This window comes from Tympanuchus pallidicinctus, unplaced genomic scaffold (assembly GCF_026119805.1).
Source record: "Tympanuchus pallidicinctus isolate F22 unplaced genomic scaffold, pur_lepc_1.0 scaffold3, whole genome shotgun sequence".
Classification (NCBI taxonomy): domain Eukaryota; kingdom Metazoa; phylum Chordata; class Aves; order Galliformes; family Phasianidae; genus Tympanuchus; species Tympanuchus pallidicinctus.
In genome coordinates this window covers 78,381,019-78,525,197 of record NW_026294747.1, presented here as the reverse complement: position 1 = coordinate 78,525,197, position 144,179 = coordinate 78,381,019, and the positions used below count along the sequence as shown (strand labels likewise).

Here is a 144,179-nt window from a genome sequence, read left to right as displayed (position 1 = left end):
CAATTTTGAATACGAACTGATAGTTCCTATATTAAGAATTTCCCTTTTTAGGGCTGAAATACTCCCTGCATAACGTCTGGCAAACACGTCTTCTTCAAAACATACACAAACACTATCTCAGTAAAACATAAATCTAATGGATCCAAGAAACTAAGCAGAAGTTACCATCTTGAACACATTACAGACGTCTTACAGTAACTACTGCCCTAGAAACAACCTGTGTAAAGGTGATAAGGGAAGTCAGCAGCGTCTCACAGGCTGCTGAGATAAAAGTGCCACAGCCAAGCCCAGCTCTGCATCACCATGACAAAAAACATGTCCTGTAGTGTCTAAAGCATTGGTTTTGGGAAGGAAAAGTCTCTGCCCTTTATCCAGTTAAACTCACAGCAACCAGGAAGAGACACTTCCATGCCAATGCACAGCAGTGTGACAACAGCAGCCCTACTCTTAACTGCATCTCAGTTTAATGACAAGGAACAGATAGGTCAGGATTTCCTCAAGGATAAGGAAGGTACTATAATTTTGACAAACATATACTACCTGATGTTTTTAGTTTGACATTTTGAAAGATCAGTCATGAGGAGAACTGACTTTCTTTCTTCTTCAAAAAACACATCTTCCACCATTTTCTGAAATTTACAATATTTCCTTTTTTTTTTTTTTTTTTTTTTTCCCCTCTACTAGATGTGGAGGAGAAATAACATTCTTCCTTTTTACCTATTTTTACCTATTATTTAGCTAACTTACTGGGCTACAGAACTTAGTGAAATGGTTGTTCTGTGTTCTCTGTCACAAATTCAACAAGCGATCCCAGTCAAGCCACTCAGCCTTTCTGTGCCTATGTCCTCCACCTGCTGATGACAAGGGCAAAACAAGGGCAAAATTCTTCTGGAAGAAGAATGAAGGAACTTACCCCAGTGCTAATAGTAAATTGAAAGAAAAGAATACAGGAGTATGGTGGTGGGAAGAGAAAGACAGACAGACCTCTTTCCCTCCTCCTCCTCTTCTGGAAGTAAGATTAGCCAACAGAAGAATACAATGAACAGCTGTCCTTATTTATGATGAGTAAGTGTCTGGTGGATCATAACTCGTGCAAATTTTCAGGCTGATGCCTAATACACATCTCAATCCATAGGCAGAGATTTCTGCAAAATAAATCCCTCTGAATAACTCCTTGCTTGCTCCATTCACCTACAAAGATGCTTAAAATGCTATGCATCTCTTCCCAGAAAAGACTACAAACATTACTTGGAGCTGATTTTTAAAACTCTTAATAAGAACAATTTATGTCAGCAATAAACACTTTGAATTTACTGTTCAAATTTAATATATGAATAACACAAACAATTAAGGCTATTTTATTAGGAACCAGAGTCGTGCCAGACAAAAAGAATAGATTAAGACAAAAAAAGAGCACTGTTCAGACAGATTAATCCTATTTGAAACTTTTAGTGTTACCACTCAAAACAAAATTACAAATCAAAAAACACAGTCTGCTATAATATAGCTCGAAGTAGCATCAGAAAGACAGAACAGACACTTTAAGAAAGAGTGGAATGGGAAAGAGGACATACTGTATTGTGCAGCTGATATCATGCTTTAATGAAGTTTTCAAAAGGTTACTTAATGATATTGGTAAAATATAAATTATTTTTGATCATATGGAAACAAATAAATAATACAATAAAATATTAGCAGTATCCCTGCAGAACATTACAGATTACTTACAACATAAAATAACTACTTAGTAACACCAAGGGCTTAAGAGTTGAGGTGGAAGTTAACTTGTACCTTGGGAGAATATCAAGAATATAAAGAAAGCTCTTTGTCCTCGGATCAGATACATCACCTTGTAGGCCAATTCTACAAAATAATAAGGAAACAACTGCATTTTACTTGGAGCACACTGTTATTCCACTTACATTTTTCTACAGAAAGCTGGCACTTTTTACTTCAAGTTTTGAAAAGAGATTCTGCAAAATCATCGTGTCCAGGCATGAGGCAGTATCCTCTGCAATGCCATCAGGAATGAGTGTGACCTGAAATCCATTACAAGGCTAACACTGAAGCATTCAATAATGAAACTCACACCCCAGTGTGCACAGCATTAGTATTATGGTCTTAGTAAAAAAAACTCCTGAAGGAACAACAACAGCAGCAACACAAAAGAGCAGCATTTGGGCATAGCCAATTACTTTATACCAAATATATTAAATTATCCAGACAAGTTAAGGTTACAGTGCTCACCATTTTGCAGGATTGAGCCTGATGTGGATAACTTTTTAACTAATTTAGAGCTATTGAACTGGATGGCTCATTTACCTTACAGTAAGGAGATTAATTGGATAATGAATCCAGGCCTTGGCTTCCATAACTTGTACTAGTTGTTTAAGTCTTGGTAGAAGAATTTAGCATGTCTCTAGATTAATTAGTCATACACAGTCCATTCTTTTCATTACATTACAAAAGAAAATGTTGTATTTATAGCAAAGAGAACTGTATTTGCTTACTACAATTATGTAACTATATTATAGTTGAGAGAACCTCTCCTCCAGCAACCACTGCTGTCAAACTAGTTGCATGTGAAATAAATCTGACAAGCTCCTAGCAATTTCAGTTCCTAAACAATGAAGATATTTCTCTGTGTCATCCATAAAATCATTTCAAAGCCAACACATTTTGAAAACATAACTTGTGTCTATGTGCAATTATTGATACACTTCTCTTGGCCAAAATGGAACATTCCTCAGAATAAACTGCATGCATATGTAATTTTCAAAGGACTTGCAAAGTTCTTATTAAAGAACAGATTCCAATCTTAATCACCCGCAGAAGGGAGAAATTCCAGTTCTCCCTCTGGAGCAACCCCACTGAAAAATTAGACTTCTAATTAAAGGGAAAGGAAGCAGTTCTAAATGCAGACTTATTGATTCCACTGTCAGAAAAACAGTATTGTGTGCAGAACAGGTGCTTTAGGCAGTCCAATCAATTTTAACTGAATAAAAAGGACATACAAAGTATAATCAATAATTAAAATTCAAATTCCTGCATTTCTTCCAGTTCAGTAGAACCTTGTGGTGAACACAGCCACAGAATGGTTGCTTAGGAAGATAAAGCTACACAGATGGGCCAAACACCATAACATGCATGAAAACATTTATTCGCCCTTTACTCAAAGGCCGCTGTATCTACCTTGTAAATGGCTGGCAGGGAGGACTCATCAAAATCATATCAAAAGATAATCTGTCAAATTCTTTCAGTGTAATGCCCTGAATAAGGGAAAAAGAAATATAAGAATGTTCAGTGCTGAGAACTGTACAAAACTATTAAACCAACCTTCAGACAAAACTACCCCATTACACTCACTGTTTGTTCTATCTAGTAAAAAGCTCCCTGACCTCCCACTTAACCTAATAATTCCATTCTTTTCCACCTCAGCAAACCACACAGAGCAAATACGCATTAACAGCCTTGAAAATGAACCCAAGGCACCAATGATACCAGCATCTATACATAACACTTTTTTTATTTAATCACTCTTTTAGAAGAGATGAACTAGTTCATGATTCTTTCAGTAGATCCTGATTAAAAGGAGTTGAAAAAAAATGTTTGCTTAATGACAGTTTTTGAGATATGACAAATGCTTAGATTATAATCCATCATGCATACAACACAAAAAGCTGTATGTGGCATAGCTTTCAGTTAATCTTAGACAGATGTGTTTTAACTCTCAGGAGCTCATTACCAACGCGTCCTATGAAATTTACTTCATTCTAGTTTTTGCTGAGTAAAAATCCCTGAGAGCTGTTTCATGGCTGAAAGCAATAGTCTGCAAAAGCATTTCTGTTCAAAGAGAAAAGACTGTGGCACAAACTAATCGCTTGGGCGTTAGTTCTCCTATATTAAATTCTAACAGTAGGTCAGTATATTAAGGGGCCAAGAGGAGAGAAGGATCCATCAAATAACTATAAATGAGACAATGAAATCATTGCTTTACATATTTTGCAGCATATCTACAATGTGTAACATAACTGCCCACAGAAACTGGACAAAATTTCCTCTGTTTTTCAGTAAATTTAAGGAAGTTCTTACTGACTGTAATCTGCTCTTCCCTATAACAGGAAGATACAGGCAATCTTTCCACTTCTTTTCCCATATAAAACTGTAAACTATTATTAGTCTGCTATTACTGAGTGCTGAATAAGCAGCTAACCTTTAGTCAACTTATTTAAGCTGATATCTTAAAACAAATTCATTACCTTACTGTCATGTTGTAAAACTGCAAAAGAAGATTAAAAAGCATGCAGTAACTTCTGCAGGTAAAATCCCATATCTAGTTTGCCCCTCTGTTAATCTGAGACATCTGTACCTATTTCTTCCCTAATAATTTGGTAAAGAGACAGAATTCCTAAAGCATTTGACCTACTGAGGCCACAAAGAAAATACAAGGCATCTAGTATATTTTCCTGTGTTTTACTCATATCAACTATAATTACAAAGCAAAGGCATGATTCCAACAGATTTAATGAAATTCTCTCGAAACACTTAAAAATATTTTTTTTAATCTAGAAATGTGATTTTTGTCATTCCTTTAGAGCTGGTAAGCATTCCACATGACACTCACATAACCTTCCTCAATGCAGCAATCAAGACTTCCAGGAAAAGATCTCATTGTAAGTATCCATCTGCTTCAACAAGCAAATACAGCACATTAAATGACAGTTACTGTAAAACTGCTGTTCCCCTAACATCAATAATTAAGTCTGTCTGTTTCTCTTTGGTACCGATATGGATAGGAAGTCAATCAACTCCTAGAAATGCCAGGCTAGAATAAAAAAAGTCATTACCTCAATTGTCTTTGCCCATAATGGTGTGCTGGGAAAGTTGTGCTTATAAACTTCATTGGCAAGAGTGTTCACATCCACAGCAGCAACAACTTCTGCACATACACAGCTTTCTAAAATTAAAATAAAGTTGAAAATCATAGATTGAATTTTTTACTCTCGAAATTTAATTTTGTTCAGTTGTATTACAGCTATGCTCAGAAATAAAAGAGAAATGACAAAATCAAATTCTGCTGTGTTGCCTTTAAAACTTTATATGAAATACAGACTGTTATTAATCGCAGGCCAGAACTTCCCTCTCTTATATATCCAAAAAGGGAAGCTAACTGTGCATTTCTTAATTTGTAGACACAGCCACACATAAGTCCTGAACAGATTGTATCTATAACATTCCCACCCGCAGACACCCTCTGTGGTGACCAAGTTCCCTCACCGTAGGAAGGCAGCCCAAGTCAACCTGTCAAGTCCCACAGAAGCTGCCTGCAGCTCCCCAGCCACTGAGAGCTTACAAGATACATATTTTATTGCTCCTCTGCTCCCTGTGTGTACCTCTAAAATATGCTCGAGATATGCACACTGCTGCAGTAAAACTTTAAGAAGGTACCTGAAGAATGTTTGTGTGCATATACCCCATAACAAGTTGGACCTCAAACCCAACTGCTGTCTCCTTTGGTTCCAACACCCCAAAAATACCAAACATTTTGAAGGACATTTGGCAGATCCTGATCTCTTGATATCAGACAAAGCATTCTGGGACACTTACAGTCATTAATGGAGGAAAACATAATAACAAACCCACTGAGAGCTAGGAAGTACACTAATGAGCACGGTTATTATAAAGAACTCTACAGAAACTATAAACACTTAAAAGAACAGTATTTCATCTGCTGCTCTTCACACTATTCATCATTTTGAACACTATCCCTCACTGAGGCTTTCTGTTGGAAAGATAGGCTGCGGTGACTGTTAGACCTGCAGGCAGAGAACAGCCAGCCTGCTTATTATGATACACAACACCAACTTCAACCACCAGGAAACCTACATCATGATCACCATCACAAAGCCCCCATTGAAACACGAGCCATTTTAACAAGGCTTAAGCAAGCCAAAAGAAACAAGGCAAAAAGCCATTTGCCTTCAGGTAGTCTTACAGCATACTCAAGTGACACATTAACAAATGACCTTATGAGACATCTAACAAATTACTGTGACCCAGCTAATTATTTACAGTTTGAAAAAACAATTATATAATTTTGAGTGATGCGGTTACCACCCATCTACTATCTTTTGCCATGCATGTTTTCAAGGCAATACTATTCAAATCAAGATGAAAGAGAAACCTGAGTATTGCAAAGGTTGCAATAGATGCCTTAATAAAGATCACTGTAGTTGTCCTGCATTTATGGAATGCAGTAACTGGCGAGATGAGCCAGAGTTTCGATAAGAAAAAGTAGGGACTGCCCACTAAGGGACAACACATAAATCATTATTTGCAGTTACTGTGTTGATATGGTGACCATAAAGTGTAACCAACCCTAAACACAGGCGTACTCTTAAGGACACCAGAGTGCCTACACCTGAGATTACAGAACAGGTACGTTAACACTGACACCTAGTGTGAAAAGAGCATCACCTTTGCAGGCCATTTGTCAAAACTAAGAAGCGAAGTCAGGAGCTCATACTTTCCCCTCCCCAAAACAAAGCTACAACACCTGAGCAATGGTAACAAACTTCAAGCACTGTTTAAGAGACTGCTTTTCTCTTCTATTCTCTCAATTTTTGAAAGCATGTTCTCCTGACAAACAGATCCCTACTGTGTGCTACAGGCACTCCAGAAGAAAAAAAAATATCAGGAATTTCAAGTTATTATGTAAATTCACACAGTTTATAAACAACAGTTGAAAAGCAGGCAGTGTGCTTTCCCTGCAACTCATGATTCAGATGTTCATCCTTTTTACTAACCTCAACTCAATCTCTTCTTTCATATACGCAAGAAAGAAAGAAATACCTGATTACTTTTTCAAAGCTTCTCTTTTCCACTCAATAGCTGTGCTCACTTTGGAGTTCCTGTTACAAAACAGACTCCCTCTAAAAGCTGATTAAGTGTATTTTTTTTGTGTGGAAATACCCTAGAAACGCATGAAGGACCTCAAACAAACAAGCAGATCTCACTCATCAAACCTAACAAAGAAAAGCTTGTGCAGATTTCACACAATGTGAAAACGAAACAATTTTCAACAACTCTTCTCCTGAAATTTAAGTAATTTTGATGTTAAACTGTGATAATTTTGCTATGGCAATTCTACATATTATTTGAAAATAATTGTAAGACTACATCATAACAAGACTGAAAGCAATCTGCAAAAACATAATCAAGACTGTGTTAAGCTGTCTCCACTGACAAAAGGTACAAAATCAACTCAGAAATATGAAAGAGCCCCAGAACTGCTCAATTAGCAAGATGAGCTCCACAGAATGCATAGCAGAACTTTCATACTGAAACATAAATGGATCTAGACGATTTGTTGTTTTTGGGGTTTTTTGTCCTCTTGGCTGGAATCAGATGAACTCAAAGTTCTATCACATTGATTTCACACTTGAGTTTTAAACTTCTTGAATAAGCATATGAGAAACTCTGTAACAATATTTAATTAAGCTACAGAGGCAATGACCAAACTTCAGGCCTCACCAGTGTGAAAAGGATGCTGCTGCTGCAGTGACTGAAAGGTGTGGCATCTGACACAAAGACAGGCAGAATGCTTGTGTTAGCTTCTGATGTGGAAAAAAGATCAGACCCAGAGGGTGCCATCTTCAAACTCTGAAAACAAAAATTCTGACATTACTATATTTGTCCTTTTCCACTGCAGAAGTATTGATCCCTTTTGTCATGCAGACCTTAAAATTAGCATGGATCTGTTTATATTCATCCTTCTACTTATGTACTGAACCCATCAATGTCAGACAGCGTGCTGTTACACCAAGGGCACAGCCTGGCAGATCCCACCGCGCCGCAAAATCAGAGTCAAAACAATTATCTACCCTAACAGGTATACGGGAACAGATGGAAAAAGGAAGATTAGTCACATATTGTGTCCGTTCTGTTTCCCTTTCAAACGGACAGCAAAGATTTCAGTTCTGAGCTGTCGGCTCGTGGCCTAAACGATTAGGCAGAACTGTCTGTGACTGCAGTTAACACGATTATCAGCGAACCCGATACTCGCTTCCTGCAGGATACTGAGCAACTTTTTTCCATTGCTCTATTTGTACGGCTCTGTTCAGTTCAGCCTAAAAACTATGTAAAATCACACTGCAGCACAACTGGCACCATCGCGTGCTACAAAGCGCTGTATTTTAGGGAGCAATTAACATCAGTGCTAAAGGGCACTCAAATCAGCAATGTTTTTGCATTGTGCTGAATGCTGTGGCTGCAGGTCGGCGTTCTCCTTTTCCCCTCCTCCTGAGATAGCTGTGCTATGTACTTACTTCATTGTGCTGTGCAATTCACAGAAGTTATCAAATACAATGAATAACATTAAGCAGAGAAGAGAGGCTACAAAAGAATATTCTTATGCTCAAAAACTATCGCTATCTTCATGGCTGCAAAAAGAAAGCATTTTTTAAAAATTGCTCTCTCATATTTTATGCTCAAAGAGCTTCTTCATGACCTGGCAGATTACAAATGCTTGAGGCAGAGACCTGGAATACATTTTTTCATGGGAAAACTGCCTATGTTAATACGCCATTTTAAGTTTGTTTTGGTTGGGAATGAGTTAGTGCAGACTGTTTGTTTGATGGAAAGTTGCTAAGGAAATAAGCTGAAGCAAGAGATTTCCTAAAAATAAAACATTGTATTTTTTCATTACAGAAGCCCTGCACTTTGTACACAGCCAAACCATTCATATATACGCATATAAAATAGAATAAAATAGAATAGATTTAGACATACATCATCTAAGCATCAACCTTCACAATCCTTGCAATGCTTGGAGCATAGGATGGGAAGAAGAAAAACATTTCCATCTCTTTGCTGCCTTGAATCTTCAAGGGAGAGAGTATGAACTGACTCAATGACTTCTGACTTTAATCAACCTCAACTTTCCATGCCTTCGCTGTTAAAATTCAGATATTGCTACAAATCTGAAACTAGGAATTCTGCATGTTGGATTATCCACAGGTAAAGTATGAGCACAAGGCCAGGCAACCTTCAAGATTTTTCTTCTCAGCTTTTGAATCAAAATCAAAATTCACAAATAGCCATTCCATTGGCAAAAAGAACCTGATCCAACCACATATTAATAATTTGTACATCAACAGTATGTAGCAACAGAGGAAAAGTGGGATATAAACTTTCACTCATTTATTAAAAATCAGCTATTTTTAAGTGTAGGTGAAAATAATGTAGAAACCAACTGCATGCTACTTGTTCCCAAATGCACTCTACTTTAGTGACAACTGCCAAAACAACGAACATCCTCATCCTGAAAACTCAATTATTGCTACCCTAAAGTAAAGACTATAAAAGATCACAGCCAAAAATGACATCCAGGTAAAAAAGGCAGCATCAGATTTCCTGGAAAATAACTATTTGCCAATTAAAACCACTGACAAATATGCAGAGAAAAAAAAAAAAAAAATCAAGGCAGGAGCAGTGTTGCTGAACATAACTGGCCCAAAAGCTGCCCATGTGAAACAGCCAGTAACCAACACTGAGCTAAGCTTGCCAGAACTGCACAATCCCTGTTGTAGAACAAGTAGCTTTCCTGGAGTGGCTGCACTTAAGTCTTCTATGTTCTCACTCTGTTCTAAACTACTCTGTTATTTTTCCTGGCTCTATAGATTCACTGGAGACAACACCAAGAAAATAAACCATTACACATCACATTAATCTCTCATGTATTGGGATTAAAAAAGCACTGGCAGAATGAAGGGCTTTCTTTCAAGCTTCATATTTATACAGAGGAAAAAAAAAAAAAAAAATCCTGCAAAAGGACATCCAAAAACATGCACCAGAGATCTCTTTGGAACAGCATGGTTTCACGTGTATGTATAGACCTAAAACATATAAGAAATCCAACATATAAGAAATCCTATTATTATCAAAGAAAAAGCACTTTCAAAGGAACATTCACTTTTCTCTGCTTGATTTTCACATAAAAGCAAACACTTAAATCCCCCCTGACTTTCCTTTCTTCCTCCATAAACTAAGAAAACTGAATCCAGATGTCTAAAAGGCTCGAAAAGAAAAGACAGCAGAAGAGATCAAACCTTCCGACTGTATCAGTGTTCCTGAATGCAATTCAATTCATCAAAACCAGTTTTACACAATGGCCTGCCATTAAATATAAAATTCAGTGCAAATTTTATAGAGTTCTTTTTATTCAGTTGCCTATCAGTTTTAACTAGACTTTAACTACAAGATTCTCATCTTACTAGAAAGAACGTTTCAGTTAATTCCTTCACTCTCCAAACTACACAACATGTAAGTTATATACATTCCCAAGCCTTCATGCACAGAGTAAATGTCCTCTGTGGCATGGGTCAAGCAGGGTATCTTTTGGATGCAAACTTCCAGTATTCCAGTAATCATGAAAGGTTGCTTGCATTCCCAACATCCCCATTCTTTCAAGTATTTTGTTGTGTTGCAAGTGATCTTTTCTTAGTTGGGGATGGAGATGGCCACAGAGTATCATGTCTGACATTACAATTCATTAATTGCTGCAGAACATTATCAAACATTCATGAGATATCTATTATTCTGCTAAGGTCAAAGCCAAATAACACTCAATAAATATCTGTTATACACCTACAAACACCAATGTATGACAAACCAAATGACAAATGTGTAGCCCAAGTTTCAGGAATCCACTTTCCATGGAAACTGCCTATAACACACAAGTCGTTCCCCACCACTTTAAGAAACAATGCTATTGGAAAAGCGTTACCATTAGCTAAAACACTCTTTACTGCACAAAAACTTCAAAACCTACAATTTCAAATAAATAAATACTTTGCTTTTAATATTCAAAGGATAAGTCTGGAAATAATGAAAATGCATTACTATACCAAGTGGCTGGGATTATTTACAGTAACAACAGAGGTACCTATTTTGGTATTCTGTGTATTTTTACATATTATAAAAGCACGCCACAAATAATGCCTCCTGTTTTATTATGGGCCCAAGATATCAGAGGCGGACGCTGGTGGTACAGCAGTAGATGCCAAATCCCCCAGTCAATACTCCTTTATGTTTGGTTGCTGTGTGACAAAAAGCAGCAGACAGGCAGTCTGACATGAAAGTGCACAAGAAATAAAAGTGTGTCACTGAATGCAGAAAAAGCTGCAGCCATTGACATATCAATGCTTGGTAGTGGTGGTGCATTTCAGCAGCGGCAAGAGTAACAGCGGGTCACCTTCCCTGGTAAAGATTTAGGAAAGTGTAGTGTGCAGGCTTTTGTTCACCACTCGTGAAAATGCATAACCAATGGTGGTGGCTATGCTGAAAAATAGTGAAAAAGCAAATTCTCAACTACAAACAATGTTATTGTTTTTGTATCTGTTGTAGTTTCCATGGAAATAAATTTCCAGAGCAACCTGTGCACGTGATTGTGTGTGTGAGTATATATATATATATATAGACATACATGAGCATTCAAGTATAAGTCATTCAGTGGGAAAATGTCATACCAGTAATTGTGAGTACTTGATTGCATGATGAGAAGCAGATTCTACCATAAACATTAATATTTCACAGCTAACTAAGAGAATAACATAAGGTGAATTTTTTCACTTGATATTTTCATGAAAATGATCTCGGCTGTATAATGTAGTACAAGGGCACAAGTATTTGAATGACTGTAAGCAATTAAAATTATTACAGTTATTTTTGTAAATGCTGTACATTTGCAAGAAAACCCATACTCAGAACAGTAATAAAGCCCGTATCAATAGTCCTAGCTCAACTTTTTTATTTGGGGAAGCCAATTCATGGATAGCCTACAGGACTTGGTGAAGGATACCCAGGCAATAGTTTCAATAATCTAAAATCAGCTCCCGATTTCCTTGCACCAGATCAAAAACATCTGGGCACATGATCTAGCCCAAACTCACTATACCAGCTCAAATTCTGTATTTTATTTTCATATTTAGAGAATGTCATACCAACCCCACATGGTTAGGCACGTATCAGCTATTCACAAAGCAACGTGTCACAAGAACACGTGGTCTACCTGCACACCTATGGGACACCCAGGCTAATTTGACTGAGCCCATCCCATACACAGCGTGGGCGAGCCAGCAGAAGACACAGCACGTATTAATGCTCACAGTATTACCACTCTCCAAGTCAGAGGCAGGACCACGGATCCCTGACCTGCGCACTCCCGGGCACATGGTGATAGCCAGCAAGCCACGACGCTTTGGGGTCCAGCTTACAGCTGTGGGCCACTAACACAAGCACTCCACCAGAGCCCTGACCAATCTCCCGTGTCTGCTGCACGGGCACAGCCCCCTCCCCTTCCACACCCCACCGCTCCATTCCAGCCCCTGAGATGGATGTGCCTCCTAGCTACGGGATGTGGGGCCGCCTCCCACCCCACAGCTTCCTTCCGCGTGTCCGCGCACGACGGCGCGGGGGACAGGCAGGCTGGGGAAGGGGCCGAGGCGAGGGGCCATCTTAGTCCCCTCGAGAAGATGGCGCTCTTCACAGCCCCCAGGAGTCGAGGGCGCAGCGAGAAGATGGCGTCCAAAGAAGGGGGAGGCGGCGAGGGGCCGCACGGCCGGGCTGCCGGGTACCTTTCAGAGCCTGGTGCATCCCCCCGATGCCGCTGTACAGCTCCAGCACTCGCAGAGCCGCCATGCCTCGGCGCACTGCACGGCCCTCCCGACCGCCTCCCCGAGTGCCGCCCGTCCGTTCCGCCGTTCTTTCGTTCCCCCCGCCCGCCCTCTTCCTTCCCGATCGCCGGCGGCTCAGCGCCAGCCCCAGAGGAGAGCTTCGCTGTGGCACAGCTACTTGCTCATTAACCCTGCACAGGGGTTAGGCCCTGCGGACGAAGGCACCCTTTGGAACAGCCTGTCCCCTCACCCGTGCGGGTCTTCAGTGCCGGGGGGGGGGGCCTCATCGGCACGTCCCAAACCGCACGGGGTGAGCACGGGAAGAGAGGGGATAAGGGGTCCGGGAAAGGGCCGTGCTCACCAGCCTGGGATGGTGCCAGCCTGCTGTCCTGCTGGGCAGCTGATGCTGATGGTGCGTGGCAGTTCTGCGGGCCTCAGCAATTCTCCTTTTTATCTGCAGGAGTGAAGTTGCGTGCGGGGATGGTTTGAAAAGCGGTTTCAAAGCTGGTGAAATAGGAAGGAAGGAAATAACATGAAACTGTTCTAATTTGTCTTAAGGTTGTGAAATTGCTTTCCCTAGATTAAAGAAACGATTCAAAAGCATTGTTGCCCCTGAAAAGCAGCCAGCTTGTAGCAATATGTGCCAGACAGACGCATTTACACGTATACATAAAACCAAAGAGTAAATATCCTGCAGGGTAAAATGTGGATTACCTTCCTCCCACAAGCAAAAATACTTGCCTAGGCCCCAGTTCATGGATTTAGAGTCTAAAGTGAGAATGAAACCTGAAATAAATAACTTAAAAACCTGGACATGTTTCTTGAGTTACTTCTTAAGTTGATCACATTTTTTTTGGCACCTCCTAGAAACCTGTCAAAAATAAGGTGTATTTCTGGACTACTAAGCAGAAACATGATTCAAAGAATATTAGTTTTTGCCAGCTTCTTTTGAAAAAGTTCTGTCATTCCCTGTGAATCTTCACCATCACAGTCAGGGGCTGTTGCTTTACCTGTCAGCCAAGGAAGTAATGACTAAGAAACCCAAGGCCTACTTTGATTATGTCAGGAGGGAAGCACAGCAGCTGAGATACCAAAGAGGAGAGCAGTATGCATTGCAGGAAGTGGTGAGACAGGTAGTTTGCACAAACAGCAGATGGAGAACTGAGAAAGAGAGCTGAATCACACAGCATAACAAAGCAGGGAATGTGCTGCCTAGAGAAAGTAGTAATCGGACAAAGATGGTGAGGAAAATTCTGCAGGTTGGGATTCAGGGTAAAAGTGGCTGTGATGAACAAGGTTGGTGTCTGCTAAAAAGATAAGCTTCAGTAGGAGCCCTTGAAAATATAGATAGGAGGTGAAGGTAAAGAGAAACACAGCTTTTAGACTACTGAAATCAATGAAGTTGATGAGTGGTTTTTATCTCCTTGTATCACTAATGCAGTGATTTATATACAATCTATATACACCACAGCAAAGCTAAATATCATAGTGAGCTATAGGCAGTCAGGAGCAGTTCATCTATTTAGAGCTGCCCAATTCCCATAGCAATTAAAGCTACAGGACAAGCATTTCCTTGTATCAGAAGGAGAGATAGAGTCGAGCTCTGTTTTTTCCTTCCCTTTCCCCAACTCCACAGTATTCTTGCAATTCGCATACAGTAAAGATGGAGACTGGTGAAGAAAGTTGATACCTCTGCCATATTCATGTCAGTGGAAAATTCTTTCCTCAGGGGAAATTCTCTGCCTACCTCCTCCACCAGGCACCCTGTGTGTAGCAAACCAGAGAGTCTGTTCAGCACACCTCCACTCTGGCAACAAAAAAATTCATAGACTAGGCTAAGATCTTACTGGCTTAATCTTGCAAAGAATGGAAAACACCAACATTTCTCTTGTGGTCATTTTTAAACAACTTCCAGTAACCAGTTTTAGAATGCTCTGCCCTGGCTTAATATAATAAATAATTCTCCTTATTAATTGATAGCTATGAAAAAGACAACAATCAAAACAATCTGGAAACAATTACTTTTAGTATTCTTCACTTTATACATATAAAGCCAGCATAATAATAATCTTCTGACCAGACATTGCATAATAGAAATTAAGGTATGCTGCCAATTCCAGAGATTAGAGCAACGGCTGAGAAATACCAACATCAGCAGTCACTCATACCTCCCTTCTCTCAAAAAAGGAGTCCACAGAGCAAGTGTGCCCTGTGGAAATGATCATTGTTAAGAAAACTCGGTAACACATGTTGCCACCACTACAGAGCAGGCTAGGTTGTTGCTCACTCAATCTTGTGGCCTTGCAACAGCCACATCACTGCAGAATTTCCCAACTGCATCTGTCTGACTAACAAAATTTGGGTGCTGTGACAGTTCCTTCTGTACTTTGTACACATAGGATGGATAGGATCCCCATAAATCCCAGCCAAAATTTAATTGACTAAAAGAAGAGATTAATAACAGTCAAGTCCAATGTCCACCTCTGGGCCTACTCTACTCTCAGTAAAGATTCTTTAAATTCTTTAAGACTTCAAAGGAAGAAGTTTGTCCTGTGACCCTTCTGATTTTGACTTTCTGATAAAAGGATTTCAGATTCTGCAGCTGTGTCTTAGCCTTCTTTAGCACATACATAGGGTCTATTTCATATATCAGTTATACCTTAACAACATAGCTAGCTTTGAATAAAAACCAATAGGGTTTTGGAAAAAAATACGTTTATTTTAAATGAGCACATCTGTAGAACTATGTTAATACAATGATCAAGCATTTATTTTTTTTTTTTTTAACTTGAACGTATATTTTACTGTTAAAAACATTAAGTAAACTGATCATTCAAATTCCTTTAAAGCCAGTGACATCAGCATGTGATATCAGCATTTTCATTGAGACAGCTTTTGAAAGCTCCTGCCTCCTGGCAGCATCTACTCAGATTAGAAGCTTGCCCACATCTCTGATGGTTGTTATGATACAGGTAATCACGTCAGATCTGAAACTGTTGTCATGGTAACTAGTAAACTCATCAGTGAAACAGATGCACGTGGTAAGAGGAACACGCAAGCAAAACCACTGCACTATTTTCTCTTCTTGCAATGCCTTAGAATTGCTAAAAGTGTTACAGTTACCAATGGTGCCAAACAGCATCATGAAAACATTAAAACAAACAAAAAAAAACATTACCTTGAGATTCCGTATTTCACTGCACTGGCAACTGGAACATGAAAAATTAAGAACTATGGCATCTCAGACCATGGTTGGAGTCAGCTCCTGCAGCCCTTCCCTGCCCTCCCACCTGCATGGAGCAGGAACTAACAGGCCAGCAAGGTGTCTGTCCACACCAGCCTGTGGAACGAAGCCTGACACTCCACAGTGCTCCTCACAGGGTTCTACTGATGCTAAAATGCTGGAGCTGTATAAGTTACTTAGTTTCCTATGGATGTGAGGCATGGTGGAAACTAGTGGATACATACTACAAAGTGTTGGTGAGCATTTCCTCTACAGGCAAAAATGAAGAAAACAAGGGAAAAAAAAAAAATCATTCTGCTGACACATCTGATGTTTAAAACTGCAAATACAGTCATCATCCAAAGCTGTAGTTGAAGCAAATATTGTTGGTGGCTGAACAAACAAGGCTTCTCGTGTCCCAGTGTCTCATATAACCTACTAAATACTTAAATGAGGGTCAGGAAAAGTATACAGGCATCTCAGCTGTCTATAGGAGAGGCTCATGTTCTGGGTCAGAAATCACTGTGGCTAGGAAGGAATGCAAGGCATGACATACCCTTGCAATGCAATCACTGAATTGAAAAAAATTCATGGAGAATGTCTAGCATAAATTACTGTTTCCATAACCATTGGCCCAATATATTACTCATACTGGAAACCTTTTGCAGTTAATTGAAATTGAGCTGTCTGGATGTAATGTTTCAGGAGGGACTTTATCAGACTTGGTTTGTGATGAAGTGACACTCAGTAAAGTTAGTTTCAGATACCAACACAGCAGAACCCTGTGCCAATACGGCAGTGAAGCCCACGGTTTGCATTTGTAATCCCACACATCTGCAAGACTAGAAGTGAAACCCACATTGAATTACATTTGTTAGACTCTCTCAGCCCACTTCTGAAAACTCCATAGACAGGGGAAATTTATGTAACTGAAATTATTTAGAAGAGTCAAACAAATATTAACATATTTTCAAATAGGTTATTGTCTGCACTTCAAGATTTTATTTTCAGGCTTTGGAGATACAACCGACTCTATAAAGAATAGGAAGAAGTCATTGCTTCTCCAAAGAATTCTTTGCTTTTCTGGTGAAAAAAATATAAATAAATCCAGCCTGTTTGTTATGGTTGGCCTGCAGTGGTAACCTTGGCTGGATGAGACGCATTATGTCAACATGGCATTGTTGACTTTCTTGTTGTACTTGCACATTCCAGCACTCTACCAAAAGAGAAGGATAAAAAAAAGGCCAGTAGGCAATATAGACATGTACAATGAAAAATCTTCGCTGGACTGAACAAAACAGACTCTGAGCTCTACTAGGCCCACAGGGCCACAGAAGCTGGAGACAGCAGGCATGACACCAGGCAAAGGTGAGTGGGAAATCAGTTCAGCTACCCCCTCAGGATGCCTGTGGGGCAGGAGAAGATGGCAGCAGCATGCTCTCTCAGAGGAAAACTGATGAGGAAGAAAAATAGATGAGCGAAGATGTGCCTCTTACCTTTTTGCTTACAACAGGAGTTTTAATCTCCAGCATCCCAACACGGTGTGCACAGTATATAGCATACAGGGTGACAACCTGAGAAAGACTTGTAGCTCTATGTTGATTATGCCTTTGGTCTAAAACTCACCTGCTATCACTAGAGCTTTGTATACCACAGCCTTGCCTTTTTTAAAAAAAAAAAAAAAAAAAAAATTCTCCCCTGCCCCAACTTCATTTTTTCATTCATCCCCATGTAAGGAGATCTGTGACTAACTGGCAGAGGCACAGGAAATGATATGTCTTATGCTGGTAACCATGGCAGTTGGACTTCAGTAGTAGGGTTTTTCCTCTAGAGAGGAAGAAAATCTTTCACGCAGCAGCACAGAGCTGTAACTGTGGACTTATAAAGTTACCTTGAAACAACAAAAGTGTCACTGAGGGCTGACTCCAGAACCTGCTCAAGAAGCTGAGCACTTGGTACCTCAGCAGTGCTGAGGTGTCTTCCACACTTGTTACTTTACTGGCACTTTGCAAGTGAGTTACTCCAAAGCTATTTAAAGGTAATTACAGAACTGATTGCAGTGTAAATATTCTCTCACTACATCTGTGTCCACAAATGTCTGTCAAGCATACCAATAGCTGGGACACAGTTCTGTTCTAACAGAAAGCCTCTTAGAAAACAGCCCATGGAAAAAGAACACGTTTGAAGAAATTGTGTGATTCTATAAAGGTTAACTGAAATGAAGGATAAACTGAAATGTTATTCCAGTTGAATTTTAGAAGAGTCACTTACGGCTGCTGGGTTTTTTGTATCTCTTTTTCCAGTGCCTCAACTAAGAAGAAAAAGCTTTGGGTTTTCCTAAAGTTTGGGGGAGGGGGGGGGGGGGGGGGGAATAAAACAAAACACCACAAACCTTTCTTTAGATGAAGTGTTATGAGATTAAAATGTTAATTTTGCTGAGATAGTCTGGAGAGAAGTAAGCCTAACCTACATGGGTCAAGTCTGAATTAGTTTTTTGACAAAGAGAAATCTTGTTGAACAAAAACATATCCAGTATGGACTAGAAATTAATTTTCAGCTATAGGGAGCTGGGCTGATTTAAGACTCCAGCAAACATGTTTCACATAATTCATAAGAGAAATACAATGGGATATTGTTGGAATTGTTTGTCAGGGACCCTGAACAGCAGCTGAAGTTCTTGAGGATGACTTCATTGAACTAATAGTGCCAAGTCACATATAGCACTCATTTCCTATGGTTAGTACAAAGTTGTTCGGAAGTTAGAAAAGTAATGAATTTAAGCCTCAAGACAGTAATCTAAACTGCGCATAAACCCCATCAGTACCAGTCCAAGCATCATGTATATTGCAGTACAAGAGCATTACTGAGAGAATTCATTTTAAGGATAAATCACTTGACACTATAGAATTTGATTATTTTTTTGAATACAGCTGTATTACCATATTCTGAGTAATCCATTCCTCAGTCTTTGGAAGAGCCTGTCATCTTACCTATATGTTGTTTCATTGTCTAGAAGACTTCTTCACTGTGCAGAGTTACCTTGTCATGATGTGCTTTGGACTTCAGTTGTAGGCTTAGTAACCTCCACAGGGTTACAGAAAGTGTCTATTCCATGTCAAATGAGCAGCCACAAACATTTGTAAAATTTAAGAGTCAACATGAAACATTTACAAAGCAAAATAATTGTTGTTAGGCCATCCTACACAGGCATATTAACTCTATAATAATAACCATATACATGAGACAAATTATCCAAAAATCCCATAGACATTGAGTCTGCATTTGTAATGGGAAACAGGACACCTTTACAACCCCCTCAAATGGGCTTCTTTTTAAGATATTTTATCTTTTCCTTTTCCAGCTATATGTGCCTTCTTTACACATTTAGTAAGTTTTCTACTCCAGCCCTATAGCCCACAATTTATTTTTTTTTTTCATACCATTAACTTAAATTCCTATCCCCAGCCAGCAGAGCATGCTGTTTGAATATTAGACTTAGAATTGGCATGCAAAAGCAACTCTTAGAAACTTGGTCTCCTCTGTTTTGGGGTGTGTGAGCCACGTCCTCTTCCCTTTGGTAAAAGCTAACTAATCCCAGGGTGGCTAACACAATGCACAGTCAGTTTATGAGACACACTGGAACCAAGGATTTGGCACAAGAACTCCGACTGAGGAATCCAGTAAAAACTTGGCCCTCAGCTAGTAATGTTCTGCTTGTTCTGGGCATCTCAAAGGAAGACCTGAACAATTGCTGCATGTAATTAATAATTCCATTGCTGTGTCCTGCCCCTTCCTCAGAAAAAAAAAATCATCATTTCCTAGTATATCATTGCAAGAAAACGTTATACTATTTATGCCTTTTGTAAGTGATGGACCTGGGAGAAAGAGAAGAACAAAATCACTGCCAAGCTTTTTGTTTGTTTGTTTTGGATAGGAGTCCTTTCAGCAGTTTCTTTTGAAAAAGCTTGGCCAAAAAGTAGCAAATCTGTAAGTAGCAGGGTTTGTTAATGACATGCTAGAATCACTTCTTTCAGCCTTTTCCAAACAGAGAGGATAGATGAATGGATGGATGATTCATCTTTGAAAAGGTTTGCAACCTCAAGATTTAAGACAGACAAGTCTGTAGATATCACTTTCCATCCCAATGTGACACAGGAATGTTCATTCATGCTGTTGAATTCTACCTGTCCCAACAGCTGACAAGGATAACAACTGTGCACCATACTTGATAGTAATGTGAAGACTGTAAAGTCAGCAATACAGCAAAGGACAGAAAGAAACTCCACACATTGCACAGTGTTATTTTGCACAAATATTTTACTAAAGTTAGACAAAATTAAAAAGGCTTTGTGAAGTGCCTATGGTGACCCTTCAGTAATTTCTTATAAAAAGAATTACCTATATACTCATTAAGATGTACTTTGAAATCATTTGTATTGTTATGGATAGAAAATAAGGCATTCTAGAAAAGTTGCCTTCATATAAAGATTCACCATAGCCCTTTATTCCATTTGTAGAGCCCAATCATAATTAAAGACACATGAATATAATGTCACAGTGTGATGAAAAACACAGAAACAATAGCAGAGTAGCAAAGCCCTGGGCTGTAGCAAGCGAGGATTTACTCAAACACAAGAATCACAGAAACAAAGAAAAAAAATAAAAAAAAAAAAATAAAAAAAATCCACTTACCCTTGTAAGGCCTCAGGTAAGCAGGGACCACCAGCAAGATACTGCTGCCTCCACTGCCAACCCTTAAATGATGTCTAGGAAGGGGTGGAGCCAGGATCCAGATGCATGCACCTGAACTCCCTTCCCACCAGGTGCTCAGTCACTGTTTCAAGCCGTGACTTAGCATTTCTGCTGCAATGAACACATTCCAATATAGGTATAGGTATAGGGGTGTGATGTGAACAGTGCAGAAGGAATTTCTCCATGTTCCTTCCTCAACTAATTTGTGATGAGCTAGGCAAGCTGTGCACTGTAGAAGAACAATTGGCAGATGCTAGCTCTATCAAACCAAAGAATTTGAGGCCACAGGACCTGTTAATAAGCATTGGGTGGCAGGGACTGACAGAGTGGTCTTTCAGCTGCTCCTGTCAGCAATCTGTAGCTCCTCTAGTTTTGTATCAGTCTCAAGAATGAGTCAGGAAGAAGGAGTAACAATAACTATTCTCTGTCTTTCCTGTATTTTCTCCCAGATGTCTTAATGTTTCTTCAAGCTCTAGAAACATTAAGTGAAATTTGTTTTCTTGTCAAGCCTTTCTTTTCTGTGCTCTTGTAATTATTATATGAGTATTCAACCACGTCCTACATCTTCCCTTGTCCCCCGCTTTCTGCATCTTGCTATATGGTAATTTACCCACAGGGCAGATTTCATTACCATATTCCTTATTTTTCCACTCAGCAATATGATTTGGGAATTGACATCCTTCTGCTACTGAACTTGGTGCCTTTTCCTCCCTCACAGAAATAGGAAAATATGGGCCCTGATTATACTGTGTTCATTTATTCTGACATCTTCCTCAGTCTATGATTTCTGTTGCCCTTTCCATTGCCATAATTTCTCATTGTGTGCTCTGTTTTCTTCCATCTACATGGCCATCCAAACACCTACTTTCTTATTCTTACTGCAATTAATCTCTTCTAAAAATCCAGTTTCTCTGAGAAAAATGGCCTTCCAAGTCTATAAAAATTAATTGGATCAAAATATTAGTATAACTGCTCTCATTTACACTTAAAATCCTCATGCACCTCTCTTCTTCCTTTGTTCTCTGAGAATTTTGCCTAATTTGACTTTGGTGTAAGCTTCATAAACAAGGAAAACAAGTAGCTGAAATTTCAAATTACATTTTTTTGAGACCCAAATTAAGACTAAAACACTTGGCATATTCTGGAAGTTAGTTCTGCTTAGTATTTAAAGTTGAGCATTGAGCCTCAGAGTATGCCATGCCTTTTGTTAGTTGGAAAATCTTGGCCTTTATGTCCCAGCCATTGCTAAAGATACTGCTGAGAGTCATCAGTTAGTGCTATTACCATTACATGCAGTGTGTCAGAGCATTCCAGTTGGTTTCTTCTCTTTTAGGGATGGATTACATTAATTGTTATACTATGAAAGAACTGAAAAACTTATAATTCTCTGCTCTGTGCTGCTAGAATTGTGCATGCTGCTTGAGACAACCCCAGGACTTGGGCAGAGGTGTACTGGCTTTGGAAATGACTGTCTGATTCAGTAAAAGAGAGACAAAAAGAGACAGAAAATACCCTGCTCTGCCTACCAGAAACCGTAACGGAGGGGAACTTTCTGTGCAACAGTAATAATAGCATGCAACTCGGTGGCACAAGTCATAATTAGAACACTTCCCCAGTGATGAAAGACCCGCCAGTTTCATATCATTCATCTGACATTAAAATACTGTACTGCAGAAAGACGTGGTTAGTTTTGAGTCTGTAACGTAGTCATTCCCTCGAAAAAATCAGTGGATACTCATAGACATTTGCTGTGTTTTGTAACACTGACAACTACCACAGGCAATACAATTTTAAAAATAACTTTCATAAAAGAACTCTCAATTTACTTCCTGAGATCTTAAATTGTCAAAGTTATTCAGAAAAGGAGGCTTAAGGGCCTGAACACTTAGTTGTTAGTACATTTTCGGGTTCACAAACCCACATCAGCTTCTCTCAAGGTTTTGGGGGTTCAGAAAAAGCAGCTTTTCTCTGGGCTCAGAGGACGTGTTTTCAGCACAATATACAGAGTGCTGGAACAGGCTGCAGGAAGCATCGTCCTTCCCCGGGGCCCCGCTACACCCAGCTCCCAGCCAGAGGGAAGGACTGCCCCAGCAGAACAGTTACACCACAACTTACAACCATTTATTTGGAAATAGGAACCTAGGGCCTTTCTGATTTCAAAACCAGAGAAGCCTGAGTCTTGTCAAACCACAGCTGAAGGAAGAAGTGGTCTTTTCACTAGAAGTTACAGCGTACAGTCAAGCAGCAGTCCCAGCACTCGTGTGTCTGAGTATTATGGAGATTCCCTATTCAGCTGCTGCAGGACATTAACCCTCTTTCATAGTTTCCTGTTGAAGAAGTCCCCCTTGCACAGAGCGCGTTCAATATTCATGGACCTGGGGGAAGTGTGAAGGAAAGCCTCTGTGGGCCGATGCCTTCCAGTCCTTGCTCCCGAAAGGACTCTGGGCTGCTTTATGGAACTGACAACAAAGGGAACTGCATTTGCATTGCAGGATATTTTGGCTGGATGTCTTAGGCTTACGGGTTATTATATACTTTCTGGGGGGAAAAAAAAATCATTTCACACTTTAAAGCAGAACCCTCACTAAAAGTATACAAGTTTGATCGATGAAATGATTCAAATCAGTTTAGTCAAGGCCTGGGATAATTGGAAAGCACATTCCAAAACATGCTCGATGGACTAAATTCCTTTAATTTCTTGCTGCCTAAATCAAATTAAAAATTAAAAAAAACTGCAAATGCTATTATTTTCAGTGATGTTATCAGAAATGCATGTTTTCCAGAGAAAATTACAAGGATTTTTTCATTCTTATTGTAATCGATTTTCAGAATATAGCAGTACATCTGCATCCTCTTGGCTGCAGCAAGACTCCCCTCTGTCCTCCCTCCTCAGCTATCTGTGATTCCTGCAGCTATGGTGAGATGCAGTCTTTCCTGACAAGTACTGTGGAGATCCTTCAATGAGGACAGTCCTTGTTCCCCTTTGGGCTTGGGATGCAAATATGGACTACATTTATTGCAGCTGTACGAGAAACTTCCTCCATTTCTGCACCTGTGCAAGTGCCCACTAGCAAAAGGTACTGTAGGGATTATTGTAGTCCTTATAACTGAATATCTTTGCATTTTTAGGGAAATTTCACAGAGAGAAACAGCAATGAGGCAGGTGGCCAAGAGCACATATGGCAGCACTGACAAAAACATATGAAAATTATATCCAAAACAAGAGGTCCAGTTTTGTTTTGTTTTGTTGTTGGTTTTTTTTTTTGGTTTTTTTTTGCCAAAGCAAACACATCCCTGAATTTCAGGGGCAGAGCATTGTCAGAGTGAAGGATGGCAGTTGTGTGTGCGTGCCATAAAGGTTTTGTAGGGCATAAACAAGCTGTGGGCCATTAAGAAAAGCAAATGGAGCCAAGTGTACCTTTAGCAGCCCAGCAATCTGTGACAGCTCTGTGCTGAGCGCAGCTCTTCCCTTGGGGAGCCACTTGCTGCCTGCTGCTGTGCTTTTTGCCTGTGTTCCTTTACTTCTCATTGCCATCAGAACCAAACTACAGCACAGAAAGGAACACAGTCACTGACCAAACAACCAAAAATCTCCCGCTACAACCTTAATAAAATATATGGGCTCCGATTCTTCCCATAAGATACAACACCTGGAGGACAATAGCCAACCCTACTGTGAGCATCTTATGGACATCACCTCACTCCCCGCCCGCTGCTCGTGTTCAGGTTTATGAGAACTCTCAGAGCAGACATTGCTTCTGCAGGACTTCAAGTTAGAAAAACTAAGTGGTAGCATTACATCTCACAAGTGCTAAAGGATACATTGCAGATATCTTTGCATCGTGTCAGTCACTTTTAGAGCAAGGTGGAAAATGGTGTCACCAATCAGATGTGTCAGAGTGGGATTCTCCCTGGAAGAATACGCCTTGGGCTTTGGGCAGCCCAGCTTTACATTCCCTAAGGGATGGAAGTCTCACCACCTCCCTTCCACCACTTCTGCATTCGCGCTGAAAATGGTCTCGGGGAGTTCTTCTTACTGCTGCTCAAGTTTTTCCCTGTCCATTGTTACGCCATTGCGATTGGTCCTTCTGTCTCACTGGCAGCCCCACACCGATAGCGCAGTTGCAGTAGAAGAACGGGGATTTCTGTCCTGACTTTGAGGCTCTGGGGATCACTTCTAACGACCTATTTGTAAGAGCTCTTTCCTGAGACAGTGACCTTGTGCTTACAGAAACTAAAAACAAACAGACCCTTGGTTATAACCGCTCCTGCCGCTCCCTCAGCGACCAGGTACACTGTGCCCGAGGGCAGAGCGGTGCCCCTGCTGCAGCCGTGGCAGTACCGCAGCGCCCGTCCACAATGAGCGCAGCTCCGTCGGCACCGACGAGGCTGGGCGGGTCCCGGGCGCTGCGAGGAGAGCGCTGAGCCCCGAGCACCGGACGGGAGACCAGATGGAAGAGGTGCCGTATGAAGCAACTAACCCCAAACCCACCGACAGTTCATGTTTCTGTCTGCCCGCTTTGGACGTTCGGTAGCCCTTCGTGAATAGCGAGCATCACTCCCCCGATCTCGGTGCCTTTCAGCAAGCTAAGAAGGAAGGGACGGGGCTCGCACAAAGTTGCACAGACGCATTTTCAAGCACTCAGCCCGTGCTAGGAGCGCTGGCGGAGCACCGCAGCCCGTCCCGCCCTCGGAATCACTGCGCTGTCGGAGGGGCGTAGGGCCCCAAGGAACCTCGGCAGCCGCCCCGGGTCCCGCTGCCTTTGTCCCCGCGCCACCGCAGCGGGCCCTCCTCCCCCCCGCTCCTCCCCGGGCCCGACGCGGCCATTGGCGACGGACGGGGCCGGGGCGGGGCGGCGCGGGGCGGCGGCGCCCCATAAGAGGGGCCCCGAGTTGGGGACGCCGCCCTTCTTCGCCCGCCGCGCTTCGAGCCCCGCTCCGGTCCCGGATTACAAAGCCGCTCCGTTCCTCGCCGCCATGAGCTTCACCAGCAGCAAGAACTCCTCGTACCGCCGCATGTTCGGCGGGGGCAGCCGGCCCAGCAGCGGCACCCGCTACATCACGTCCACCACCCGCTATTCGCTGGGCAGCGCCCTGCGGCCCAGCAGCGCCCGCTATGTGTCCGCCTCGCCCGGCGGCGTGTACGCCACCAAGGCGACGTCGGTGCGGCTGCGGAGCAGCATGCCGCCCATGCGGATGCACGACGCCGTGGACTTCACCCTGGCGGACGCCATCAACACGGAGTTCAAGGCGAACCGCACCAACGAGAAGGTAGAGCTGCAGGAGCTCAACGACCGCTTCGCCAACTACATCGACAAGGTGCGCTTCCTGGAGCAGCAGAACAAGATCCTGCTGGCCGAGCTGGAGCAGCTCAAGGGCAAGGGCACGTCCCGCCTGGGCGACCTGTACGAGGAGGAGATGCGGGAGCTGCGGCGGCAGGTGGACCAGCTGACCAACGACAAGGCCCGCGTCGAGGTGGAGCGCGACAACCTGGCCGACGACATCATGCGCCTGCGGGAGAAGTGAGTGTGGGGCCGGCGCGGGATTGGGGCCGGGCGCGGGGCGGGCACCCACCCCTCCTTCACCTCACCCGTGTGTCGCTGCTTGCAGGTTGCAGGAGGAGATGCTGCAGCGGGAGGAGGCCGAGAGCACCCTGCAGTCCTTCCGACAGGTGGGCGGGGCCGCCGCGGAGCGGTGGGGGCGGAGGGTCGGGGCTGGGGCTGGGGCTGGGGGCTGGCTCTGCCCGCACAAAGGCTGCTCGGCTCAACCCCTTGTTCTCCCCGTTGTTTTCTTTGGGGGGGTGCCGCCGTCCGGGGGGAGGGTGAGGCTATTGTCCCGCTTTATCCCGGTCTGGCCGGCTCCACAAAAGCGCTCCGACGTGGAATCGCTTTCTGATCCAATAGCTGTGAAAAGGCGCAGCCATCTGCGCGTAGGGCTGAAGGGTATTAATGGTTTCTATGGGATTCACCGAGGAATGCAGATCCAGGCATTATGGCCGGTATGGTGGCAGCAGATTGAAATAATGGATCCCTTTGTGTTGGAGGGGAGGGTGCCGTGGGCTGCATTCCTACCAAATGTGTAATGGTGGGGGCATATTCCTAGGGGAGACTGTGTGGGAAATACTGAACTCCTTCTGGATGAACCACGTCGGTCTGCACTCTCCAAAAAAACTGTCCCAGATACTAAGTATTTCCTATCAGCAGTGTTTGCTGATCAGAAGCAGACAATGGGTTCCTTGGGATGAGCTCATAGCAGCTGTTTGTATCCCCTTCATGTGCATTAAGAATGTACAGTTTAAGCTCATATAAGCAAAGATGTTAACATAAGAAACAATGCACTGGAGTTCAGTCTGTAGGAAGTTGCAGTGTCACACAGATGAACCAAAGCCGATGTGACAGCCAGAACCAACTGTGAAGCCTGCGGAAAGTTCTGAGCTGAAGTTTTGATTTGTGCAAAAACAGCTCTTGGCTTGCATTGAGGGCTGTTTGGAGTAGCAGATGTTCAGGAATGTGCCTTCTCAAAACAAGATAACTTCCTGAAACCTGCTGGTGTGAAACAACACTGCTATCACTCCTCTGGGCGGGAAGCAGCTGCCCTCCATCCCCGGACAGCTGGGCGCAGGCTGACCATCCCAGAGTTCTCCATAGGCAGTAATAGGTGTCACCACACAGGAAGTCATCGTTTGATTTTTAACATTTCCCTAATGGTCTTAGGAAGACAGTGTGAGAGCAGACACCAGGCAGGGTCTGGGAATGAGGTGTCCACTGACGTTCTGGGGGCTGAAGCTTGAGACTGCAGCTCCAGGTACTGCCTTTAATCTAGGCTGCTGTGTTACTAGGGTTGAGCCAATCCCAGAAGTCGCCAAGTCAGTGCAGAGGCATTTCCCTTTTTGTTTTAAATTACTAGAGTTCAAGCACAAGCTCCTTTGACCTAAAGCTAGTTTAATCATGCATGCTGTTCTGGTGCACTTCAAGGCATGTCTTCCTTTCCCTCCAGCCGATGAAGTTTTTGTGAAGGCTGTGGGCTATTATGTGAGCTGTGCTGTGCGTGCCTCACATTCATTGTCTGCTTCCCTGCCCTGTCGCTCAGCCTCCAGCTGCTCTGCCCATGCACTGTGCCCACATAACCTCTCAGTTTACAGGCAAAAACTGCAGATCATTGTGTAAATTGACTTGTGACATAAATGGTACATGCTGCTGAGTTTGGTTTGAACAAGAGTATACCCAAATTTTCCCTACCACAAAAGAGTCGTTCTAACATGAAGATTTTGAAGAGAAAGTATGCTTGAGAGTTGCTGAGTTTTTTTCCTCTAAACAAGAGATGCCAAGTGACTTTCCTCATATGCTGTGGGGTGTCCTACATCAAATAAGCTTAGGGATTTGGTGACTAGTTTGTGCAACAAAAGAGGCATCATAATTAGTGAGAAAGTTATGTACTGCAGCTTTGTCAGATGCTCTGACAGCAGGGAACAGATCTGAGCCCACGACAAAGTGAACAGGTCAGCTTCTGGCTAACAAGAGATTTCCTGAAATAAATGAGGATGTTCAGCCATTAAAGAATCTCTTCAGATAAAGATCAATACATAGTCCAATTATTCATATGTGTGACTTAAACCTTGTTTACTCAGGATATTAATAGCTTTTTCATTTACATGGCTCTAGAGAGTGCAGAATAAGTGCACTTAGCAAAAAATACAGTAAAATACACATTATGTACTCAACGAGCCTCCAGTTTTTTGGGAGGAGAACAAATGCGTTAAGGAATTTTTTTTTCCTCTGAACTGAAGAACAGAGCCAAGATGAACTGTGGTGTGCAATTGGAGTTGATAGGAAACTTTCATAATACATCGAAGGGACATTCTGCTGGATAAAGAACAGTGGAGAATTCTTCTGGTGCAAAAAACTTAATCCCTGAATAGGAGTAATCCAAAGGATGGCTTCCTGGTAATCTAAGGAAAACTTTTCCTGTTTCAAAGGTGCTGTAATAGTGAGCACTGCTGATTAGGAACGTTTATGTTCTGGACAAAATATAGAAAGGCTGTAATGCAAATAGTGAAAACATGATGCTTATGTTAATACGGTAAGAATGTAACCACGCAGCCAATGTGAAAGGATCAGTCTTCCCCTTTATAAAGTGCTTTACTTGCATCTTTAAAATCTAAGCAGTTACTGATCGATGGTTAATTTTCAGTTATTTTTTGAACAAATTAACACCACTTTCATGCATCATTCATGGCGTATCATCTCTTGTGCCTTAAATGAATTTTTGCTGTTGATTAAGACTATCTCTGTCTAGCAAAGGGTGGAGTATTTGCCAGCTAATGTGAGGGTGTAGGCAGCAGTGACTGACTCCGTTTGTGTTTATGCTCGTGCCTGTTCCTCCAGGGACATCTGTCAGACTGCTTCGGGTAGTCTGTAGTCCTTATGCATACATCTCTAGATTTAACAGCGTGCTTTCAAGTTGTGATCTGTGGAGCCAAGGGGCTCTATGGTTTGTCACCAAGGAGTCCATAGAAGACTAACAGAAGTTTAAGCCCAATCGTATGGGTACACGGGTTGAACTTGTAAGCCCCACTGGCAAAGGCAGAATTCTGCAAATTGAAAGGTTAACTCCATGTTTTCAGTATTGTCAAGCTAGAAGAGCTTAGCACTGTCTTGTAAAGTAAGTACGTGCTTTTGTCTTTGAGCAGGATTTATACCCACCATGATGTGTGCTCTTGGTCATGGTCAGCAATATTGTAGCAAAGACGACACTTTCAAATGCTGCATAGTTCACAAAATTGTGATAAAGCAGCATATAATGATCTCTGAGGCTGGGGTAAGAAGTAGCAAAAATAAGATTGCTAATGGTTCTCTTCTCTCTGATCAGGATGTTGACAATGCCTCTCTGGCACGCCTTGATCTTGAGCGCAAAGTAGAGTCCCTGCAAGAAGAAATTGTCTTCTTGAAGAAGCTTCATGATGAGGTAAGCTGAATAATGAGGTCTGTGTCTGGGCACTGTCAGTCAAGTGAACAAGTAAACTCTGGTTCTGGCCCCTAGTCCTAACCTGTGCATTTTCTGCATAGTGTTGTTTATTAACTCTGAGTGTCTACTTCTCTCTAAGGAAATCCGGGAACTGCAGGCTCAACTCCAGGAACAGCACATCCAAATCGATATGGATGTTTCTAAGCCTGATCTTACTGCTGCCCTGCGTGATGTCCGTCAACAGTATGAAAGCGTTGCTGCTAAGAATCTTCAGGAAGCTGAAGAGTGGTACAAGTCCAAAGTAAGTAAAATGCATTGTAGGATTATACAGATGCAGCAGCTGGCATTCAAATGAATTTTAGGTAATAGCTTTGCTGCAGCACTCAGTGTTCCTTCTGTACAGAATGCTAGCGTAACCACAGAGTAGAGTAGAGTAGTCTTTAAAGTCTCTGTCTGGGAAGAATAGTTGGAAAAATTATTTGTGCCCTAAGTGCAGCCCTAAGAGCCCATCTAAACTAATGGGCTCAATTCCTGTTCTTCCTTATTCTTGTAGCTGGAGGCAATTCTTAAGTATATATTTAAGAAAGGATTTGAAACATAACAATCAGGAATAGAGAAGTTCAGTGTAATGTTCATGTTTATATTTCAAGCACTAGAACTTCCCTGCAGTGGCTTCAGTTGCTTCCAAATCCTGGGTCTAGAAGTAGTCCTTTACACCATTTTTGTGAAGTGCTAACCAAACTGGGTGTATGCTCAGTTTGCAGATCTCTCCGAAGCTGCTAATAGGAACAATGATGCCCTGCGCCAGGCCAAACAAGAAGCTAATGAATACCGCAGACAGATTCAGTCTCTCACCTGTGAAGTTGATGCCCTTAAAGGAAGCGTAAGTAGATGATGTTCTTCCTGATGCAGCTTTTTAAGCACTATGCTGCTCAGTGGGTGGGTGTGGCTGCAGCTGATCTCCCATACAAGACAGCAGTGTACCCATCCTTCCTGAAGAAGACTCTCTGGGCTCCATTTGTCTGCATGTACTGTGTAGTGCACTGCTCAGATTGCTATACTGAACTGGTCTTTCTCAAGGTGTAAACAATACGGAATGAGCTATACAGAGCCTGAAGGGACAGTGGAAAAGTGCAGATCTAGCGCTTTCTAGAATCCAGTTGCCTGAAAGGCTGGCTTGAAATTGATTTAACTGTATAATACACCTGTAGATTCCCTCACCAAGTGCTGTCTGCATACTGACTTGTACTGTGTTTGGCTTACTGTGGGGGTTTGCTTTGCTATCTGGTAGAATACATGTGAAATGTCTCATCAGACAGCAGAATAACACACCTGGACTTTGCAAGGGGAGGATAAGGAGATGATAAACTGGGGACCATGTTTGAGTATCTTCAGAAAGGACACCGTTGTTCAAATTCCCTTTGTGTTTTTTCCTTATTTTAAGTTATAAAGGTCCCTTGACGTGTTAGAAAGAGTGGCTGAACTGTAGTTGTACTTGACTTTATTCTCTTCCAGAATGAATCCCTGGAGCGCCAGATGCGTGAAATGGAGGAGAATTTCGCTGTTGAAGCTGCTAACTACCAAGACACTATTGGCCGCCTGCAGGATGAGATTCAGAACATGAAGGAAGAAATGGCCCGTCATCTTCGTGAGTACCAGGACCTGCTGAATGTAAAGATGGCTCTTGATATTGAGATTGCTACCTACAGAAAACTGCTGGAGGGAGAAGAGAGCAGGTAAAAATCACATGCAGACACTTACCTTCTAGCAGTTACTGTTTAGAGATTCTGTACCATTGTCTGACTTCATCCATTTCTTCTTTTCCTTCAGGATTAACATGCCTATTCCAACCTTTGCTTCTTTGAACCTGAGAGGTAAGCTGTTTCATTTGGGTCTCTGCTTTTAATCTTTAGCAACAAGGTCATGGATAGTTCCTTTTACTCTGGCATTTGAACTGGTGTAAATGCAGCTGTATATGGAAGTCATTCTTACACACAACTACAGTATTTACAATTACTTAATTTTGGATGAGGTGCTACTTTGTTCCTGGGCCTACACATAAAGAAAGTATCAATACATAACAGAAATCCAGATCACTTGTTGAAGTTGCTTTAAGAGGAATAAGAAGAAAATAAGTAAAGCAGGTTTATAAATACATAACAGAAATCCAGATCACTTGTTGAAGTTGCTTTAAGAGGAATAAGAAGAAAATAAGTAAAGCAGGTTTATAAATACATAACAGAAATCCAGATCACTTGTTGAAGTTGCTTTAAGAGGAATAAGAAGAAAATAAGTAAAGAAGGTTTATAATTCATTATCATTCAAAGAGAAGAGGAATTCTTCATATAGTAAACTGGGATTCTGAAAGTAGATACTGATGTTACTTGGTTCTTTGAGGAGGCACTTCATTTAGATGCTTGCTAAGAATACATTTTCTTCTCCAGAAACCAACATTGAGTCTCAGCCAATGGTTGACACTCACTCGAAGAGGACACTTCTAATTAAGACCGTGGAAACTAGAGATGGACAGGTTGGTGGTAACTTCAGGGTTTTTTTATTTCTATCTCAGCTGGTTACTTTGTCCAGTGCTGTAGCCTTGGCCACTGGTTGGCATCAGGCATCAGTACCTGGCAGTCCAAGCTGCATGTCTGAATATGCAGATGTAACAAATGTACTTCTGTGGAACAGACCACAAAACAGATCTGAGAATAGCTTGAGTGGCTGACAGCCTCTGTTTAGAGGAGACTTTAGGTTCAGTTGAGTTGCAAGCACTCAAGATCTCTGTCACATAAGAAAAATGTTGCAGAAGCATTTATTGAGGATAGGATAGAGTATTTGGACTAAATTGATGTTTAAATGGTACCTGCACACACTTAGCCATCTGATCTTCTCATTCATAGGCAAATGCTGATGCATTTGTTCACATCTGTGCTACTATTTGGTTCAGTCCTAACTCTTTATAACAACTGTCTTTAAGCTTAATGCAAGTGTCTCTGCTTTTCAACAGGTTATTAATGAAACTTCCCAGCATCATGATGACTTGGAGTAAAGCTGAAGTGAAGATGCAAACTTAATGCAGGAGAAATTCTTACCAGCAAGGTTTTAAAAAGTTCATGTCTTAAAGGAAGAAACAGCTTTCAAGTGCCTTTCTCCAGTTTTTCCATGAGCGCAAGATTATTATGCTAGGAAATAGGTCTTAGATCTTGCAAACTGACTCTCCCCGAAGGATTAGAGTTTACAATGGAGTCTAGTTTACAAATAGCAATATCTTGTGCTGCAATACTGTTTTTAAGTATCTGAAGTTAATAAAACTGCTTTTTCCAGCACAGTATGAGCAACCTGTCGCTACTTCAATAAATCTTTGGAAAATGGCTCTTGATGTGTTCTAATTTAACTTCATGACTTTCTGCAAAGCCATAACTTAATGCTGGAATTACTTTACGGTTGACAACTCCAATACTGATTGTGTGGAATATTGTTTTCAGATTAACTAGACAAACTGTCTTCCCATTTACTGCTTAGGTTTTGGAACCAATTAAAATGGACTATAACTGGCAGATGCATAATGTATTGATACTTACCAGTTGAATAAAATGATACTTCAAGCTAATACAAATTAATCTTGTTTTCATATATCAGTTATCCAGTTGATGAGCTGAGTACTCAAAATGCATTGGAGCTAGGCTGTATAAAATGTGTTAGACAAATAAGTGAGACGTAGCTCATGCACACCCTTATCTGAGACAGCACCTTTGCAAAATTAACAGCTGACTTGATGTATTGACTTCATTTTCCAGGAAAGATTAGTTCCCAAAGGCTTGTTTGTATTACAGAAGCTAAAATGAAGGCTTCAGCTGGAGATACTCAGTTTACAGAGATATTTAAAGGGAAAACGAGGAAAACAGCTTTCCCTAGCTGTGCTGTAATATTAGCTCTTTCTGAACACTTCTAGTAGAGAGGAGAGCCTGACTGATCTGTGTTTTCTGCTGAATATCAGCCTCAGTGCAGCCAAATGGGGGCAACTCCCATCTGGACTGACAGCCTTTTGAGAGAAGGGAGAGGAAGAAGGAAGAGGTTTCAGTTCTCTCTGAATGATATTAAATTAAAGTTTCTTCTCTTCTGCAGAACAAGATGCTTTTCAAATTAATATAGTCAAGGTACAAAAGTAACTTCCATTCCACATTACTTCTGTCTTTCTGTAAGCATTCAGTAAGATTTCATTTGTGGGATGAGTAAATGAAGACTAGAACTGTTTGATAAGTATGCATTGCATTCATTCCTTTTTCAAGGTGAAGATATAAAGGTTAAGTTCAGTGTTGTGCAGACGCTTTCATAAGCGTGTGGGAGCTGATCTTTACGAAAGATTACCCAGGCAAAAAAAAAAACAACATTTTTTCATTGCAATTAATTAGTTCTTCCCTTTGTTTTAGTGCATGATTAACAGAAGCAGTGCTGGTGGAAGGAGGCAGTGGGAGTCCACATTTCTATGCTATTGGCTGCAGCATCCAGCCAGGAGCTATGCAGTGATCAAGATGCCAAAAGGAAGCTAGTCAGGGACAGCCTAGTGAGCAAGATACTCTCATTGAAAAGTGAGAGTGAACCCAGCATCTCATGCTGTACAGGTTAAAACACAAAGCTTTTTATGTAACATACAACTACAGTTGGGAGGTGCCCTTTGCGATAGCAGTAGCTCTGGGCACATAACAGCTCATTCTGAGCACTTAACTGACGCAGGTGTCTGCAACCTTTAAGGATAAAAATGCAATAAGGCACTTTCATCCTGCCTACAGCAGCTTTGGGCACTGGAGAGCTCATTTCTGCTGAAGCACTGGGGAGCACCGAGTAGTGGCACTGCTGGGCAGGAGGAAGAGGCTCTGCCTAGGGACAGCAGGGACCTGTAGCACATGCTGCTGGAGATCACCTGAGTTGTGAGAGCCTTTCAGATGCTGCTTCTCCCTCTCCCATAACCAGGAGTTATTCCTGGTTCTTGTGTTCAGGGTTACTCACAGCTCAGAGAAATACGCAATAGTTTTCAATCCTGCAAATAAATAGAAATAAATAAAATTTGGTTGCCAAGGGGATAGGAAGGCTGCAGGAGGCTATTCTGAAGCCTGCAGTCTGCACAAGCACAGTGTTCTCACAGCAGAAAGCAGAGCACGTGGTGGCTGAGTAAACCTTGATTGGATTGAGGCATGCCAGGCTCATGCTCATATATAACTGCTGTAAGCATCTTAGTGCTGAGCCAGCAGCTAACAGACTTGTGTTCTCACCCTAGAGACCACACTATGGCTGTGGGTCACAGCTGCAGCTGTGCAGACCCAGTAACCAGCCTTGGGATGCTGCTCCTACAGCCAAGCAGCAGCATGGACAGACAGATTTTCCTCCCTCACTGAACTGTTATGTATGGAAGTCACCAGGTCATGGTGTGATAAGTAGCAGCGATTACTGCTAAAGGCAACAGGGCTTTCTCTCTCCTTTTTTTTTTTTTTTTTTGGTAAATGTTGATATTAAACTAGAATTTCTGATACATTGCCCTTTCCAGTTCACCAAGGCAGAACTGATTCTGCCTGTCACTTCTGTTGCATTATTAAACCCTACGGTATCTAACTCCACCCTCTGAGGGTGTAAGGATATTAATCCTCCAGATAATCTTGAGTCCTTGTACTTGATTTATTTTGCTTGATGTGACCAAGAACTTTTTGCCCTGCCCTCCCCCTTCCCTTACCTTGCCATTAGCATAGACCCCATTCCAAGCCTGTGGAAACAGGTAACACAAAAGCATGGCAGAGAACTACTGAAAAGGAGTGGTGCTCAGTTAGTGACTGCTGGGCGTCCTCTGCAGTGAGGCACCTGTAGCCTCAGGCTCTTCATGCAAAGCCACAAAAGCACCCAAGGAACCAAGATCTTCATAAAACTTTTATAGAAGACCACTCATCTTCAGCTGTTGTGAAAATTCCACCAAGGGGTGTCTATATCAGAGATGGTACCCAATTCTGACTGTGATCAGAGAGTTACAGGGCTCATGCTTAGAGTCCTAGATAAGAGTCATGGAATAAAACCATAGGATTGTTTGAGTTGGAAGGGGCCCTTAAAAGCCACCTAGTTTAACTCCTCTGCAATAAGCAGAGACACCTACAACCAGATCAGGTGCACAGAGCCCCATCCAGCCTGACCTTGAACATCTCCAATGATAAGGTTTCCATCACCTCTCTGGGCAACCTGTTTCAGTGCCTCACCATTCTTATTAACAAACACCTTCCTTATATCCAAAATCTCCCCTCCTTTTATTTGAAACCATTTCCCCTTGTCCTCTCACAGCAGATCCTGATAAAGAGTCTGTCCCCTTCTTTCTTATAGCCCCATTTTAGATACCAAACAGCCACCCTCAGATCTCCTCAGAGCCTTCTCTCCCCCAGGCTGCACAGCCCCAGCTCTCTCAGCCTGCCCTCAAATGATCCCTTGGATCATTTGTGTGTCCCTCCTCTGGATGTATTCCAACAGGCCCACATTTCTCCGCACTGAGGACTCCACATGAGGTCTCACAGCACAGGGGTTGCTTAAGCCAGCTGGTGTAAAGGGAGATGCCCAGGAGCGTGAACCCCTACATTCAGAGATGAGTGGCTGAATGGCTGGATAGAGGAGCTCACTGATGCCCTAATGACAGGTAAACATCAGACATTCTAATTTCAAATTAATTCACAAGGGAAAAGAAGAGAAGCCTGGATATTACTGAAATCTCTGAAGTCATTTGCATATAATTAATTGCTTTAACAGACATTTGCTTGAGAGCAGTCACACATACAGAACTAGGAGGTGCCAAAAATAAAAATCACATTTTGAATCTTCACTTGGTCCTTTCGTGCTCATGCAGAATACTACAGATTTCAGCTGCAAACTCACAGACCTTTCTCATGCAGTGCACATACCAGACCTCACTTCAGCAACTGCTTCAGTGAGTGTTCACAAATCCCATGAGACAGATATTACAGCCCTGATCTGCACATGGGACTATGTAGAACAACCACCAAAGCCACTGCTGGGGTCCTGGCCCCATGAAGAGCCCACAGGTGAAAGCTGGTTTTGAGCTTCGGTCCACAGCAGCCAAACTCACTGCCTCAGAAAAGGGCAAGTCCGTAGGAGCCCAATCTCTGCAGAGTGGCGTGTAATGGTTTCCATGCAAACTCCTCAGCCTGACATTTTCTGCCCAGCTCTTTTTCAGAGACGTATATCAGCTGTCCCCCTGTGGTGGGTTACACGAACTGCAGCCTGTGGAAATGTTTCTCCTGTCTGACAGATCCTTACATCGAGCACACTGTACGGGTTTGTATAGTACCAAATGGAAGCAATGATTCTGAAGATGTCTCAGATTTGGTAGACACCAAACAGAATCACTTTCAGGATGGAAAATCGTGGAAGATTGACTCCAGCCAGCAGCCGAGCACCCACAGCTGCTTCCTCCCCCCTCCTCCCCCCTCACCTGCAATGGAAGAAAATAGGAGGAACAAAAGTGAGGAAGATTGCAGGTTGAGATAAAGACAACTCAACTGGTGAAGGAAAGAGAGGAAGACAAGTTATGACCGAAGCAGAGGAAATCATACAGTACCGCTGCAGACCTGCTTTTCATGAACCCACGCTGGCTAGTCCCGACCCCCCAGCTGACCTACACATGCTATGCAATCTCCCTCCAGAATTATGTTCTGTAATCTTTTCTAGCATGATGCTGTACAATTAGGGATACCCATTTGTATCAGTTGTCCCACTGTGACACCTCCCAGCATTTTTCTTCTGAGCTTTCTCTTCTCTAGGCTGAACAGTCCCAGTTATCATGGTCTCTTCTGCTGTGTCAGATGCTTCGGGCCCTTCTGCTAGACTTGCTCTATTATGTCCATGCCTCTCTTACAGTGGGGAGCCCAGAGCCGGACAAGGCACTGCAGGTGGGCATCACTAGGGCTGGGCAGAGGTAACTGTGCTCCTCAGAAAGCTAGCTTCACTGTGGAATTACACTGACTGGTCATGAAAAGGACCCATAGGTGGGGGTGACCCAGCAGATAGGAGGGCAAGTAAAAGCAGGAGCTCTGCTGTAACTTATGAACAGACATAACGGGTCAGACCAACTACCCTACTTACTGAAAGTGCTGGCTTAAGAAACAGGACCCCAATTCCTAAAATAACTTTCATTTTTGGAAATTTTTTAAGCCAGAGCCTTTATCCAAATCATTTATAAACTTGTCTGATCTATTTTGAAACATTTGATTTTTTTTTTTTCTAACAGCCTTTATTTTATGATATGACAGCAAACAAACAAAAAAAACTTTGATCATTTTATTTTCACTTTGTGATTATTGTTTACTTTCCAGTAGTTCCTGTGTTATGACACATAGTAAAAATTAATTTTGCATTCAATCCATGACAACCCTTACTTAGCAGACTTCTCCAGTAGATCCCTAACACGTTTCAGTATACTTCCACTGTTCATACTGTCTTATCATTTAGGAGCCCTCATTTAAGAGCTTAAAATCCTCATCACTCTTCTTATTTTAGTTTTGCTATAATCTATTTAAAACACAGTGACCAAGATAACAAGCAGTCTTCAAGACACGTGCATTGGAGCAATACAGAATGACATAAAGGGAACTCTCACTTCGTGCTCAGTTATTTTAAGGTAAGTAAAAATATCCCATCTAGATTTTTGATGATTGCTCAGTACTGTGCTGACATTTTCAGGAAGTTATTCACATTGACTTGAAGTCCTATTTCCTAAGGACTAATAGCTAATTCAGAACTCCAGCTACATAGAGTTATTTTTTCCCCATGCTTTGGGGTCACTGACATTAAATTTACATCGGCTATTTGATCGCACAGTCAGCAAGCCAACTGCAATATCCTTCTGCAACTCTGAGCTTAGCGTTGATACTGACTGCGCATACTAAATTTGCAAGAACAGAAACTTTGTTAACTTACTATTCATTCTTTGCTAGATCACCAAGGAATATATTGAATGCTAAAACCTAAGCTGCAAATACTGGTGGGAGCACAACTTCCCTCTACAGTGAAGGCCATCTGTTATTGTAATGCTATAATGTGATGGAAAGCATTGCAATGACAGCAGAGCAGCAAAATCCCAGGCTGCAAGTGGAAACTTGCCCAAATACAACAGCCACACACACAGAAACAAAAGAAGAACACTACTCACCCTCAGAAAAGCTCAGGCATACAAGAATCTCCAGCAAGATACTCTTGCTTCCACTATGAATCCTTGAATGTCTGGGAAGGGGTGGATCCTGGCTGCACCCCTTCTGGTCACTCAGCTGCATTGCATACACCTGAGCTCCTCTGGGCTGGCCCTGCCTTCCCACCAGGTGCTCAATCACTGTTTCAAGCCATGACTCAGCATTTCCACTCCAATTATGTATGTCTTTTCCCCGCTTTCTGACTTGAAGTAGAGAGGATCTTTCCCTGTTACTCCTTAGAATTCTGCAAAAACTTCTGGCAAAACTTTCCATTTGTCTCACCCTTACCCACAAAGAATCACAGAACCATAGAATATCCCTGGGTTGGACCCACAAGGATCATCAAGTCCAACCCCTGGCTCCACACAGCACCACCCAATTTTCAAACCCAGTGACTGAGAGTGCTGTCCAGGCACTCCTTCAGCTCTAGCAGTTGAGGCTGCACCCCCTGCCCCGGGCAGCCTGTTCCACGCTCCCGCCCAACCTCTGGTGCAGACCGTTCCCCTGAGCCCCAGCTGCCCGTCCCCTGACCAGCTCCATGCCGTTCCCTCGGGCCCTGTCGCTGTCACACAGAGCAGAGCTCAGCACTGCCCTCTGCTCCCTGTGAGGAGCAGCCGCCATGGCAGCTCCCCTCAGCTTCTCTGCTCTAGGCTGAGCAAACCCAGGGACCTCAGCTGCTCCTCATACATCTTGACTTTTAGACCCTTCACCACTTTCATAGGCCTTCTTTGGACACTCTCTAGTAGTTTTATGTCCTTCCTGTACTGTGGCACTCCAAACTCTACCCAGTGCTGGAGCTGAGGCCGCATAGAGCAGAGCGGAACAGCCCCTCCCTTGCCTGGTGGCAGTGCTGAGCCTGCTGCAGCCCAGGGCACAGTTGGGCTGCCAGGGCACACTGCTGGCTCACATTCACCTCGCTGTCACCCAGGCCACCAGAGCTCTCTCTGTGGGGTTGCTGTCCAGTCTCTCATCCTCTAAACTGTAAATGTACCCAGGATTGCACTGACCTAAGTGCAGAATTCAGTAATCGCTCTTATTAAACTTCATGTTGTTGTTGTTGCCCAGCCCCCTGGTTTGTCATGATCTCTCTGTAAGGCCTCTTTGCCTTTGAGGGACTCAATGGCTCCTACCAAACGTGTAAAATCCTTACAGACATCTCCACTAGATTCATGAGGCGTGACTTCCTCAGGAAAAAAATGCATGTGGAATTTTACTCAGTATAGTTGCTTTTACAGTTTCTTCTTCTGATTTTACAAGATAAAAATGTTAGATTTATTGCTCTGTAGATTTCAGCGCTGGCCTGGAGCCTTATTGGAGTCTGAAGTTTTACTGGCCATTGACTATTGCTCCAGCACTGAATGCAGCAACTGAACTAGCAAAGAGCAGTTTTCCCTTGAATCACTTCAGACTTATTTGATTGTTGTCATCCCCTATTTTTCTTACCTATTTGTCCCTAAACCTCTTCAGTTCGAGTTTGTTCTTCACCTATGACATGGGGCTCCCTGACCTTATTATCAAGCTGTAATCATGCAATAATTTTCCTATGGCCTTACTTCTGTTGAGTAATTCTTCTGCCTCTTCACTTTTTCATTTGAAGTTGTACTAAGTTTCAAGTAGGCACAATGTTTTGGATGTGTGTGAAAGTATTTTTTATTAGCAACTTGCCTCTTGAGCTGGTATTCGATCTGGAGATTTACTTTTCATTTACTTTCCAGAATTTTCTGTTTTTCTCATGTGAACGTGATTTTCGTCAACTTTAATATTCATCTCTCTCTCTTTTTTTTTTTTTAATTGAGCTGTTCTGCTGTGGTTTTGTTTGCTTATTTGTTTTTAAGAGGGTTTTCTGCAATATAAGAGGCAGTGTTCAGTGTTAGTGTGGTATCAAAATGTCTCTTTGTGTCTTCTCAACTTCCAGCCTTTTAGTTTCTTTTTTTCTTTTTTCTTACTTTTTTTTTTTTTTAATAAGAATTGGTGCTTATGTTTGATGAAAGCTTCCTTTTGAAGTTCAGCTTGATTGAAGCGGACTTCCAGAGCATTTTTCCTTCCTGCTTGGATATTTAATATCAGTACCTGCAACTGGTCTGTCCTCATCACCGCTAACCTTTCACTTTTCACACAAAGTATAAATTGCATATCTCTCTCTTTCCTTTGCAAGATATATTCTTAGCGTTTCTCGCCTTTTATCCGTAAGTGTCTAACCACCTTTTCCTTCATGCAGTGCAGCTCCAGTGTATATAATTGAACTTGAAGCAACTGCTTTGAACATTGTGTCACCTGTTTTAGACATGAAAAAGGGTTTCAGATGAAAGCCTGCTAATTCTCTTCCCCAAATGTGTAAGATGAACTATTAAGATGCAGGGCCTCTTTTCACACACCTTGTCTCAGGGTCCAGCACAGCAGGGCCTATCCACTAGAGACCCTCCTGCCCCCCATCTGCCTGGCACTCAGCTCTCAGGGGGAATGTGGGAGCTCTGACTTTGGGGGGGGATGAGGGAGGAGGCTGGCCAAGATCCTTGTTTATGCCTTCACAGGTTGGTACCTTAAGCATGAGGAAAGCAGCACTGACAACAATGCAGTTGGGTACCCTGATGCCACCACTGACCTATTGAGTCAGCGTAACCTAGCTCAAGTCCACAGATACACCTCTCTACCTGGCAAACTCCTGAAGGACTGGGCAGTGATATCCCTACTGACTGTGTAGTTACACACACTGTATGAAGATTTCTTTTTTCCTCTCACAGGTGGGTCTCTACAGGAGGTTGCATTGATTTGAAGGTCCCAGTGAGGTGGACCAGATAAAGATGGCAAGTTTGGAGCATGCACTGGCATATTTTTGGGCCCCTCACTACAAGAAAGACATCGAGGCTTCCTTGTGTGGAGTGTGTCCAGAGAAGAGCAACAAAGATGGTGAGGGGTCTGAAGCACAAGTCATATGTGGAGCAGCTGAGGAAACTGGAATTTTTCAGTCTGGAGAAGAGGTGACTCAAGGGAGACCTTGTTGCTCTCTACAACTACCTGAAAGGAGATTGTATCAAGGTGGGATTTGGCTTCTTCTCCCATGTAACTAGAGAGAGGAAAAGAAGTAAATGCCTTAAGTTGCACCAGAAGAGGTTCTGATTGGGTATAAGGAGAAATTTATTCCCCAAAAGAGCGGTGAGGTACTGGAACAAGCTGCCCAGGGAGGTTGTGTAGTCATTCCTCCTGAAGGCATTCAAGAAAAGGGTAGATGTGGCACTGAGGGACATGGTTTAATGATATGGTGGTGACATGTTGATAGTTGAATTAGATGATCTTAGAGGTCTTATCCAAACTTAATGATTCTGTGATCACAGCTTCCTGTGCTGCTGCCCCACAGTGCAGTGATAGTGAGATGCACTGCACTCAGTAGAGCATCAAGCAGTGTATCAGTATCTCAGTGTGTATCACTTTGCCCAGGAACTGAAAGGCTTTCCTTAGCTCCATCAGAAACATCACAGACATCTGCAGACTGAACCCAAACAGTACACAACAGTAATATGGTAGCTTCAGAATATGCACTAGCTGCAGAGTAGATAGGGAATATAAGGCTATATCTGGACACAAAAAGAGTCATAAAAGCAGAGGGGAAACTGTTATAATGCTATTGGTAGAAAGCATTTTACTAACTCCTAGACTGACCACAAAGAACCAACTATATTGGCTATTTTTCTCTTGAGAAGCATTAGAGGCTGAGGCATGAAGTCAGTCTTCCAAGGGAGGTGAGTAAAACTTCCAGCACATCATCAGCCTCCAGTCAGAGATGCACTTCACTACTTTGTACTTTGAGATATGTTGCCATTAAGGTGAGGTATTACGTGGGTAAAAGCTAACATGAATAAATCCTGCAGGCTTTATTTGCCTGCAGTCTGAACTGAGCTCTCTGGAGCTGTTAAGGGGATGAGAAGGAGACAGCAGCAATCTGAGCTGAGGAGGTAGACATGCCGCAGACTAAGAAAAGCTGGAATAAGCTTACATATAAAAGGCTTGGAAAATCACTATTTTATATTAAGTTTATGCAAGAGACAAAGCAAAATACTTGACTAGCTTTCCAGCTTTGTTCAATTTCCTTTCCATGTACACAAAGAGATTTCAAGCAGAGGATTTGCTTTTCAGCACTCAAACATTATTTCCGTTCATCCAAGAAGCCCTTCCCCAAATGCACCATATATCACCAGGGACCTGCTCCACACTCCAAATGTTTTTTTCATGTAATAAATACTTGACATTTAGAAAAATTGCTTCAAAATTTACAGAGTGCTGTGCTCACAGTTTGAGATTACCCTCTAAACACCCTGAAGTGCTAGGCGCATAAATACATATCTTTGCAAATAGATTCACATTTATTAGTTTTGCAAGTGTATTTTCACTTCTTGGAGATGAATGACTACTACAGAAAGAAACAGCTCTGGTTTAAATTAAACAGTAAGTGCAGGAGAAAGGCTGATCAAAAGTGTTTAATTCTCTCCTTGTACTTCTGATTTGTTTTGTCTTTGTAATTCAGCCATTCAGTTGTGCTCTGTATTATGGCCCAACCAAACAGATCAAGCTGTGAAACAGCAGCAGTAAGTGAGCTGAAGTTTTAAAAGAGAAAGAAAGCTGTATATCTGCAGTCCATACATAGACTTCATCACGTAGAACAAAAACAAATCTCAAGATGTAGTGTATTTAACCCCTGTGGCATTACTGGGAGAGGACCAAACATCATTTTTCCCATTTTAAAAAGGGAATAACATGGGATGAAGTGTTCAGCCATAGAGAAAAATCAAGAGACTGCTGACTACTATCACTACATGGAAAAAGATCCTTACAAAGGCATCCTTCTCTCTGAACAGCAAAATCATGCCTCATTTCCAAGGGTGTGTGTGGGACGGAAAGAGAGAAGATTCCTGATGGCTAGAAATTGCTTAGCATCACTTCTCAACAACAGGCCTGCAGACGGTACCTGAATTGCAGAGGTTGGAGTACTGATGCAGTTAATGGTGTCATAAAAAGATAGAACCTTAATCAGTGAGCAAGATGATCCTTTCTTCTATATTACCTGTCAAAAAGCTAAACCCCTTGTCCGAATTAGCTTTATTGGAGGTATATCATCACCATGGTGGAGGAGACAAAAGAGCCATTTCCAAAAAGTTCACTGACAGCTGATGAGGATCAGGTGCACCCAGACTTCTAGCTTTTCAGAGGATAGGCTCCATTGGCCAGCTTCCTCTTCAGTACAGACTGAGCCTTATCAGCTGAAAATACAGTTGTCCAGGGATCCTCAAGCATCCAGCTCAGGAACTGCCTGTGTTTAGCCCTGTAGCGTCTGAGTCAGTAACCATGATGGCTATGTTGATTACAGATTTTTGTTTTCATTTTGTTTGGATGTGACAAAGCATTGTTTCTTGGCCAAATCAATGCTTCAGTCAAACGAATGTAGTTAGTCTTTGTTTTTTTTCTTCTGGCAGATGATAGATGAAGTAGTGTGGAATGGACCAAAGAGGGAGGTCCTTGTTAACACTGGGTCATGCTTTTCCTTCTGCCTACCTCCTTCTCTGAGCATAGATAAGCAGACTCAAGGAATATGCCACCTAAACAAGCTTCACGACAACCTCTTCATTAATGCTGTGTTGCACTGAGAAGTGGCACCCACCTACCAGTGGTTTTAGCTCTCTGGGGAAGATCTAGCCCACACCTCTCAAAGCCCCTCAGATTCACTCACTTTATGTCTTGCTAATTAATTTATTAAAGTGAAGCAGTGACAATCCCTAAGTGAAAGCAGTATTACTTGCAGTGCTAGACTGCCAAACTAAGTTAAAGCCAAAGTACAATAGGATTAAACTAATTTTAATTTATCTGTTCAGGGATGTATAACAGTTTAACTACACAAATTCAAAACTGATTTCAACAGTGAACATTTCATGGAGAAAAGCTTTGAAATTCTTATTAACTTCTCATGACTGAAAATTATTTTAAAGATCAAAGAAATTTAGTTTACTGTGTTTGTTGTTGACAAAGGTCCCGATCAACTAGTTCTCATTATATGCTGTCTCTACTTAGCTACAATTTCCACTGTCATGAAATCTAATATCACAGGTGTAGTGATCAGACAAGCTCATGATTACATATAGATAAGGCAGGTGGTGGCTCATTTTAGGTTTGTACACACCTACACTTCACCAACTCTGTGGACCCTGGAAGTGAAGCATCTAATTGCAGAAATTCTGACCAAGTTTTATAAACCTGTGAGCCTTGGGTATTAATTTACCACATCCCGATGTCGATATCTAAAATAAGCCAGGTGAATTATGCTCCCCTTCTCTCCACAGACCGTGACCATAGTCACATGAAGATCACCTTTGGTATCAAAATGCATCTGCTGTGGTTCACTGCTAGACTATACAGCACTAAATTCCTGCTCTTAACCACACCCTCCTCTTCTTTTCTCTTCCCCTGGTGTGAGGTCACTTTGCAGTGATCTTTCATCTCAGCTGATCTCTTGCTGTCTGGCTTTTGAAATTAACATCCTCAGCAAATCATTCAGCTCCTGCAGAGAACATACAACACAATCAGTATAATTACTTCACGTCACACCTCACTTGTCACTTCACTTTAATGCACTGCAAGTAAGATGAACTTGAAAAGTGCTCTAAGTTAATGTTCTCAGAGTTTCTATTTTAGACTCTTATAAAAGATGTTAAATATATTCAGAAAAAGAGATTTCATCCTAGAAATTATTATCCATATTATAGAACAGCAAGCAGGGCCAAGAGAGTTCAGAGCTCTGTAATTAAGGCACTGTTAAAAACCATTCAACATAGGGAAGAGAACTGTTGGACAGGAACGATGGGACTCATCTAAAAAAGAGCAGGAGTTTGTGATGTAGAAATTTACATACCAAGTAGTTACTCTGGCCATGAAAAAGCATCTGGTTATTATGGACCACAGAGTTTAGCACACAAGTCATCCTACCTTGAAGCTGAGACTGTAGTTGGCAAGACAAATCTCAGGCTGTTTCCCTCTACAGCCCCATTCAGCTTTATAGCAAAGCGAGGTGCCCAAAACCAGCCAGTCAACCTGTGTCACAGCTGCTAGATCTGCCTCCTGCAGCTGCCATCTGGAACTTCAATGTTTGGCTCTTTGAAAGGAAGTTATTCAACTTTAGCATTTGATGAGCAACAGCATGTTTAACATTAAAGTACCATAATCTTCCCTTGTAGGTCATCACCCATGTCACTTAATAACGATCCCTCACCCTTCCTTCATCATATTTCTCTGTAACACATTGAGCATAAATGTATCCAAAAGATATTAAATCTGGCCTCTTTTACTTCTCTTCCACTGCCTCAGAGAATATTTTTGTCTTCTTTGCAATCAGCCCTGAACCCTCCCCCAATAACTCTGCATTTTGGAAGACCACAATTGATTCATTTAAAATCCAGGTAGGATAAGACTCCTTTGTTCCTCCTTTATATCATAACCCAGTTTTAGGATGTTTACCAAGGCATCATACTTACAGCCCAACTCTTTCCTCTCCTACAGGTGATTCACATTTGCAATTTCTGCCCTTCTGGAAGGAGCTGTAGGCACCCAGCTGCTGACCATTCCAGGCAGGAGTTCATCACAGATCCTCAGGCAGAGGCAGAGGCAGAGGCAGAGGCAGAGGCAGAGGCAGAGGCAGAGGCAGAGGCAGAGGCAGAGGCAGAGGCAGAGGCAGAGGCAGAGGCAGAGGCAGAGGCAGAGGCAGAGGCAGAGGCAGAGGCAGAGGCAAGGACTGAGCCCTGTTAGATGGTAGAGAAAGTACAGGACTGCCTCCCTAGCAAACAGCAAATTCTGCGTAACGTGTATTTATTTGTTCATGGTGAAGCTCAAATTGAGGGGCCATTACTGAGTGTTTTTTCTCCTGTAAAACTCCATACGTAGTAAAAGAGCGATTTTCTATCTTACATAGAATATTAAAAGCTGAACAAAAGAACTAATGCCCTTGCAGGTTGAGAGTTATAGAAGCAGCATTGCTTTTACAATTCAGTTCAATTATTTCTGCCCCTAAAGTCTCCCAAAATGCCTAATAAAGTAATTTAGAAGTTGAAAGTTTTTCCATTTCTAATACTTATAATTTTTTTCCAGCACACCCAGTATTTCTTCCTCCAATAACAGCAGCAGGACGTGACATTCTGGACTAATTCAGCTTTGATTCTCTGTGCTGCAGAAAATGGGCAACAGCTTAAATACAGTCCTTGCTGGACTTTCTCTTTCTTCACTTACGTGATAAAAGAGTTTCATCTGCATTTATATACTTAAGAGCTAAGGCTTTCATTACGGCATCTCCATTTACCAGATGGTTCCATCTATCAGTCCCCACAGTCTGTGAGAATCTACCGCTCCCAGCTGCAATCAATTGGCTCTGGCCACAGAGTGAGGATGGCACAGAATCATGCAGTATATGAGAGTATACAAGCTAAAACTTGTATATGAATCTCAAATCCCAGGCACATTCAGACACTAGATCAAGGGCCCCTCAGGAGGAAGCTCCTTCTCTCTTTTTAAAATGCTGATAGTTTTCTTCAGCCCATATGTGTATTTTTGCAGCTGAGGGTATGGTCACGGTATGGTGACTGGTGGTATGGTCACGACCCTAAGAATGCTAGCCCACTGCCATGACTTTCATTATGTGGACTGGGTTTAGCCATTCTCTTCTCCTGGACTAACCAAATGAATGTAAGTATCTTTACGTTGCAACATCTTCACGCTTTTTACCTGACAGTATTTTGAGGGTGGAGGAAAACCTAGCCTGGTTTTGGCCAATCTTGCTACAAAAGATTACAAACAGATCTCTGTGTATGTACTCTATAAGCAAAACCTTGTAGCCTACAAGATACGTGTCTACTAGGTGTGTATTTGTGACCAGTGCTTTCTATTAAAATGTCTTCAGTCCTCTTAACACCAACGACCATGTGTTTCCCATAGCAGGGCCGCTATCATCATCCAATATGCTCTCTCCATGGGAGGATGGTTTCTGCTCGCTGTGATTTAGAAGCAAACTATCTGGCCATCTGAGTTCAGGGCACAGACACTTCCTGCTCTCCCCTTGCTCGTCAGCTTTTTGCCAACTGCTCCCTATCTGAGCAGAGGATGAGGAAGATGCAATGGCTTGTCTAGGGCAGTGCTCACTTACTCTGCACCTGGACCAAGCAGTCCTCATCACAAGCCAGTGCTGCTCTTTTGGCAAATAATGGCCAATCAGCTAAATATTTGAGATAGTTAAGATCATTTTAATTTTTTATTTCTTTACACCACAGAAATTACACTTCTGCTTTAGAAATATTTTGGTTTATGAGGACATATTTGCATCTGTATCACTCATACATGCAATTCCAGCAAAGTTCTTTGTTTTTTTTTTTTTTTGATCTATGGAAGAATGACACACTACAAGAAGGAGAGGGGTGACAACCACCCAGACTTTCACCTTTGGGCAGAAGCCACTTGGTGGTCTGTGATGTCAAATAAAACCTTTCAGTTCTAACCCTCTCTTTTGGCTGTAATAAAATTTGGCAATTACAGTTCAGTCCCTAGAGGGCCCTAAAGGATAATAGTCCACACCACAAAACAGCTGTATATATCTATTTGCCTTGAGTTGATGAGACGGTCAGCTTCTATTTGGAGAAGTCACAGTAAGTAGCACAGAAGCTATATGGCCTTATTGTGCCTTGAAGGGAAAATAACTGCAGTGAAGGAAAAGACTGAAATTCATACATTCGAAATTCACTCACTACAGATCTCTGTGTATGTACTCTATAAGCAAAACCTTGTGGCCTACAAGATACGTGTCTACTAGGTGTGCATCTGTGATCAGTACTTTCTATGAAAATCTTTTACATGACTGGTTTTAACATTTCCAGTTAATCACATTTCAAAGTGTTCAGTTGCTTTTAGGGATATTGTTCCAAATTGATAGCTGAATTTAGAGAATGATTTTTTTTCTTGTTTGATTTTTCTTCATTTGCTAAAAAAAATTTAAAAAATTAAAAAAAATAAAAATCCAGGCATTAGAAGTAACAAAAGAAAATGGTTAATTGCACTGCCATACAGGAACAGAAAAGACTGAAGTTGTTATTAAGACTCAGGAATTCAAAAAGGAAAAATAAAATCACAATTATGCCTAATAAGTCTTTATTTCCAAACAGAAACTGCAAAAATATTCTATTACAGAGCAAGTAACAAGTGCAGAATTCCAAGTACGCATTATACCAGTGAAACCATTGCCTCCTTGACAAAAAAAATCATTAGGCACTTAAAACATGAAAACAAAGCATAACATAAACCAGCTAACAGATGTCTCAACAATACAACTTTATCTTGGTTTTCTGTAATAAAAGCACACACACGTTTGAGGGGCTTTCTATGCCTCCTCCTAAATCCTGCGTAGAGACACTTCTATGTTAGGCTGCACGCACACCACTCATGTGCAAACAGACAATATCAAGTTCACATCTGAAAACATTAATAAATTCAGCACTGAGAGAATTTTAGAGACAGCAGCTTTTTGGAAACAGCAGCTGCAGAGCCTCTGCTAGCAGCTTCACACAGTTTGGTGCTTGAGGAACACGATACCAGCTCCAAGCTGGGTAAGCTCTGCTTGGACAATGGCATTGAAGAGATCGGAACAGAAATGAACGCAAACAGTGCAACTCTGACAGACAACAAAACTTCTGGGAAAGAGAAAAAAAAGAAAAAGCAGCTACTGTGGAAATTACATTTTGACACACTTATGAAAAAGAAGAAAACATGCACTTGGCATCTCTTAGCAGTAGTTCCATGTAAAACCTCACCATTTACCAGTCTCCTTGCTTGTATTTCTTGAGCTAAACCAACAAAGGTGGTGTGTTAGCCTTCTTTAGAAAGGTAAATCTACAAAAACCTGTAGAAAACAAAAGACTAATGAAAATACCCTCCTAGAAATCAGTCAGATACCCTTACAAATGATTTCAGTTGCATTATTGTTATTTTACAGGTGCATTAGGAAAAGCACTGCCAAGAACTTGAGAGAGGTGATCTTCCCTCTCTACTCAGCCCCAGAGGAGGAACACCTGGAGTGCTGTGTCCAGTGCTGGGCCTCCAGTACAGAGACCTGGAGCTACTGGAGAGAGTCCAGCCGAGAGCTACAAGGATGAGTAGGAGATGGGAGCACGAGCACTGCTCAGGAGGAAAATCTGGGAGAGCTGGGCCTTATCTAAGCTTATAAATATCTTAAGGGAAGGTGTCAAGAGGATGGGACCAGACTCTTCAATGGTGCCCAGTGACAGGGCAAGAGGCTACAGGCACAAACTGAAATACAGCAATTTCCACATGAATACGAGGAAAAATCCTGTGCTGTGAGGGTACAGAGCACTGGAAAACACCGCCAGGGGGGTTGAGCAGACTCCTTCTCTGGAGATATTCAAAACCCACCAGGATGTGATCACGTGCAACGTGTTCTAGGTATCCCTGCTTGAGAAGGGGGCTTGGACCAGATGATATCCAAGGTCCCTTCCACCCTCAGCCATTCTATATCTCTGTGTGTGTGGTTATATAACTTTCCCTGCAGCTTACTCTGATAGAATAAAATACAGTGAATATTTTAAAATAAATTTAATTTAATGCTTGAGGAAAACAACATTAAGAATATTAACATAAAGAATACATCTGAAGCTACTATATAAAATCTGCATACAAAACAACAGAAAATTCAGCTACTGCATTTCAATTTCACAAGACTTTAGGAATGATTCTGTACCATAAACACTGCCAAAAAATACAATGAGAAGTAGAAAGGTTTTCTTAGGGAAACAGCTCACAGCTGAGCCAAGAGCTGAAAAACCTAGCAGGATGCTGACTTGCTGTGACAGAACCTTCCCTTGTCAGGGACTAAACACTGAAGGAACTAAAATCCATAATCTTGTCTTAGACTAGAATATCCTGTCCTAGCCATTAGCATTATTCATTCTGATGGCCTCTTGCCACTGTACCATGATTTAATGGTGCAATCATTAAAATACTTCCATCACTCAGTTTTTTGAGTTGTCTCCCTCAGCGGAAAGCAGCAAGAAAACACAGGAAGAAAAAGAAACCACAAGACAAAGCCGTATCAGGTGCAGCAACTTACGTGGTATGTTATACTGCTAAATCTACCTCATAATTTAGCAAAAGGGTAAATTACTGATTATTTGATGGCAATGCAAAAATGTCATTTCTTCCTGTATTCAACAAGGAATAAAAGAAGCTCTAGCAGTTCTGGTATATGCAATAGAGAAGCACTGTCAGAGTGTTTTCATCCTTAAATCAGTATGTGCCAACACTGGCCACTGAAGGGTAGTTTCTACTCACACACAGGGATGTTAGCTCAGTAAACTGTCATACATCACAGTATTAAGTATAATTAATGCATGGGTCCTTGGTCTATAGGAAATCCAGACTGCTGTAATCCTAATGGTTTAACTTGTCATATTGCTTACATTTGCTTGACATGAAGAATGTGCAGAGACCACTTCCCAGCTGGATTGGTGCACGGCCACCCACTGACAAGGGGCAGTTCCCTTGTGAGCCAAGGCTCAAGAATAGGAAGGTGTTCTGCAATGTGACTTGACGAGAGAGACTACTAAATAACAGTAATAGTGCCTTTGTTTAGTGGCACGCTGCAGATCTTTCGATGCCCTGCTTGGCCATTATTATAATTTAGAGCTAATTAAGAAACACTTAACATGAGCCTGATGAAAATCTGGAACAAAGCTTAATAAATATAAATTTCCCACTCATTGTGCCCTACAGCTGAAAGCCTCAAATGATTTCTCCAGAGTATCCCAAGAGATCAGCAGCCTTTAAAACTTTGAAACTTTGAAATTCAGCGAATGACTTTCCTCCCTGAAATGATACAATCCGAAATCAAGAGAGCCAAGCTGTATGGATTAAAACAAGTTTTTGTTGCTGTTCTTGGAGAGGAGAAAGACCAGCTGCTGAAGCGTCCTGAGATAAAGGATTACCTGGCTGCGAATATTTGCAGCTAGGACACATTTAAGCAGCAAGTACATGTGTAAGAAGTTTACTGCCTCCACGGATTACAGCACACAAGTGACTAATCAGCTGTTTCAAATAAAGCTGTTTCAGAATAAAGCACTTAACAGGATAGTCCTTGGGCTTGATATTGCACACATCTGTGTACATAAGTGGACATGAGCTTTACAGACCTGAGAGCCCTGGAGACACAGCTGTGTGCATCTTCAGGGTCTTGCTCCACAGATTTGGCACATCACAGAGAAAGATCTCCAAATTAAACATTCTATGAACGTGGCCATTTCTGGCTGCTGTTCCGCTACTGAGTCCACGATGCATCAAGTTCTATGTGATTAATCAACTAAGACAAATTAACAGATCGAAACATTTGCACTGTATAAAATCAAATACTACATAGCAACAGGATTATTTTTTTTAATCTGGTAGTTTGAGGAGGCCACAGAAGATGCTGGATCACCTGGATCACTAAGCTTCTCTTCCTGTATCACACAGGATAGAGACCTTTGTCAAGACAGACAAGCTGCCAGATGTTTCACTATCATCCAAAGGATGGGGTGAGATTAACTGTTCTCAAAACTGCCAGACCTGCTCAGCCCTGATCTCTGCAGATGTTGTTTGACATGAGCAAAGACAGGTGTGCCAAATTGCATGCAAGATTGTGCAATCTTACAGCTCACAAACTGAGAAACAGTATTTCCAGCCAAAGTTCTTCGTTACTGAACAGACTAACGGTGGGTGACCACTCTGCACTGCCGACTTGCCCCCCAGGAGCCCGCCACATCCCCAGCAATGCCAGCTCCCAGCTTAGGGACTGCTGAGCCTACTCAAGAGCCGTCTGGCACCAAAAGGGCCCTGCTGTGTTCCACTCCTTTGCTTTGACTCTGAGATTCCCATGGCTCTGTTGGCACGAGCCAGTTATCTTTGTTGCCAGGTTAGGTTTTGCCAGCTTGAAGTGCCAAAACGGCACAGTGCCAGAGATCACATGGAGGAAGGGATGAAGCGCAAGAAGGGGACTGGGCCGCACAGCCAGCCATCACTGCTTGAGTCGCCATGGAGCTACAGCCCAGATTTTAGCAGCTCAGGTCAGGCAAGGTGAATGTCCCACCACACTGCCTTCTCAGAGACTGAAAGCCAAGCAATCTTAAGTGCATTTCGCTATGCTGTGTGCATAGTAGCTTTTGATTCTTGGCCATACACTCACTGCAAACACCACACAGAACTACATAATGTTCCCCTGAGGGAGACGAAGTAACCAGCTCCTAGCAGCATAGGATCATAGAGGAAAACACAACAATACTGATTTGAAGGAGAAAAAGGAGTAAAAGCAGACAAGCAGGCTGTAATCTAAGGATGCTGTGAACTGGTCATATGCAAGGACACTGTCAGCCTCTGTACCTCAGCGAAGGTGCAGTGGAAATATGAGCACATTGTCTGTGCTTCTATCTTTAGAAGACTAGTTAATCTCTGCATTCACTCCGCAGCGTGTGACAGCACTGGAGGCCCACAGACCTGAGAAATTATTATTCCTCAAATGGAGGAGAGAAGCTGAAAAGCCTTTCCTGACCTTTGGTCAAGAATCCTTAATCAAAACTGCTCTTGGCTCATTCTTGCAAAAATGTCATAAACACTCCCAGCCAGGTACAAACCCTATTTATTCATCATTAACCTGGCACAGATGTAAAATAAATGAGAAATAATTTGTTCAGCTGTCAGAGAAAACATCTTTTACCGCAGTGCCTGGGATTCAGCAAGTCTTCATTAATCTGACTGGACCCTGTCACACAGAGACGCTGCTGTTAGCCTGCCTGGCCTGTGCGCAAATTAACAAGAAGTAGCCATCAAGCACACAGCAGCAAGGTCTGTAATAACACCGAGTGCAAGATCTGCACTCCTCTGATGGGAAGTGGATGAGATGAACATCACATAATAGCTTCGTGTCTGGAGCAAGGCCTGAGAAAGCTATATTAAAAACACATTCTGCACTCCACATAAATCACTGGCAGCTCATAGAGCATAAAGGAACATGCCTTCAGGTCACTGGCAAGTTTCAACTTTGTTGAAAGCACGAAAAAGTCAAGGTGTCTGTCCATCTAACAGAACTTTGTTTGCTCTCATTTGTGACCGATCCACTAAAGCTAGGGCTATAAAGATTGCTCAGGGATCTACTGCAGCTGCCTAATTGCAACCACAACATCCACATTACTAAACCAAATTAAAGCTCCAGCAGGTGCTTATTACAGCTTGAAAATTACAGCATTTCAGAAAATGTAGCTCTTGCCTGGACATAAAGTCTGCTCTGATTTACGTGGCAAGAAATATTCTGAAGCACAGAGGACAGCTGTATGGCTGCGTTAGCAAACACTGCTTGTCTCCAAACAGAACAGTAGTTCTGACTCTGAAACTCTTTAATGCTCTACTGCACATGTGGCACTGATATCCCCCTTGGCTGAACTCAAGATGATGGAGCAGCCAGGACAGAAGAAAAGAAACAGTTTTGGGAAGGAAAGAAAAAAATCTGTGGAGTCCTCTGAAATAATGATCCATAGGCTATACAGAACACCACACAAGAAGGAGGAGGAATTGCTACGTAGCTGAGATCACCGCATTGCACGACAGTAGGCAGGAATAAGTCTTTGCTTGAGTACAGGTATTTTGTGTCCTGGATGAAATATGAGGTGATTCTCAATCAGTTGTTCTTATCACAAAGTATGAGTACACCACTTTTCACAGCTTCGTTACACCCAGGTACAGTCTACATGAGTGATTTATGGCATAGAAGAGCTCTTGCAGTAAATTTGTCTTCTATTTGTAATTAGAGTCTTGCAGCAGGCAATCATCTACCACACTTGTAATGTGGATGCAAGGTCTACAGCAGCTAGTTCTGTATGTGTGGCAGATGTCTGTGGTCAGAAACTGGCACAAATTCCATTGCTAGTGAGGACAAAACATGGATGCGTGGTACTGGAACCAGAACAGTCTCAGTGAATAAAGCCCTATGTCGTCCTATGCTTGCCTCTTTCAGCCACCAGCTGGTAAGTCAGCTGTGCCCATCAGCTCAATTATAACATTTTTGCTTCTCATGAAAGCCCTACTGATATTCAATCCTATACTTGTGTATTGGTGGTGTCATCCAACACCCCAAAGCACTATCTATTTTTTTAAAACCTTATTTTGCAAAAAAAAAATGAACTTGGTGCTGATATATGTAGCTGAGTTTAGGGCCACTCTGGGGTAGGAGTAGTGAGATTCTGATATCATCTTGGAAATGGATCAAAATGCTGAACACAGACCTGCAATGATAATGACTGATTCAAATATTTCTAGGATTATTTATGTGGTTATAAAACTGTTGCAAGTTAAGCTTTCAAATATTACAGCAATATAGAAATGCTCTTATAAGATATCAGTCTAAAAGTATACTTTATAAGGTTCAATACATTTATAGTAGGTTTTTTGGGTGTTTTTTATTTTTGCACAAATAATCCTCAATGAGTGGAATACTGAATGTTCTGTAAACTATCAGTTGATTGGGGATTTAGTGCTACTGTACTAAGATGGGTTTTAGTACGGAAAAACCTAATAGTATCTGACTAAAAGTACAACAAGGACATTCTATCATTGAATTGATCATTCAGTAGACTCAAAAAAAGCCTCCTGCAAGAGAAATTGGTTACTGCAATTCTTTTTTCTGCAGTAAAAAAGTATAAGCAGTCATATACTAGCAGCCACAGCTAGAGGAACAAGTGCCTATAGCTCCCATTAACGTTAATGTGAATCTTTATTTCACTTGTGCTCCAATGGACCATATGGAAACTTTAAGCACAAGAACTGCATGGGGTTTTAATTAAGTGACTGTAGTCTTTTCTCACATGCCCCAGTATAGGAGAAAAGTTTGGGGTTGGCTCTAAAAGAAACATTCTTCTAACAATGCTCAATGCAGTTTCTTTATCAGTCGTCACATAGGGAAAGGTGTTATGCTAGGTGAAAATGAAACAGAAAAAATGCTAGGGATGGTATAGATTATTTTTTCTAGTGAATAGACCCTCACGTATTCAGCACAGATATGGATCTGGGATTGTAGGAATGTGTGCAAAGTCATGCCCTACCAGGACTCCAGGGAGTGCAGGATGAAACCTAGTTGATTGTCCTCACTTGGAGCTGAACTGGACCTTAGACAGGAATACAAGCAAGAAGAGGGTTTTAAAAATAATTATACTCTGGTTTTATAACTCTGGTAATTACAGCTCTGGTTTGTCAAACACTTCTTCACAAAACTAACATAATTCACAGGACTGATCCCATTACATCTATTACAGCATTACTCACTGGCCACAAAATTAAAGCACATGAACTACTTGACTATCTCTAACCTGAGGGATTTTTTTTTCATTTGTGCACCCTGGGACAAACTTAGAATAACTTAGTTCTGAATTAACAACTCCATTGTAGCTCTTCTCATCGCCTTTCTCATACAGAAAAACACTATATGTGTGACTGAGTTCTTACTTCAAAGCATTCACTACCAACTTGGGCAGCTACCATACAGTGACTATTGCCCGTGTTCCATGATATTGATTAAACCAGAGACCTTACATCAAAATAATTTAATGATACTTTAAGAAGAAAAACATTATGAACGTTATATATTGCCACCATTTTGAGATTGTGCTTTGCTACAATTAAAACCACAGTCAGAATTTTCAGAATTTACACATAAATGTTGTTTTGTATAAAAAAAAATGAATACTTAAGAATTGGAAATGTAGCAGTCAATGTGTGAAAAATCCCTTCCTTTTCCCCCCAGATGTCAAATATTTATCTATTGTAATAATGCAGTTTAATGCTCACAAAATCACATCAGATCAAATCCAACATCGAGGTGCTAAGATACACACAAATTGTCTCCTTTGGATGATCACCCTGGAATTAAAACAATAAAACATGTTACTGATATTATTAGTACAGTAGGAAAACCGCCTTTGATATTCAAACCAGCCAATAGCTTACATGTATTTCACCTTCTGCATGTGCTTTTCAGCTTTATTACAAACTGGAGGTTGCTGATATTTATTACACGGGCTCACAAAAGTCTCCTGGCTATGCTGGGCTGCCAGTGCCCAATCTAGCTCAAGCATCTGCTTTTCCTAAAGGAGGAGTGCTTCTTTTCAGCACCCCACGTGCACCACCCTCTGCAGCCTTCCAAACTGAGCAGGGCTGGGCGCAACCACATCCACTCCTCATCTGAACATGGGTAACTTTTAAATTATATTATCTTAATCATATTTTGAAACAGCTAGAGAATGAATTTTTTTTTTTTGTTCAACAGCCTAGTTCTGCTTCTGTAAAACAAAATAAAACCCTCCTAAAGCTGTACAGATTTTTTTTTCCATTTGATTTAACATCTAATGCAAATTCTAATCTGATATAATCTATTTTTTTCTTCTAATCTGGTGGGATTTAAATAAACAGAAGCAACTTATCCCCACTTGTTTCATTACTGACATTACTCTTAATGCACTTAGCTCAGTGGCTGAACACAGAAGCAAAGTGTGTGCTTTAAAGCGATGTGGCACAGGTACTAATGCAGAAGACCTTTCTTCTAATGCTGCACACATCTGATAGTTTGATGCTGGATAATATTTAGGGAGGCTGAAATTTAGCTGCCCGGCAGGGATCTAGATGTGTCTTTATTTTCAAAATGTGATATTTTTCTCATTAAAAGTAAATTGTGATGTAGCTCATATGTCTCCCACTGTGACACCGCAAGGATGAAAGAATTCCAATAGAATTTAACCTCATATTGGTATCCTACAGTTATAAATATGCTCTTTATAACAATTATAGATAGATTCTTTATAACGGTATTTATAACTGATTGCATTTCCAGGAACTTTTAATATTAAGAAAATACTATATGCTGGCAGGGTGGCACAGCCCAATTAACTTTGATGAGATGAGGATCATGAGTAAGGAGGCAGGCAGTCACCTGCTTTGCATGATGTTACCCAGCTAGCTCCACCCCCACTGGAAGTCTGCGTGGCTTCCCTCTCTGTCACAAATAGATGGCTTTTCTTCATCTGCTTGCAATTAAAAGCCCAGACCCAGCTGTTACTTTCCAGGTAACACACACGCACTCAGTTGAAGGTTCAGCAACCCTTACTCTCCAGCCACCAGCATTTCCCTGCTCAGCCTCTCCTCCTATAGCACTTTCTGCTCAGACGATTGAGCACTATTCCCTGCCCCGGGCTCGGGGAGTCTCAGTTCCATTCTTATTCACCATGTTGGTTCTTTTTTTCTGTTGACTGACTTCTCTTAGCAGCTGCTTAACGCTGCTGTGCTGTATGTCAAAGCAACACAGACTCATCTTCCCCGCTGTCTTTTCCCAGCAAGCAGAAAACCCGATGGTTTCTCGGTCAGATATCGTTTGCATTTTAACCAGCTCCTGAGCCATCACATTTTTGCCAGTCTGATTAATTTATCGTCTGACATTTTTTCTAATCAGATTTTTCTCTCTATTTTTAAACAGGATTCAGGCCATTTCCCCTCCCTGAGCCCATGTTTACTTGAAGCTAATGACATGCCTTTCAGCCTTATCAGGTTAAAGCAATGAACAAACAAGACTTCTTCCTTCAGCTGCAGGGCCATAGCAGAATGATTCTGTAATTTAATACAAAATAATAAAGATCATTATTTTAATTACATTTTGAGATTTTGCTAATGTCCCATTTCCCATCTTACAATCTGTGATAGGTATGCATCTACTTTAGCAAAGACACATTTCTGCTGAGCACAATCTTAACAGTGCAGGAGTGGATATCAAGGTTGATGGAGTTACCCACATTGTTCCAAACCAGTTCTAAAGGACTCTCATACCTGACAGTCCCTTCTATCCAACAAGCAAAGTACACCTCTGCAATGGCAAGAATGGCAAACAATACTGCAGAAAATATTCATTGAAATGCAGGTATGTGGTGTCCCTGTGGTGTTCCAGCCTCTGCTACCTGCTTGCAACACAGGTGCTTCCAGCACAGCACTTCTTATTCATTCACTTCTTATTTATAGCAGCAGACTTGTGTTACAGTAACCTGTGAGGGAAATTCAGCCTGAGACTTTTGTGGATGCCCAGTGATATAAAGAAGCTTCAGCTATCCTGCTAACAGGGAAGAGTGGGAACAAGAATAACATTAAGGAGAAATTGAAAAGAGAAATGAGATTGTTCAATTTTTTGAAAAAATCATCTTCTGCAAAATATACTCATTACAGGATTTCAATTATCTCTTATATTTGACAATAGCAGCAGAACGATAGCTCACACTGAACACATTTAATTTCTTTTTATTAAAGGACTAACTTTTCTCTCTGTAAATAGAAGTGATTAACAGTAGACAAAAATCTTGAGGCAGCACAACTTATCCTTCTGGTTGCTTTTTCCTTTACAGCTCATTTCGTAAATTTGACCACAAAAGTCATTTTCAGTCTGCATAGTATGGACAGCATTTAATTAACACATACAGATGCTTAAACATTTTTGTGGCTTCTTTCTGCTTCTCTGGATGAAAAATTCATAAGGAGCTGCCTTTCATTTTCCTGTTTAGTGTAGTTACTACAATTAAAATTACATGGAATGTCTTCGGTGATTTATATTGCAGAAAGAATAGATACAATGGAAACTGCAGGATATAAACAGCCTGGCCACTAAGCAAAATACATTATGTATTTCTTAACCTTTCCAATATGTTGCAACCTTTTACAAGCAAAAAAGCTCACCTTAGCCACATGAAATCCCATACACACACACCTCCTTTTAAATAATCTCCTACCACGGACTACAGACAGGAACGGAATCACTAGATAGGCTAGAAGGGACTTAGAAACTATTTTATTTTATGCTAACAATACATGAAAGCAGTTTATTTTTCTATTTCTTCAAAGAAACTTATACCATAAAAGGTTTTGCCTTTCTGGTTTTAGCAATCAGCGAGTTTAAAACTTAACAGTCCCTGCCCACAAACCAACTGCGAATGTATCTTTGACAGCGTGTCTTCTAAATAGCATCAAAAGGTACTTTCAAATATATTTCATAACTTAGCCATAAAAAAAAGCCTTTAGCTTTCAAACTTTCTGGCTTGAGCAAGCTGATGTTATTTTAACTTATTTAAATTAAAATACAGTCGTAAGATTACATCAGTCCAATTAAAGTCCACTGCATGTGGTGATTCTACTTTACAGTTCACTTACTATTATATTAACTTGAACCCTCTGGGAAAACAGAGTTGAAAGGCAAATCTGATGACATATTTTGAGCTGGGGAATTTAGCTTAGAAAATGAGGAAGTACAGGCACAGCTTGTACAGAAACAAGCTACCCAGGGCAGTGGTCATGGCCCCAGGCCTGCTGAGTTCAAGAAGCTTTTGGACAATGCTCATTGGGTTTGCATTTTAGGTAGTCCTGTGTGGAGCCAGGAATTGGATTCAGTGATCCCTGTGGGTCTCTTCCCTTGAGCCATTTTATGGTTTTGTTCTAAGTATCTATACAAATAGGGAAAATCAAGATTGAAAACATGCAGACAAGTATTTTTAAAGTCATCTGTAGTCTGTATGTGGTAAAATGGTTCAAGGTCAGGGGCCAGACTGTTTGCTGCATTTCTTTAAGGCAGTGCACAGAAGGCAGAGGACCAAGGGGGATGGAACAGTTTGAAAGAACAGAGAGGGTATGACACTTCATCCTGTATTTGTAACTTCCAGATTCTGGGCTGCCTCAAGGTAAATGCTCAGCAAGATCTGCTGTAGTGTATGGCAGCTTCTTCACTGCTGTCCACAAGCTGCTCTCCAGCCAAGGGCTGAGACAGCATACTGTTCTAAACATACTTTTCCCTAGTGAGAGAGAATAAGAGTGCACACATGCAAGTCCTACACAGGGTCAACTTAATCCTCTGTATACACCTGGAAATACTATGTCAGGATTAGCTGTCATCTCTTGTAGATTACAGCGCATGACTGCCTTAAATAAAGTGATTCACAAAGGAGGTTGGTTCAAACCAAACACAGGCTGGTGAAAATATTTACCTGAGATTAGAAGACACTACTGACTGACTGCAAATTGCAGTGATAATGCGTGTTTAGCTATCTTCCCATCTTAAGTTCACATGTAGAAAGCATTTCTCAGCTCCGCAGTACATTATATATATTATCCAATATTTCTCTCGTTTATGAACACAACATTTATTGACTGCAACGTAGAAATGTCTCCTTAAGGAAGAGTACAAAACTGCTTGCAAAACCAGTTTTGCTTTGACACATGACTTCAATAAAGAGATTTTATGTCATAGGAATGTGACCTACCTTTTTAGTCTGATTCACATTTACCGAACTGCAGCTTCAAAATGCCTTTACCATGAAGCTGAAGGATCTGGTTGTATTCTTTGGGCATAGCATGGAAACCTGGTTTGGGCAGCTGGTTGTCGTAATAATGGTGGCTGATTGGCATCTTCTCTGTGGATTTTGAGAAAGGCCAGAAGCCGTAAAGCTTCACATTCTCACACAGCTCAACAGCAGCACTAGTGATCATAAAACCAGATGACAACCGGTAGGCTTTCACACCCTTAGTTCTCCAGAACTGGGCAAGACTTTTCAGATAGGTGGGGTGAAAAAATATTGCCCTTTGGGTTGCTTTGAACTCTTGCAGAGTATGATAGACTTTAAAAGAAGTAGCTGTGTTGCTTCTGAAGGAAAATGCTGGCAATAAAAGGAAAGCATCTCCATAGACTGCAACATTCTCCACAAATTCTGTCTTCTTTTCATTTAGTTTGTTGTATCTGCCAAGCACAATATTTTAGGAAAAGAGTGAATGGAATATACTATGAAGTAAATATATTACAGACCAAAACTGCATAACTGCACTTGCATATAGGATTTGTAAACCCTTCTGTACCAGTTCAGCCTGTCTACATTGTGAATTTATACTGATCTGTTACATCTTGTCACATGTGCTCTGAGGAAAAATCTGGCTTTTTTGTATAATAAGAACACATTATATATGATTGATTTGGCAACACAGGAGTTACTGAAGAAGAAAAATTCACAGCTAAGGAATTGAGGACCCATTTACAGAAGTGGCTGATTCAAAAAATTTTGAAGGAGAATTCAAAAAACAAAAATGAATCATCCTCTGCTTAAGAATACTTCCCTAATGGTATGTACTGCATGTATCTGTGAAAAGTATTTCTTCCATCAACATGTCATAATAAGTCCTCTTCAAACCCTGGGTGTCTGCCTTGTGTGGAAATACCATTATGCACATGAGCAGGGTTTTAGCTGCTTTTGACATGCTTTTAAAACAGCTGAAATACAGGCATGTCTATTTATCTCCTTTGACAACAAAGGGAACAATGGTGCTAATTTCACAGGTGAAGAAGATTTATACTCAGTTGATTTGGTTCCCTAACAGTCAGCAAAGAGACATTTTTCTCATCATCAAATAATGCAGTGCTCCCATATACTGAATGTTACAGAGTGATACAAGACACAAGGGTACCTCTCAATTAATTTACTTTATAGGTCTTAGTTGTCTGAATCATCCGAACATATGGCACTTCCAATTCCTTTGGGTTTCAAAACACCAAGTCCTCTTTTTTTGCCAGCTACACATGTGAGCAGTGCACTTTAACCTCTTATTGGCTACCAGAGACCACTGTTCACAAATGGCTCTATTTCCAGAAAATGGAAAAGGTATTTTCATTTCTCTTTGCAACTTGAACACTTTCAAACTCTCTTCTCATGCAGAACTTCAACACAGAAGACAGCAGCTACTGCTATTTCCAATCAAAACTCTCACTATAGTTAACAATTCCTCTTGCACAATTGAACTTATGCAAAGAGAGAGACAACCAGTCTCAGTCTGAAGGGATTTAAACTTACAGTTTCTGCTTCTCAGAAAAATCCCATTACCAGCAGACTCTGAAACACAATGAATGAGAGACCCTCAGCCCCCCCTGCTCAACCTAGTCCCCTGTGCGTCCCAGAGCCATGTAGTGAAAGCAAGCAAGAGTCCTGAGCTTATTGCTAAGGGTGAACTTCTGGCCTCTCCTCCCAGAATTATCTTTGTTTTCACTCAGGGTAATATGTATAGAAAGCCTTCAGGTCAGAATTCAGATGTCTGTACTTCCTTCTTAGCTAGAAGCTGGAACTCTCTTTCCCTTCAAGTGTTTCTGCTATAAGGTGTGGTGTAGCCCAGCTTAATTAGGACACACAATAATTGTGCTTGTTTCTTGCAAGAGAGTCTGATAACTTTTTGGCTTGCCTGGACCACGTTGAGTGAGGAGGAATTGTCTTGGGCCGATGTTTTGGTTGTTTCTGAGTGAGTGGTGTGCTTCAAGGCCAGGCCTGGTTGCTCTGCATGAAAGAGACACTGCCATGATGGCACAGCAGAGCATGGGGCGGGCTGCAGGACAGGCTGGACTGCATGCAGTCCAGGGGCCAAAGGTTGGACATGCCTGGAGTTCAAGAGGTAACATCAAAGTAACTCAGTACTGAGACACAGAATTAGAAACCAAAGTGAATCAAGTAAGAACAGGACTTCTAGATGAGAAAACAAAGTTAGCTCCGCTCTGTGTTTCTTCTTGTCCTTTCCTCTTTCTAAAGCTTTAAAAGTCTTCTCTGAAAATTTAAATAATCATTTTTTTTCAAATCCTAAAGGATTTGTAAACTTCAAGGTTGCCTAATTTGGCTAAAAAAAATGAGTGTACCTATGGCAGAGGGCTATGATCAAGGTCAGAGAAATATTATAGAATCATAGAATCACAAGGTTGGAAAGGACCTACAAGATCATCACGCACCAGGTCAACAGTCACCAGTGAAGCGGAGTCACTGAACCAACTTTTACTTCTCAGATTTTAGTGCAGCCCCACTAACATCAATGAGCTAAATCTATTTTGGGGCAAGCTACAGCTCATCATATAAGTTAAAAGAGCTGGGTAGCAATCTAAGAAGTTAAGTCTTATTGCAAAAATTCTGTTTATATCCTGAAACAATGGCAAATGCCTATTAGTCATTTCTGTGCTTACTTTACCTTTCCTTCTGTCTTCTAACAAAGGAGAAAAAGAATCAAAACAAGCTTTGCCTGATGTCCATTTGACAAAATACTGATACAAGAGACAATGAGACACAGTAAGATCAGTAAGCAGCAAATAACATGCCATGGCAGTCCTTCTCATAGATAAGCTGCAGCTCCAGACTGCTGAAGATGTCTGAAGATGTTGGATTAGTCAGGCTGGCCTTATTAGATTTTCTTTTCATCAAGGAAGTAAAAAAAAACTACTGAGAAAAGAAGAGCGACCAGTGTGGAATGGAAAAACAGATTGCAGAGGTTGGGTGTCCATTTAGAAAATATCCTTCATCAAAACAGCTCTTTAACATATTAACTAGGAACGTGTGTTTACAGTCCTGCTGATAGAGCTGAACACACATTTCTAAGCTTTCCCAATTTATTATTGTAATTTCTTTCTTACATTATGGGGTCATAAAGGTCATGGAAGGAAAGGAAGCAGCTTGGGCTTGCAATCATCAGTTTTACTTGGTTATAAAGTTTGGACCGGTGCCAACCAAGTAACTTGCTAATTTGGGTACTGCTGACTCCTTTCTGCTAAAAAAAGACCAAGCATAATAGATTTCCATTTAGAATAGTACATATTTTACATGGGAACTAAAGCTCATTAATGAAGTAATCAGTATGCACTGCTTCTATGTTGTTATCTCAATGGATTTTTAACAAAGTCTAAATCACGTCAAGCAATTATATAATATTGCACAGAAACAGAATTTCAGTATTACTTACTTCTGAGCTATGATACTTGGATTAACCGTCACCAGATTTGTTTTATTGCCAACATCTTTGCTAATGCTTCCCATTGTTGGAGGGAGGTTACACCTGAAATTGAGAAACATTTATTTAAGCAGATGCTTCACAGTATTTATTTGCAAATTCCGCTGTTGTGCAATGATGCTTTCATGCAGCTCCCAGGAACCCCTAAGTACTTTACAAATATTAAATAAGCCATACAGCACTAGCACTTTTGGTAAAAATAATAATCTACTGTACAGATGGTTAAAATAGGGCATCGAGAGCTCATTTTCATAAACCATCTCACAAATCAGAGGCAGAGTTAAAATCCTGTAAGGAGACAGTCTATGAATGCCCCATGTTAGCTGCCTGAAAATACTGCACCTCTTGCCTAAACCATGCATTTAATCTGCAAAGTTTTCTATCATTTGCTGTCTAAAAAGATTGATTGATACCAATCTCTCAGTTGGCACAGCAACGCTGATGGCTGTTTCATGAGATAATGGCAGAACTCGCTCAACTGCAGAAAGAATGGTTTCGGTTACAAGGAAAGGAGGTGTGACTTTTGAAGTCACACATTTAGGTTTAGCATTAAGTTTTAGTATTAGTATAGCATTTAGCATTAGTATAGCATTTAGCATTAGTATACAGAATTCTCACGTATTAAAATGAGTTATCTAATTGGAAAGATTTTTAAAAGTTATCTGAAAAGCCCACATATTACTCAAGATCAGGAAAGGAAACAGAGTTAATGAGACCATGTGATTGGTCATGGTTGAGAGAAGTATTTTGGTTAGTGTTTCCTTGCAGCAACAACAATCTCTCACCTGCATTGAAAGAGTGGGCCAAATTTTGTACTGAATTTGCCTTTTTTTTCCACATTCTACAGAAGGAGCTGAAGAAACAGGATGAGGCTTTGAACAACTCGATCTAACCATAGATGTCATAGGAAGACTTAGATTGGAAGGGACTGAAAATGTCATCCAGTTCCAACCCTCTGCTGCAGACAGGATTGTCATCCACCAGATGAGGCTGTCCAGGGCCCCATCCAGGCTGGCCTTGAGTGCCTCTAGGAATGGGGCATCCACAACTCTAGGCAGCCATGCCAGTGCCTAAGCACCCTCTGAGTAAAAAATTTCCACATAATATCTAACCTAAATCTCTCCTGTTTTAGTTTAAAGTCATTAAAGTCATAAAGCCACCCCTCTTATGATGCAGCCGAGGATACAGTTGGCCTTCTGGGCTGCCAGCACACACTGCTGGCTCACATCGAGCTTTTCATCCTCCAGAACCCCCACGTCTTTCTCCACAGGGCTGCTCTCAATGAGTTCTCCCAGTCTGCACACATATCTGGGATTGCCTTGGCCCAAGTGCAACACCCTGCACTTGGCCTTGTTGAACCTCACTAGGTTCCCACCCTGGGCCCACTTTGCAAGTCTCTCTAGGTTCCTCGGGATGGCATCCCTTCCTTCTGCTCTGTCAACTGCACCACCCAGCTTGGTGTCATCAGCAAACTTACTGAGAGTGCACTTGACCCACTGCATGTTGATCATATCTGTTCATTGCAGAGCAGTTGGATTAAATGATGTTTAAAGGTCACAGATCCCTTCGAACTCAAACGATGCTACGACTCCATGAAAAATTATTTAAATCCGATGCTCCCAGATGGTAAGACAAATACTGGGGCAGTTAAGTAACTGCATTAGTGACCCAACCTGTGACTAGATAAACCCATTGGCAAAAGTAAACGTGGTATTTAATAACAGACTTGTTTTAATTTCAGAGAGTTTTTTTACTATCATCTCCTTATTAAAAAATAAAAAATAAAAAAAATTCTCTTTTAAAATTTAAGAGTGTTGATTGAAAAGAAATATCACTTTCTCATATAATCAAGTTTTACACTACTGGCAAGGTATCCTTGTTATTTTGGATTATATATCTATCCGTAAAATCCCTTTTTTACTAAGGAAACAGAGTCCTTAAATCTATAAAGCTGGAGGAGTGCCCTTTGAGAGGTAGATCTCTCATTGCTAAAAACTGGCATTGGCAAGCTTGCTAAGCTTGTAGAAATGTCCAACAGCCTTCAGAGAGATGAAGCAGCTCTTACCTAAACACAAAATCAGAACGATCAATTTCAGTTCCACAGCTGGAATTTTTCAGAATGCCTCCATTTCCAACCACAGCACAGTTCTTGAAGGGATAAACTGAAAGAGGAGAGGACTGCAAACAAATAAAAAGACACAGTACATGCTTAATAAATTTTTTGATTGTTTCTTTGTGCCTTCAGTCATTTGTCCTTGCAGCTCTAATCTCGTAAATCCCAGTGAAAGCATCCACCATTTAGCAGACTGCAGTGCCAGGCACAGACGGCCAAAAGCCAAAAATAGTCATCAGCAGACTGAAAACCGCTACTTCTGTCTTGGGTGTTTGGATGGTGTAGTGCCAGACCATTAAAACGGGATGAATATAATTTACATTTGTGTAAAGAAAAAAACCTAGTACTGGATTGAACCTGTGAAAAGCTATGGAACTAGCTCCTACTGAAGATAGCTTAAATTCTCCCATTTTCCTTTACTCTTAAACAGACCAGGAGTTGTCACATTGTCATCGTCTATGTCAGCTAATAGAAGGTAACCTTGCAAATGCTTATTTTGTAATAAATTGTGTTTTTCTGGTTTTTTTTTTTTTTTTGTAATACTAGGTTGCTGTCTTGTCCTGGGGAACCTGAAAGAGACCTCAGTGCATCCACTTGTGATCACAACTCAGCAAATTAATGTAAATTGTTGATTATTTCAGCTGATATTAATTTAGTTGGTTATTATCCCACGGTGTCAGAAACTTCTCATGCATCTCATTCATTCCCCCCTGCTATAGGAGCACAGACATTCAATAGAGAAAGCCAGCAACAGGGCTACTTCAACTGCAGAAATTGAATCTACATGTAAAAGTGAGTCAAAACTTGCCTATATGAAGCATTATCCCTCCTGATATTCTCATCAATTTGCTCAAAAAAAAGCATAAGGGGGAACTGTTATCAACAAGGTAAAAAGAGCAGGGAAAATGGCAGATGTCATGTTGCCTGGCAACATATCATTAACCATGTTCAAGTATCCTGTTTAATTCTGAAGACAGTAGAAAAACACAGAGGACAGAGAACTGTGGCTAGTCTAGCAAACATACGCTAAGAAATACTACACTTTTTCTTTCATTTGGAACCTCTGTCACCTCCTCCATTTCTTTAGTGATTCACAGCAGCATAAGAAAGCACGAGGCTCATCACACAAATCACAATTAGATAGGACATCCTGTCTTTGAGTTTCCAGAACAGTTTCCCTGTGCTGAGGCACAGGCCCACGGGGAGGAAGAGAGATTTTCTCCATATTGTTGAAGTAGAGTTGCAACCTCCTCCATTGTTTTTTCATTATCATTCCAGAACGTTGCTGTAAGTGTGCTGGCATATGATGACGGTGTGCTCCATACGAATTTTTATCACAGATTGCCAGCACCTGACATCGTCTGGATCTTGAGATAACTGGTCATTGTCTAGGTCAATATTCTACATCACCTCCAGCACAGCTAATTCCCTCGGGTAGTAGATACGTTTCTCCACAGTGGTCCATTTACCTGGGAAATGTACCATGTCCTCCTTAGGGTGAAGGTTTGAGTCCCTTATCCAATTGTTTTGTTAATGACTCCTTCCCTAGAAAAGGATTCCAGTTGCCTGGCATTTATGCCCACTAAGTCCAGGCTACTGACCCCATTATTCCACACTGGAGCAGCCAGGTGACAGTATGATCTCCTGGATCACGGCTGAGGTCTTTTCGAATGTCTCAAAGGGGTCAGACTGTTTTTGTCTTATGAATGCTGGTTCTTTCTCCTCCTGTCCTTATGATAGCTCTGCTTCATTTTCTTCCATCCTTGTTTTAGTTTCTTTCCCTACTAAATGAGTTGGCTTTTGGAGCCATTTATTTGCCGTTTATATAGAGGCAACTGATAGTGGCACAGGTTGGTTCTCTAGTTGAACTGCAAGGCCTGTTACAGGGCACGGAGCAATAGCTGGGCCTGTTCAAATCCGGATATCTTTTTCCTTTTAGGGTGCTGTATAGCATTGAATGGGTCTCAGTAAAAATGGACCAGGTCCTAGCACACTGCAGCAATTTTTGTCTCACCAGGATTGCCAAGGCAACAGCATACCTCTTCCAAATTCGTCAGGATTCTGCAGTTGTTCAGGGGTGAAATTCCAAGACACTGTGGGTGCCCACTGCTTTAGGTACCCACTCATATCAACCCCCACTCTCTGCCACTCATAACCATCCAGCTTTGGGACAGACCTCTGGAGGATTTTCATAAATAGTTGTTTAACCTTAAACAAAACCTGAAGTACTTTAAGTAGGCACAGCATTAGATGCATACTGATTTGAACATTACCACTTGCCTCCACCATAGCCTGGCTCCCTGAGGAGACCAAGTAAAGAGTGAAATTATTAATAGTTTCCAAGATACGGTTTCCAAAGTATGAAGATTACTGAAATATCAAATACAAATATCAGATTAGTTTTGCAACCAGTGTTACAGAAGAACGATAACCTTAGTCCAGCCCCCAGAGATGGCAAACAGTGCATCAGGGATCGTATATAGCAAGTAATATGGTTCCATGAAAAAACTGACAGATCTCCAAAAATAATAAAAAAATAACATTGTGACCAGCAACTATTAAATTACTGTCATGCTTGTTAACAGTTTTGTTTTTACAAGCTCTCATCAGATCTGTTGTCATCTCAACCCTTCAAGCTTCACATTGGTTGCCAAAAAGACTGTTGAAATTTAATCTAGCAAGTAGCTCAACACCCTACAGTCATTTGTTTGCTCCTCCCCAGGTAGAATAAGGAGAGGACTAGAAGCAGCTAGGGGTTGATAAAAATTATTCAGAAAAACAGAAGAAGAAAACAAAAACACAGCAATAATTAAATATACATACATACAATTACCCACCAACCAATGCTCCACTACCAACGTTTGCCAACCAACACACAGCTACTCCACAAGCAGCAACCACCCCCAAAGCCAGCTTGCACCCATGCTGTGGAATAACCCCAGACCTAATTCTGGCCACCTCTTCTGGCTCTGTCCCACCCCTCTCTGCTGCACCATAACGGCAGTGGCTCTTCCTCACTGAGTGGCCTGGCTCAGCCCTCTTAGCACTCAGAAACAACCAAAGCATGGTGCAGTATTAATGTCAGCTGAAACCAGGACACCTTTGTCTGATTTCTAGATCTTATATCTCTGCTAAAAGACCCTAGCTACAAAATCTAATTCCTTTGCTCTGTCCGTGTTTCTGTCTGCAAAGACTTCATCTCACCATCAGATTTATCCCCAAAACAGCCTCCACAAGTGACAAGCCGTAGCCTTAAGGAGAAATAGCATGGGAATAACAGGAATATGAAACATAGCTCAAAACTGAAATGTATTTAAAAAATAAGAATGAAAAAAAAAGCAACCTTCCTCAATTCTTCATCCTTGAATTCAGCTGACTGCCACGACAGGCAGCAGCTTGGGTTCTATAGTAGCTCTACCTGCAACCAGATCTATGATGTGCTGTTCATGTCTATACCACTGGCAAAGGAAGGCTAAAAAAAAAGTCACACAAAGTGAAAGAGGAAAAGCATACAGGGCAAAGGGGCTCTTCCAGAGAAATAAAAGAAAGCTGCTCTATTACTATTCCAAAGTATATATGATACTGTAATTATAATAACAGGCAAGGATACAGTTCTTACCACAGGCAGCATTCTAAAAATGTCTTCTGTAATGAGGATGGTCTTTTTACTGTCCACTTCATAACTCATGTTACTTCCCAGTGGGGTGTTGTTTTGAGAAGCAATAAAATTGTGAACTGCATTACAGCAGGAAGCTAACTCTGACCTGAAAAAAAAACAACAAACCAAACCTGCTGAAAGACAGGCAAATAAATAGAAGTGAGGTGGTAGAGAGCTAGATGAATGAAAACCATTTCTATCTAAGCACCAAAAGTCTGTATGAGCCCTCTATAGTAATGTCATTTCCTTTCACTTGCAAGCCTAATTTCACAGCAAATATTCAGAAACTAATCAATTCAAGAGAACCTTCTCTTGAATGGCAGTCATTTAAAGCTGTAATTCCTATAAGCTAACTGTATTTCACAACAAGGTTTCTGAAATCATTTGGTAAAGGACAAAGTATTTCAAGCAACAAATGTCCGTAGATTATTAACAACCAGAGAAAAATCTTTATGTTCCCAACAGCTGTTCAGGTGTTGTCTGCCTTGGGTATTTGCAGGCATCAGTTCATTTGAGCTGTTGTACTGAAGACAAAAAAAGATTGTGAAATTTCATAATGAGATTTTCAGAAAAAAAGAACCCACAAAATACCTGCAATATACCAGAAAAATTTAAAGGATTCAGTCACAAACAGTGAGGAGATATTTTATCTATGCTTACTTATGCAATCCTTTATAATGGGCAAGAAATTGCCTTACAGAACTGCTCTGGGGGCTCTAGAACAGTGGTTTTCTCCAAGCTTCTGACCGAGTCAATAGCACCAAAGTGCAACAAGGCATATTAAGAATTATTGCAATCTTTTAGAAAAGAGTGATTAAATACATCTGAAACAAAATGTGGTGAAGGGATATGCCACACTGACGAGCCCTTGAACTCTTCATAAATGCAGCATGTCATACATGTCTAAGGCAATGAAATGCAAGGTTGAACCTGAAACCAGGGCTGAATATGCAAAAAGAGTAATTGATTTTTCAAACAAAACATTTGGAAAAAGTCAACCATAAAAACATAACAAAATCTAATGCAAAATTAGTTTCCTCTTACAGGAATTCTTCAATCTTTAGGAAAGTATGATGTCTGCAAAGCAATTAACAGATTCATCCATTTCTCCACAGTGTCACCTATTCCCATCTCTTGTCCAAGCCTTTTTCTTTTCTGAAATGGAAATAAGTCTCTGATTTTACCTATGCTCTATTAAACACGAAGCAAATGCATTCTTAAATCACACAACGATCTCGGAGTTCTATGTTTCTTCATATATAATTGGAATGGAAGATTTCAGAGAATACAGGGGAGTTATTGATCTGTTTAGCGTTAGGAAAGCTATTGATTATGTGGTGGTGTGAGCTTATGTAAGCATAAATTGACCTTGCAGGGTATTACATTTGTGTTTGGACTATGTTTTGTTGCAGTACACAGATGTGTTAAGCAATACTGCTACAAATTTGTGTAACATACTAAAAATTGTTCCTTTCAAGTAAGAGTGGGATCTCATAACCTCCAAGAATGTTTCACAGCCTTTTCTGAAGAGATAATAAAGTGGGAAAATGTTAATAAATTTTGAGTGAAATAAAAGCAGGAGGGTAGATTACAGGACTAGGAAAATGGATTGAATTCAACTATTTCTTTCAATATCTTGGGTTCTTTTGAGTTGTGTTTTTGTTTTTTGTTGGTTTTTTTTGTTTGTTTGTTTTTAAATAAATCTTACAAATATATTGGCAGGACTGAAATATTGTGCTGGCTAAGTTGTGATATAACATCTGGATTTTTAAAACCCATTTTATACCCAGGAGTTTCCCTTTCTCTTCATTTTCAGTAAGGAGGGAGGGCAGAGCCTACAGCTATCACAGCATAAGACTGCTTGTGAAGAACTGTTGTATCACCCTGCCAGGCTTCAAGCTATGCAAGATAGCCCAGAAACACAACGCCCAGAGACTCTTTGAAATACAGCATCTGCTCAGCCCTTCTCCATACCGACCTCCCTTCCTCCCCACCCATTTTTTGAGGGCTTTTTTACCTATTTGCTAGCTTCCAGCAAAAACACGAGTTGTAACTATTTGGAAAAACTGCAGATTATTTGCCACTCTAGAAGTATAGCCCAAAGTAGAATAAATCAAGCTTAGAAGTCTGTAAAGCAAAAGGATGTGGAGGTATAAAAAACAATTACAGCTTGCACCCAATTGGGCTCTGTAATTTGTTGCACTAATGAAACATTTCTTTTAAGTGGAAAACCTTTGAAGAATACTAATATAATAATTAATATTCAAGTTACCTAGGGAACCTGAGACTCTACTGACTGCAGTTAGGAGAGCCTTTGCAGAGGAAGCCACCCAACACAGCTTTTTGTCTGGAGCTTTACGAACAGTGCTTCCAGGCAGCTGTGAGATTTTCTCTATAAGTCTCCCTTTTTCATGCTAAGTCATTATCAGCCTTTTCCTTATTATTAATTGTTACGATTATTACAGAAACACTGAGTCTTCAGCCCCCAAAGAATTAGCAAAGATTTCAATCGACATAGAACAAGTGATTGTAAGAAACTGACGAAAGAAAGAGCTGAGGAGATGAAAGGAATCTCAACGAGAAGTACTAGATATAGTACTTAGTGAACAAATGGGTGTTGTAAGTCCATTAAATAAGAACTCATTTCTGCAACTGTTCAGCAGTTTTCTTGTGCGCAATATCAGAAGTGTTAAATCAATCATATCACAACTTCCAAATAAAGGACTGCTATCTTCTCTGAGGTACAGACAGTCCAGCTGTGCTCCAGAATGCTTTTAGAAGTCCTTAAACATTTTTGTTGGAGTCTCTGTCACTCACCTTACAAGTTCTGTTGCCTTCAAGTCTATAAAAATATATATGTATGTTAACAGGATAGGATTTTTACTGAAAAGCAATGGCTAGCCCCATCAGAACTCTGAAATCAGACACAAAACCCTATCATGTATTCAGTTTAGAGAACAGTGATCTCTCTGCTCTTACTGAACCAAATTTTCAGATTGCAAAGCTGAAATAGTCATGACCAGGCATTATGCATCAATTGATAGGATACACCTATCTAATCAGGTGCGGCACAAAGAGAGCTATCAACCATTTAGAGAAGAAAATTCATTGACAGTGGAGTTGCTTGGAGCTATGAGAAAGACAACATGGTAGGGAAAAAATGGAGAGAAACGCTGTATTAAAAAGTTAAAAAAAAATTATTAAAAAATGCAAAACATTGTTCCAAGTCAGGAATGTCCAACCTCTGGGCCATGGGCTGCACGCAGCCAGTCACTCAGCAATGACCACATTGGTGTGTGATTGCACTGGCCTGAAAGCAGGACAAGGGGAGGGCACAGTGCAGTGCTAACTCAAGGTATGGCAAATCACTGTATGCATATTGATAGATCAGCTAAACATTCCCGTGAATAGTGAAAAATATGCAACCATGCTTTCTGTTTTGATTACAGAATTTGAGATTAGGTTTCAAGATTGCCAAAAAAATCATAAATTACATGTGACTTTTCAAATTAAATGTACAGCATTGGAATCAGATATTCAACTCAACTTTTGATCACGTCCCTTTACTAGAATTTTATAAGCCCTCACTTAACAGAGAAAGATATCCTTCATGTCACAGTCACACCTTATTCATGTCATTGCTTTCTGGCAGTATTTGCAAACAACTATTTTCAAGGGTGAAGCACAGGAAGAGTAAAATTTTATCAGAAGTCACTGACAAACACCTTGAGAAGTCACTAAGAATGACAGTCACTGTCATAAAAACAGCCTGATGCATCAGTTTCACAAAAACAAGGTCAAATATCCCACTAGTTTTATGTTTCTGTTGCCCTCTTTTTTATGTTTTAATAAAAGAATAATTTTTGCCACTTACATACATTAACTATATTATATGTTTTGTATGCAGCCCAAGCCAATTTCTCTTCATTCAACATGGCCCAAGCAAGCCAAAAGGTTAACCATCCATTTTCTAAGTAGGAGGTGTTCAACAAGCATCTGTACAAATGAATGCTTGTTTGCAAAATGAATATCATGTCACTCCTGTTATACAGCATTTGCTCATTATCCAAGCCAGCAATGCTTACACAGTCATACCTATTTGTGGATCTTCAGTTGCACTCAGTCAGGAATTGAAAGACCACATAGAATAGATAACTGTACACAAAGTAAGAATGGCAATTATTTGAAGCCTGATGCTAGGGGTATTTCACACCATGGTTTTAGTATCACTTGAATAAAGGACAAAGTGTTTTAAGCAACAAAGGTCAGTAGATTGCTAATAATGGAAGAATTTTTTTTTCCCCAATACCTTGTTTTAATTGTCACCACACTTGGATATCTGTCTGTAATTAGCCAATTTAAATATTTTCTCTGTGTGTCAGTAGCATGTATACAAATGCTGAAGAATTTCCCTAAATCACTTAATAGGATGCCATTTATACCAGTACACTAACAGCATTGCTAGGCATATATAAATACACCACCTTTCCTAGCATCTACTGTTGGGTTAGATAGGAGCTCCTTAACAACAGGTGACAATTTTATGGGGCACTCTGAATCTTAACTGGATTTTGGGAACAATAAACCATGTGTTCCCATGGGCTTCTCTGAGGGCAACCCAAATCTAGCAGTACTGATATCAGCATTGCAGATACTGAATTAACTGTAGGTCTGAGAGCCAAGAGAGGCTGGACAAAATCCACCACAAAAGAGAGGTATTAAAGGTATTAAAGAGGAAATCATGGTTTGTACTTGCCTTATGACTCTTTTTGACTTTGAGAAATGCATGGGTAAACAGCACACAGTTGCCAAGAACCACTGAGTACTGCCAGATAACAATGCAGTCCAGTGCATGTGAGCACATATGCTGGAGCAGCTTATTAGACAACATTTGGAAAGAGAGAAAGACAGCTCTCCGACAACAAAAGAGTTTGCACAGCTGCATGGCAGAGCTGAGCTAGGCAGGGGAGGGTCAACCTAGAATCCTGCACTCTGCTTTTTGTATAATGCCACAGCACAAACACAGTAGCTTGTGCAAAGTAGGGCTCTCAGATACATCCTTTCTGACAGTACATAAAGGCAAGTATTTCCTTCCTGAATTGCACTTCTAGTTCATATTCTGTTTTTTTTGTGGCATTTTTTTTTGTTGTTGTTGTTGCTTTGTTTTGTTTTTTTTTTGGCGTGGATCTGCTGGGAGTTCTGTTTACAAGGAGAAATGATGTGTACTCGTTGGCAAACAACGCTGTCTTCTAGTAACAGAAGAGTTTCTGCATTGGATCACATATTCATTCACCCCACTACTACTGTGATAGTAGCCAACAGCAAAAGCTGCAAAGGAAAACACAAGAAATCAGCTTTCAGAAACTCACTACCCCTGGGAAATTTCTTTTGAACCTTATAAATTAGAGGTTAGTTCATGCCCTGGAGCATAAAGCTTTAAGCCTCTTATAAATATTCACATCTCTTCTTTAAAATTTCAGCATAATACCAAAATGCTCTGCAATTGACACCATGCCTGAGAAGTATGTAAGTGTTCACTCCATTTAACAGATGGGCAAACAGGGAAGGGAGTCAAGCAGCTTCTCTGTAGTCTAGTCAGCAGGCAGATTTCCAGTGGCTCTGCAGGTGAATAATGTGACAGGCAGCTTCACACTCTGCTCCTGAAGGTGGCTAGCTGAATTACCCAATTCCTGCTGCACAGCCCCTTTGAGATTAATTTCCTCTTCTGCAAAATGTGTGTTTATCTACCCACTTAAAGAGATTTTTAGAATTGAGTAATATTTATATTATACAATTATTATGCATTACTGATACTAGACAAAGTTAGAAAAAGGACGAGATGCACTGCCAAAGGATTGTTAAATCATTAATTTCACTGCATTTCTAGAAGCTCTGTTCTCCATAGAGCTCCGTCAATGCATCATTTCTCAGCTAGAGAGTCCTTTTAAAGCCAGTTCCAGGCTCTTGTGCTTAAGTCAGATAAACACATCTGGGAGTACAGTAAGCATGGTCTGATACTGATTTAGTCAGTAAATTTTATACTGAATTTCCTTTGCTTTATTTTTTTTCTTCTTCAAAAGCTTGTATTGACCAACTGCTGGGAGACTGGAAGCCTTGAAAGCCTCCATTATGGTCTGGGAGTGAGGACAATTGTACAGCTTTAATATCCTGTTCCCAGAAAATGAGTCAGAGAGAACAAAAAAAAGAAAAGACTTATGCAAAAGTACACATCTTTTGAATGATAATCATCAGCAACACCTGAGACATCGAAGTACCAGTCCCTGGTCATATCGACAGAACATTTGAATGATGTCAAAGCAGGTCAAATTTCATAGAGACTGTCTTCAGTACTCCAACACGGTATGAGTTATTATATATATATGTTGGTTAGTATTCTGGCAAGTTTAGATGTAAAATAGCTTTGAAACCCTAACAGCAGAACCTTTGAATGTCAAAGGAGTAACAGAATTTGTCCAGCTTGTGCTGAACTATGAGTTGCAAAAAATGTTTTTCACTTGATGTTAGAGCTAAGCTAAAGCTAGCAAGCTCACCTTAGTGTAAATACAGTCCATTTTCTAGGTGGCTTAATGCACCCCACAGTTTGCTCTTAAGTACAATTCCATTCCGATTACTGGTTTTATAAGCCACCTTGGTCACTTACGACCCAAACTCCTTGCCAGAAGGCAAAAAAGACAGTAAAAGAAATAGTAAACATCTTGAACTAAAAGTCCAACAGTCTTATCTAAGATTTTAGAGAAAAAGTGTCATGTTCCATACTCATAGGCGTGGAAGATGTAGAAGTTGCCTCAGCATAAGGGAAATTGTGGAAACAAAAAATGAGGAAGAAGCCAAGCTGGAAGAGGGACTGGTTGCTATGACATTGACTCATGTATCTAGCATAGACAAAGTGGCAAATTTCTCTTAAGTTGTAGCTGGTTCATTGAGAAGAAAGAGAAGTTAAAAAAGAATAAACATGACAACAAAAGCCCTAACTTTAGCAGACAAAAGTCGTTTCACCTCTCGTCAGTTCTGTACAAAACACCTGCCTATTCTAACACACAACACACTGCTTCAGCAGCTTCTCATCATGCTCCGATATCTCTGTGCTAAGCTGAAGCCTGCCTGAATTAACTGAAAGTTTCATAAACCTTAACTCTGTGTATTAAAAACCTTAACACTGTTGCATGAAAAGCTGTACTTAAGCCCCTCTCTCCCAACAAACCACTTCTTCCACGAGTGTCACACGCTGAGCATGTAGGTTATGTTTACAGTGCCTGTCAGTTCCAAAGACTTGGAAGGTAGGAGAGTTTACTCATTTTTAATGATCTTGACAGAATCTTAACTCTAATCCATGTGATAATGTAATTCAAGAGAGTATTTCCTCTGGAGAAAATAGAGTTGGCACAGGGAAGCTGTGCTCTTAACACAGCATGATGCATTCCCAAATGAATGGGGAAGCTTTTCATAGATCACTGTCCCTACTGAGCCCGTACTTATGTGACGCCCTGAACAAGGACAGATTTAGTCATGTGCTTACATGCACGAGGACCATGACATACACAGCCAAACTAATGAGTGCCTAGGGCACTTCTGCAGTAGAAGCAATAGCCTTGGGGTGAGAAACACGCTGCTTCATTGCAGAGTCTTTTACCAAAGTGTGAGTTCAGATGGATAACATCACATTCATTTTCTTTAATACCTTAGGATTTGACTCAGCGATAATTTTAATCCATTCTATATAAGTTAGCTAACTATTCATTATAGTAGAGACAAGTGAAATTCCTTTATTTTTGTAGATCTTTTTCTTACTCCATTTGCACAGCTCAATTCAAATAAAGAAGAGCCCTAGAATCAAAAGAATAATAGAATAATAGAAATTTATAACTGCAAATGCAGTCTGAAAGCAATACCAAATTATCTTTTTAAAATGGAAGATCTAAATATATTGTTAGACTAATCCAGGGTAAACAGTTTTCCAAATGAGGCAATTAAAGTTACCTGAAATCTGCTGATTCTTCCGGTCTCCTCATCCAGGTGCAGTTCTTCAGTTTTTTGACTATGTGAAGGTAATAATCTTCTGGATACCTAAAACAGGCATCAAACACTAGAATATGTATGTATGTATATTTAGAAAGAGACTCTAAAACATTCAAATGATGCATGTATTAATAATAATGCACACGGTGCATATATAATTGTTTGCTTGTTGAACTCCATGGCCTATTTTATTTCTGTAATTTGTGACAGCACTGTCTCTGTTTAATTAGCATGACCTATTAAACATCAGTTTCTTAACAGTGATGTCTAACAAACTTTTCACACACTTTCAAGTGCTGCTGTTTCAAACTTTAGTGTTCAGCCATGCATATCTTGAAGGTTTGGACCCCTCAAAGGTTCTCTCTCCTGCAGAAGCCCAAAATACAAAACCTCTGTTTCTTGTATTTGTTGTTTCTAACTTCAAAAATGTTTTGACATGCAGTTCTTGCAAATAAAGACTAAAGTTACAGTTTTCTCTCTCACCTCATACGGTCCCCAAAGCTCAACTCAGTCATCTTATGCTGTAAACCAATATTTGCAGATACGTTTTCCTTCAAACTATATCTTAAAAACAATCTGTTTTACTCTACTGAGCACCAGCAGGGTACATGTAACCAAAGAATTTTCTGTTTTTTTAAAGGATCAAGAGTTTTACGTTTGTCCACATATGAAATACTGCAGATCATGCAAGCCAAAAGAACGGAGACACTTTATCCCTGTTAGGTTCAGTGTTAACAGTTCCCCCATTTGCGCTTGATTCCCACTACAGCTTTTTAAAAACAACAGCTCCAATTTAAAGGGAAAATTGGGTGGGTGGAGATAAAAGACAGTATGGATGCAACCACTACAAGTTCTATGGCAGTCATGTTTCCAATAAACACCTGCCTTGTAGGATTTCAGCAAATACAGCTTGGTGCTGGCTTCAAACCAAATGATCATGATCTTTCTTAAACTGGAACTTAGAACAGTATATTTTGAACTACCTCAACAAAAAAGGCTGGGAAGGCATGAAACCTAACTTGTTCTTAAATAATGTGTGAGAACTGATAGAAAGGAAAACCAAAAGGTAATGGTGGCTTGCAGCAGAAAAGCACTCAGCACTCCGAAAGCTTTCTTCTATTTCTGTATTCAGCATGTTTAGTACCACAGCTTTACGGTAAATGTTTGAGAAAACAGATCCCTTTTTACTGTTTGTTTGTTTGCTCCATAAATTTCTTGTTACTCTGGAGTTAACTGGTCACTTTCCATTTCCACATAGAAACAGAAATTTTTCCACAAGAATTCTGCATTAGAATTGGTCTTTGGCTCAAGGTTGTACCCGTGACAATTTTCACTCTATGCACAAACACAGGAAGCATTTATATTCATTACCAGACATAGAAAATTCCTACACAAACCACATCACTGTGAACAAACGAATTTTTCCAAGCCCTTGTACCACTGAAGGGAGTAGGAAGGAATGGGCCAAAGTGGGAGCAGAGTACAACTGGCTTCAATGCATCTGCAGCTGCTCTGACCTGGCATGGTGTGTTCTTTCTCCTTTCAGCTCAGCTACACATCTGTTCTCTTTCTCATGACACGTCTGGTACTTACACAACTCCCAGCCTGTTTTATCAGCTTTTGTACCACTCAAATACCTTCACAGGCCACTTAATTCACTACCATGGAAAAAAAATAAATAAAAAAAATTCAGAATTTGTTTGTTTTAAAAATTTACATATACATATATATATAGAAATAAATAAAGCACACAGCATGCATATTTTTGGTGTGTTTCACTGTATCAGGAAAGATTTCATAAAACTCCATAGGCAGAATAAATTAGTGATGAGAGTGGAGAAACTGAGAGCAAGGCCTTCCTATTCGGGTAGCTGCCTTCTAGAAGCCTTGCACCTGCAGCCAGGGAAATGGAACCACTTTCTTACTGAAGCACCTATCCAAATAGGCTTCTGTCCGTGGGGTCAGACAAGTGCCAGCAGCACAGGGCAGGACAGGCAGCAGATGCTGCAGGGGAAAGGGAGATGGAAGCACAGGATCAGGACAGCCTAATGTTGAATCACCCATCATTTACTCCTTAAGGCTAAACAATAAATAAATGTTAGATGCTGGGATTTAGGAGAAAAAAGAAAAGATAACAGGATATGGAAAGTTATTTATACTATCATTATCTAGGAGAAAAAAAAATACAGAAAAAAGCAAATTCTAGCCTAAAGATATTGATAAGATGAATATCAGAGTCAGAAATGAAAAGTTACCAGAAAGATATAGCACTGACTGACAAGTTATTAGCAAGCTGCAGAGAAACATTTGGTGAGAAGAAAAATAAGTGTCTTGCACACTGCTGGTATTAAGGCCCCTGAAAAAGCATAGGCACTCACTGTCAGAAGCTAAGGGCCTTCTAGTAAATGTACCATAAGCTGTGTACCTGCATAAAGGGCAACACCACGTGTTAGAACAAGAACACTGCTGCCCTTCCACTGCTGTCAGCTGGGTGGAATCCCTCTCAGGGGTGGCCAAGGGCTTAGCTGTTCATCTGGAAGCCACACTCCCAGGTCTGTACAACAGGGAACAGCCCTCCGCTCACCCTGTGCCTCTGGCTGTGTTTCTCCTGTGACCTACAGACACCACAGTCTGCCAAATTCCACCTTCGCCAGTACTGGCTTAGCACCACAAGATACCTCAGCAGCAAACTGTGGGGACAGGAGCTCTGCGAGGCTGCTGCAGCCGCCTACCCCAGCATAAAGGTTCCATCCTGCCAGTTCCATGGGATGAACTCTACTTGAACATAGGCAGTATTCCCACAGATTTTTATTTATTTTTTTAAAGCCTCAAAATGAAGTTCTGGAATTTTCTGCAGCTGGGTTTACAGCCCCAAAAGCTTAGTTTGCCTCTCAGAAAGCCTATTTTACTATTTCCTCCTCTGAAGGAGCCTCGGGGACTCACTCCAATGGAGTGAGTCCAGAAAGGCCATCAGGACATCATTCCATAGCTCTGCTGTAACCTACACAATCCTCTTCTCCACTGTTTCATTTTAAAGAGCTGGAACAATACATACATTTCCAGTGGCACCCAGGAGCTAACAATACATATTCACTGATGCTAAAATAACTTCATTACTAAGAGGAAAAAAAAAAAAAAAAAGCTATAACAATATGTGGACAAGACAGTGTTGAGAATAGGGAAAGAAACATGTTTGGTTCTGTTTTTGCCTGCCACCTGCATCCTAAACATTAGAATAATTTGCTGCTGTAGGAAACTGACTTATACTGCATGAGCCTCGGTGGCAAATAACCCTTGGAAGGGTTTTATGCCTATGGTAATTGTCAGGTATGCACTGACTGTCAACATTAACTGCAGTGTGTAAAGTGCAATTATTATGCATAGTTGAGGCATTGATGAAGTATCTTCTAATTTTTGGCAGATAACTAAAGACAATGGCAGGAACAGCAGTGGTGATACAGTAGGGAGACAATAAGTAAAACGTCAGAACAGAGATGGATGCAGCCTGACTGGCTATTGGTGGAACTATACTTGAAAGAAAGCTACTTGAATTAGAAGGAAAATTGAGCAGCAGGTGTGAAAAAGGGATATCTTCCTCCTCGGTGGCTTATGATCGAGGAAGAAACAAATAAAAACAGGAGAAGCAAAAGCCAGAGAAATGGAGGCTGTCTTGTGCTTTTGGACACTTTAATACCACAAAAACAACTATCAGTTTTTAAAGCCCTCAGGAGACCATACACAGAGCTCACTCTAGAATAAAAATGAAAACGTGCCAAAAGAACTCAGCATTTCAGGCTCTTTATCACCACCAGCACAAACCTGTTATACTTACATAGCATTTTTTACTATCAAATCATTTGACAAGATTACAACTAGTAAGTTTTTCTGGTTCTGGCCAATTTAAGAGACCAGAGTGTCCAGAATGTCCCTTAATGTAAAGTATTTATACACCATGCCTGTGGTCACACATAAAAAAAGCAGCAAAGATCCCAACATCTCCTCTCAGTGAGGGGCAATGAGCTGCAGTATTCACAGCACAAAGCAATCCTTTGCTCCTTCATTCCAAATACCAATTTCTTTTCCCACCTACCCAGTTCATCTTCTGCCTCATTTAATGGCTCAGCTCCTTTTTCACTAGCCATAAAATAAAGGTCTGATGCTTTCTTGTTTTTCCTACAAGCAGCTTCAGAATGTTCTGGATGTGAAAAGCAAGTCTGCATTCCTGCAACCTCCACAACTTCATAATACATGGAATAAATGACAGCATTTACACTGCCATAGCTGGATTTTGGAGGCAACACAGTGACTGGTTGTCCTTCTCTTGGTATTAAACATACACTTCAGCTATACTCTTTGACTTCTGTTTCAGCTCTTACTAGAAGTGCAACATTAGCATGGTAGCCTGTCATTTTAAACAAGTTAAAAATTCAATGATAGTGTTGCTCATGAGAAGAAATAGTGGTAGGAGGAAACATTTATAGGGGAGAAAAAAAAATGAAACAGTAAAGATAGAATCTGGGAATAGGGTGACTTAAAAAACTGTTGAAAGATCTTAGAAAGCAATGAGAAAGGGCAGAAAAATCAGGAGAAGCTTTAAAATCACAATTTAAAAGTTCTTTAACGTTAAGGAAGTTTTGGCTTCTACAGTCCTTTGAATGGAGAAAAGCATGTAAATATTTTTAGCAGAGTTTTGGTTTCTCATTCTATTCCTCTTCTCTTCATAAATGGAGTTTAAAAATAGCTTCCAATTTTCAAAATACTATAGTACTTAATTAATTTTAAGCTAGCACTTGGTCCTCACAGGATGCTCTTCTTACTTACAATATTATATATGTTGCTGCATCCATATAGGCAAGATGTTATATGTCAGAAGCAATGGGCTGCTTCTCCAACTTCTACACTAAGTGGGAGGAAAATGAGCAGAGCCACTAGCAAAGACTTTTTTTCCACATCAGGAAAAGGCAGAACAGCAAGTGGAATCCAGAAATGGATTTGGGGTGGAGAATTTTTCATACATCTAAAATTGAATAATTAGTTTCCAGTGAAGTAGTTACTGCAATAATGAGTGCAATTACTCAATAAGTTTTTGTACTACATATCTATATTTACTCTAGTGAACACAAAGAAAAGAACCATTAACTAATGCTGCTTGTAGCAGGAGTGTTTGCCAGTCAAGAAGAGGACACTTAAGGCTAAAATTGTACCTCACAAATTCTGGTCTACTTTTTTTGTAAATATCTCAGAATAAAATGTTGCTAGCTGGGAATGAGAAATCTTGTTGACTTATGATTTTTATTTTTATTTCTTTAAATCCAAACTAGAATAAATCTAACAGATGTGAAAGAAAAAATGCAAGCAAACACTGGTTGAACAACTTCAATTTGTTCTTGTGCAGTTCCACATTACTATCATTAAGAATTATGTAAAAGAAGCAGACAACCTGTTAGTCTTTATTTAAAACAAACAAAGCAGAAAGCATAGCAAGAACCTACCTTTTCTTCTTGATCGATGATGACAAAATGTTGTCCTGAATTGCCTTACATTTTGCATCCAGTTCAAACTGGTAAATTCCATCTTTATTAGCAGTTGTTCTGTTAAAAAGGTGGAGCGGGAAAAAAAGCAACATACTTTTTAAAAGAATATATTCTGGCAGAGCTGCTGCATTTTCTTTGCTGTGACAATAAGATGAATAACTGTTGATTTAGCTGAAAGCATTACCAAAGGAATTTTATTCACTTCTACTGTGAAGCTCTTGTATAAAGGGAGGCTGTGCTGCTAGTGACCATAGTGCAGTTGATTCTTTAAAGAAACTCTGTTTTATAGAATGAATTGTATTTTCTGCTTTACACTGTAATTAAGGAAATGTAATTAAAAAACGAATGAAACAGGAAGCCTCTTGAACATTACAAAGATTTTTAAAATATTCCTATTTAAAACATTCTAGCAGATGCAATTTCCTAATGCTGTTGATGAACTGCGATACTCAAAACCAATATAATATACACAGGAAACACCTCTGGGGAGGTTGATCTTTTTACTTGGACTTAAATTAATTGACTTGAGATTAATACTTACTCCCTTGTTTATTGTTTATTTACACAGAGAGAATAAGTGTTTGTAAAAGGAACCAATGCATGCGCCAGACAGTGACCTTTAACTCCCGTTGCCTCATTTTCACCAAAATCATAGAATCATAGAATATTTAAGGCCCTGTGTGGTCCTCATGCTCTGGCAGTCCTGGTAGAAGACTGAGCTATAAATTAGCAAATGACTGAAATACCAAGCTTTTACTCAGTTCACCTCAGTTCACCAAGCATCTAGGTTTAATCTCATATAATCACCCTGTTCTTTCATCAAACCTCTGTTCAATGTATTGCCACTTATCATGAAGTTCTTTCCACTATCATTTCTACGTTCAGTTCCTCACCACCTCCACACCACACCTGCCTCACTACTTACAGAGCACTTGGATATTGTGGCCTGTTTCCCAAACCTGAACTAGAAATGCAGGAGACACAGACGCTCTCATTCATGCCTGGGTGTGAGCTGCAGCACCAAACAGAGCCCGTTCCTAGAAGCACAAGGGTCTTTCTGCTTCGTACACGACACAGTCTGCTTCTGCATCCTCATCCTTTAATTAACAAGGATCAAAACTCATTGCCTTCACCTGCTAGAACACTGAGACTACATATCTACAAGATTTCTGACAAGTAGCTCTTACTTAGGAACGATGCCATTTCAAGTCACAGAACAACCAAGGTGGACAGGACCCTCTGTGCCCAGGGCTGCCCAGATCAGGTGCCCACACCAGCCCAGGTGGCTTCTGAAGATCTCCAAAGGAGACCCCACACACAGCTCCTGTGTACCGTGCCCGTGCTCCAGCACCCACATAGCACAGACTGCTCCTGGGGTTTAGGGTGAACCTCCTGTGTTCCAGCTCATGACCACTGCCTTTTGTTACACCATTAGGCATCTCTGGAAAGAGCCTGGCTTCATCTTATGTACCCTCCTTGTAGGTATTCATACACATTGATGAGTTCCTCCTGTACACACTCTTAGTAACAATTAAGATCTTAAACAATTCAAATGGGAAGCAGTCTGACTGAAGAAGGAGCAGAATAAATATTTGTTTATTCTGGTACTAAACTGTCTGGCATTTTCATAGGTATGACAAGGGAAGAAATGTCATAAAGCACCTTTTTTTCTCATTCTATTGCCCATAAACAGGGAGCAGTTCATCCCTGAAGCACACTGCAGAGAGAGATCAGCTCTCAGCATCCTTCCACCATCAAGGAGCTCTTCCAGCATACATCCAGTTCCCCTGGGGAACGATGCAGTCTGCATGTCCCTTGTTCAAGGGAATGGTAAGAACACAATGTAAACCCCTGTCCTTTCAATTCTGCAGAGGCTGTAACAGACAGTAACAGCTGGCACTACCTGCTGAGAGCTCCACCGCCGATTTCGCATTCAGCTTTCTTATCTAATTATTTTCTCAATGAATGACATACAAATGTGAAGGCAGAAGGCTCTCAAAGCACGCAGTTCAGAGGGTCAGGTACACAGCTCCACAGACCTGACACAGTAAGTGACAGCAGATGCCCTCCTTACAACCCAGGTACATGGGTTTACTGCAGCTTAGCCCGAGTGTTTCTGTGTAGACAGAAGCAGCAGGTGGATCAGTTCCCAAACAACTTTAGTTACTATAAATCATGCTTCCTCTGCCATGCTTCTAAATAAGCTGAAAACAATCCTTCTGAAGGCACAGTTCAAACACAATGGCTACAAGCAAAGCTTAGCTGTATAAAGAGTCTTAAAAAAAAAAAAAAAAAAAAAAAAAAATCATTATAATAAATCAAGTGCATGTTTCTGATGTAAATGGTCTTTTAAGGCAGCTGAGGAATTGAGACACCAGTTGCTGGTTGTACAAGTGGCCACAGCCCTCCTGGGCCACAGCTGGGCAGAGGAGAGGCCTCCAGCACAGAGTGCTGGGCAGGCAGGAGCTGGCTGGCAGCTGTACCCAGAGCACTGCTGGGGCACCTGCAGGCACAGCTGGAGGACGACCAGTCTGCCACAAGGAGGATTCTGCTCTGCACAGGGACTTACTACAAGATCCTTACAGCTTCCTGGTAATTTATGTCCTGAGGTCAGCAGAGGCGGTGAATAACATTCTCTCAACCACATAAAAGCTTTAATCAACAGACTTCTAACACTTTAAATTCATAGTGCTGCGATCAAGTGAAGTGAGTTGTCTTGTTTATTTCACGTGCAATTGTTTTTTATGCACGCATTTTCAAGACTTGAAAAATTCACAAAGGGAAAAGATAAAAAAGAATGAGCAAAATAAATTATGGTTCCATTTTTTTTTTACATTACATCAGTTTTAGAGCCGTCAGTGGGAAGAAAAGCAATAAGGAGCCTTCCCTTTCCACAGCCCATACAAAGATTGGTGAAAATGGCTACAACGTGATTTTTCACCCAAATTTTTTATCCATACAACGCAGGCAGAAAACAGATGACCAAAATGCTTCTTCTGTGTATTCTTCCCTATAAAATTTACTCAACACTTTGTATGGTGCAGAAAGATACATAAATACAACCATTTTTCCGAGACACACCAATGACTTCTTCCAGTAAAGGTGAAATTTCTGAATGCCTGTTTCATCATTAGAGTGGCTTCTGCTTGAGTGGAAAATTTTTGCATTCAAACATAAAGGGGTGTGCAAGTGGCATTCCAGACTTCTACTGCATTATTCATAGCAGAGTTATGCAGACATCAGACTCAGATTAGATTTTTCATCACTTTGGACAGTCATGCTAGGCAACATTTATCACTAAATGAATTTATCTAGAGGATGACAGTCTCGGTGCAATACTGAGAACTGCACTGCAACTTCTTCAGTGCAATCAGATAACGGGCCTCACGGGTTGGTGACATGCAGCTCATTTTGCAAACTCTTAAACTAAATGAGAACTCGAAGTGAAAACCGCATTATATTCTGTTGGCTTAAACATGCAAAACAGACAAAATGGCCATTTCTGCTAAAATTCCCTTAGATTGCTAGATGTTCTCAAAGCCAAATTTATTTATTTATTTATTTATTCAAATCACATACTAACAGCTTGGGAGCCACATCCTTCCTATGACAATTCTAGGTACTTAGAAAGTACACCATCTGTACTTTAATAAAGCCACAGTACGTTAAGATCATAAGCCATATTTATCAGCATGTTGTTGTTCTATATTTTACTCACAGTAAGACAACATACAACATTTCCTTAAACTGAAAAAACCTGCAAGACATGGATTTCACCCACTTCCATGCAATAACTTCAGATGGAGTCTAGGTCCTGAGACTCTCCTGACACAAACAAAATAGACATTTTAACAAAAAAATCAATGGGAAATGAATTGCCCATGGTGAATAATCTCTAAGTCTGTGTGTCCAGCTCAAGAAGAACCTGTATTTCCTTGGGAGAATGGTGATTAAAAAAATGAAAGAAAACAAGGAATTAGGAGAAAAACAGTCATCTGATCATCCCATTTGTAATCATGTTCTACCAACTGGACTGGAGAAGCAAGTTGTTCCAAGATACCACTAGAAACTGAGAAACTATAAGCGAAGTGCAGAGTCCATTTTATTGTGCCTAGCACCTTCAGTTCCAAGACTAGAAGGAGCCTTAGTGCAGGGAATCACCAGGTACTTCTGTTAACATGAATCTGAGGGGAGTGGTGATACAGCAAGAAAAAGAAAGGGGAAGCCCTTTAAAAACAAATTCATCCCTCCCCACCTCCACAAAAAAAAAAAAAAAAAAAAAACAAAAACCAACCCCACACAATAATCAGAGTAGGAAAATGGATAAATGGATAGAGGGTAAAAGGATGGGGAAAAAAAAAAAAAAAAAAAAAAGATAGACAGTAGGAAAAAATAGGGGAAAAAAAAAAATAAAAATGAGAAGCATAGTGCTGTGAATTATACTATAACGAAGACAAAGATATGCCCTGGGCTGAAAGGCCAGTCCTGTAAATTCCTAAAAAAAAAAGCTGTAAAAATTGAAAGAACGTGAAGAGACTTTCAGAAGACTTCAAGGCAAGGTTGACTGGCAGCACTAAAAGCAACAAGAATTTCACCCCTAATTTCAGAGGGAGATAAGGCCACACTCCACATCAGAGGAAAATCCTACTGACTGGCTTTATTTACTCCTTGCCCAGCAGAACCCCTCTGTCTTTCCATTCTATTCTCCCTGAAACAGCACAGAACCTCTGAAATGCATTCCAGTTGAGCTTCTCCAGCTAAACAGGACAGTTTCTGCCTGCAAAACTGTACATTTATATCCTTCTGGCATCAAACAACACCATACAGATTGTGAATTCCTGCTGACTTACTTTCTCCCTTGAAAAGATTCATTTATATTTGAATCCCATACTCAACTAGTTGAATACTAGTCATCAAAAACCTGTAACCCACATTTCTCTAGCAAGGTTGCTTTTTGTTGCTATCTTTGACACCACTTCAAATGAATCAGATGATAAGAATATAGCAATGCTTTTAAGGTTCACAACACCTTGATTAATAAGGCAATATGCCATTTAAATCCTTGGTGAAATGGACTATAAAAATGGCTCTATCAAGCTGTAGGAGTAAGAATTTGTCTTGTAACATTAATCACAGTAACTGAGAGAGACCTATCCTACTATCCTTGCTCAAATTCCCAGAGGTTTTGCTTATCTAAGGAATGCTAAATCAGGTCTTTAAGACAAGCTGCATTCTGAAATTATTTGATAGACCTTCAGTGCGTTCCCTAGCATTATACGTAACATCAGATATACTTTTATTTATAAAATCCATTAACTGTATGACATACAACATGACAAGCAATATCCAGACTCTCATAGCAGGTAAAGTGAAAAAAATAAGGTACTTACACCAAAATGATGTTACAGCAGTGTGTGATAGACAGAATGACAGAGCAGTTTCACTTGGACCAAGTAAACAGAACAGAAAAAGACTGGGAAACCTTTCACCACTGTCAGAACATAAATACGTCCTGGCAGCAGCTTTCAGCTGAACACCTATTCATTTAGACAGAACTAATACATGAGGCACGCATTAGAAATGTGCTCTTAAAATATGTCTGCATGCATCACTTGGAAATGAGGGGAATGAATACTAAGACAGCAGTAAAATTAGTAAAGGGCCACCAATGCTGACTAATCTAAACTGTAGCAAATTGTTTGTGCAACACACTATGCTACTGTTTATAATCTCCGTAATAGTCTGCCTCTTCTTCCCTTTCTGCCTGCCAAAATGCAATATTTTGACAGCAGACAGAATGTACAGGTCTCTGTAGCATAGTTAATTAGGAATAGTTGTTTATTCCCTAGGCCTGCATAAAGATCTGCTGCTGAGGGAGGAACTGGAGAAATGAGAATTGTGAAACACTGTATCAATACTAACTTGTTTACTCATAGCTCCTCAATCACTTCCTCCCACCGCTCAATTACCTCCATAGTCTCCACACTGCGCTTGCCTTGAACCTGCAGAGATAGCTAGGAAAATAGTAAGCAAATGCCCTAAAATAAGCGATACGAACTGCTGCCTTGTTAATATCTGTATATAAAATGCATACACAAGGTGCTTGAGAAGACTATTTTCACCTTCCCTGTAGCAGCTGGCATTATTTACCTGCTCCACATGCCACGAAAGGAGCTAGAATTTCAGGTTTAACATAGCACGCTCTGAGCTTCATGACAGAGACAGTACTACTCAGATCCTCTTATCACAGACATCCTCCCCTGAACAGCACTAGCAGCCCTGAGCCTTCCCTTTTGCTGTTAATGCCGAGATGACACAAACAAGTATGCTATCACAAATGGGGGCAGAGGGAGAGAACCGAGTGCCTAAAGGTGGGACAAGTGCAGGACTACTTCTGGATGCACTGTTGGCTTATGCAAGTTTAAGCTGTACTTGCAGGTACGCTTAAAACACGAGAAGATGGTATAAGGCACAGGCATGATGATTTGCCAGAGAACAACAATTCTGCAAAATAAATGATACTGCTCACATGGAGAAATCTGGGGACTGCTAAAGAAATCTTGTGTTTTCAGTGAGAAATCCTTCTATAACAGATACAGACTGAAATTAGCCCAAGTCAAAAACTGGCAATCACATTGTAGAGGCAGACACATCGATTGACATTTCTAACATTTAACAAGGAAAAGAGGTATGAAATGTTCTGTAAGAGCCAAACCACATCTTCAAGGTTACTAAGACAGATCTTCAGAGAACTTCAGGTGCCTAGTCTCCATCTAGTTAAACACTGCTGCGCATGGCAGCTGCCTAGAAATCTAAGGCATTCTGAACCAATCCCTACTTTTCATCCTTCAATTTCATCCTTGTCAAAGAATTACTCAAACTGAAAGAGCAGATTAGCTTACATTATTGCAAGGCAGCAGTATAATAGGGCTTGGAGATTCTTCAAGAGATGTTTGATTACAAATCTGCATCCAACAGCAAAAGAGATCACAATAAGAGCAGTCGTTTGTTTGAGATACTTGAAAATCATATACTAACTGACTGGAGCTCAACAAGGAAAGTGCCTTTTTTTTTTTTCTTTTAAATTTCCTCCCACCAAAGCTGGGGACAAAAATATTTGCTTGCCAGAGAAATGAGTCTGACTGATGAAGTGATGTGACCTAACACATACGCACACTCTCTTATGCAGGACGAGACACAACAAAAGGCACTGCTATTCAAACCCTCAGGGCATTTTGAGAGAACTACAGTTGGAAAGCATGCACCAATAGACTGTTCATAGGTTTTAGCATCACCATACTAACCCTGCCTCATCTGAAAAATTCATTAATACCTACACAGCGTATTTCAGTCATGGGCTCTTTGCCCTTTTGCTATACTCATGGATTCTACAGCAGAATCCCACTGAAAACTGGAATCTAATTCCTCTTGCCCACATCATCCACCTCCATCATGGATGGATTGGTCTGAATCTCCTGAATGAGTCCAGATGCTCTCCGGATCGCATCTCTCCAGCATAGCCCTCAGCCAGGCCCTGTCCAGCTGTTGTTTGAATCAAATCCCTCCAGCATGGCTCCCTGCCCACTCCAGTTGCTCGCTAGATTAGGACATAGCCCCTGGTCACTCCAGCAGCTCTCTCCTTCAGATATCAAATGCACCACAGACTACTGTCAGGACAACCTATTGAGCACAGCCACCCACGTGAGAAAGAACATCCCCTCCTTGGTTCCACCAGTAAGCCTTCCCTCCAAAGACACTACAGCCATAGGAGATACAGTGAAATGAAACTTTTCAGACAAATAATCTACTTGTTGCACTTCTACAGTCACTTAGTCACTAAACATGCAACTTCAGGCTGAGGAAAACTAGCTCAAATTGGTGTCAAAATCCTCCAAGCAGTTTAACAAAAAATATTCTTTTAAAATCTCATGCTCACTTGACTTATTATAGAGATTACCAGCTGACCCATACATGCCATGGCCTTTCATCCCTCTTCAGCATGTGTTGCTTACACTTTCTTTGCTTCTGTTGTGAGTGCACTAAGAGCAGATGGGAAGTGGCTAGGCTCTGTTCTCTGAAGTGCTCTCTGCCAGAATTTCTAGTCAATTTGACTCCATGCTTTAGCACAGAGAAGAGTGGCAGGAGGCTGCAGCTTGAAAACTAATGGGGAAAGGCTGAGTATGGGAAGACTGTTGCAAAGGGGAACCGCAGACATAACACAAAACAGAGTAGAAATGAGAAAAAATGACAGCTATAGAACCCAAAGCAGAATGGAGCACATACAGCAAACCAATAAATAGCAAGGAGTGGAAAAGACGAAAAAAAAAAAAGCAGAAAGGGAAAAAATTAACACAGGAAAGAGAACCAGGCCAGAAGAACGTAACAGTAGTTAGAAGCCTGCTCCTGTTCCTTTTGTTTCACTCTAATTCTGAATGACATTTTAAACTTACAGTAGTTCCAAATTTTGAAGCACGGAGCACCAGAGCTCTCACTTGATACATGTGAGAAACTACATGCTGCGATGGCTATTTAGACTATTGTCCCTTGGATTCACTTAGGGAAAGCATACGCTATTTCAACCTCACATTTCAGGAGGCTGTGTGAAACACTGGTCTCAGTAAGGCTAACTGCACTGTCACCACTGACTTCAATACAGCCAGGACATCACAATTTCAGTTAAAGACCCAATTCGCAAGTTCTTTCTATTTTTATAACTGGAACTACAATGTTAATAAGGCTATATAGAGCAGAAGAGAATAGCAAAATATTTACAAACTACTTCTTACACAGCAACATCTCATGTGTGGATGACTCCATCCTGTTCTGCACTGTTACTTTTCCCACAGCGTGTGAAGGTTCCGGAGAACAAAACCTTGCGGTTAATGCTGATAATTGCTCACGCAACTTGTTTGACAGCTTATTCTATCAATTATTTTCACACGAACCTGCACAGTATGAAATAATAGGCTGCAAAGCAAAGATCCAACTTGATGTAAAAGATCAAGGTGTGAGACCAGATGGAAGGACTCCTGAGAAGTAAGGCACTGCACAAAATGAAAGAGCCATCACATACCTGGCCTTTCTGCGTTTTTAATAAAATATGCATTCCAAAATGATTGTAATGCTACCCAGCTCCGGCTTCCTGAGGAGGAGAATTAGAGACACCTGGCACACAGCATCCAGGACTTTCTACATCATGTGGCAACAAAGCTGTCATATGCAACATTTTATCGGGATCAAAACCGAAGACAGAGTAACAGCCGTCATTAAGAGGCCCTATTAGCGAATAATATAATGAAGTTAACGGGAATTTCCACTTTCTTGGTCTAATAAGCCCCTACGCTCCCTCCGATTGAGCTACTCGAAAAAGGATGCACGAACTGAAGCAAGCTCCCGCACACCTTCCCGAGCAAACCGCCCCGCCAGCAGCTGCAGCGCCGAGTCCCTACCTGTTCTCGGCGTGAGGAAGGGACGTTAGAGGAGACCTGAGGGCTCGCACCACTTTCGGAGTGACGGTCGCTACCTCTGCCTCCTCCTCCCAGCCCCTGACAAACAAGACGGGATAACAAAAGTTGTCAAAGCCTGCGAAAGCCGCCACCGGGCGACAGCCGCTCCCTGCCGGGCGCTGCCCCGCCGGCTGTCGAGCCGCGAGCCGAGCCCACCGCGCGGGACGGAGTGGGCTCGCCCCATGCCGCTCCTCCTTCCCCGGCCCCTCCCAGGCTCCTCCGCCCCTGAGCGAGGCCCCTCGGCCCCTACCTGGCTCGGAGGGGCCGCTCGCCGCCCAGTCGCAGGAGGCAGCCGCCGAGCAGCGTGCTGCCCAGCGCTGTGGCGAAGGCGATGACAGCCCGCATGGTGCGCTCGGCAGCGGCTCCCGCCGCAGCTACGGCCGCCCCATAGTATTTAAGGGAGGTGGCGGGGAGGGGGAGGCGGCCATGGCAGCCGCGGGTGCTCTCCGCCCCGCCCCTCGCCCGCAGCCCCGCGCCGCCCCTACCGGCCCGCTCCCGCCTCGGCGCCGCGCCGCACGGGGCTGCGGGCCCTGCCCGGCCGGGAGCCCTGAGGGCACGCCGCCCCTTCTGCCCAGCCTCCCCCTTGGGCGGGTGGGATGCTGGGGTTGACGGCCGCCACGGGTACTACTGGCTCCGCAGGACGAAGGGAAGGGCCGTGTCAGGGGTTCGCCGAGGGATTACCGTGGGAAAGCGGGCCGCCCGCCCCGGCGTCCGGGTTGCTGTGCTGTGGTATTTCTTCACGTTACGTACAGATAACACCGAGCACGTTCTTTATGTATGGAACACCTCTACAGTGTTTTGAGTAAATGACCGTCTGCCTGCAAGCTTGCACGCCCTTTTTGAGTAGTTGAATAGCATTGCTCTCGTGAGGCTGATGCTGCTATGTGAAGCCTAGTGAAACGGCAGGGCTTCGTTAATGAGGAGCACTGTATTAAGAAAATGGGTAACAGAGCTACTGCACCTTCAGGCAGCTGCTCAGTCACAGCCAGCAGGCTGATAACTCACATCTGCGGCTTCTTCCATCTCCCTCCCGCATCTGAAAGCATCTCTTCTTGCCACGCTCTGAAGCCTCATAATCCTCCAACACGAAGCCCCGTTGCAGTTATACAAATGAGAAAGCGAGGGACGTGGTAATGTGCTGGGTAAGTGGCTGGATATTGCAGTGAGCTGCAGCGTGCCTATGGTTTGTCAAAGGAGCTGCGTGGCACCCGCTGCGATGCTCTACACCAGGAAATATCCAATTATTTGTTTTAGGGCACTTGTGAAGACACTGGAGAGCTGTGCTGTCAATGTTGGCAGGGAGCTAGAGGGGCAGCAGGTACTGCCTGGCTCAGTGCTCTAAGCCCACAGCATGCATGGCTCAGCTTTCCTCCTGGCTTTGAAGTCCTTGGTCACAATCCAGAAACAAAACACTATAGTAGGGCTGCTGAAGTCCTATAGAAGTGTGCCATCCTGGGTCTGTCAGCAATTGTAAACATCTCAAAGAAATTTCAACTGCTTTAAAAAATTTTCCTTCTCAGGCATGTGCTATAAGCTTAGTGGACACCGTATGTGAACATGTAGGGGCACATAGGCAGGCTTCTCAATTTAGATGTCTTTGCTGGTTAGCAGATATCAGAGGATTCAGGTCTACAGTTGCCTCAGAAAAGCATGAAGATTTCTGTTTGTCAAGCTACTTCAAAATTCCCATTAAACAGTAATTTTTCCACTTTAAAAGGTCTAATGGTACTCCATATAAGCTGTACAGGAAGGACAACTAAGCATTACAATCCAGAAGATAATTGTTTCCCCCTCTCCCCCCTTCTTGATATGACTTCCCTGTAAGAGTACAGTTTTCCCCTGAGTTCTGAACTATCACTGTCAGCTAATCCATGAGAAATTTAGTGATGTCAGTAGGGATGTCATATTTCGAGCTAGAGGTCTGTTGCCAACAACAGTCTATAATACCCCAGCAGAAGTCTTTATTTTTTTTTCCCCCCTTTTTCCCTCTGGATCAAAAGGTTAATCTGTGCAATACTGAAATTCTCACAAAAAGAAGATTATCAAACCTATCTGTATAATTATACTTAGCAGTTGGTGCTTGTTGTTTACAAACAACTTCACAGACATCTATTGATTGAGTGTCACAGTATCTGTAGATGCTATCAGCTTTAATTCTGTCAGAAAAGCTTAGGAAAGAGGTTTAGTGACCCACCTAAGGGGGTGAGATGAGAATTTATGATGAAACCAGCATTCCTAAATTCAAATCCTGATTTAATGATCATATTTGTCTCTTGCATTATGTTGCCACATCAGGAGCAACAGTATCATGTAACCTCACAGAAGGGACACAGATAGAGGTAAGATGCCATGTAGAAGATGTACACAGAAGCTGTCCTGCCCCTTCCTGACAGCTGGAAGCTGCTGCATCTTGGCAGCATCCCCCAGCTTCTGATTCCCATTAGCTTCAAAGTCAGTGAGAACTGATAATTGCTGGCTTGCACAAGAGGAAGGGATCACTAATCAGCCAGGTGGTGTCACAGTGACTTCTTCACCAAGTTCATGCAGCCTGACTTTTGGAAAAAGTTAAGCATGGCCTTGGGTATCATCTGTGAAAGGCTGCTTCCTCCAGGTCAACTGGACTGCATATTAGGAGTCTGGTGGTGATGCCTGTAGGGCTGCCTGGTCACAGCGTGCTAGCTAGCCTTCTTATTTCCAGCAGCTAAATTACCTTAAGTAATTAATGTTCATTAAATGCTTTCCTAATGCTACCTTATCATCTAAGCAATGGCTGTCACAGGAGTGTTAGTGGCTGCAAATAAGAGGGGAGGTGAGTGGTACAATCAGGAAGGAGACAAAGACACCAGAGATATTCCAGTTTCTCTGGAATCTCACATCACAGTAAAGCAAGGGAGACTCCAGAGCAAGATGCAGGAGATGTAGGTGAGAGACTACTCTTTGGTCATTCTCAGATGAGATATCAATGGGAGCAGGTGCTGTTAGCAAAAACAAAACAACCTCAAAGCCCAATCCAAAACTAATAAATCTTTTGTGTGTTCATTAGTGCTACACCTTTTTGAAGTCCTTCCTTGCTGCTTTTCAGGATATTTTTTTTTCAGATCATATCAAAAAGGCTTATTAAAATAACTAAATCCAGCTGTCAAGCTGTGTTGAGGTCTGCCTAGAACAACTGAGGTTTTAGCTGTTTAGAAGCGGTTACATGTACCCCAGTTTTGTGACAGTCATCAGTGACAACTTCTGTAAGGCACCATTCCCTCTCCACAGTCAAGGTGCAAAGAGGGCACATGCAGAAAATTTCAAGATGCTGAGCATGTTGTAAGATCTCACATGGTGGCAGGACTTGCCTCCTGCGCACAAAATGAGTGGAATTTTCAATGTTGTATACTTGACCATGCTTTTTAATGCATCAAAAGAAAGTATTGCTTGTGCTCCACTAGAGTTTTCTCTTTAGTTTAACCAAGTAGTCAGCTTCCACTGTTCAGCAATCATGATCCTGCCTGAAAGCAGACAAACACCCATTGTCTAAAATGCACCTTCTAGCATAAATGAACTTGAGGCTAGTAACTGTACTAAGAATCAGAGCTCTATTGCCAGCAACCAGCCAAGACTCCATCCAATTAAGGGCACGGCTGGCATTCAAATGCCCATGATTGTAGTGCAGTGCAATGTGTATGTTCTCCCTAAGGAAGCTAATGGGGAGAAGAGGATCTGAATACTAATGAGGTACGAAGGATGATTTTAGTGCAAAATCCTCAACAACTTGCAAGTTGTTAACCTGAAGATAGGTACTTTTTCTGTTCTTTCCCTAAATGCGCTTAATGAGACTTCTTAATGTAACACCTTAAGAAATTATGGGTATGGGTTCATGTGAGAGCAGTGTGTTCTTGAGGCAGCAGGTAGTAACAGACTCCTGGGGAAGGGGCATGCAACAATCTGTCCCTAGAACCTTTCCCAGCTTCCATCAATCAGAGTTTAGTCCCATTTCATGGTTTCTTTTTTTATAATTGTGCCTAATTGCTTTTTGAAACCATGTAAACTTCTGGCATCTAGAGCAGCTTGTGTCAATGCTTTCCATCCAATTTGAAATCCTTCCCATTATGGTTGCCCCAGGAACAATTTTCTAAGAAAAATTTCTATTGTTATTTGGAACCCCTAGTTTCCCGTGCTAAAGGACATAAAGCACTAAGTATTCTTTTGCAAGTAATTCTGTTACACATTGCACAAATCAGCACTGTTCTTAATAGATATTCACAGCATCTATTGCTAGAATGAAGACCAAGTTATTACAGAGCATACTGTGAGTGCAAATTAAAAAATAATGCACGACAGTAAACCAAATCCTAATGAACCAATGGCACAATGTCAAATCCATCAGGAACAAAGACTTCTAATACTATTATTAACAGTCCAAACAAACAAAGCAAGTAAATCAACCTTGACAAACACAGTTCAAGTAACTTTCACTTATTGTAGATCAGTGTGCAGGTTGATGGTACAGCCCAAACTGCTTCAAAGTGCCTGCACAATGGATGAGAGCTGTGACTCCAAGATGACACCTAATGCAAGGGTTCTTATTGTGCTGAATGGTCAGCAGCTGAGCTAATTACATCAAAACTAGCATTTCTTTCCATCAGTGAATACGGAAAGTATGCCCAGCTGCTTATCTGTACAAAAATCTAAGTTTGGAATCACATTTATTGAAGTGTGAGTATAAAATGCCATGAGATGAGAAACCACAGCGGAGTCAGATCATCCTTAATGATGCAGTGATCAGGCAGTACTCTTTATGCTTATGGAAAGCCACAGTATACAAAAATACTGTATCTAGGCAAAGGAGGGCGATTACTTGTAAGAAAAGAGAGGGACAGCTCTCTGAGGGGAAGATTATCTACTGAGTTTGTACCAAGGCAGTGGCCTGATGGCCATCTCCAGGCTGGCTATTTGGGATTGTAGTGCACTGAGAAAAAAGTAAATCTGGAGCTGCCTTTTTTTTTTTTTTTTTTTTTTTTTTTTTTTTTTTTTTTTTTTGCATCCTTACATTTCTTTTGTTGAATCTCACATGAAGTACAGTAAATAAAAAATAAGGACACATGCAGATGTATAGGGACAGATGACTTCGTGGGTAATAAAGAAAACAGCAGGTGTGATGCAGAGCAAAATAACCTCATGGGTTTAAAGGAACCTGGAACCAGGAGGACAGGACCTCTGCCTCCAAGCTGAGGAAAAGCCATTAACCTCATTAAATGAGGTTAGAAATATGACCTCCTAGACTGCAACCTAAACTTATTTCCACATAATACTGATTCTCCCATTTTACTCTGCAATAAAAAGTGTTCAATGCTTCATAGAAGCATCACTGCTGCAAATCTCAGATTCTCTACTTCCCATATCATGTCCTTTTGAAGCTATTTGCAGAGTTATGCAGTAAATGCTGATAAGGCTGCGGTGCAGGAAGGTGCCAGATGGGTGCAAGTATACCCTTGCCCCTGTGCCTGCAGTGCTTGTGACCCACAGAGGGATGTGAGTTCTGAACAGGGCTTGTAGATGCAAGGTGCTCAGCTTAGAACCAACACCCCAGAGGTCAAGTGAAAGAGGAGTGGATCGTGAGAATGATGAAGAGCCTGTGAGCCAGCTCAGACTCATTAGTATTAGTTAAATTGAGGCCAGTCTCATGCTTCCAGTTGAGCACATGGCAAAAATCATGCTTAGAAGAAGCTCCACAATGAACTATCAGCATGAAACATCAGGGTACAGGGGCACATCCATGCTGCAATAGGGAAGAGCAAAACAGTAACAACTGTCAGAACACACTCTGGGAAGAAAAGAGACATGGGAAAATTGGCCATGCAAGAACATGAGTCTTACCAGTGGGACAGCTTTCCTGGTTCAGGAACCTCAGGAAAACCAAGCAAAGGGGAAAAGAAAAAAGCACAGACAATTCTTTATTTGTATTTATCTAGTAATGCCCCAAGCTATTATAAATTGGAACTGAAAGCCTTTACCTCCAAACAGAAATAAGTCCAGGCAAGTCCAACAGCCAGCAAGATACACAGGCACATGGGAAGGTGTAATGCAATAGAAAGTATAACAAGATAGCAAAGCAGTAAAGTCTCAGGCTACGGCAAGTGAGGATCTACTTAGACATAATAACAGCAGGTATAGAAATAAGAGAAAGAAGCTGCTTACCTTCAGAAGACCCATAAGGCCCTCAGGTAGGAAGGGATCTCCTCCCCTGCCAGCCCTTAAATGAAGTCTGGGAAAGGGTGGATCCTGGCTCCATCCCTTCCAGTCTCTCAGATACACTGCTTGCACCTGAGCAACCCTGGGCTTGCCCTCCTGACAGGTGTTCAATCAGTGGTTCAAGCTGTGATTTAGTATTCCCGCTATAGAAATCTTACTGTCTACTGGCATTATCTCAAATTTTTATTTGAGAGTTTTTATTCTCTATTAGGTATTCTGAAGTAACTTTCTGTCTGAATGACACTGGGTGAAGATCAGAGCCCAGAATGGGCCAGCACTCACTGGGTTCACATCAGCAGTGGAGCATGGCCAGAGCAGCATTGCTGCTGGGGTTGGTGAGGGGAGGGTGAGTGGGGCTGAGTCCAGCCTGTGATTAGGAGTAAGTGAGAAGCTATGGCCTGAGTCCTGGCCAGGGAATGCAGATGGTGTTAGATGCAGCTATGGGGTCTTGGATTTCTTTTATCCCCCAGCAATCAATTTTGTGTGGAGCTCTCCATCTCTGTGTCCTCAAAACTCATCCTGCTACATGCATCACTACATCCTGCCGTATGTAAATACAATCTCCTCTGTGATTCATGCAATAATTAAAAGCAACAATTATTTTAAATGTTACCTTCCCCACTTCAGTAAATAGGCTGGTATCCGTGCGTCAGCGACAGACCTCGCTGATCATGTTGCACTCCAACTCGCTTTCATTAGGCTCTGCAAATATACTGCAGTTCTCGCAAAATCCACGTGCTGGGTAAGCCAGAATCTCTGTTACAGTTCTCAGATATCCACTTATGTATTTGTCTCCCTCTCAATTACTGTACTTCCAGAGAAAGCACACTGTTGCTTATTATTATTATCCAGTGTATTCAATGTCCTAGCAGGAGAGAATTAAAGTCAGGCAGAGGGGAAAACTGAGCATAGCCTGGGAAAATTGAGTGCCATCTGAGCAGAGGGATAAGTAAATACTCTTACATTTAGCATTATTTTACAGAACAGACATTCAGTAACCCGCTCCTAGGTGACACTTCTGCAGCACATGCTCATTTTCTGATCCACCTTCATTTTAACCTTGAGGGCTGTAACACCGACAGTACTCATTTAGAGACACACTGCTTTATGTGCCATCAGAAATTCCCCACAGCTAACAATTCCAGCTAATGCAATTAGTTTATTAAGTGTATGGTTTACATGTAATGTTTCTGAGTCATTTTTATTCAATGGTATTGGCATAACTGATTGTCAGATCTGAGACAGTTGGTTAAAACATGTTGGTGTTAGGGAGAAGGATTCAAAGAGGAGAGCTGGGGATGCTGGGGGCTGTGTGAGGGCTCATTGTCGGGGGAGGCCAGTGGCCCCCAGGGGAACTCCAGGCTGAGCCTCAAGGGTGAGGGAAGCAGTGGGGAGGAGGATGAAGACATTTTTATCAGAGAGAACGCTGATGCTTGATGTACTATTATCATGCTGCTGGGAGATGTGCATTTTAAATACATTTAAAATCCTTTGCTTTTAATTTTCTGTTTGCATATTGCATGAGTGTGCATTTGACCGAATAGCTGAGTGGGTGTAAAAGGCAATTCTAAAGCAAGGAATCTTCACTTGAAACCTGCAGCTGGAGAAAATTTATTCCAGCTTTCCAGATGTGCTCAGGCTCAGCTTGGCTGTGTTTAAGAGCACACTGAGAACAGCAAGCAGGCAGTATGTGCTTTTGTTGATAACTGTTGGGTGCAGTCATGAAAACCTGAGTTCGTCATGTGGCAGAGACAGGGTAGGGCAAGCAATAGCAGGCAGCGCACAGCCCCTCTGCATGCCACCCCAAACCCAGCTGCATCTTTCTTGGGAGCAGGGGCTGCTTGAGCCCTGCACTGCTCCTTCACTCCTTCCACAGTTCATTCATCAGTAGTGTATGCGGTGTAATAGTTGTGTGCAAAATTGTTCATTTCACCAGATTGAGGCCCCAAATTCAGTCTAGATAGGAGGAAATGGAGCCAGCTCCCTTTCTCAGATCTGGAGTGCAAAATGATCTGCACTGAATTGCATGTTTTCAGTTCTGTGGCACACTTAGCTGCCAGCTGAGGATGACTAACACATAGTGGCAGGGATCTGGAAGAGCTGTTGAGTGCATAGTGTACAGAGCCCTGCAGGACAGGAACCGTTGGTCATCCTGGGCCCTGTTGTGTCTCTGCCCCAGTGATATGCGTTGGGATCCAAAGAAAGATGGTCTCTGAAAATTAAAAGGTGGAATTCAAAAAGACATGCTTATTTATTTGTTCAGATACTGCATTGTTTGTAAAGCTGTTACACGGCTCCATAATTCAATGTTTTGCTCTTTAACAATTGCTGAGCAGCCCCATAATAAATAATGCTATCCCGTTTACTGTCATTTTACATTTACTGAGCATATAATTTATCTAGACTCATAAAGACAATACGGGTAGCTTTTAATAAGCATAAAAAAAAGTTCAGACTAAACCAAAGAGTGAGTGTATGGCCATAGAAGTGTGCTCTCCCAGCAGGCAACAAAAAGATGCTGCTTGATGTTCCACAGGACACAGTGGCCTGGGAATGTGGACATCTGCTCTCACGAGGCACTGATGCGAATCCATGCCCTGGACACCACCTGGCTGAGGCGTTGGATCTGATGTGAAGTGAGGGGTAGTGCTGCAACATCCTGACCTGTAGCAAGCGCTGGATGGGAGAGGAGGGACAGGAGCCCTGTTTACCCCAGCATTTGGATGAAAAAGCCCTGGGATGGCAAAATGAACTGCAGGGTGGGGACACTGGAATCAAGGCACTCCTGGTCTTTTCTGGCTAGAGAGAGCTGCCATTACGTTTTTTTGATGATGGCATCTGCACTCACAGGTCAAGGTAGTGTAACAAAAAAGTGACAGAACCCGTTTGGCTATGCTGATTTATACTGGAAACATAAGGCTAGGACTGTATGATATTTGGCAATTTGTCTTAGATTCCTAATTCCACATTTAGCCACCTCTGATATTTATGCACAGATTTTTTAAAAAATTAAGTTATTAAACACAAACTCCAAAAATTAACTTACCATGAACGTTTTCTTTTTAAGTAGCCTACAGATACTGTTTTATTCTAGGCAGACGAAATCTAAGATGAATAAATGATATACAAACAAGCTGATTTTGCCAGCTTTAGGTACAAATCTTGTAAGGACCTCTGCTTCTAGAAGGAGGCTCAAGTGATGTATTTTTCATGCAAACATCAGCCTCATTAGATCCAGCAAGTTAAAAGATCTTGAAAAAAATAAAAATACCAATACCATGACTGGAATGCCGTGACTGGGTATCATGTGATCAGGTACAGTCATTTAAAATACACATATCTGCATCTGAATCCTTCACCATGGCTTCAGTTATATTTAAAACAGGTAGTTGGTTCTGGGGAGAAATTTGCTTCATCAGAATTAGTGGGGAAGGAGTTCTCAGGGAGTCCAAGCCCCTCTGGTGGAACTTACCAGGGCTGGGAAGGGCCCTGGCCATCTGAATTCAGGTAGGGCTGGAGAGTGGAGTTTGCAGCAGTCATGTTAAGGTCATACCGAATGTGCTCACTCTGGTAGTGGTGCTACAGAAAGCCCATTGACCTCTAACTAATTTTTCCCCCAGTTATCAAAGGCTTGGAAAGAATACTGCATTTGATTTTTTATTTATACCCGTGAGAGAGAAAATGTTTAATGAGTTGCTACATGCAGTAATGTGCCAGAGAGCTAAGAGAGAAGCAAGTCAGTGAAATGCTGTGTTCTGTCAGGCTGAGCATGCTCCTGCAAGAAAACAAACTGCCAGCAGTTTTATTGTGCCGAGCCATGAATGTGCAATGCAATTATGACAGATAAAGCTCCCAGATGGAGCTCATGGAGCCAGGCACGGGCAGTCTGAGACCTCCGTAGCCTGGTGAACCCAGAGACCCCCGTGGCCTCGTGAGCAGGCCCAGCACTGCAGGTTGGCCGGTGGCAGAAGCCGAGCTCCTTAAAATAAAGGTTGGCAACACTGTAAGGACACAATCTTAAGCTGCAGTAAAATAAAGACATGCTCTAGGATTCCCAGAAACTGACAATTGAATCGAAGCCCTGCAAGTGAGCTGTTCCTAAAACCCCAAACCTTCTTATCACTTCATTTGAGTCTTTGTATTCATGTAGAGAAGCAGAAGTTTTCAAAGAAATTCCTTAATAGAAATATTCAAAGCTCTTTAAAGTTCCTCTTTCTTAAGTAACTTTGCTATGGAACGGGAGCTATTAATTAGTGTAGATAATGCCATCTCAGAAAACAGTGAGCTTGGCTGCAGGAAGAGTTTGTTCCATGCTTCTCCAGCCACTACCTTGTCTCAGAGTTCTTACTGAGGAGCCTGATAATTTGAAATTAAGGTTGCCACAGGATTTCTTCAATGCACCTGAACAAAATAGTCACTGTTTGTTGAGCTGTTGATACTTCTTACTCTGTGTTTTATAGGAATACATTTTATTTTTATACCTGAGTTAGAATCAGTAATAGCCCATGACATAGCAATAGATTATGCTGCCATGTAATTAAAAAAGCAAACAGTTTGGTCATAAGTTGCTTCTCTGCACACATAAATTAAATTAAATTGAAGGGGATTGCCTTTCCCAGGGCAGGATTAAAATGATAGCTGTTTCTGAGATCAGGAAAATACTCCCTGGACAAAACCTCAGGAAACTGAGGGATGCCTTGGATTTAATTATTCATCTTGTGATACTCAGTGATTTTCCCACTGCTCAGTCACCAGAGTCATGAGATTCTAGGCTTTAAAATTGCAAAGGAAAAAACAAACAAACAAAAAAAGAACCTCCAGAGAGTTAGAGAAATCCAGGAGAAACAAGATGAAATGTCTTGGAAGAAGTGCTGTGTTCCTACACTTTTTGAAAATCTGTGCTTGACAGTGTCAGCCCTCTCTGTCTTCAGCAGTGCTAAACAACTGCTACTGTTCATGGAGATAATTTTTAAGCCATTTAGCACCACCTGGTCCATAGAGGAATGCCCCAGAATACCAAGATGGGGCAGGGCCCCATCACCCATCCTGACAGCTAGGTTTTTACCTCCAGAATGACAGCTGGACAAGGACTGACAGACACTTAAGGTGATAATAATGGCCAGCTTAGGGCTTAGCATAGCCTAATCCCTCTGTCCAACCATGTCCAAGAGCAGAATTAGAAGGAAAGTGTACACAGACAGGTTTTTCCTTAGTGTGACTGCTCAGCTTGAAGCAGTGGAAATGCTATGAGATCTCTGATCTCCAGGCTGTCTTGTTAAAAAACAACTCGGGGATTTGTCTTCTACTGATCTGTCAAAACCCCTTTTGCCATGTGGAGGTGAATCTCACTCTTGATTTGGGCACAGTGTGAAAACAAAAAAAAATACTCTATAACCTCGGATTCAATCTCTGATAATTTCACTACATGATCTTCATGGTGTGAAAACAGTGACTAACATTTTCTCATTTATTATCCTCATACCAGTCAATGATTGAAATATCTTTGTCTTACTGCTTCTAAGCCGATGTGCTGTTTTCTGTTCCGTATTTCTACATCTGGAAGCAATTCTCAAAAAAAAAAAAAAAAAAAAAAAAAAAAAAGTGCTAAAAAATTAGAAACACAACATATGAAAAAATCCAATTTTTCCAATGTCTATCTTCAGGACATTTTTTCATTGTATTTGATAACTGATTTGCCAATTCTAACAAGCTCTTTTTGCACAAATTCGAGATTCAATAACAAGGTTCTGACTATCTTTCCCTTACAGTTGAATGAAACAAAGAAAAATAGCCAAAGAAAATGTGAGGATAAGTCGATCTAAACAGCAGAAACAATGTCGTATAAAGGGGAAAAAAAATAATGTTATTCTGGATTGTATCTCTACTTGCAGCGGGAAAAATGCAAGAAATGTCACTTCAAGGTTTTGTGGAAGAGTCTAATTTGAAGGAACTATTTATAGGGGCTGCATATTATGTTAATTTAGTTTCTCCTGACGTACAAAGGCTTCCTTTGAGAGCTTTTGTAGTAAGAGAAGGAAGAGAGCAAGAAAGGGAGAGGCTCTCACAGACAGAGCTATGATAAAAGCCTCTGTCATTATAACAGATCATCAGAATGAGAAGGAAATGGCAAGACACCGCTCATCACTTTGAAAAATGCTGATGAACAGCTCATGGTTAGGTAGGACTACCTACAATATTTACGAGGAGGGCTATGTTATCAGAAGAATGCAATATTTCCTATTTGCAGGCTGTTTACAGACCCATCCTGCTTTCCACCACTCTGCTTGTTATTTGCAAGGATTCATTTGTACACCTCACTCAAAACAGGAAGAAAAAAAATCATTTCTATTTGAGAATGGGTTTCATTTCACTGAAATGGTTTTTTTTTTTTTTTTGCATAAATGAGATGAGAAATTTTCAGCTTGTAGACTGTATGCAAACAAGCTGTTTTAAGTGGGTTACATTCATTGTAGTGAGGTCATTGATCATGCTGTTTTTTCCACTTTACGTCTGCATTCATGAAAAACAAGCTCTTTGAAGTGGAAAAACAGACCAGACCTGATGAACTATTGACAATGAATATAAATAATAGATAGCAAAAACAGAGAAGATCTGAAAATCATAGAATTTCAGGTTATGTTTTGTTTTTGATGATTTAAAGGGAGCAGTGGCACAGTGGCCATCTTCACAGGTTGTTTTACTCATAAAGCTCCAATTTTTTCAGGGAAAGGAAAAGAAAATCTTTACAATAGAATGCCTGCAAACAGCAAATATGATATGGATAGAGAATGTCATCTCAGAAATTATGTGTTCATAGACACTGCTTTATGGTCAAGGTTTTTTTCTGCCACTGGAGATGGCAGCCAGCTGCCACTTGGCCTGCCCTCACCATTAGAGCTCTTCCAAAAACATGGTGCTGGACAAAGGCTGGGCAAAGGCAAACAAAACACCAGAAATAATTACCTTGAAACTAATTCTGATTTCTTATCTGTAGCAAGATGTGTTCACATTTGTCCATACCAGCAGCACTAACCAGACACAAAACACGAGTTGCTGTGGAAGCATCAGAGAGAGCACCGGCACTCAGAGAGGCGGGCTGAGCACTTGAGTACTGAGTACACTGCTGAGTGTGGGCAGCACTGCCTCTGTGAGGGCACAAGGCAGGAGAGTACTGGGGAAGTTTCCAAGTTCATTGTCTTCTCTCCAAAATCACCAAACTGCCAACATCACTATACCATGTTTTGTATATCACCTAGGCAGTGTGGATGCCAAAGCTGAAAGCAGTGGCTCAGAAGGGCTGATGTCCTCATAGATGCTGCTAGCTGTGGTGGTTCCATGGCCACCATGGTGCGGAGAGCTCTGCCAGCTTGTACAGGGGTTTTGCTATGGTGTGCACTATCTAGTGTTGTCCTAATGTCATCCTGGATTTATTATCTGATGATCTCATGCTATCAGATCACATCTTGGGCAAGGAAATCTCCTACATATAGATCATATAGATGTAAGGATATATGGCAAGTAGTCTCACCATCATTTATAATTCTTTTTTGTAACCCTAGTCAGCATTTGAGCTGGTACTGCATAAAATTAGGATCCTTATCCTCTTTCAGATCTGAGAGAGAAAATGTTTGTTCATCAGTGACTCCCAGTTCAACAATATGCATTGAAACATCATCATCATACTCTGAGATGGCAGCTTTTATCAAGACTGCAGAGTCAAAATGAATTGCTCTGGACAGGTGCTTCATTCAGCATATTTGTTTGTCTTACCATCCCATCCCTCAAGGCTAAGGGCACAGCACATCCAGGTTTGCATCCAGTTATTTATGTAACTACTAAGAATAGTTGTAATCTTCAGCTTCGTAAGTTGTCATAAGGTCCCCAGCCAGTGTCACCTGCAGCTGGACAAGAGCATGCAGTAAGCAGCTCCAACTTCTGTAATAACACATCCTTGCATACATCCTTGTATACACAGGTGCTGCTCTTCAGATGTCCTTTTTATTGGGATTCAGAAGTAACTGTGCCAGGTTCTTCCTGTGGCACTAATATTGGAGAAAAGATGGATCATCTGCTTCCTTAAGCTGAGGAGTTTGCCCCCATCAATCACCATGCAGCTCTTAACACCTGATAATCTAAGTTTAGATATGATGGCAGCTTTCATGTTTTATGTAACAACTTTGTCTTCAACTGAGACTTCATTGTAACTCATATTCCAGATTTGTTTTATCTATTTAATGTCAGAATATTGTTTAAAGAATATCGCAGAGCAATTTAAACTTTATGTAAGGAAGATGCAGGCTTTAATTCTGAGAGCCCAGCAAGGATGTGGCTCAGATACCAGCTTTAGAGTTTTGCAATGGGGGATTGCAAGTGTTAATACATCCCCTCCCATTGTATCAACTTCTTAAGCCTGGACTTCTTGAAGAAACATAACCCAGATTTAGAGAAACAGTTTCGTCCTGCAATAGTTCCTCTCCATTTTCAGTGATGCAACCAAATAGAACCGAATTGGAAAAAGATGACATTTCTAAACATATCCAAGTAGGAAATGATTCAGTAGTTCCAAGGAGAGGAGCCAACTGTGAAAGACCATTTGCAATATGATCTATCTGGAACCCTAAGCCAACCTTTTGTTTTACGAGCTTCTAATCTTTCTATTTCAATGTGTGGTGCTTTCCTTTTTCATCAGAAGATTTTGATCACATGCTGGTTACTTTTGCATCTGGTAGGAAGAATTTGCGTTGTAACTTTCTAAAGAACCCAACACAAAGGAAACTTGGGGTCCCTGCCCTCTGCTTGCACAAATCCCACTGGATGCTCATCAGCCCGGGACAAGGCAGCAGCACACAGCTGATGTGCACTGCTCATCACCAACAGAGCTGCTGCTATTTGAGCGATAAGACTTTGACCTTGGCATCAAAATGTTAATTCGAATTTGTTGCAGGAATGGTCACTGAAGTATGCAGGTCATGTGGACTCTTTTATAACAGCCTATTTTACAGCATCATGAGGTATGGCATGCTCTGTGAGAGCAATCAAAAGCTTGTTTTACCTAATAAGGAAACTGCTGAGGCAAATGAATAACTGTACTGTTTTCCAATACATTTCACAGCGATTATTTTCTCAGTTTTATGAGGCATGCTGTGGTTATCTTTGAGATGGGTTCAGTGTATACCAGTGCTTGACTTTAAACAGAAAGCCGCTGACATCTCTGGGCAGATGTGTGCAAGCACTCAAAAGCCCAGAGCTCCTGTTAGCACTGACTGACAGGATTCATTTAAACCCCCCACTCGTCCCCATTGCTTGTTTCTCACCAAAGAAATACCTACTTCTTCTATAACAAAATGATGTTTTCATTTGATGCTTTTATTTAGGAACTTGCTTATCTGTGATGAAGAAGTTTAAGCTTCATAAAAGAAAAAATGAAGTCCAATTTCATTTCTCTAATTTCTTCTCCATGCAGTTTTAAGGCTTTTCAGACATTACATAGTGTAGGAGCTGAAGGTTTATCTGTCTGGCATGCTGGTTGAAGGGCCAGCTGTGGCATTTCCTCTTCAGATGGTTTTGCATCATTACTCTGTCCATGAAGAGCATTCCATAAATTATCAATATTACTATTAAATACTTCCTAGTCTTCTCTCTGACATCTGCAAATCGCTCTTGGCTTTCTTATTAGCATTAAATAATGCCTATCTTCAGTCTATCATCTAAAAATTGCTACTGGGGTTTTTCTTCTTGAAATTGCTGCTGAACTGCCAGAAAGAATGTGTCATTTTACTTTTGCAACATGTTAGTAATTTAGAGTGGCACTGAGATATCAATTAACGGCCCATGACTGAAGCATAGAGTACAGATTTTTTTTTATTTCAGATGTATATCAACACTCTGACTTCTGTACTGTACTTTACACATCAACATTCAAGTTTCCCTCTTAGGATCACAGCTTCCCTTGCCAGCAGCCATGGCATCAGTCCTAGCTGCTTGCACAAAAAGTTAGGAACACTGACATTTACGCTTAGCAAGTGTCGTGCTTCTTTTCATCATAATGGAGCAATCTGTAAGCCCTTGTAAAACCTGTTCTTTTGCCCCTTGAACATCCTTTTCAGAATTACTTTATTAGAGATTCTCAGTACATGACCAGACTAAAAAATTTAGGAACGACATTCACATTTTACTTTATTTCTGAATTGATCTAAAAAGTTACCTTTATTTTTCTGGAACTTTGCAGTGCTACAGCAGCAATTTCCATAGTGTTACCATATCATATCTTACTGAACTGGGGCTCATTAGTTGCTGGGTGAGAAAGTCACTAAAAATGGCTACAGAAGATGATGCTGAAAACTGAACTCAGAATATTTTTCCACTCAGCTCCTGAGTACAATTAGAATACACATCAGTGAGGAATTTAGAAGAGAAATAAAGCGAGGGTCCTCTTGGACAACACAGGAAAGCAGTTACCCCCAAAATGTTACTGGAAACTGATAGAGTTGGTCTAAACAACATCACAGTCTGCAATCAAGCAATTACTCCTTCCTTTGCCTGATTATTTATAGCGTTGCTGTGCTTGGTTAGATGCATGAAGTGCTAGGCACCACATGGCTGAGAGAGCAACTCAGTCTCGTAATATGCACAGTCAAGTCTTGCTTGTGCTTCACCAGTAGGAGCTAAATAAACACAGAGCTTTTGCCACTCACCTTCTCATTCGGATCACCTGGATCTCCACAGCGCCCTGCTGAGCCCTGCAGGATGGATCTGCTGGCACACTGCCGTGGTGGAACAAGTCTAGGACGTGGATGCAGGAGCCTCACACAGGAGCCTGCAAAGTCCTTTCCAGGTCCTCTTTGTAGAGCATGGTTAACTGCCCTCTGAGCACAAGAGCCCCAGCCTAATACACGCATACATCAGACAGATCAGAGAGCCAAGGGCACTGATCCTTTGCAAAGCAGCAACAAAGGGCACGAAACTTTGCACCAAGCCCCCTGCTCTGCACTGGCAAGGAGGCTCTTGCATCACACTGACAGCCTGCCAGCAGCCAGGGCAGGATTCCAGGCATAGTTTAGTGCTTAGGATGAAAGGTGCCGTGTGTCAGTCATCGTGTTCCCTGCTGGCAAGGGGTAGGCGACTCATTTTATTACCAAGGCTATTCCTAGAAAATGTAAGTGCCTTAGAAAGGGAGAAGGGCTCCAAGTATGAGAAATCTTATAGTCTGTATAAGGGTGCCTTAGGTATCTCAATTAAGTACCGATGAGATCCTGAGTGATTAATGACCAGAGGAAATAGCAACTGGTTCATCTTACTTGCGGTGCAGTGTCACCCAAGAACCCAGCAGGGGGATCAGAGATCTGCTGTGCAGGAGGCCACACATGCAGGCACAGGCGGCCAGAAGTTTCTCCTGACAGAACCGTGGGTCTGTAGTATTTCACAAACTGCCTGAGAAAGTCTTCGACATCCTGATTAGATAACTAGAACAAAAACTACTATTTTTTTTCCCTACATGTACTAATTCACCTATTAACAAACTTTCCAGCTCACAAGAAAAATTTGCACCCAGCTGGCATGTATCCTTCTATTTCCTTTCACATTCAAAAGAAGCTGCATCAACACAGCAATTTATACTCTGAGAATATGTTTTTAAATAAGTCACTTTATCAACTCCATTTTTGCCTGCTTTTTGGTGTGGTCTCAGGGTGCACAAGCTTGATTGCTTTCAGATTAATTTAAACCAGAAGACACTCTTCTGGACTGTACCTAACATGTTCCTGGTGGCTGCAGCACATTAGGTGCAGTCCAGAAGCATGTCTTGATGCTTAATTTAATCTGAACCTCCTCCGCTCCCTCTCCCCACCTCAAATAGCGTGGACATCGGATCCCCAATGCCAACTGTTTCACTCTATGGGCCTGCTCCTGTTGCATGGCACTGCTTGCCAGTGTGGGCGTCCATTCAGCCTCGCCAGCACGACACATGCTTATTTATGCATCTGGTGATCTGCTCAGCAGTACGGGTCCCTGAAGCTTCCGATTCTCCGGGAGCGTGTCAGCCAACACGTCTTCAGGCCTGCAAGCTGTAAACTTCAAACTCTGACCTCACAGCCATATGTCAGGCAGCCCGTGCACTGCTCCTCCTCCATGCCCACACCACCCTCAGCTCCTTCCTTCATGATTTCTCACATTTCTTATATCACTTCTTTACACCTGTGGTGGCACTCAGCCCTATTCCTTCCCAAGATACAGTCTGAAATTATTCAATGTATCAAAGGATAGGGAAGCTAGAATCTATTGAGTTAGCAGGCTTGAGAGAGAGCATTGTTATGCCAGAAGGAATTCTGGATGCAGACAGTTATTTCACCCATTTCAGTTACCCACCTACCGCAGACCTGTTCCTATCTTCTCTGCTTTTCCATTTCCTCCAAGAACAAATTCTGGAGCAGACTGCTTCTCGAATCCCAAGGATTGGCTAAATGCCCATCTTCAAAAATTGTTCCACTTCAGATAGGAAAAAAAAGTCATCAAGGTAATATATGGACTTGAAAGCTCAGCTATAAGCACCTGTTCATCTCTTCATAGATGAAGTTCAGTTGAGTGCATCTTGATTCTAAAATTGTCCTGACACTACTGGGAATGCTGGCTCACAGCAAAGGAAATGAGCAAATGAAGCAGTGCTGCCAGACACAGTGCTGTGAACACTGAGCGTGTTGGGAGCAGAGGGACGACTCACTGCACACTTCACGGCCACTGACAGATTTTACTGTCATACTTCATTTTCCACAATGTTCAGACAGAGGAAGGATGCATCAGAAAGACTACTCACATCTCACCTGGGGCTGCACAGACAGGAGATGCTTAGTTTCGTGTTTTCATGCACAAGGATAAGGTTTTCAGACTTAAGCAAGCTGTGATCACTGTGAGAAGGGAGTTTTGCTGCTGTCCCCTTGAAATCCAGTGCTGAAAACTCAGTGTGAAGATAAATACCTCACTAAATGAGAAAAATTTTAAATGTGTGCTCGTGAAGTCTGAACAAAAATCCCAGATCCATTTGTCCCAAGCTCTTTCAGAGAATGCCAGTGGCAGAAAATAGGGCAGGAACTAGTCCCTGATTCAGAGCTGTTAGACACTCTCCAGAGCCCTCAGCATATTCTTCTTTCACATAAAAACCCAATTTTAAAAGCCAAAAACAGGTAAGAAAAGACAATTTGAAGCTGTTTGTCCAAGCTGCTTGTCAGTGCTGGGGAAGAGCCATCCCTCTGCTGCTGCAGTGGGGAGCAGGGAGCCTGAAAAGACTCCTGCTGAAAAAGTGTGCCTTCATGAGAAGGCAGGCAAATAAAACCTGTTAGTTCAGGTTTTATTATAGAACAGCAGAGCCCTGTGAAGGGTGCAACAGATCCTTGCGTTGTGCAGTGGTCTAGAGAAAGAGTTCAGATGCAGCCAGGTGGAAGACATGTTTTCTTTCAAAGTGTACTCTTGCTTTTATTGTCCCAACTCACTGTCCTTAGAGCCACTCAAGGCCCAGAGCCTTTTCAGGTCAATTTTCTTATTTACTGTCATTTGCTGATCCCAGCCCCCCCCTCCACCCAATCCCATTCACCCTCATACCTCCTGCTGTCTGTTACCTATTGTGAAGAGAAAAAAACAAAAACAGCACACCATCCCTCCTTGCAGACATGTTATCTCCTATGCGATTTCTTCTACAGAGGTCATCTCTCACTTTGCTCCCACACCTCTTGCTGCCAGTTGTGCCTGCAGAGCCTCTGCTGGGTCCCAGTCAAAATAACTGTGATTCTTAACTGGGAAAATAACTGGTTGTCTCTTTCATCTCTGTTATCTTGGGGCTTTCAATAACTGCTTTTCCAGCAGTTATTTATTGCTGCTAACAACACACCTGTTGCCAGTCTGCCTCACTCTGCAAATGTAGAAGAGCACCTTTGGGGAGCAGCTATGAGGGCAGCCCTGTCATTTTTCTTGTGCTATGTGAGCCACGGGGCTCTGTGTGCACAGATCTGTTCCTCACTGGAATCTAAGAGGCATCCATTGCCTGAAGCACAGATCCTCTTCACAGTTAGCACACTCAAGTGTTTTGTTTCTCCTTCCAAACAGTATTTTAACCAACAGCTGGATATCACCTTCTGAAGAAGGTTTTATACTTTACCACAACAATTTCACTTCTTCTGTCAATAGCTGAAGTAATTACATCCACTTGTTCTAATAATGAGTGCTGTTTTACTGTTCCTCAGTGTCCAGAAAACTTCTTGATGTTGTTTCCAACATACGGGATCAAGTAAACAATATTCCTACCGTGCGGCTGGTTACAGATCACCTCTCATACATATCAGGACAAAGGGCCACAACACAGACTGAAGGACACCAGCTTGGGGTGACACTGCCAGCATCAGACAACATGCAGGCAGGCTGAGTGGGTTGCATGGCTTTCTTCCCTCCCTCGTGTACTGCGGTGTCTTTATTTTTACCTTTTGTTGTAATAATGACTCATCGCTCTTAAAAGCTGTAACACAGAATTCTCCATCAGCTCCCAAACCAGGGAATGCTCCTTGATGCAAGGAGTGGGAGAGTAAACAAAATTAGACTCCAAAATAGAATAGTTCAGAAAAAGAGAGAAGCAGCAAGTAAAGTGTTTCACCAGCTTTCCAGAAATGTATCAGTCAAGTGGAAAAAACTCAAGCAACTGTTACTGTTCTTTGGGAAGGCAACAGGAAAGAAAGATGGCCCCTAGCTGTGTATTTTTTAAGTATTATCAGGAGAAAGGCAGCAGGTCCTCATCTAAGCAGGATTGCACAGATAAACATTGTGGCGTTGACATCTGAGCCAATGATCAGTAGACAATGAGGTACTGATGGGATGTCACACCTGGGAGGAAAAGAGGACTTTTGAGAGATATCAGCTTTAAAAGAACCAATCTGAGGGAAAAAAAAAACCCCAAACTAACCCAAGCATAGCAGAACTGTAACCCATCCCATGCTTTTGTTACACTCCTTGTGCCAGAATATATTGTAATGGGGATCAGATATCAAAAGCAGGGGGTAAAAGAGTAATCAGCAGTCCTGATTTAACCTGAGAAAAAGCAGAGACTATTTGGCATTAGCAAAACAGAACCAGGTGCAACTGCAAGAGTGAGAAGGGGAAGACGATGGTATTACAATACAGGGTGCTACCAAACCCAAGGGCAGGGGAAACATAGAATGCAGGGATTTTTGCAGGCCAGCATCTGTACTTTGGACAAGACTGCGTGTTTTGTATTGTTATATTTGTGAGAGCTTGCAGATCTGATCTATAAGAACGTATCTTTAAAGAAACAGAGCCTCTCAGTCTCTAGATTGAAAAATAATTTTTCAAAAGGGAATCGTGTGAGCAGAATACTACCCTGAGTGCAGGTATCCTTATTAAGTACAAGTTTGTATCAGCTTGCTAATGGCTTCTGGGCTAATCTGAGACTCAAAGAGAAAGTCTCGCGCTGTAGCAGGTCTGTGAGGGCTTCATGCAAAGGGTAATAACATCTAGAAAACTCATTTTTATGGAGCGGGATGCCACATGTGCTCTAAGGTGCACAAGAGGTCAAATACCCATTCTCATTAAAAAAAATATGAGAGCCCGTGCAGACAGAAAGCAAACGCACAGATCAAAAGAATAATGGACAAAATAAAGGTGTACAAGCGGCAAACAAAAGGTCTAGTTGAGAGCAAGCAGATAAAGGACAGAAATAACAAAAAATGCTTTAACAATGTAAAGAAAAGAGGCTTATATTTTATGCATAGTGCTCAGTACAGCATGAAATGAACTTATTTGTGCTAAATATATATCGCATCTGGACTATTATTCCCACTGCTTAGGACTAGCACCGTGACAACACAAGACCCCAATCTCACACTGATCTGCTGGCCTCCACAAACCAATCCACCACCATATGGAGCCCCACAGCATTATGATAATTTCAGGTCCTTTAAAAATGAGTATAAGCTGCAGTCTGAAGCCTGGCTGAAAAACCTCACTGAAAACTAAAGTCGCCAGAAGGACACCGGAGGAGACCGATGAGAACAGAACAGAGACTGAACAGAGCAGTGCAGGAAATGAATGGAGCGCTTCTGCTGCCCTTGAGATGCTCTGAATACCCACCAAAGAGTCACAGAGGCACTGAGGAGGCTCCTGGCCACAGTGCTGTCAGCACACCCTGATTTTAAGCAAATTGCAGTCTGACAAGTGGGAGATGCAGTTCTCCCCACTCCACTACAGTTCTCTCTCAACAGAGACACACCTCAGTTACCTGTTGTAGCCCTGAGCTCTCATGGATCAACTCCCAAAACACACTATAGAGCAGAAAATTAAATTAGATTTCTTTCAGTGTAAGGTACAATCTCAAAAGCTACACAGTGAGTTGCTGCACAAAATGCAGCTCCCCAGACCATACACGCAGTGTCTGCTGTGGGATGCCCTGGGCAGTTTCATGCAGATCAAAGTGTGCATATGGCAGAAAACTGTTTCCTCAACAAATAGGCTTCTCTGTTTCCTGTGCATCTCACAGCATTTCCACTGCTGACCTTTTAAAACTCCTGTGATAAATTGCTTGGAGGAGCAGCCTTTCTGTGCCTTTTTGTCTCATTAAGACGTTTAAGTAGACTTAATAAGTATAGCATTTGGACAATACTCAGGCAGCAGAGATGACCTCTATTCTGCTACCTAAACAGAACTGCAGACGGAGCACAGTTTTCTTTAGATGTATGTTTCAGAGGGATGCTAAGAGGATTTCTCAGCAGGAGGTTGGGGATTGCAGAAAAGGATGCTGCATGTGAAGGCAAGTCAATTGTTCGCTCTGGTTTTGGAACAGCATGCCCATTTTATCCTCTCAGATTCTCTCAGTCCTTCTTTGACTTTCTGAAGTTAATGGTATTTACAACACTTAGGAATGAGATGTGATTAACAGCCATTCTCAACCTGAATTCCTGTGGATTTAACCCACTCACCATTTCACCACAGACCCAGGTATTCCCTGTTGGGTTCCATCTCAGCATCTGTGTCTGCTCACACTCAAGAAACCTCACTTCACTCACATTCTGTAGCTACCAGCTGGAGGGAGAATTTGGGCAGGGGCTCACTCAGAACTCACTGGCAGCAGAGCTGTGAGTCCAGCATGGCAGGGAAATGCTCAACTCCTGCTACTACTCTCTTTTATTCATTTGACTTCTCTATACAAGCATTATACAATACACTATACAATAATTTTCAAAATAAATGTGTCTTTGAGACATTACTCCCTCTTTCTGACACAGCTGAAATTTACAGCTGAGTTGAAAGCCATTGGAGAAAGGGCAGGATTAGGCACAGATTCAATCGTGCATACATCATGCTTAAGAAGCCACTTTCGATGCAGGACTTTGACCCTTCTGGTAGACAAGAACTTTGAAAATATGGAGCCAATTTCCACTTTGAGAGCTCACCTGCAATGCTTTCCTCCACTTGCTACATTTGGAGCTCAGAAGTTGTGGAGGGAATCTGGAGTTTCTTGACATGATGGTGCTACACAGCAGAGATACAAGTGTCTGCTGATGGGGCAGCCTGCAGATGGCGGGCATGCAGAAGGTCCCTGCCTGAATACCTGCAGCAGCACTGTTTGGAGAGCCAGCTGCAGCATGACATCTTTACATCCAGCCAGCAGCTAGAGCAGGCCTCACCTCCACCCAAGGTCAGTATCTGCAATAGGTTAAAATACCTGAGCCCCTTAAGCATCTGTTTCTCCCTCCACAGGGAATTTGGGTATCCATTTGTGCAACCAGTGAATATAAAGATATCATAATTATGAAGTAAACCAGAGAGTTTGGCTAAGCAGGTTACAACAAAAACAGAATAGATAGAATGCTTACCCATCTCCTGGGCTTGCTACAAAACTCCACAGGAGGGATCTCCAGAAGAGCCTCTTCCCCACTGCTGGTCAGCTCTTAAATGGGTCTGGGAGAGGTGCAGCCAGGCTCCACCCCTTCCGGCAGCACAGGAGAATTGCCTTCACCTGTGCTCCATGGCTGACTCAGTGCTCGCCTCAGGTGATCAATCAGAGGTTCAGGCCGTGACTCAGCAGTCCCCATACACCACTGCAGTTGCAAACGTGCACCATAGAAACCTGGTTAGGTGAAAGGAATCCCACCTTAAAGTGCGGTCAGTAGCCGCCCTTTCGTTTTACTTCCAAGTGAAAATACTCTCAGAAAAATGTAAATAAGAATAAAGAAGCCTGACAAGTCTTTTTAAAGTGTAATTTTGCTACAAAATGTACAGATTCAAAGTAAATCTTTTCTCTTGGTACCAACGTTGTCAGCATTATCTTGACAGGATGCTATCATTCAGCTCGTGATTGCTGAAGTTCCAGTGAAGTAAGAGAACTGCACTTCATTAAAATCCACTTCTCCGTACAGCTACTGCCAACGCCATGAGCTGTCTCTGCAATTAAGAAAATGTAAAATGATCCCCCGCAGAGAAGAGTACAGTAGCAATGTGGGATACAGTCAAGTCCAACCCTAAGCCAGCAAATAATTTTCTTTTTACAGCTTCCCAGAAAGGACTTGGCAGGGGATGTGAGCAGATAGTGAAGCACAACACATTGGTGAAGGCAATCAAACTACTTCTCTGCCTTACTGAAAGGCTTTTCAGTAGAATGTACTCCACAAAAATAGATTCTATGTTTATTTGTACAAGAATGAATATATTTACTCCAATAAGGGATATTTTGTAGCTATACTGAAAGTTTGGAGCAGTCACTGTTACCCAGAGTGACCATTTTTGCCCCTTTGCCCCGCAGAAGGAACACTGCTGTCTGGTCACTGACACTGCTTACTCTGGAAAACACTGCAGTTCATAACATGTTTTTCTGCTGGATTCTCATTATCACACATTCTGATCTGCCTGAGGCAGCTATTAAATCCCTTGTCAAGTTGCAGCTTACGTTTTGACTGTGAATCATATCTTCTTTTAGCTCAAATTAACTCTGCATTTTAATACTCTGAAATAGATACCATGCAATTAAAGCATTTTCAAAGCATTAATTGATACTTATGGCAATAGCTGATTTTGTTGTTTTGTGTCAGAAAAGCTGTTTGTCTGCAGATACTGTATTATTATTATTGTTTTGGTGCACCCCTTAGCTTTATGTTCAATAAGCAGCACCAACTCTTTATGAAGACAATGTAATGTTTTCAGCATCAGAAGGGACTCACACATAACAGAGGAAACAAGAATTGTCTTTGCCATAGCCTGAAACCAAGTAAGGCTGAATACAATGAAATGAGAGTTGCTGTACTTTCAGTTTGAAAAAAAAAAAAGAAGGAAAGAAACAACAATCTAGAGAAATGTAATATAGAAAACTTAATTCAATATAGAAAAGAAAAATACATTTTATGTGCATAAAGGGTCATGTAGCAGTTGGTATAACCCAGCAACTTTGAAGGCACTAAGCTGTTCTCACCACATGGCCATGTGGTCCACTTAAGTGTCAGAAAAATCTGTGAAATACGAAAATCTCAGTTTACCTCAGGTATAAGATAGGCATTTATCTTTGGAGTTTATTTTTACTGTATTCTGTTGTCAAATCCACATTCCTATCCTCTAAACTGTGTCTGTTTTCTCATCCAATTTCTCGTCTGTCACAACACTGAGATTCCAAGAGTATTTCTTTCTGCCAGTCACACTTCCTAGAGGACAGAGTGCTGAAAAATGAGATAGGTGAGCAGGTAGAACAGGGATTACTTTAACCCCATCTGCATACTCAGACTGAAAGCAATGAACTAACATGGGTCCTGACTCATGGCAGGAGCTGGTTTCCTTTGAAGTTCTGTCCCCATAACTGAGGGGAGCTGGAGGATAACTGAGTTTGAAGCCAAAACCTCCTGGCTCCTCTCTCCTCCAGATCAGCAGAAGTGGATCTCAAATTGCTGAACTGGTAGCAAAACCCTGACTACACAAGGGATTTCCAAAGGCTTCTTGGAAGTAGCTGTGTCGGTGTTTTGGATGGATCTTAAAGAATGCCCACACTACAGAGCTGAGGTAAATCAGGGCTCACCTTCTGTTATGCAGAATGAACCAAATGCTCCTTTGACTTGTGCAGTCCAAATGCAGGCATGACTGCCATCATCATGAACAAGTAGATGGACTCTCATTCTCCACTGCCACAATATGTCAGATGTTTCCACTCCATGCCTTACACTAGGATGAAAGAAATTAATCTGGGATAAAAGATGGCATGGTATTATAAGTGTCAGTGGAGGGCAAAATTAATACAGTGGAATGTCAGTGAATGAGACATTGCGGACCATCTCAAGTCTGGGCTTAATTAGTTCTTTGCCTCTTCTCCCCCAAGGAAAATTCTCTTTATTACTGTTTTTTATACAAGGCAGAAGGCCAGGAAATCTTTTCCCCATATTTAATGACCACGCACTAAGCAACTGCGAGCTTTTCTGTCCCTTGCTCCCCGCAGTCGCTTCCTACTCCCCTACTTGGCAGGCTCCACTCCATACTGCTCCCTCCACAGCTTCCTTCAGCTGGTCTCTCTAAAGCCTCCCCCTGGCAGCCGGCAGCCTCTCCTCCCACTGACCCCATTCTGCCAGAGCTGCGGTCCCATACAGCAGCTGTGTCTGCATGGGAGGCTCTGCCGGCCTGCGCACAGCTGGGGAGGTGACATCACTCTCACTCACTCTCCTCCACCCCGCTGTCTATACGCACACCTTCAGTCTCAGACAGTGGAGGTGAGGTCGTTGGGATTCTCCTACACAAATAATACATTTTTGGACAGAAATATGCGTTTTCACAAAACAAGAAGTTTTCATCTTGAGCTAGCGCAGAACACAACCTCCTTTTCCAGCTTTGTCTTTCTAATTCTTTTTCTGAAAGGAATGCTGGTGTTACTGGTGTTTGCCTAAATTCGGAAATAAAAATGCCAGCATTTCTGCTGTGGTTTAAGCTGGCAGGTACCTAAGACCCATGCAGTTATTTGCTCACTCCCTTCCTTGACAGTGGGATGGGGGAGAGAATCAGAAAAAAAGTGGATCAAAATAGAAAATGTTAAGTAACATAGAGAAAAAGAAGATGCCCAGTTATATATACAAATATGTGCTATATATATATAAATACACATACATACATGTGTATAACAAGTGATGCACAAGCAATTGCTCACCACCCACCAACCAATGTCCAGTTACTCTCCAAGCAGTGGCAGGCTGCCCAATGAATTCCCCCCTTTTTCAAACTTTCCTTCTGCATGATGTCATGTGATACGGATGTGATACGGAAAACCCCTTTGGCCAGTTTGAAACTAAATGATCACTGTGGTCCTTTTCAACCCAGTCCATTCCATGATTCTGTGATTCCATGATTTTGCCCCTCCCAGCTCCTCGTGCCCCCCTTCCCCCAGCCCCCTTGCTGGAAGGGCACTAGGAGAAGCTGAGAAAACTGAAATGTCTTTGGCTCTATATGGCACTGCTCAACAAGCAACAACCAAAAACATCAGTGTGTTATCAACATTGTTTTTCTCCAAAAACCAAAACATAGCATCACAGCAGACACCATGAAGAAAAACAACTCCATCTCACATGGAACTAAGACAATTTCCCATGGACTACACGTTCTAATTTTGAACTGGTTGTTCTTAGGAAAGCCCTTTGAAGAGTCGAGTCCTCAATCTTGCAAAAGTCAGTGTAATTGACTTTTCATTGAATCACAGAATCATTTGAGTTGGAAGGAACCTTTAAAGGTCACCTGGTCCAACTCCCCTGTAATGAACAGGGACACCTACAGTTAGATCGGGGTGCTCAGAGTTCCATCCAGCCTGACTCTGAATGACCTCTCTGAGCAACCTGGTCTAGTGCCTTACCACCCTTATTGTAAAAACTTCTAAATCTCCCCTGGTTTAGTTTGAAACCATTTCCCCTCATCATCTCACAACTGACCCCACTAAGGAGTTTGTCCCCTTCTTTCTCACAGCCCCCCTTCGGATACTGAAAGGTCATTCTCTGTTCTTCCAGAGCCTTATTCTCTCCAGGCTGCACAGCCCCAGCTCTCAGCCTGTTTTTCTAGGAGAGATGTTCCATCCCTTGGATCATCTCTGTGGCCCTCCCCTGGATGTGTTGCATCCACATCTCTCCTGAGCTGAGGACTCCACGTCTGGATGCAGTACTCCATGCCACCGAGGCAAGGCAGCAGAAGATCTCATCCCATTATTAGTGGTTCCAAAACCTATGGCAAAATCCAGCTGTGAAACTTTAATGCCTGATCTCTTCAAGGTTTTTGTAATTGTCACATCTTTTCCATGCAACATCTCAAAATGTATTATCTCAAAATGAGATGTGTTCTCTTGGTAAGGACTATACCAATAGGATAACTGCTATTTAGAGATCTGTGTACTGACACAGTAAATATTTCTCACTTTCCCACAAAAGAGGAGTTGCAATGGGAGATAACATTGGTTAGCCTGAGTAGTGCTCTGAGGGCTTTTACTGTTATCATGAGACTTGATTTTCTTCCTGTGGTTTCTGAAAAAGAAATACTGAAATAATATCTTGATTGCAGCTGACTTCAAAGCATGACCAATTACCTCATTCAACATGCACCTGTTACAGGTCTTAGAGTTCCTTGTAAATAATAAAACAACTTAACCCAACTTGCAATTTGAGGTTTCCATGTTTTATTATAGATGCCACAGATTTGAAACAAAGCATTCCTTGGTTAAGATAAAGTAACTGTTTAATATTATTAAAACATGAGTAATATCTTACCTCAACTACAGGAAATGCTGCTTGAGTCTAAACATTTTTGAGCACAAGTCACAGCCATGCAGGGAAACAGGAAATAAACATCGATGAAAGATCATAGTGTGAAGGATGCTATGGGCCTGCGATAGGAGATTATCCAAGTAATAATAAAGTTAAAGCCACTTTCAAGATAGAAAGCTCTCAGTATCAGCAGAAGGCGCCCTGAAGGCTGAAGTACCACCTCCAAAGTGAAGTAGAAGAATGTTGAGGCAGAAAGATCACTCAAAAGGTCTTGGCAAAGAGAGTCTGTAGCAGCTTCTCAGCAAGCACTTAAAAAAGAAATATACCTGAGAAGATTCTCTTCATATTGTTTCTGTCAGGAAAGTTTAAGAGCACTACTAATCACCAACATTGCTGCTAGTCCTAAGAGTTGTCAGGCCGCCATTCCTCCCATGATTGCCACAAAAGACTGCAGTGAGGAAGGATAAGTTCCATGCTTTGAGCATAACGATCCACCTGCATACCTAGTATTTCTCTGTCATATATATTTCACGTAATAAGATTTCATAGCACAGAATAAATTAGAACATACAAACCATGCTGAAAAAGATGGTATGATAAAGATGGAAGACAGGATCAGATTTGCTGCCAGAACTATTTACAGACGGCACCTGAAACCCTGAGCAGCCTTACTTCTCCTGCTTGATTTCATGCTCTCAAGACAGAACCAGATCAGTCCAATAAACTCTTTCTTCCAAGAAATTACTGACACTACAGAATTAAACATCACCAAAACACTATAGGAAAGTGTTAGATTTTTTTAACATGTGAAAACCAGCACTTGCAAACAATGCAATTGCAGGCACACAGTGTGCCCAGAGATGAAAACCAGAGCAGATGTGTAAATGATACCAGTCATCAGTGAAGCACGGCTCATGTGTCCCAATACCAAGGGCTTAATAGCAAGCTTGTTCCAGTCACAAGCGCAGCAGTCTCCAGGAGTGACTCTGACTCAGAAACACGTCTACTTTTCAGTTCCCTAAACATACATCCTGCATGCTATCCTCAGCACATGCCTGCAGCTGGCCACTCTTTGCCCCACTTATTGTCAGCCCTACTCCTCTGCTCAGTCTTCTGCCCTCCAGTGCCACTGGTTGTTCACGTGGAGCAGGACACGGTGCTGGACCTTGCAGTGTGAACATTAAATGGGCCATAGTTGTGCTCAAAGTTGGGAAAAAAAACTTTACAGGCAACAGGGAGGTGACTGAGTTACCTCCTTCAGCATTTTAATGGCTCTAGGATTGCAGCAAATATACAAAGGACTCTGAACTGAAAAAGTAAAAGCTGCTATTTCCAGGAGACCTTGTGATCGTTCTACCTCCTGATCCTGCACTGATCAGGATGCAAGACAAAAAGGAAAACATGCTCAAATATAGAATGCATTGAGAAAGATACCCTGAAGTATAACTCACTTCAGGTGGGAGTTGTTATCTTTCCCACAGACATTTGCAGCTAAAACTAATGATCAAGAATGAAACTGCCATAGACTAGAGGATTTCATGCATATGCCAACCACAGAAATGTAGTGGCTTCCTATTCAGTAGAAAACGTCATAATCGTGTTGTAAGTAACTATACAGGTGGAAAAAGCAAACAAACAAACCCCCTAAACTTCTTCATACAAAACAGGCACTATTTAGGAAGCAGTCACACTCATAAAAATATCAGTATTGAATATTTCACCTTCAATCACTGGAAGAAGTTATTTCTAAAGAATGTAGCCACTGCACAGATTTAGGAATACCAGTAGTATATGTAGTGTTTTTCCAGCTGTGCACTACTGCTGATCCACAGCAAAGCAGGATGCTGAGAAAACAGAAAGTCTTCTCAACCACACATTCATTCCCCCCCAGAGATTAAAAAAAAAAAAAAAAAAAGGAAAATATAAACAATTATTCAAAAAGTGCCTTCGTTTTGGTTTCATGGCAAATGAACAAAATCTTGGCAACACTGCCTCATAGGTTTTTAAGCTGAGATGATCATTCCATCATTCCATTCTAAAGGGTTGAGAAACAGAGAAATAATTCCCACTTTTTTTCCAAGCTGAGTTACATGTGACAGTAACACACTGCTATCAGTAACTAATCGTGTCTACATATTTTTTAAAAGCTCTTCAGGACTAAATGAGAACATAGTGGAATTCATGGAGTAACAGACAACAGCAGTCACTGCCTATGGATCAGAGTCAAGATCTGAGCTATTTTTACTGTTTTGAAAACAGCTTGTTCCTCTGCTTTATTCCTGTTAAAACATTATCAACTTTCTAAAGATGTAATACCTTGTCTTTTAGTAGCTGTGCATTGTTCTCAAGATTTCCAAGTCCTTTTCAAGCACAATATTATTGTAGTAAGCATGGAGAACAAATTAATAATTAATCTCCATCTGATTTAAATTACTGCTTAGAGTTGATAGGGTATGAATATGTTCAAAGATGTTCTTATTTTGTGATTAGATGAAATTTCTATTTATGAACATTCTGAGGGATTTTTTTTGCATCTTTTTTTTTTTTCTGAGGGACAGACCCTTCCATTACTTTGCTGGCTGTGATGTAGAGATTGGACAGTAGAATCAACTGAAGTTTCACAGATAACTGCTGTAAAAGACCCTTCTGAAAAGAATTATGGATTATTATTCTTAGCAGTATCACCTCACTCTGAATACAAGACAAAGTAATGTTGCAGTATTTACTTTGAGTTGGCTGCAAGGGTCAGTTGCAAGATCTACAATTTTGTCTTTGTCACTGAGTGAAATCTTGATATTAATGGTTTTCCTAGACTAAATTTACAGAATAAATTGTAATCTGTCGTCTCTGGGACTTAAATTTATTTCTTCCCTTCATGAAGTGAAGGTCTGTTCCATTTTATGCTGCAATTTCAAATACGGTAGGTTGAGAGGCAGGTACATTTGGCTGCACACCCAGGACTACGTACCCCCTTGAGGGGGTAGAAGAGTGCTTGGGGTGTGAAGTAGTATACTCTCATCTGAATCTTTTTTAACTTATTATCTCTAACTTGTTCTACTGAACCTGGAACAGCCACTTCAGGGCAGGCAAAGTGCCATTTCATGAGTGCAGTACGAGCAGAGACCGCCAAGAGACTGCATATGAAAATCAAAGTTGCTCGGTGACAGCATTCCAATCCAGGAATGTCAAAGCAGCTGTGAGGGCTGATCTACCCTGCCTATTTTTAATTAGATATGTCATTGGCCCTAAATTAATTTCAGAAATAAAAGGTACTTCTGCAGATACATGAAGGAAGATTCTATGACTCCACTGATTGGTGTAATGCAACAGCAGTGTACTGCTGGAGATTTTCTGGTCTTCTGGTGCATTCCACAGGGACCAATGACTGATTCACATTGCAAAGCCATAGGCAGGTGAACCACCATGCAACAGCACATACTCTCAAGGAGGTGCTAACAAGAAAGCTACTGCTTACATTTTCTTGTTGAATCTAGATTTACACAGTATATGCAAATGATTATCCCACCATGCTCCCATTGGGACCAGCAGACACTGTTCCACTTGCTTCTGCAGAAATCAGACTGGTTTAGCTTTGATATGGGCCAGGACAAATAAATCCTGTCCTATAAATTTAGATTAGAGTCTACTTCTGCAACTTTCAGATTAGGAGATCTTAGTCTCCATTACAATAACTCTGACTAACAGGATTTAGCCCTTCTATGCAGTTAAAATCCTCAGGGTTACAACCACTTGATTCCTAACTCAAAAGAGGTGGATGTGAATGCTCACATACTGCTTTATATTACTGTCATGGCAACAAAATCCTTCTAACTGCAATGTCGTTGTTATTCATGCAGCAAAGGACACACAGAAGATGTTCACTGCCTCCACCTTCAAAGGTTAATACCACAAAAAGCTCTGTTCCAAAACATCAGAATATCCATTATTGCAATACCTATTTCAGGACCCTAGCAATGCAATTGTCTTCATACAGACTGACTATAAAAGGCTATATGCCTTTTTAATGCCCTACATTGTTCTATCTTGTTAAAGAGAAGTGAAACCAATCTACTATCCACGTTTATCTATTTTAATGGAATACATTTCAATATAAAAAGAAGGCTTGAGATCTCAAGATTTGTGAAACAATTCCAGATACAAAGGAAAAAAAGTATTTGTAAACAGATATCAGTTTGGCATAATACTCTTCATTGCTATGTGAACTGATTTTACATGGTATCACAACAACAACAACAAAAAAACAACCAACCAACCAAACAAACAAACAAAAAAAAACACAAAAAACAAAGCACCAAATAGAGCACAGTTTTAAACATCTTTTAATTGATGATGAATTTCTACAGTGCTACAGTATTAACAATCTCTAAAACAAATATCTGAATCTCTTGCTCAACAAATCTTATAATCTTTGCAAATAAATAAGTTACTAAAAGTATCATACTGTGTGCTTTCCTGTCTGTGTAAACTGCTAACAATAACATATTTCAGGAAAAATAACAATAATGAGCAGCTGCAGTGCATTTACACTTTTAAGAATCTTTAAGTACAATTCCGCATATGATACATTTAGATAAATATTTCTGTACTTACACTTTTACAAAGCCATCAATTGAAAGGACATAAAATACATTCAAGACTGAACAGAGCAGAAGAGAACTGTGAACAAAAAGACAATGTTTCATCTGATACAACGTGAGAAAGTAGTACGCATTTCCATTTTACAACTCCAAAACCACTAGCAGCTGCAGACTTGACTCGACAGCAAGTTCCTATAAGACAGCTAGTTATCCAACATTCAAGTTCTCTACAATTTGTCTTGATTCAGACTTAAATCCACTTTTTAGACTAATTCACTACTGTGACCTAAGAATTCACTGGATAAATGTTCTGTATCCGGCAGTAAGATCTGTAAAACTTTCTGTCCTGCTGAAGGCATAAAAGCTCCTCCATCAGTGGCTTACAATACCAGACACTGAACCAAAAGTACCGTACGCTATTAAGGTGTGCTACTGTGAAAGCAACTTTAAGCAACTATTCTTGGCAGATACTAACCTGCCAGTTCAAGCCCTGCAAAGCTTAGAACTGAAGTTAACTTGAGCAAGGGAACACAAGAGCTTTGCAGAAACATAAGGTATTTGTTTCTAAAATAGTCATTACAACACGGATTAAAACACTGTAATGGGCTACAGATAATCATCTATAAAAATGTATGTTCACTGTGAATTGTGAACTGCTCATAAGTGATACATTATCTCAAACACATTTTAAAACACGCGTCTTGAAATAAAATTTAATGTTCATCTTTTAATTTCCGTCTTTTGATTCAAAAACACATTTAACCAATCATTTATAAGGAACTGCAGACAGATTGCCTGCATAGAAATTTAGATTTATGAAGTCCCCCTGTCTTGTGCAGAATACTTACTTGTATACTTGTATTAATTTTCCTTCCCTTTTGCTCTCACGGATTAAACAAAGGCTTGATTCACAAAAACTGCTAATAAAGCAGCTACTTTAAACCACAGTTTATTGTAATGGCTCTAATTTATTCTCACTTTAATCTATTTAATAATCAATGAAAGATCCAAATATCCACTAAGGTAAGCTGGTATAAAGAGTGCAAGTACCACCGTCAGATCAGTCGCTAAACCTAGATTTAAAATGCATATATTTATTTCTGGCTAAGAAAAGGAAAGTTCCTTCCGCTCACAGAAAAGGTCTCCACTCCTTGTTAATTCCTTGTTAACTAGACAATCTGTCTGTTATCATGAACCTGCCTGAGTGTTACGTTATGAGTAGAAGCATACTGCACAATTTATCCAAGATTGTTAATTTTGAGCCATGTTATTGACAGCACTGTCACACAGCTGTATTGGAATACCAGTAATTCAAAAAATACGTGGTTACAGACGCAGATATAAGCAGCTGAGTGAAGCACAAAACCTTTCTGTAACACAACCTTTATGCACAGAGATCCTCTCAGCTGATCCCATTAGTTCCTTATGCAGAAGGCATGAGGGCATGTTTAGCTGCCTCTCTTCTCAAATCCTGCATAGACAGAAGTGAGAGAAATGACGCATATTAACTGCTGCTCACAACAGCCTCACTGATCCTCTTGGCAGCTAATGTGCAGGATGCAGTTTCACAGCATCAAACCCCTTTGTACCAGCCATATCCTGATGTCAGGACTTGGCTTCCAGACGTGCAGGGCAGAGCTGTGAAATGAGGTGATTCACTCAGTCTGTCCTGGAGCAGCCTTTCCCAGTGTATGTTGAAGGGAACCTCAAGAAATCCAAAAGTTTCCAGCTGGAGTTTCTGTTTATGGTACCACCAATAATAAGAAACGTCATTTAATAATTATGAATCCACTTCCAAAGCCCTGTTCCTATGCATTGTCATGAAAACAAACAAACAAGCAAACAAAAAAACATCCTTAAGGACATACTTCGCATTAATCCATTCCAGAAGGCTTATACAGCACAAGTAAGAAAATACCTTTACACAAACATTTTGTTAAAGAATACATCAAAACATTATAGACACTGAAGCTTGAGTACACACGAATCTTTCATAAACAGGAGGATTCCAATGCTTTACAAAACAAAGAATATTGCAGAGAGAAATACAAGAAAAGTAGGTGGCAAAAATAAGCTGGAAAGAGAGCACCATATGAAAATCATACTTAAATTTTTACGTCCATTGAACAAGCTAATTAAATGTTTCATGGTGTCATACTGAAGTTACACAGGATAGAATCATGGCCCATGTAAGTCAATGGTAAGAAGGCTGTACTCGGAATTATCACTACACTGGAGGACATATGAAGCAAGAAGTATACATTGAGACTTCAGAGCAGACTTCAATCAAAAGAGAAGAGGAAGAAAAGAAGGCGATTCATTTTTTTTATTTGAAGTCCATGACAAGAAAACTAATCTACATGACAAGCTCTCTGGTCTGTGCAACACTGGATGCAGTAACTTGTAGCTTTATTCTAGAATCATTTAGCAAGACTTGCTGCAGTTGTAAATTACTTTTTAAGTTCCATCATTATGCTGTTGCTTTGTGAAAAAGATTTTAGCAAACAGTGCTGTATTTTTTCATATACAAAAGGATATAAAAATAGATCCTAGATAGCCATATGATAAGAGCTTTAAACCACAGTGAAAACAAACGTAATATAGCTCAGGTATTCCTGTTATTACAAAGGAGTATCGCATCCAATAAAAGATTTCAAAACCACATACTGAAAGTATCCAACGCACTTTCAAGAAATTGATAGCTATGGTCTTCAGTGAGCTGCCCTGACAGTTAAAAAAACAGACGCATAACTTAATCTAATTGCATTTACTCCTATTTCATCACACTCTTCTGCTTGCTGAGAAATATTTCTAAGAAGTGCCACAATGTTTGCTTCTCATGGATCAAAACACAAGTAAAGTTTATAAAACTGTATTCTAAGAACTTGGGACAAATATAACTGCTAGTCTGAACGTGTAACACAAGCATTTTGCTAATCAGTACTGTAAATGTGGTTTATATTTTAAACTTTAAATACTTAGTTACATATAAAACTGAGAAGTAGTAAGTTAACTTATAGCACCTTTGTTCTAAAAATATAAAGATTATGTCTTTTAAAATTCTAAGAAATACAATTATTGTATCTCAAGTCCACACTATCATTTAAAAGAAATCTAATTTCCATGTAAAGAAGACAAGTGTGAAAAATCTAAGGCATAAAATGGAATTTGAGGCTTCAGGATATAGTAAATCCTTCCTTTTTCATCAAATTACTTGATGCATCAGAAGAAACATGTATCTCCAGTTTTCAAAATAAGTTGTACTATTGTAGAATCACTGATGCTAAAAATGGAAACTGCCTATTCAAGTATGTAATACAAACTTCTTCCAAAGAAACATTATTTTCCAGTACTGGATTACATGTAACATAAAATCTTCTAAGAAACTGTATGCATGGATAAGCTTTACTGCATCATTCTGTAACCTCACTGATTTCTCTGGTAGGATCTTTCTCCTGATATTCACTGGATATATCACCAGTTCTAGTTACACTTTCACACTAACAAAGCCTCTTCCTTTTACTTGTACTTGTCACACAACAGGAAGTTATGCACACTTAACGTCTCAACCTTTCTGACCTCCTTCATACTTCAACTAATTTTTTTTCTGTTCTCTGATTGCTTTTTCGAAGATTGACTCTATTCCTCACACCTGAGCTGCTCAAAATATAAGACAGTACTCAGGAAATGACCTCAGCAGTCTCAGGAGCATTCTGATTTCCAGCTGCCTGATGCATCTCTTCTGCATGTAACACACTCTTCCTTTGACATGGCTGAATCTGGAAGCAATATTGTTGCCTGTTCTATTAAGTCTTCTTATTACATTATTACTTTTCAATCTTCTCTCTCTCTGTCTCTCACTAAGTAGCCACATTTCCCCAGATGCATCATGTTTGCTTTGGTTCTCCCATGTAGTGTCCAACTCCTGCCTATATTTAATCCATACGTTGGACTTCTCCCACTCAGGTATCATACAGTATCATCTGTAACGTTTATTAATATGCTGTAGATCCCTCTTGCATATTACTGAGGATGTTAATTAGCATTACATAATTCCATTATAAACAATTAATGGGGAGGGAGCAATTAAAATTACAAGATGGGATGATTCAAAGCACAGTTTATATTTTAAGGTACTACTTCAAATAAATTTTATGCCTCTTAGCTAATTATGGGAAGTAAAAATATCTCACTATAACTACAGGTTCTAAATGCCGTACCACCATTTTTCTGCATACATAATTAAAAGTAGAAGAGGAAGCATGTTGACAATCAGTTTTCCTCTGCATATGATTCCTGTTCCAGCCACTGACCATGGGAAGACTGGTCATGGTCACTCCTCAGCATAAGCTTTCAATCAGATAATGCTGTATCTACTGTTTGACATTTCTTTTCAATTAGAAATGAAAATGCAGAGAGACCCAAACTTGCACTGAAAGTCAAGGATTCACCTCCTTTCAAAAATCCTTCTGGAATTCTATAGTGTGATCTTGTAAATCAAAGAATGTTGAACAACATGCTAAAAGTACTTGTAACTGCAAAGGTATAATTTAAAGTACAACTTAAGTAACATTTAAACCCCCTAGACTATGAAACACATCACTGCCTAATTTATGCTCTGTTTTCCAAAAGACACTTTCAATACAGCTCATCAACTCTCCTGTTCTCCACGAGGACTACAGGTCATTACAAGCCTTTCACAATAGAAAGCACATTAGCCAACCATTCAATTTGTTAAAGCTATTTGTCAGCCTACTGAAAATAAGAAAACAATATGTTTGAAGAAATAAACAATTAAAAATCAAAGTTAAACCAGAAATGAAAAGGTAATCTGATGATATATTAATGGTATAAATAATACAGTCCATGTTATTTTATACACAGTTGTTTATTCTTGTTCCATGTTTCAAAACTTGGACTCAGAAAAATCACAGGAAGTTTTGTTTTTTTTACCCTTGTTTTTCCATTAAAAGCACCATAATTACATGGCTCGATTCAATCGTCCTTTTCTACAATCACTTCTCCATGAAGCACCTTTCTTCTCTGCCGCAGCATGTGTAAGTAGAGTTGTGGAAATACTTGATCAAAGCATAAAAGAAAGCAAATTAGATGAAAAAAAAAAAATAAATCAGCAGATCACATTATGGAAAAATACACTTTTTCAGAATGAAGAACCAAGTAAAAATTATGGCACGATGTGCCACAGCTGGCCAAGGCAAATAATGAGTCATGAATTTCTCAGTGAGTTTGAAACAGTAATTACTCAGAAGTCAGACAAAGCCCTCCGAAGGAATACTGTTTTCATGGATCTTCCCTCAAAATTTTCTTTGTTTGAACCATTTTTTAGCAGTGCCTGAAGTCTTCAAACCTGTTCTAAGGAAAGAATGTTTGAACATAAAATTTGAGGAGGATCCAAATTTACCCTACTTTTCCAAGTATGAAAAGCTCTGTCCTTCTCCTGGCCTTATTGTATTACCTTTCTTCTGATTAATTTGATCATTATTTTTAAAGCAGAGAAAACTGGACTTATTCCTGAAGCACGAAGTTATGCAGACATCTGTAAAACTACTAGTAAGTTATCCTAACTTTTGCTTACCCATATAAATCTCTCTCACTGGCCTCCATGATTTCTTGCAAAAAACAAAACAAAAAATAAAACACCTCATATTGTGTATCCATACAGCCAAAGTCCAGAATTTTTAGTCAGTTTCTCGAAGGAATACATTTTATAGATGCACAACACAGCTCCTTTTAACTTCAGTTTTCCTGCTCCTCAGTGCCTTTCCCTTATCTCTTCCTTTATTCCTACCCTCGTAGTCCAGAAAGACTAAAATATTCTACTTGCCCAATTTGCTCTAGTTTCATTCTAGCAGTCATTGTGCTGTATCTATGTCAAGTTGTTTTCTCCTTGTCTGCACTGTTTGGCTGACAGAGAAAATAACAGCAGAAATTCAAAGCAGATGGTCTCTCTAGGCTAGCTCTTGTTAGGCAACTGATCTGTGGTGGCTCCTGATATCAGGGTTTGAGGAAGATCTGGTTAAACATGGGACTGAAGTAATTCAGAGAAGTTTTTGAGGCAAGGTGTGGATTTCTGTGATGGAGAAATTCTGGAGAATTTTGTTTCATGTTTTTCCAAAGTAGGCTCAAATGGTGATTTTCCAAGTTCACACATAAATGGATACTAATAGCAAGAAGAAGAAGGTGAATGTCTGAATCTTGCAAAAAAATCTTTAAGTCATTGCTTCAAAGCAGCAAAGTAACTAGAAATTCTTGGAGACAACTAGAGACACTTCTGTATTTAAGAAAAAGTATTTTTACTTGTCCATGACCTTAGAATTTTTTTTTCACTGAAACTTTTAAGATGTTCTGAGGTAGATAACAGAAAGTAAAATTTTGGTTTAAACAATTAAAGCACAGCAACACTTGGAACAACAGAAAGCAGGCTTTTAGAGTAGAAAGCATCTAGGAAATTTAACTGCAGGCTGCGTTGTCTGCATTGCTGATAATTGATTATTACATTGTTAGTGTTATTAAAGCTAATTACTTCAGCTAATACTAAAGCTAATACTTACATGGTATATAGGAGAACATGACAATAATAAGGAAGTAATAGTAGTCAAAGGAGACATTGTATTTGTTGGGAAGTCTCAGTGAATACATCCCTGTTTTCTTGACATAAGGTAAAGCAGCATATATAGTCAGCAGTTCACCCGCAACTCCAGCAGGATACAAAATGATAAAAAAGTTGTATCTGCATTAAAAAAAAAAAGAAAAACACCACGTGAGAAACAACTCCTGAATTTAAAAATTGCAATAGGTTGGAGCATTCCTTCACTAAAATCAAGAACCATATCCGGGGAAGGCACAGAACAACTTCAGTTACTTTTGATAGAGATATTTTGCTTACAAGAATGCATTCCCACATCTTTTTATTTAAAAATAGAGAATATCAGAATTTGTGCATCTCTGTCCTGCACTTAAAAAAAATCATTCTCCAAATTTGAACTCTCCAATACTGTTGTTTCTTTTTTTTTTTTTTCTTTTTTTCTTTTTCTTTTTTTAATATGTATTTTTTTTATTTACTAACCTTGCTCCCACCGTCAGAGATAGGACTAATAGCAGAACTGGATCCCAAATTCAGACAGTGCTATGCATCCTTGCCACAGCGCACGCACACTGTGTCAGTGCTATGTATCGTAATTTATTTGAAGAAACTGGAAATGGTGAAATATCAGAAGCCTGTTTTACCAATTGCCACATGGCAAATTGAAGTAGTAGTAGCAACAGAAATAGTGGTAGTAGCAACATTAACTATTAATGGAAATTAAAAATAAAGAAAATGAGAGCGCCAAAACTTTAGCAACTCCATTTCAAAATAGGCAAAAATGTTCAAATAAAGGGCAAACACACCAATTTTAAAGAAAATGTGGCTTGAATGTCATAGGTCACATTAGCGTAGACATAATAAAAAAATGTCATCAACAGGGTTTCTTTGTCCTTATGCACAGTGCATCACGTAGATTCTAAGCAACAGCTCTGAAGTTCACACAGGGGAACAGCAGTGAGAGCCATCATATAGAGTGTGTGAGAAATGTCCAGTGTGCATTACATGGCCAAAAGAGAGGAGATCCAGCATGGTAGCAGCTGAACATGAAATCCTCTTAGAAGCCAATGGGCTCAGAGGACTCACAGGTCAGAGAGCAGATATGTGAGGTATAGGCAGGCACTACTGCAATGACTTACACACAGACTATCTCTGTACAGTGAAAAAAAAACCAACAAAGTAAATATCCTAAGCTAACATTTAGATCATACCCATACCATTGCCATTGCCTGTGGACAGGTAAACGTTTTAAAATTATTAAATAAGTTAAAGATTAAAAAAGTTCAGCTCCTTGGGAATACTGAATTTATGCTCCGTTGTACAGTCTGATTCTCTGTAAACCTTGATAGGATATTTTGAACTCCATGAAAAGATGTACATGTTCAAATATTTTGTTTCTATACTTCACAGAACAGCTCTGTGAGAATGGCAGCTCCCAGAATTGCATATTATAAGGAAAAAAAAAAATCCAACCATTCAAGATCCACTGACTTGGTGACAAAAAGCATCATTGTCAATATTGTCAATATAGTAATTTCTGAATGCATTTCTCCTACTGAAGCCTAAAAAAACCCATCATTAATGAAGCCAGACCTGATTCTTTGTACGTTTGACATTTGTTGCTTAGACATTACCAAACCTACCACTTTCAGTATTAACAAAAACGATCATATTTTAAGAATGGACATAATCATTGGACACATCAAAAAAGAGCATTAGAAGCACCAGAACCGCATTATCTACAAAACACAGGCAAGTAGGAGATGCAAACAAACTCATTAAATGAACATATCACCCATGCCAAATGTAGGAAAGGTATTTTCTTTCTAAGAGTGGAAGTCTGTCTTGAACTCTGTCTACATATATTGTTACTCTTCCAGTTAATCTCCTGACAAGCACGTAGCATCTGTAATTTATGTGGCACAGTGATGGACCTGAATTGTGTTTCAAAATCAAAGCAGTTTTGACACAGAACACACATTTTACGTGGGCTAAACTTTGTCAATATTTAGCTTCACTACATTAATGTAACATTACAAAAGCTCTGATAGAGCACAACTTCTTATATAGTAATATAATTTATTTGAAATTAGTGACAGCAGCTCCCATTATTTCAAAGATGTTAAGTCTGCAAAGACTGATACGTGCTTAATCTTAGGCATCGCATTCGGAAGGATCTGAAGGAGTCATACTGTAAGTTAAAAGGTGACTCCAAAGATAAGGAAGAAATATGAAAGTAAATGAAAACAGAGTTTAGACCACAAGACACAGAAAGGGAGGAACAAATCACATCTAAAAACATTGACTAATTGTTTTTAACATTTTAAACGGACTTACAATAATCTCAAATACAGAAAGTCACCAGCTTGCACTCTGCTGACACATAACCAAAGCTCAAACATCTGCTCTCCTGTGTGTTAGCTCAACATGCGTGAAACTAACATGCACAGAACCACGACAAACTGAAGTGCAAGACATCTCCACCTGGCCCATTTAATGAAGTATGGCAAATGGTTGAGCAGGTTGAATGTGTAGAAGGAATATCGAGTAATCTCTGTCACAGTCCACACGACCAGAAAAAGAATAACGCTTTCCTCATTCTGGATCTGCAGAAGTATAAAGAACCAACACGTTCTTCATCCTTAAGCTTCTTTTCTGAGTAAACTGCAACAGACTTCTGTTTAAGATATATGGAACAGAACTAACACCTTGTAAAGAAAGACAATTTTGGCATAAAAGTGACATGCTGAAACAATTACTACGAGGTGTTCTATATCATCTGTATTTGCTAACAGACAGACACTTAGCAAACTGAGCAGCCTTTATCCACTGTGCAAATTTAGAAAAACAGAACTAATATTTGAGCTTATTCCTCCTCTTTAGCTGCACTTTCACTATGCTGTTTCCTCGCTTTGTCTTGACTTGCTTATTTATTGCTCCTCAAAATACTAAAATGAAAATACTACCTAATGTATATTCTTTTTATGATCAGCTTTTACCCATTTTACACATTTCACTACTATCTGCCTCTATCTGGATTTTCTCTTACTTTCCTGCAATCTAAACCGCCATGAAATTTTGGATGAAAGGAATTGTTTAGTCTACTAACTGAGCTTAGTAGCAGATCAAATCAGGCTGCAAGACAGTCAAGGAGTTGGAAAAGATCGCTCACTGAAGAGTGATTCATACATTAGGAGCTTGGGGTAAAACTGTTCAACTCTTCTGTTTAAGGTTTATACTCTGAGTCATTAAACTGCCTCATCAGTAGGTAACACATTTATCTGCTGCTTCAAAATAGCAATTATTTTTCACTCTAAGTGAAAAAATAAACAGAAGTCCTCAAAGTGAAAGAAGGCACATGGAGAAGAAGCACTGGATCCTGAGAAGAATTACATGCAAGTTAATGCGGTTTAGAAGTAATTTTCTTTAAAAGGGGGAATTTTGTAATACAATTCCGTGCCTGAAGTATGAAAAGCTGCAGAGATGTCTTGAAATAAAATAACACAATTTTGTTAAAATTACAAAAAAAAAAGAGGAAATTGCTTTTTTTAAAAAAATAAAATACTACATGGTGACAAAGTTTAATACATTATAAAGATGTAAGTGATCATCATCTCATAAAATTGCACCTCAGTGTGTCAGTCAAAGATGCACCTTCAGTAAAAGGATCTCACAAACATCCACAAAATAGAAAGGAGATAGAAGAATATCTCCAAACTCACGAACAAACAGCAACCACAAACAGATAAGCAAAGGAGAAGACAGAATTAGGTTGTTCTTAACCTCATGTGATTACAAACAAACATTGATAACCCAAACTTGGATTCATGCCACAGCATTGAATCTGACCAGAAGTGCTTTAAATAAGTATGCAGAGAATTCCTATTCGTTGCCTTGCAAATCTCCAGTCAAGTACAGAGGTGTGGGTCTGGCTATTATCACTACCATGCCTCTCACCACCTAGCATGACCCTGAACATTCATGCTTGCTAGGCAGTAACAGCATGAAATGCAATCAGACATACATTTACATGTAGTTTTCTTGGACACAGCCTGACCTACTGTACTGAAGACTGAGAAATGACAGGATATGCTAAAGATTACTACTGCACTGCAAATGACAAATAAGTGGCAAAAAGCTGCACTATATTCCAGCATTCGTGAAAACAATCAACATAAAAAAAAAGTAGTTAATAATTGATTTTTTTTTGCTCAAGAAAAAAATGAAAGTACTGAAAATGCTTAACTTAAACAGAAAAAAAAAATCAGAAACGTGTATTTTGTAGTTTAAAAAAAAAAAAAAAAAAAAAAAAAAGCAATAGTAAAGGAAAAGATGAAGTGTAGAGAACTGAAATTAAGGGATTTGACAACCAAGGCAGTAACTCACTGGCAGACAGGCATGTGCCATCTGCTGGTGAGACAGTTTAATGGCTCAGCTTTTTAAATTTAAAGGAATACAGGAGCAAACTCAAAATCTACCCCTAAATTCTTACCTGCCCTTTACAGAAAGCAGAATGCATATCCTACTTCTAGCTGTCTGCAGTCTGCTCATTTCATTCTGCTAACAAATCACTAGATTTACAATAACCACCTACAGCCAGGCAAATAAATCACTGACATTTATTCAGGACTTTAAGTGTGCCTCTGTCACGCTGAAAAGCTTGATAGATTTTTAATGAAAATAATTCAGTATGCAGGCTATCAAATATTGATATTACATTACATTAAAGTCTTGGGAAGGTTCCTAAAACAAACTGCGAAATTACAACCACGCATATTCACGTTAATTCAATGTAAGTCATATTTTCATTTAGATACATTCAGAGAGTGATAAATTACATTCTTGAAAAGCAACACATGACACGATGGTATGTTTGTAGGTGAACAGAAGCACTGGTCATTGATAGCACTTATGCAGACCAGAGCTGGCACGATACTACAGACAGAGCTGTTTAACAGCTAACACCCAGACTCCCCTCCTGGGGAGAAGTACATGGATTCCATCCTGTAACTCCAGCTTCTAAACTGTACTCAAGTCTATAAGCATTCCCTGTAATTCGTCTCCCTGGTGAAAAGAGAACTGTATTAATAACTCCTTAGTAAAAACTCAAAACAATTTGCTCATGCACATACCTGCTTTATACTATGCGCAATGAACCACACCATGAAGATTCTTGAACTCACTTGGACCCCAGTCACAAGCACAGATGTGTGAACTATTCCTTGAAAAGAGAAACATGTTATCTCTGCTCCACAACTGATGTTTCATTTGGCTCAGGAGAAACTAAAGGAAGAACTCACCAACTGCACAGTGGACTACCTGTAAACAGAAATAAGCTAAAGGTTACTGGCTTACAGTGTGTGACTGTCTGTACTACAAACACGGCCTTTTATGTAATTATATAAACTCAAGCTTAATTCTTACATTTTTTTGGGTTTTTTTTCCTCCATCTAATATTACACGTTAGACATAAATACACATAAAAGCACCAGTAACCAGTGCTGAGATGAGTTTAGTGTAAACACTGTGAATGAGAGACTTATTTTCCTAGTTTTGTATGTTGAATATTGAGGTATTTACAAAGTGTTTATTTTTTCAACTGATAAACTCCCATTATCTTACCCAAATAATAATTTTACAGAGCAATGTGGGAGGAGTCATACAAGGCATGCAAAATGCATAGCAATTTTACAATTTTCTGTATTTGTTATGGATTAATTAATTATTATCATTCAGCTAATTATAGCTACAAATCTTCAGATTTATTTTCTGGTCAGTGATGCTTAGCAAACAGAGTGCTTTTCATTATTGTCATGGATTCAAGTGGAATTGTTATTGTGGAAGTTTAATAGCATAAAAGCCTATGACAGCTGGCCTTGTGATTTTAAATTGCTGTTTGAACGACAGGTGTTATGGGCAGATTGAGAAAAAGAGCCAAAATGTAGATAAGAGCTCTTTGCTGTGCCTGGAAAAGAATCATAACTGCTCAATAAACCCAACAGCTTCATTCTGTAGATGTACCATAAATTTAGACCACAAGTGCACAATTGGCCCAAGTCATGCTGTTCCAAAAGTGCTGTGAACAACTTGTACAGACCCTGTTGTAATGAGGTACACAGGACATGCCAATCCAGTCTGAGAATAAGCAGAAGCAAAGCAGTTCCCAGGGAACATCTGATTTAAAACCAATATTACAATTAATTTTCAAAAAAGGTGCTCCTTTATTTCAACAAATCTCCTTGCTCTCACAAACAAGCAAACAAAAAAATGATTATCAAATAATAAAGATAAAGCGTATTTTAGTATTCATATAATATTTTCATATTGAATTCAGGTTAATAATGTATTTGCCTATGATATGCAGAATCCAGAAAATTAAACTGATGTTTGAAATTTACCTCAAGCAAAGCGAATGTCTGGAAAAATTTAAGTATCTTTTGCACGCTTCTGAATAAACCTCTATGTGTTCCTCTCTGGATATAAAATCGTGCCATGGCAATACCCAATACCAACCACCTACAAAAGAAAGAGAATGGATACCTTTCAAATAAAAATTCTAAAGCTTTCCATCTAATATAAATAATTTAGTACAACATTTTCTTACTGAATACCTTTGCGTCTTCACTTGTTGGTGTTCTTAGGAGATTATTAAAAATACCCTTAGACCTAAATATTATGAAATGTTATATCAACATTAAACTTCTTAAACTCTTAACCTGGAAAAGGATAGAGAAGGATTTGTTTACCTTCAGAGGATTAACTTGAATTACTTAACCCAGGGACCCGACAGACTTTTCACTAGCAGTGACTACATATTTTCTACCACTAAATCCTCACACACCTTTACTGTGGATTACTGTTATTTGAACTCAGATTTTGGGTCTCAGGTTTGCACACACAAAAGACTGTCACCTGTGCACACTGTTTTCATTCTTCATTACCCCTTAACGCTTCAGTTTCAGAACTGACAAGTGACCACCATGCTTCTATTCTACAACTCAGAGGTAATGAGAAGTCACCTCAGAAAAGCAGATTCTGATTGAAAGACTGAAAGACCCACGCTCTGTGCTCCTGGCTTCCAGAGATGAAAATATTAAACTAACACATTGGAAGGTGTTGGCTAATTTTTCCAAATTTTTTTTTTTAAGGAATCAGTACGCTACCAACTGATGGATCAACTGATCATCCTTCCAGTGTAAATGCAGTAAAGTATCTTTTAATCAAAGTGAAATGTGATATAAAATTCAAACTGAGATCTCAAATGAAAATGGATTAAAAAAACCCCATTTCACAGCTACAGATGTTATGACTCCCACCTCTCATCTCAGATCTAGAGCAACAACCCAAGGTATGAACAGTTGCTTCCACATAATTAATCCATGTTTATATAATGAACTTTTTCCAAACAATGTACCATATGTTCTGTTACTAATCCAGAGTTACACAAACATTCTCACAAACATCGCACTAGGGATCCCTGAAACTTCAGGTTTAAATCCACAAAGGCTAAGTATAAAATGTCTTTAATTGACTTAAAAGCATAGCCAGAACTACAAGTGATATTTTCAGGGTTAAAAATGAAAATACATAAATTGCAATAACATCAATTTAACTTCTTGTCTGAGGATAGTTGGGAACAATGATTCAGTTCTCTTACCCTCCATAGAACCATTGCAAGCAAAGCTGTACAGCAACATGAACTGTGGCTAAGGAAGGCCAAAGAGAAACAGCAGTGGAGTCTGAGAAATATTCTGAGGCAGATTTGGTGAACATATAGATATTCAGGGAAACATATACATAAACATTTGGATAAAACTTTAACTCTTTCCCTGCTCTTATACTCTCCCTATAGATAAGAGACTGGCTAAAGTTGATAAGCAGATAGCAGGAAAGATGGTTATCTGATTGGACACATTATGCTGTAACAGCATAAGTCCTGCATGGTTCGTAACAGCTCTGTATTCCCTTTGGATGGTACACACTTCAGCATCAGTCCTGTGACAACTGCCACACACAGGGCCTACTACTGCATTGTCCTTTGCTTCGTCCAGTCCAACAGTGCATGATAGCATATCAAATCTATATACAGCCAGGCTTCCCCATACTGTAGGAATGATTCCCTTCCTTCACCCCTTCTGCTTTAATCTTATGAATCCAGTCTGCCAGAGCTACAACATTTATGCCCTAAAAAAATTACTCAGATTTTACAGCAGATTTTAAATCTGAATGTACTCATTTTAAGTTGTCTCCCATCAGTACCAGAGGAGGAATCACTGGAATCTCACTGCCAGTCCTTCACAGCCAGGCTGCCATTTTACAATGAAGTGTGTGATAAGAGGAAGGTGACAGTGAGTTTCTATCCAGCTGGCAGGATGGGTTTGATAGCAGCAGCTTGAAAAGTCAAGTTACACCTCATCTAAGCAGACACTTTCCTCACTTTCTTCTGTTATAAAAGGTCTGCAGAGAGCAGTCTTGGGCTACCCCCAGATGCAGAGACTGAAAATACGTTTGTCTTAAATAATTATTGGGAGATTTGGAATCTTTGACAATTACTTCATTTAGCCTTCAGTAGCTTTGATTTTGGATTTCAGGAAAGCCGTAGTAGTGCATATTGTAAATCAGCAGGTGGTGTAAAAGAATTAGTTTAACAAAGGTAAAATTTTCAGTTGGGACTTTCAGTAGAGCCAGGTATTGACGTATCATTTTTATCTCTGAATGCATCCCTCTAATCTTCATTAGAAAGAAAGAAAAAGTGCAATTCTGCATTAGGTTAGTTGTTAACACAGATGGGCAGTTACAGTTCTAGAAATACTTTACTATACTAAACTCTTTGGAGAACTGCACTGTTCTCGTTTACAGATGGTGCCCCAGTGAAATGTTTCTCTCCTTCAAAATTTTATTTTTCACTTAAACTGTAACCTGTTTGAAAGAATTGTAAGAATGTGTTCTTCTCTCTTAATACTCTGCTTTCACAAACTGTGCAGGTGAGCAAATCTAAATCCCTCGGGGGGGGGGGGGGGGGGGGGGGAAGGAATGAAGGAGGAGAGACAGAATCAGCAGCTCGCTCCAAAACTAAGCGTTCAACCATCTTCCACACGTACATGTAAAAGCCACGTGAGCTCTGACTCTTGCCACGAAGTGGAAATCAACGGAGGGTTTTTCGGCACACACGTGACACGCATTAGTTAGTGGCACAAAGTTTCAGAAGTGGAAATATCTGCTTCAGGCACTGAAGATATAAACCCGAACGCTCGCATCATCCTTCACCCAAAACAAACAGCCATTCCCCTCAGCGCTGCAGTACCGAGCGCTCCACACGAGCCCACGGGCGCCTGCAGCCCAACCCGAATCACCTCACGCCGCCGCAACGACAGCAGGAGCCGAGCTCCATAGGAGCGGCACCGCTGTATGGGTTTCTGCCCCGCACGGCTCCGGCCCGTACACCGCCAGCCCGGCCGAGCGCCGGAGCTCCTCCGGCACCGAGACAGCCACGGCAGCAGCGCCGGGAGCTTGGAACCCACCCGGAGGGCGCGGGGCGGCCGGAGGGCGGTTGGCGGTGGAAGGAGCAGGCTCCATGGGCGCAGCCCGCGCGGCACCCCCGCCGGCATTCCTGGCCCGGCTATACTTAACCTCCGACGCGGGCTCCGGGATGACGCGCTCGCTGCTGGTAACGCTGCACCGTATTAGGCAATGCCGGGCAGGCGAGGGCTCGCCCGGCTCACCGCGGCTCCCCGGCGCCCTGGGACCGCGTCCCGCCGCCCCGCGATCGCTGCCGCCCGCTCCCCAGGCCGAGCTGCTCCGGCCCCGTCGCTCCGCGCCCGCCCGCGGCGCCACGGCGCCGCCCGCCCGCCGCCCGCTCACCCCGCGGTCATGGCGATGTTGTAGAAGATGAGCCAGGCCGTAGCCAGGGCGCCCAGGCTCCTCTTCTTGCCGTTCTCCTTCTCCTCCACAGAGCCGTTGCCGCTTCCGTCCTCCTCGCTAGACGCCATGGTTCCCCGCGGGCAAGGAGCGCACAGCCGCGGGGAGGAGGGGCTCCCTCCGCGGCGGGGCTGAGGCCGCGCTGACAGCTGGACCTCGCGCTGTCTCTCACCCCATCTGTCTTCCTCGAGGGCCGCCGCTCGCCGCCCGCCGCTCACATGGCGCCGCGCGCTCCTCCCTCCGCCCCTGTGGGCTCCCGGGCACGCCCGCGGGCGGAGGGCGGAACGGCCTCAGAGGGGGCGGCCGCCGGGCAGCACCGTGTGGGCCCCCAGCTGGGAGCTGTCATAGAACCACCACTAAGGCTGGGAAAGATAGCTAAGATCACCTAGGCCAGCTGTCAACCCATCACATCTGCAAGTTCTTCTATGCTTCTAGGGACGATGAGTCCACC

The 144,179-nt window shown here is 41.1% G+C and overlaps 4 protein-coding genes and 1 long non-coding RNA gene across 16 annotated transcripts in view; 1 reads left to right on the top strand and 4 right to left on the bottom strand.

Annotated features, from left to right (window-relative positions):
• The window catches only part of TRDMT1 (tRNA aspartic acid methyltransferase 1), a 38,638-nt gene extending 14,764 nt beyond the window's left edge, over window positions 1–23,874 (bottom strand). Inside the window, exons 1-5 of one of the 4 annotated variants that reach the window (XM_052693221.1) lie at window positions 20,590–23,874; window positions 14,365–14,438; window positions 13,036–13,178; window positions 4,848–4,957; window positions 1,792–1,863 (exon numbers count right to left, since the gene is read on the bottom strand). In XM_052693221.1, the coding sequence (XP_052549181.1) occupies window positions 1,792–1,863; window positions 4,848–4,903 (128 nt within the window). In that variant the 5' untranslated portion in view covers window positions 4,904–4,957; window positions 13,036–13,178; window positions 14,365–14,438; window positions 20,590–23,874. Of the gene's footprint in view, window positions 1–1,791; window positions 1,864–3,192; window positions 3,270–4,847; window positions 4,958–12,635; window positions 12,760–13,035; window positions 13,179–14,330; window positions 14,614–20,589 lie in introns of those variants that run through there. The other 3 variants (XM_052693222.1, XM_052693219.1, XM_052693220.1) reach the window with 3 other exon arrangements.
• Window positions 23,875–25,547: 1,673 nt separating this feature from the next.
• On the top strand, window positions 25,548–32,986 carry VIM (vimentin). The gene is made up of 9 exons (XM_052693218.1): window positions 25,548–26,171; window positions 26,260–26,320; window positions 29,518–29,613; window positions 29,753–29,914; window positions 30,371–30,496; window positions 31,129–31,349; window positions 31,444–31,487; window positions 32,058–32,143; window positions 32,621–32,986. Exons 1-9 carry the CDS (start codon window positions 25,627–25,629, stop codon window positions 32,660–32,662), a joined length of 1,383 nt encoding a protein of 460 aa, XP_052549178.1. The 5' UTR covers window positions 25,548–25,626; the 3' UTR covers window positions 32,663–32,986.
• A 2,107-nt stretch (window positions 32,987–35,093) lies between these two features.
• On the bottom strand, window positions 35,094–46,483 carry LOC128085583 (uncharacterized). Of its 2 annotated transcripts, none has more exons than XR_008209022.1 (3): window positions 45,813–46,483; window positions 38,807–45,387; window positions 35,094–36,925 (listed from the first exon to the last, which is right to left on the bottom strand). It is a non-coding gene; the product is annotated as an uncharacterized LOC128085583 (long non-coding RNA). The 2 variants fall into 2 exon arrangements; XR_008209021.1 differs by lacking the exon at window positions 35,094–36,925 and having other exon boundaries at window positions 44,278–45,387; window positions 45,813–45,978; window positions 46,069–46,483.
• Window positions 46,484–53,584: 7,101 nt separating this feature from the next.
• ST8SIA6 (ST8 alpha-N-acetyl-neuraminide alpha-2,8-sialyltransferase 6) lies at window positions 53,585–110,824 on the bottom strand. Of its 3 annotated transcripts, none has more exons than XM_052693967.1 (9): window positions 110,549–110,824; window positions 93,558–93,653; window positions 84,067–84,165; window positions 78,536–78,622; window positions 70,499–70,643; window positions 66,832–66,944; window positions 64,719–64,811; window positions 61,229–61,701; window positions 53,585–56,807 (listed from the first exon to the last, which is right to left on the bottom strand). In XM_052693967.1, exons 1-8 carry the CDS (start codon window positions 110,554–110,556, stop codon window positions 61,233–61,235), a joined length of 1,110 nt encoding a protein of 369 aa, XP_052549927.1. In that variant the 5' UTR covers window positions 110,557–110,824; the 3' UTR covers window positions 53,585–56,807; window positions 61,229–61,232. The 3 variants fall into 3 exon arrangements, with proteins under 3 accessions (XP_052549927.1, XP_052549926.1, XP_052549928.1); XM_052693966.1 differs by lacking the exon at window positions 110,549–110,824 and adding an exon at window positions 93,865–94,086; XM_052693968.1 differs by lacking the exons at window positions 93,558–93,653; window positions 110,549–110,824 and adding an exon at window positions 80,092–80,232.
• Window positions 110,825–126,925: 16,101 nt separating this feature from the next.
• HACD1 (3-hydroxyacyl-CoA dehydratase 1) lies at window positions 126,926–143,949 on the bottom strand. Of its 6 annotated transcripts, none has more exons than XM_052694156.1 (7): window positions 143,672–143,949; window positions 140,209–140,326; window positions 139,111–139,129; window positions 138,943–139,031; window positions 136,295–136,416; window positions 133,779–133,957; window positions 126,926–132,284 (listed from the first exon to the last, which is right to left on the bottom strand). In XM_052694156.1, the coding sequence occupies exons 1-7, from the start codon at window positions 143,797–143,799 to the stop codon at window positions 132,202–132,204; spliced, it is 738 nt and encodes a 245-aa protein (XP_052550116.1). In that variant the 5' UTR covers window positions 143,800–143,949; the 3' UTR covers window positions 126,926–132,201. The 6 variants fall into 6 exon arrangements, with proteins under 6 accessions (XP_052550116.1, XP_052550112.1, XP_052550110.1 ...); XM_052694152.1 differs by having other exon boundaries at window positions 126,926–128,677; window positions 143,672–143,906; XM_052694150.1 differs by having other exon boundaries at window positions 138,943–139,025; window positions 143,672–143,906.
• Window positions 143,950–144,179: the final 230 nt, after the last annotated feature.

Bases quoted from the DNA above. Each gene is read 5' to 3' on its own strand.
- VIM (XM_052693218.1), top strand. From the start codon at position 25,627: ATGAGCTTCACCAGCAGCAAGAACTCCTCGTACCGCCGCATGTTCGGC. The intron at 29,614-29,752 runs GTAAGCTGAATA...CTTCTCTCTAAG, and splicing joins TGAAGAAGCTTCATGATGAG to GAAATCCGGGAACTGCAGGC. The intron at 32,144-32,620 runs GTTGGTGGTAAC...GCTTTTCAACAG, and splicing joins TGGAAACTAGAGATGGACAG to GTTATTAATGAAACTTCCCA.
- ST8SIA6 (XM_052693966.1), bottom strand. From the start codon at position 93,959: ATGCGGGCTGTCATCGCCTTCGCCACAGCGCTGGGCAGCACGCTGCTC. The intron at 66,945-70,498 runs GTAAGAACTGTA...ATTTGTTTGCAG, and splicing joins TTTTTAGAATGCTGCCTGTG to TCCTCTCCTCTTTCAGTTTA. The intron at 64,812-66,831 runs GTAAGAGCTGCT...TCTCAATTTCAG, and splicing joins CGTTCTGATTTTGTGTTTAG to GTGTAACCTCCCTCCAACAA.
- HACD1 (XM_052694156.1), bottom strand. From the start codon at position 143,799: ATGGCGTCTAGCGAGGAGGACGGAAGCGGCAACGGCTCTGTGGAGGAG. The intron at 140,327-143,671 runs GTGAGCGGGCGG...TTTCTTTTGTAG, and splicing joins AACATCGCCATGACCGCGGG to GTGGTTGGTATTGGGTATTG. The intron at 133,958-136,294 runs GTGGAGATGTCT...TTTTTAATGCAG, and splicing joins TACTTCATTAAATGGGCCAG to ATACAACTTTTTTATCATTT.